Source organism: Astatotilapia calliptera, chromosome 18, assembly GCF_900246225.1.
Source record: "Astatotilapia calliptera chromosome 18, fAstCal1.2, whole genome shotgun sequence".
NCBI classification, from domain to species: domain Eukaryota; kingdom Metazoa; phylum Chordata; class Actinopteri; order Cichliformes; family Cichlidae; genus Astatotilapia; species Astatotilapia calliptera.
Genome location: NC_039319.1, coordinates 14,763,715 through 14,879,360, shown reverse-complemented (window position 1 = coordinate 14,879,360; position 115,646 = coordinate 14,763,715). Strand labels below are relative to the sequence as shown.

The 115,646-nt window shown below is 41.6% G+C and overlaps 3 protein-coding genes across 11 annotated transcripts; 2 read left to right on the top strand and 1 right to left on the bottom strand.

The window, feature by feature from the left end:
• Positions 1–6,248: 6,248 nt before the first annotated feature.
• abhd3 (abhydrolase domain containing 3, phospholipase) lies at positions 6,249–20,063 on the bottom strand. The gene is made up of 9 exons (XM_026150541.1): positions 19,876–20,063; positions 16,026–16,189; positions 14,142–14,324; positions 12,788–12,833; positions 10,045–10,157; positions 9,599–9,772; positions 7,716–7,764; positions 7,463–7,628; positions 6,249–7,306 (listed from the first exon to the last, which is right to left on the bottom strand). Exons 1-9 carry the CDS (start codon positions 20,035–20,037, stop codon positions 7,125–7,127), a joined length of 1,239 nt encoding a protein of 412 aa, XP_026006326.1. The 5' UTR covers positions 20,038–20,063; the 3' UTR covers positions 6,249–7,124.
• A 2,900-nt stretch (positions 20,064–22,963) lies between these two features.
• On the top strand, positions 22,964–83,108 carry mib1 (MIB E3 ubiquitin protein ligase 1). Of its 7 annotated transcripts, XM_026150222.1 has the most exons (24): positions 22,964–23,260; positions 23,656–23,870; positions 24,646–24,817; positions 31,985–32,114; positions 36,226–36,330; positions 37,370–37,436; positions 37,784–37,988; positions 39,241–39,424; positions 40,454–40,598; positions 40,731–40,864; positions 41,691–41,798; positions 41,942–42,139; positions 42,772–42,923; positions 59,893–59,967; positions 70,439–70,571; positions 71,876–71,962; positions 72,431–72,589; positions 76,091–76,272; positions 77,277–77,466; positions 77,546–77,624; positions 77,740–77,886; positions 79,889–79,960; positions 80,676–80,776; positions 80,987–83,108. In XM_026150222.1, the coding sequence occupies exons 2-24, from the start codon at positions 23,669–23,671 to the stop codon at positions 81,125–81,127; spliced, it is 3,168 nt and encodes a 1,055-aa protein (XP_026006007.1). In that variant the 5' UTR covers positions 22,964–23,260; positions 23,656–23,668; the 3' UTR covers positions 81,128–83,108. The 7 variants fall into 7 exon arrangements, with proteins under 7 accessions (XP_026006007.1, XP_026006009.1, XP_026006008.1 ...); XM_026150224.1 differs by having other exon boundaries at positions 22,964–23,870; positions 77,740–77,826; positions 79,892–79,960; XM_026150223.1 differs by having other exon boundaries at positions 22,964–23,870; positions 77,740–77,826.
• A 22,559-nt stretch (positions 83,109–105,667) lies between these two features.
• Positions 105,668–110,798, top strand: gata6 (GATA binding protein 6). 3 transcript variants are annotated; one of them, XM_026150228.1, is made up of 7 exons: positions 105,668–105,797; positions 106,422–107,318; positions 107,948–108,120; positions 108,860–108,985; positions 109,112–109,199; positions 109,300–109,397; positions 109,855–110,798. In XM_026150228.1, exons 2-7 carry the CDS (start codon positions 106,481–106,483, stop codon positions 110,014–110,016), a joined length of 1,485 nt encoding a protein of 494 aa, XP_026006013.1. In that variant the 5' UTR covers positions 105,668–105,797; positions 106,422–106,480; the 3' UTR covers positions 110,017–110,798. The 3 variants fall into 3 exon arrangements, with proteins under 3 accessions (XP_026006013.1, XP_026006014.1, XP_026006012.1); XM_026150229.1 differs by lacking the exon at positions 105,668–105,797 and adding an exon at positions 106,047–106,271; XM_026150227.1 differs by lacking the exon at positions 105,668–105,797 and having other exon boundaries at positions 106,047–107,318.
• Positions 110,799–115,646: the final 4,848 nt, after the last annotated feature.

The following is a 115,646-nucleotide window of genomic DNA, read 5'->3' as shown; positions in this document are numbered from 1 at the left end:
TATCTTAATGTTCGAGCCATGCTGTTGTTGTTTAAAATGTCTGAATGTAATAAAATGGCATCTAAACATATCCTGTTATTTTTCCTCTTTGTTTTCAGTGCCCGACTCTGTGATTTAATCTGTTAACAGACACAAAGACAGTAGAGTGAGTTGCATACCAAAAATTGGCGAGCTCCAGCAAAGTTGCAAGACATTATACACATGTTGTCAGATGTTTACATACTCATCATGGGCAGGAATGTTATGGAAATTTGGGGCTTTTGATCATTTTTGTTCCCTTTCCAGGGATTGTGGAGCATGTATCTTTAATTACTTTAAAAAAAAACCAAGAATTGGTTGCATAATTTGATGTTATTTTGTGTTTTCTCTAATCCCTGCAGGGTCCAAATTGTGCATACACTCACTTCAGTCTTTTAAAAAGTGGTCCTGAAAGTTCTACTGTGTCTTTTAACTCAACATCAGATCATGATTAACTACAACTTTATCTTTGCCAGCATAAAAAGGATTTGTTTGACATTGACATGGATGTGTAATCGCCTTGCCAACGTCTGGACAAAGAGCCAGACTGTCACCCTTTGGAGGAAATTGGTTAAGATGTTTAGGAACAACCAAAGAACCACTAAGCCTCAAGCCAGCCATGAACTGGAAATTGCTGAAACACCAGCATCACTGTCCACAATGAAGTGAGATTTACATTGGCATGGACTGAGAGGGCGCCGACTAAGAAAGAAGTTCGTACTTCCAAATCAACACCTTCAAGCTCAACTGAAATTTGCCAAAACAAGGACCGGAGCGAGTAAAGTTTTCAGCGTTCCGGTTGTGGAACATGGTGGTGGCAGTATCATGGTCTGGGACTATTTTTTTGACACTTGTACTGATGCATTGCAGAAAGTGATGGAAAGATTTTTCACTTCACCTCAAATCAACAGCTTGATGGTTGAAACTTGGACACAATCAGATGTTCCAACAGAACAATGATCCCAAATACATCAAAACTGATTTTGGAATAGATAACGCAGGATAACATGAAGCTTTTGGAATATTTCGACCTCAGCCCCGTTGAAAATTTGTGGACTATGCTTAAAAGCTGGGTCTGTGCAATGAAACCAACCAGTTGAAATGAACTCTGCCAATTCTGCCAAGAAGAGTCGTCAGCTATCCAGCAAGAACATTTGATTAAGTGACATTTAATCAAATATATTGCTGGGAGTGTATGTATACTTTTGATCCTATATGTATGTATACATACTGGAAAAAGAACAGTTCAAAGAAATACCCATGATGAGTGTATGGAAACTTCTGATCACTGTATAACTCCTTCATTACTTCTTATCATTTGGGCTGCATGTTTGAATTCTATAAGCTCTGATTTCCATTGGTTTTGATGCTTTCATGTTGTATTTTGAAGACAAGTGGACTGATACAAAGTTTAAGTAGGGTTCTTCAAGCATGTGGCTCCCTGTCTTTAGCCTGTGATTAACAGTATCCTCACTCTCATCCACACAATGCCAGATCTTTTTATTCTGCAAGAGTAAACCCCGGGGTCTTGTTTATTTCCGAAGCAACATCTCTCCTGATGTGTTTTTTTTCCATCTCAGCACCTCTGTATCTTTGTTGTGAATAATGTACAATGACCTTTCTCACTATCAAGAAGAGAAATAGCTTCATAATGAATGCTGGGCTCTTTCTGGCATCATCACTGTCAGGGCACAGGGGCATTGTTGGTCCAGGGACATTACTATTTCAGCTCCTGTGAGGTAATATTAGAGCAGGCTTTCCATCAACCTACAACCTCTGTGTGATATAACACAAGGCTATTTTCAGCCAGCGGCTGTCAGGACTGGATAAGAAAGTAAAGGCATGAAAGGGCGCCTGGGATGCTGATTCTGGCACCTCATGATTGTTCTTCATGGAAAAGTTTTTAATGATTTTTATGCGTTTGAAATCTGATGCTTGCAAAGATGTCAGAGGGGTAACTCACTATTTTAAGGCTATTAATTTACAGTGCTATTAGCTTCCTGTGGTACACAGTTTTCTTGTTTGGTTTCATTGTTTAATTTGGGCTTTGAGGTGATATTTTTCCAAATTCTGCAAGGTCAGAAGATTAAATGCATTTAAATCATTTCTCTCTCCTACTGTAGCCCATTTTATCAGCTTAAATTAAGTTTCACATATTCCCAGAATGTATCTTCAAAGTTTCAGCTCAGCAATACCTCACCGATCGCTCACAGGTGCATGTAGCTTTAAATGCAAATTTGCTGCTCCTGGCCACACCCATGGATACCAATCAATAGATAATAACCAATACCCAAATTAGAAAGCATTTATTCTGGGTTTAATTAATATAAATAATGGAATGGTTAATGATAGGTATGAATATTTTTTATGATATAGCCCTGAGGACAGAGTTTAATGGTTGTAATGGTTATAGATGGTTATAATAATAACTCCTAACTGTTCTTCCAAGTTTCATTTTCAATAAAATATATTAAAGCCATCATTACTGTTGTGTTTTCATGACTTAGGTAAAAAAGGGCATGCTGTTGGGGGATAGATGCTGTTTTTCCAAAACAGTATCGTAAAACCTAAAGAATATACTCTTCCTGCTCTTTGAAATATTATTAAGGATTAGTCATCCAGTTAATAATGTCAGAATATTACAATACTTTGTTAAATCATGACCTATGAAGACTGTGTAATGGTTAAACTGAAGAAAAGTAAAACAAAAAGATACAAATGAGATGTTTTTGGTGAAATTGAAACGATGAGCTGCTTTTGCAAGGCGTTGCAGGTGAATAAAGACCAAAAAATAAGTAGAGTATCGCTAGGTGGTTGCCAGGCAACAAGATGGCTTTTGTGGATATAAATGAGAAGTTATTGTCACAGAATAAAAACGATATGATGCTATTATAAGGCGTTACAGGTGCACAAATGCTAAAACCATGTCATTTTAGCCCATTGCTATGTGGTTGCCAGGCAACTTGATGATGCCATAATATCTACTGTAGATAAAAAACCACCAGGGGACTATTATGCACCTGTGTGCCAAGTTTGGGGCTCAACTCATGACTGTGTAGAAGAAGAAACAAGCACACACAAACATGCTTATTGCTTATGCTTCAGAGATATGTATGTATATGAAATTTGCCACTTTTTAAATTTTTTTGGTGGCAATCCCAGTAGATATGTCAAGAAAAAGCAACAATTGGATCAGATATGGAGGGTAAAGTCCAAAGTGGGACATTTATATTAGATAGATAGACAAAATTACTCACCCTTCTTGGCAGTCTACTCTAATTAATCACAGGTTTTCATATAACCGAAGCTCATCTGTCTGTGGGCTTATTGAGGGCTTGGTCTGTGGGGAAGTGGAGTGCTGGCGGATTACAGTTGGCTTTTGGTGGATCACATCCACTACTGCAGTCATGCATATCCTATCAACAGCTAAGCTCATGAGTGTGGAGCGAGTCAATTCTAAGGCCCAAATCCCAATCCGATGGCGTGAAAGGAGAGACAGTGTGACCCTTTGGTGACACAGCGGTCACGCAGTAAGCCAGCTCAAATGGTGGACTGTCAAATGTCCTGGCGTCAGAGGACGATGATGAAGGCAGTCTCACGCGACTCTTGGGAAGGCTATCCAACTTTGTGTTCTAAATGTAATTATTACAGAAAAAACAAGTTTAAAAGAATAGAAAGAAAAAAGAAACAAATCTGGAGACAGGAGCCAAAATGACTTAGAATTTGTTTATTTATTTATTAAATACAGCATATTACACTCATGTTGATAATCCGTATATACTAGTACTTATATCGAGACATTGTTTTAAAGTTAAACTCTTTATTGCCGCACATGTTAAACCGAATGTTTAATTTTCTTCTTTTTATACAGTGTAAAAAAATGAAATGAATCCTATGAACAGACAAACATGTCCTTTGTGCTACATATTACAAAGTGGTGTTAACGTTCAGGACATGATGACACTGATAAGACACATGCTGCACAATGGACACTTGGTAGGACAAACAAACACAAAAATAATAATTCCACAGGAACAGGAAAAATCCTTCACGCAGTGCATTACTGAAAGTCTGGCTTCCAGTCAGATCTGATTGTTTCACTGATACTAACTCATACATGGTAGCCAGCCCCTTGATCATTGTTGGCAAAAGAAAACAAAAAATGACTGGAAACCAGGCTTTGCATTTAGTAAAGCAACATCTAACACTTTCAGTCACCGTGTGCATTATTTCATTCACATCCACTGAGTCTAGCACCCTCAGACCTACGTTAAGGACTCGTTTTCAACATTTGAAGAAAGAAAACCTTGTGAAATTTCCATACTCTCATTTGCTCTGTTCAACCTTTGGGATGCACTTTCATTTTTCTCATGAAATGAAGTGCTTTGCATTAAGGAATTTTTCAACTTACATAGTGCAATTTTACATTCCTCGTCATTGATGAATTTGTCTCCATGTCGTAAAACTATTTGGTGCATGAATGGAAGAATGAGTCAAAATAAAAGTGCATGCAGGAGACATACAGACAGGAACAATTCAAAATATGCTTGTTCGGTTTCGCAGTGTGGGATAGATAAGGAGGCTGACACCACTCCACTCTCGGTCTGCTACATATGAAGCTGCAGCCAGAGGCCGGTTACTTGATTAGCATAAAGAATGAAAGAAGGGGGAAACTAACTCAGCTTGGTTATCCCTGTAAAGCTCTAAAACAGGTTGATTTAGGTAGACTTTTCCTGTTTTTTAAAAATTTTTTTATTAAAATGGCAGCCTCAACTAGCGGACTGACAAATATACATTGCTTTTATACATTGAGGCCAAGGGCTATTATAAATGAGCCCTTCGTCATCAGATGGTTAGCAGGTTTCTGTGGATGTCCGTGTGTCTGCCTATTCTTTTTGCAGACAGTTTACATGATAATGAACTAACAGAGCATAACCTAGGCTTTAAGCATTGATTATACTCTGTTGCAGAGATGGACATTGATTTACAGTTCGAGACTCAATAGCTGCGTAGTTTTTTCTGTTACACTTCTCTGAAGTCTGTTTTATGCCCACTGCCTGGGATAGATGGGTAGCTGGTCCACTGTTATTTAAATTCTTCACAGACGACTCCGTGCAGTCACAAAAAACAGGCAGGTACGCAGATGCCCACACAGATGTTCGCACGCACTGATGACAAAGACATCCAGTGGACTTGAACCAAATAGATCAGCAATTAAGATCGTAGAAGGACTTTGTGCTAGTGGAGCTTTTCGTTACGTCGGAGGGCATATCCTATCATGAGATACCTCAGAGAACCAGGGTTACACGGGTAACCAAACACATTAAAGTCACTCATGAGACTAGGAAATATACTGTGTTCCAACTGAAGAGTTGGAAATCCCAACTTTGATGTAGGACTTTCCAATTTGAACTCTACACAAGCTTTTTATTTTTTAATTTTGGGGGGGGGGGGGGGGGGGGGGAGCTAAATTACTTAATAACTCAAAAATTATGAGTTATGCATCTGAGAAGTCAAAATTATAAACTACAAAAAATTTGGAAATAACCCAAAATACGATATTTTCCACGTACTACTACTACAGCTGGAACGGTCAACTCGAGAGTGGCGTCACTCCTACCTCTGACAACTCAGAGGTAAAAGAAACAAAGCTTTAGTCCAGGCACTACATTATCTGTCTGTGTGTGGTAAAGGTGAGTACTTATTATTATTGGACAGATTTTAGGCAAACCTATATTTTAATACTTATTTTAGACCATCTGATGTAGCAAAATGTCAACTATGCAACAAATAAATAAATAAATAAGATAAAAACCAATTAAATTTGCACTTTTTTGCTTTAAAATGTGTAATTACTATGCAGCGAGCTCAAACTACTGCATTCGAGGACTTACGTTTCTTTATGAGTGCTTTCTGATTATTTATTAACAGCGACAAAAATTATGCCAAAATATAAGAGCTTTGCAATTTCATGTTTAATTTGTGGGTACTCCTCTCCCGTGACAATTCTTCTCCTGGCAACGAGAGGGAAGTATCCCTTAGTAACATTACACTAAAATGCAGAGAAAAAGTATTTTCCCTCTTCCTGATTTGTTTATTTTTTTGCACATTTATTAAATTACATTACTTACATGGTTCAGATCATCACACAGATTTTTATGTATTTACTCTGGTTATCTTTGTTAAATATTAAAATTTATTTTGCTGATCTGAAGTATGAAAATATGAAAAAAAACCCTAAGAACTCAGGAAGAGGGAAAATACTTTTTCACGGCACTGCATTTTATTTAGAGCTTCAGAGGCGCTGCTTTCCTCTGCTTCCAATCTTTATGCTTCCAATCTTTAAGCTATTCATCTCATGATATTAGCATCATATTTAAAAGAAAGTCAATTCAAGCTTCACAACTCAAAAGACAAAAATATGAAACTATTACTTTAGAAGAAAATAAATAACTTTGTGTGGACGTAAACTTAGAAAAACTCAAACTCCAGGAGAATAACTGAGAAAGTACAAAGGAGGGAAAGAAGTTAAGGAAAATGAAGTTAAGGAAATAAAAAAAAATCCCTGAGGGCTAAAATCCTACAGATGTCTTCATGATAAAAGCAATAGAGGATGCTTCATAAACAAAAATGATTGGAATCTCATGTACAGTACTGATGATTGCACACGGTAATCACATAATTCTTTAGCTAGCTAATGCACAAATGGGCACAGATTCAGTATTTCAGCTGTGACATGAACAGCTTTGCTTGCAGGACTACAGACTTTTAACTGTATGGAATCAATAAATTAATGCTGAGTGCAACACAAATGCTGCATTCAATAAAATGTGCCCTTTAAAATGAGAAAGAATGAGGATTTTTTTTTTTGCTTGTGGCAGCAAAAATAGAACAGACCTATGGAGGGCAAGGATAGAAGAAGTCATCAGAAGAAAGAAAAACTGCAGAACTGGTCTGGTAGAGAGGAAAAGGTAGATGTAATGCAGAAAGGGCTGAATAAGGTATAAAAAACAAGAATGGGATTTAAAATGGAAGAAATAAAGGACAGAATGTATCAAGAAGACATAATAAAAATGTAAAACTAGAACATCAGTTACATCTTCTTATCAGGAGAGGTCTTTGAGTTGGTTGCTTTGCTCAATGACCGCCTTTGCAAACTGCTTGAAGACTCGGTCCATATAAGTGCTCTGACGTGGCCACAGGCCCTCCAGGAAACCAATATGGCCGCCGTGATGGGTAATGAGCATGGCCAGGTTAGGGTTCTGTTTCACTGCCTCCACTGGAATGGCTGCAAACAAAACACAGAATTCACTTTTTGTTTTGTTTTGGTTTTTTTTGCTTAATCTCTGTGCAATGTCTTTACATGACATGCCAGAATGTTATCATTAGTTCACGTAGTTGAAGTATTTTCACCCATGAACTGGACTTTGGACTGGAGACTCACCGTGAGATGGAGAAAAGACATCGTCAGCAGCGTTGAGACATAGCATTGGCACCTGCACAGATTTGAGCCTGTGGACAGGACTGGCATCGCGGTAGTAGTCGTCATTGGTAGGATAACCAAACATTATGGAGGTGAACCTCTCGTCAAACTCTCGGATGGTCCTTGCCTGTGGGAATGCGGTAAAACGATTTATTCGGTCTACTTTATTTAATGAAATTGGCATGGCTTAACGCCGCTGAAAATAATCCCCTACCTTCATGACATGATCAATGTCGTAACATTTTTCGAGCACTGGTCTGTGCCTGCGGGGCAGATTTAAAACAAAAACAAAAAACAGGTCACTAACTGCTGTTAGGTTACATGACTTGCATTTGAAAATATTCCCCAGAAATGCTGACAAGGTTGTAACAATATAATAATCTACCCCGGAAAAGAAAAGATAAATTCAAAAAAGCTTTTTTCAATAAAACATCAACATCGATATGAGAACATTCCTCCTGCTAATGAAATTCAGCTCCTCACACATAGCCTTCATTTCCTCTCAGCATGATCCCGGTTTCAGATGTGCAAACGTTGTCATCAGTATTTGTCTTAAATAGCAATATTCTAAAGAACACAATTGGCTTGATGATAAGCTAATATCAGTTATATTTATTTAAAATAAGCATGAACTGATATTCTCATTCGCATCAAGAGAAGTAAAAAACGTGGGGGTTGTAGAGGCTGCGAAAAATGGGCCGTTTTAGCCCGTTGCTAGGCAGCTTCAATTCAACTTTTGTGGATCTAAATGAGTTGATGCTTTTGTTAAATGTTAATTGCATAAATGCTAGAAAAAATTGCAGTTGCTAGGCAACATGAAGATGCCATTTGTGGATGTCATTTGTGTATTATATAAGAATATTTTTATCCATCTATTAATTCTGGACTGTGGCTTTTTGAACTTTTGGCATTGAATTCATTAGCTGTTCATAATGGTGACTATTGATCCTAATTTATTCTCTAGCATTTTTGGAGCCTTTAGTTCTTGTTATAATTTATTTTTCCAGTTTCATTTGTTTCCTCAGTGTTTCCCGTCTTCTGCGTTTGTGTCAATTCTTCTTCGTTTAGTTCAGTCCCGTGTCTGCGTTTCCCTGTTTATTGTTTCTCACTTCCTGCCTTATCTTAGGCGTTATTTCTCACTTGTGTTTTGTGTTTAGTTTTACTTCACCTCATGCCTCAATGTCTTTCATTACAATCACATGTGCCTCATGACCCTGCTGTGTCCACTTCTACTAATTACCCTCATGTGTAGAAATAGCACTGTCTTCTCCTCAGTGTTTATCAATCCACCCTTGTGTTGTCCCTGGCTATTAAATCAGTTATTAGTCCTTTAGTCTGTTATTAGTCTGGATTTCTGGATTTACTATCATCATCATCATCATCATCAATGCAATAAAGGTGCTCTTTAGGTTTACACTCAGCTATTTATCCATCCTGCATTTGACATATGGTTACACAGCAAATGACAGTGAGACAGCGAGGGGAAGTCTCGATTACCCAGAGTGACACCATGTAAAGGTGGTTCAGCCTTGACCTTTACCTTTGACCCTGTTGCTGGAAGGCAACAGCGCAAACCACTACATCATCATAATTATTATTTACTTAAGTATGATTAAGCATTTATTGATTTCCGATTAGGCTTTTACCTTATTAAAATATTTGTTTTGTCATATTGTAATTTATCGAGCTGTCACTAGTCTACGTATTTGAGCTATTTAGTTTTAATTAAATTTTCTAACCGGATTAATAAAAAATATCTTCTTTTACTTCTTCTTCTAACACAATAACTTAGGAAAAACTCAGTGATATCCAATAAGAAAAATGATGAGGCAGCACTAGGTAAATATATATATATGTATATGTCATTGCTCATATTAACACACAAGTAGGAATATATTGTGGATATGTAGTCAGGCTTTGTTTAAATGTTTTGTTCATCACCTAACAAATAATAAAGCATACCCCTCCCCCCCACAACTTTTAAATGAGCAAACCAAACATAAATATTTGAAACCCAGTTGTTCAAGCCTCTGTTTAGAATCTAGCACTGGCAGTGACTTAGTGGCTGTGTTAATCCCTGCTCTGGCCCTGGCTGACCTGTGCACAGAGGCTTGTAGGCAGCTGGTGAGGTAGGAGTTGAAGAGGAAACGGTCCAGGGGTTTTTCCAGTGAAGCGGTGCACTCAAACACATCCCAGCCCGCTGAGAAGACCACGACCCCTTTCAGACAGGTTTCCCGGCCCTTGCGCCCCAAGTAGTTTGCCAGCATCATCCTGAATATGGAGAGAGGGAGAGATGAAGGGACAGAGGGAAACTGAATGACCAATCCCCCAATTCAGAGGATTACCGTTGTGCAATAAAAAACACATTATTTGGCAGACAACTGGAAAATAATAAAACAAAGCACTGACATGTCCCCAACACACAGTAAATGTTCAATATCTCACAGTTTACTAAAGCTGCATCGTGAAAAGTAGCTTTAATGTTTATTCTGACTTTTATTAGCAGTATGTGCAAGCTAGCTTGTAAAGAGTGGCTCCATTACCCGCCCATGGACACTCCTGCAGCCATGAGTGGAGCAGCTTCATAGGCCCTCTGGATGTGTTCAAGAACAGTCTCCAGATCCTCTGTGTTGGCTGCACAGTAGGTCCTTGGGGTCTGGGTATGACAGCAACATAACACAGTCACTCCTGCCTTTCTGATTCTTTGTCTCTGTCAAAACCACGATGAAGACCCAACAAAAGTGAAAACTGGAAACTTAGTATAGTAAAAACTTAGATGACATTACAGTTTATTAGTTTGGTAGAGCAGCTGTTTCTTCTAAAGGATTTTATGGAGACAGGCTGACAGTCCACAGACATACTGAAATTCAAACTGTGCATCAGAATAGAGGAGAAAGGTGATTTAAATGAATGTGATGTGGTTGTTGGTGCCAGAAAGGCTGGTTTGAGTATTTCAAAAATTTCTGATCTGCTGGGATTTTTCCACACTGCCATCTCCAGGGTTTACAAAGAAGGGCCTTCAAAAGAGAAAATATCCAATGAGCTGCAATTCTCTGGGTGAAAATGTTTGTCCAGAGGCCAGACTGCTTTGAACTGGCATTTAGGCAACAGCTACTCAAATAACAAGGCATGCAGAACAGCATCTCTAAACACACATGTTAAACCTTAAAGCAGATGGGCTACAGCAGCAACAGAAGACCACAATGACTATCACTCCTCTCAGATAAGAACTAGAAAGAGAGGCTCCCATTGGGACCACCAAAATTGGGCAACAGAAGATTGGAAAAGTGTTGCCTGGTCTGATGAGTTGAAAGCAATGGATACGTCCTGCCTAGTATCGATCATTCAAGCTTTTGCCAGTGATCTCATGATAATATGGATATTTTCTTGGCACACTTTGGGCCCCTTAGTAACAACTGAGTGTTGTTTAAATGCCCTAATCTACCAGAGTATTGTTGCTGACCATGTACATCCCATTATGACCACAGTGTACCATTCTTCTGATGGCTGGTTCCAGCAGGATAACGCACCGTGTTATCACTAAGGCTTAAATCATCTCAAACTGGTTTTTTTTAATATGTCACAGAGTTCTCCGTATTCAAATGCCCTTAACAGTCAGTATCAATCCAATAAAGCACCTGTGATGGAACCAAAGATGTGCAGTAAATAAATCTGCAGCAACTGGGTGATGCTATCACAACAATATGGACCAAAATCTCTAAGGAATATTTTCAGCACCTTATTGAATCTAAGGTAGCTCTGAAGGCAAAGGGCATTCCAATTCAGTAATAGCATGGTGTACATAATGAAGTATCCAGTGAGTGAACTCTATTGAAACCTTCAGTCATTTGCTCAGTAGACCACGAGAATCTCCTCTCTATAAAGCCATGAAAAGTGGATTCACATTTACCTGTTCACGCTGTGTATCTACATAAAAAATGTTTTAGCAGGCCAGCACAGGATAACCCATTTTTCTGAGACTCATTATTATTGTTTATTTGGCAATTTCTGAGTATGATAAGAATGCTGTTCTGTGTATGTGGGGGTGACATTTTATTCGACTTGAAACAGTGTTATCACTCAGTGCAGGCTACTTAACATTTAAAACAAGCCTGCTCTAACTTGAAGGAGCCTATTTAACAAGTCCAGTTTCTCAGCTCTCCAAGGCTGCTCATTAGGATTCAAGAAGAAGCTCAGGCAAACTATATTCCTGCTTTTCTGTTCTCTTATGCTTCCTTTAATAGTTCTGGACAAGAGCAGAACTTTAATAGGCCACCAGATCTTACTATGCTTATTTTTATATTGAATATATAACAAAACAACAAATTAATAATGTCTCAGGGGAACAGACTTAGCAGAGTGAACATATTCACTGCAAAGCAACTCCACAGGAGAGTGTAATGTAATAGGCGTTTTCTCAAGGTCTGGAAATAGGGCTATAGCACTTAGGGATAATCTTTGTATCAGTGTGCATCTTTCACACAGTGGGCCATTTGGAAAAACTGGCCTGGTTGAACAATGGAGGATATTCACACTTACTGGACAGAGAAGCATACAAGTGCTAAAGCATTTGCACTGAATATCGCACCATTTTCTCCACTGACAGAGGGAGAAAACTGCCCCAACGACCTGGTACGGTGCCAGGATTACAGGGTCCAGCTCAAATGTAATAACAGCTGAACCAACTGAGTTCTGGATGTAAACCCCAATCAAACACAGTGACACTGGATCCTTTGCTCTTGTTTCAAATCTGAAGGTTTGATTTTGTGCACTCTCTCCAGGTGATAAAACACCACTTTGACTAAAATCTCTATGCAATGGTGATAGTAAATGTAGCAGGTAGTAGACGGTATCTCTATTCTAAAGCAGAGACATGCAGAGAGTGCAGAGAGTGGAGCCATTAAATGCAATGTGCATGGAATACAATATCCAAGTTTGAGCTAATTTGTATTAGCTCAATATACCCGAGTGCAAGAGGAGAGATTAAGCCAGGTGTCGGGACAGCACGTGTTTGGCGAGCTCATATTTCTGTGGCTCGGCATTAAAATACAGTATCTGTCTGTAACTTAATCCCTGCTGTGCAGCAACATTGTCTGTTCGGCGTCCACTGAGGCTCCCTGTGGGCTCTGCGACACGTGTGCAACAGAAGAAAAAGAGCAACTCTACAGGGAGGTCAGCTGTCCTAAACAGTCGTGTCTGACGCTGTGAACATGGACGGCGCTCACGGACGAAAAAGAAGAAAAAAAAAAGAATGAAATCTTTGACACGTGTTGGAACAGATCTTACCAGTAATGTTTCACCAGAAACTCCTCTGTTGTTGAAAACCACGCATCTGAAATCCACAAAACATATATAATTTTAATAATCACCGTCAAATTTAATGGGCAGCAGGTAAATGTTACATTTTGAATATATTAGATTGAGTTTGTCGAGAATGTAGTGCTGTTTCTTGACATTTTATACATAATATTTGGATTTATTACTATAAAAACTAACTGCATGTTGCAAAGTAATTGTCTATGTTGTACATGTGTATGTAATATAAGGAGATCTGAACTGATTAGTGCATTAAACAACCACTGACTAGCTCTTTTACTCAGCTTTCCAGAAGAAAATCCAAAGTTTGCTGATAAAACATCCTCAAATGTGCCTTCGATTGGTGTAAACTAACCAACTTCAGATTTCAAACTGGCTAAATCGCTAGTAAATGGCTTATTTTTTACATTTCCTTCCAATTTCAGGATTTTACAGTTAATCAAAAGCCTATAAAAGCTCACGTCCAAATGAAAGCAACAGCCCAGATTTCTTTATACAAACATTTCTTACATAAAAGAAATGAACTGTGTATACGATGAAGTGCGCAGGGAGGCACAGCTGTGTGAAGGAACTGTGTTTGTACTGCAAAGCAAAGGCATCAGCATCTCGCCAGTCATCTATTATCTGCTGGAGTCAGACCTGCTGTTTTTATAATCGGCATAACTCAGCAGCAGCAGCAGCAGCAGCAGGGCAGAGCTGTACAGGGTGCTGGGCGAGAGGAGGGGGGAGAAGGAGGTGGTGGTGGTGGTGGAGTGCTTAAACACACGCTGCAGCATACACTCGGAGGCTGGTCCGGGCTAAGCTGCAAAGCTTGTACCCGGATAAGCTGTAATTAATTAAGCTACACAGACAGGGGAGAGGGGTGGAAGATGCTGAGTTTGCCGGCTCTCTTCCCATGCCTTTCCAAATCTGTGTGAAAGAATGAGTGCAGAGAGAACATAGACAGGGCCTATTGGAGATGAAGGAAAGTGGAGGGGGAAAAAAGTGCCTCCCTCTGCAACTCTTCAAGCTCGGGCTACATTTGGCTATTTACAAAAGCAGCTCTCGACACGGAGCTTAGCTGCCCACTTTATTTGTGATTTCACCTCAAATAACCCCGAGCCCCTGTCACTCATGGACCCATTATATAAAGGTATAAAAAATCTTGCAAAAGCACTATAGAACTGGTTGCAGATTTTACTTTGCAATCATGAAAGCCAGTGAAAGTTCTTTCACTTTATTTGGACATGAAATCTGCAGTCTGTGTGGATAGCAAATTAGAACATAAAGCAGAGAAATTGTCAGTTCTTTGAGTCAGCCAGGCTATTCAGCCAAGACCACCCACCTATAGCCCAGATCCCGGCTCTGTTGGACCATGTGTAAGATGTAGGACTCTCGGCTGGTGCCGGTCAGACCGGGGAGGAGGAGGACTGTGGGCCTGGTGGCAGGGTCGGGATGAGAAAGGCTGTCATCGTTGTCGAACCAATCCAAAGAGATCTGTCCTCCATCTGCTGCTTTAATGAGCTCACTGCAGAGACGAGAAGGACACGCAAGTCAGCAACACCGGTCTTCCTGACAATGATCACTCTGTGCGCCTGTATATATCGTCTTCTTCGTTTCATCCATTGTATATATACAGTATATATACAGTCAGACACAAGCATGGGACAACACTGGTGTGAAATTTGAATTAAAAAGCATATCTGCTAATGAAATAGCTATAAAAACAGTGGAAATAGTCCACTTCTTCTTTCACATCACAATTAATACTTTTAAGTAACGGGATTACTTCATTGCATCTGTTACACACGCTGCTAAAGTGGGGACTGGATATGTGAGCACAACACTCACTGACAGCTGCCTCATTTCCCTTGCGAGCACCTTGTCAGCAGACTCTGCAACACAGAGCAAATTCAAATAAAGAGGAGGCCATTGCACCAATGGGTTCTTATAGCTAATCAATTTCGTGGATGCACAACCCGTGCGTGGCAGATGATGTAATTCAGTCTCGGTGCATTTTTAAACCTGCTCCGCACACACAAACGCACACACGCGACAGCCGCTGAGCCCAACTTGGCCGTCCGGCGGTTAAGAGAGACAGCGTGAAATTACAGAACGGCCATGAAATATGCACCTGAGGTGAGACTTTAAAGTCAAGAAAGGCCAATTCGGAGAAACCAGCAGAGTCCGTGGTGCTAATCCCCAGCTATGACAACAAGCTGAGTGGAATTTCACCCAGACAGCCTACGATACATCGGACATCTTTCACGCTGTCCGTCCTTGGGTCAACCTTGTATAACTTCATTATAGGAGGAGTGTCCTGCTGTCCCCGGAGGCCATGTGATAATAACTTGAGTGAATGCAACTATCAGTCTTTCTAGGTTTGATGCGGTAGCACAGGCCTCCACTAGCATCTGTACACCCAGGGGCATTATGGGAGCATTTTTCTCCTTGACAAAGATCTCTGTGAAAAGCAGAGGCAGTGTCAAAGTCCTTGTGGCAGATTAATAGTGTACAGTTCTTAATTCTTTACCGTTTCCCTTGAATTAAAAGTCATATTTAAACAAAATCAGCTGTGGTTTTATGTAAGGAATTAAGAAAACAAGGAAAAAGAATATTAAAGATTGTATTTTTGTCTTTTACTCTAATGTCTAGTACATGGTACAGACACCTAAACATAAGGACATCAGATCAGTTGTACAGTTTACAGTTATAAACACACAGACTTGGGCAAAACGCATGTACGTGAAAAATGAGGGTCTTTTTTTCCCCAAGTGAAAACAAATAAATAAGTTATACATGTGTTATAATTAAAACCAAATCTGTCTTCACTCATTCTAATCTCATATCTTGAGATATGTGGGGGGTAGGGAATGCAGTGCCAATTAATCTTCAGCAGAATGAACATTTTCAAGGAGCAGGCCTGGCGGACCAAGCCAGCACGGTGACACAAAGGATCTCTTTCTCCTCTGGGCTTTGGAGATTGGCAAAGAACAAGAGCCGGATTTGTTTCCAGTTGTGGCACTGGAAAGAACGACCAACAGCAATTTCTCAGTGAGCAAGTTTGATAAAGCCAAGCACAGTCAGCAGCAAAATACTCAAAATGTTTTCCCTGACATTTAGTAATGCTGAAATCTCTTGCGGAACAAAATTGATTCAAAGGAGAAATAAAATATAAGCTTAGAGGATGAAAGTGACATTTGGCACATCAGTCACAGCGGGGACTTACTTTCTGTAGATGACCCCCGGTTTGGCTGTGACGAAAGGTCTCAGCAGAGTCTGGATGCGGCTCTCCCAACACCAAAAGGTGGGGTAGTAGGTCTCTGACACTACTGGACATTGCTCCCTCAGAAAATGGTAGAACTTCTTACCTCCAGAGATCAGCTGTGGCTTCTGCAAAACAGACGTGAATGTAGGATGGCACAGGTTAAAATCATATAAGAGACTTCGTCTCCCTACAGGACTAATTTAAAGTGCTGTTATTTAGTCTTAATAATAGACCCATTACTGTAATAATAAATTTACTGTCACATGCGGTAAAGCTAAATCTAAATATATTCATTATCATCAAATCACATCTAATACAGACCAATACAGATCTAACTGTGACAGAGTTTGCTTTATGAGTGCATAAACCTACAGTTGTGCATGATTAATGTGCACAACCACGTTCAAGCAAAACAAGCTGCTTACTTTGCATTAAGTCACGGGTGTCAAACTCATCGGCCACACATGGCCCAATATAATCTCAAGTGAGCTGGCCTAGTTAAACAACTGCATAATAACCAACCTTTTAATGTAAAGAAATAAACACGCGCACACACACACACACACACACACACACACACACACACACACACACACACACACACACACACACACACACAATTTGCATTCCCTGACTTAGGGTATAAAAGTGGTTGCTGGAGGTTGCGGGTAGGGCTGCTCGATTATGGCAAAAATGGTAATCACGATTATTTTCACTGAAATTGAGATCTCGATTATTTGACGATATTTATTTAACCCTTTAAGACCTACTATAGAACCAAGTCCGCCAGAGCTTATATTATTTTTTTACATGCTGTAGTGCCATTTGTGGGAGCATTTCAAGTTGCTAAATAACTGTTATAGCCCATATTTTAATAATATGTATGCATTAAGTCCATAGTAACTACATTAATTGCAAAAAAGTGCAATAAATTACAAAAAAAATTGAAAATCGTTTTTGTTTTTTTTTACATATATTTCTACTTGGAGAAATTTAAGAGGTTTATCCCTCAAAACTTTAAATACAAAAAAGTTGCAAAAAATAGTTTACAACAACAGGAAACTTGTTGTGAGTGTCTTCATAGTTTTATTTTGGAGATACACCAATTTTTATATACTGCAGGAAAAACAAAAAAACAATCCTATGATGCAAATTTGCAAAGAAAACAGCACGTGCATCAAAAATAAACTATTTCCAGCAGTGCAATTCGAGCTCTAAGCATCCCAGAAACTATTCAGAAAAGTCAAACATGACCAGTGTAGGCTTTTAAGGCCTACAAGTAAAAAACTACATTTCCGCGAAAATGACGTCACTTCCGGTTTCGGCCAGGAAATGGCGGACATGCAACAGTTCGGGCTGACGACTTTTTCAATGTGGGAAGTGTTACGAACAGCTGATCGGATCGGCAAAGCGTGTTTCTGGAATATTACGTTTTTGTTCCTGCAAGCGCTTTTTATGCAATTTTTGCAAAGCTTTATGTGGAAGGAAACCGTGACCTAGGACAAGCTGATGGCATAAGATGTAAGTACAACTCCTCTGGTTTCATATGCAAAACAAATTATTGCGCTAGCTTACAGGGTTCAGGTTCTACAGGGATTTAAAAATAGTTACACAAAACGGAGCGTGCTGCTCTGACCGGATTTAAAGGGTTAACAATGACTTTAAAAAATAATATAAAATAGTGTGCAACGCCACTGAAGTTTTTTTTTACCTCTCTTTTCAACCAACAGCAGTCACTCTCCTCTCCAAATAACTTCTGCTTAGCTTTCCGAGCTTCCCTCGGGTCCTCTTAATCAGCGGTCTCCAACCTTTTTTGCGCCACGGACCGGTTTATGCCCGACAATATTTTCACGGACCGGCCTTTAAGGTGTCGCGGATAAATGAGGGAGGGGCTAATAATCGGCTCAGTCATTTTTAATGATCGTTGAAAGCCCAGATCGTAATCGTGATTAAAATTCGATTAATTGAGCAGCCCTAGTTGCGGGTACTCTCCATGGCAACGCAGGTCTAAAGACCAGTCACTCACCCCCTGGCAACCACCTCTCACTAGGAAAAATGGCTATAGGTATTTCTTTAGTAGCTGGTGTAGTTTGAATGGAAGTGGCAGATTTATCCACAAACACTGGCCAGCTAGTCCCCGAGCTGTAGTGAAACGGTGAAAAGTGTAGTGCAAACTAGAAACAGATCCTGTTTGCCTTCAGTGCAAAAGCAGAGAGCCACAACTTCTATTTGAAGGCGAACATTCCCCAATTCCAGCTTGTGCTGCAAAACAAATATTTTCAACCATTTCAATCTGCTAAAGGTTTTCCTCTACTGAGAGCCAGCAACCTCCGGGATCCACTGACAAATAGTACCTGGTGGTTGTATCACATCGCTTATGGTGGGGAAGTCAGTTTAAAGCAATTTAAGCTACAGGTTTTATTACATTTCCATTACATGTTGTTGGGAATTGCATTACCAAGTTTAGAAAGCATTTATACGGACTGTGTGTGTGTCTCATCACTCACAATAACATTGTGAGTGATGAGACCTCTTCCTTTAAACTACTACCATCTCCACAGCACAATTACCCCCCCCCCCTTTCACAAAAAATAGGTCTAAACTGTCTTTTCTGTCTCAAGCCATCAAACCTCTGAAAGCAGAAGAAAGTGTGTGTATATTGTTTGCATTATTTTGATGTGATTGGTTTTTATGTGTTGTTTACAAATGTTAATCTAGGTAATTAAATCTAAACAAAACAAAATTAGATGTGAAAAAAAACTGACTAAAATAAAATAAAATAAAATTATAAAGGCAATATCTTTAGTTTTAGTGTTTGTTAGTTTGGCAAAAAAAAAAACCCCAAACAAAATCAAAACGGACATTTTATTGAAACTTTGCCACTCACAAGACTGTGAGTCACAAAAACTTAATAAAAGTTACAGAACTACAATATTTCTGGTGTATTCAAAGGTCAAGTGACTTCTGCTACAAGCAGAAATAAATAAATGCAAATTAAGAATAAAATAAACAATAAAAAATAATGATTTTTGGAACAAGAAAAAAAACCTACAGTATTTTAATCTTTATTTATGCTAAACAACTTTAGCTCTACCAACACTTAAACAGCCATACGTTTTTCATCCCTGTGTAGTACAGTGAAGAAGAAAGTGAAAAAACAAAAAGAAAAACTTCCACCCTTCCAGTAGACCGGATTGGAACCTTTGGCGGGCCGGTTCTGGCCCCCGTGCCTCATGTTTGACACCACCGCTTTAAGAGATTCTGACTGGCAATTTCACAGATCCACGTTTATTTTAACCACATTTATGCATTCAAACCCTAAAGTCACACACGAAAAGCTTCTTTTTATTCATTTAGTGAACGCTGTTCGTCTCCATCCTTTACAAATGAACGGCGGCAGCTCAGCGGGCGTTACATAACACCTTCTACCGGCATTTCTAGCTTACAGTAAAAGCTAGCCTAGCTTCCCTAATGCCGACGTCTAACTGCAGTCCTTTTCTCGTTACATACGAGCTAAACTTTAATATGGATAACACCCATTTTGGGTCTATATACGGATTAGTGTTTGCTCCGTCGCCTGACATCCGACGTACACGTGCTGCTTTGCGGCGTTATCCCTCCAGTTAAACTGATGCCAGCTAACAGACACCTCCATCAGCACCTACGCCGAGTACCATCACCAGTCCCTGGCAGTTAAGATGCTTCTCCGCGAAAGACCACACACCGCACACGGGGATTTATGTGATATACAAGCCGTATACCGTGAAGACTCCCCTCAAAAGACACAGACCCTTAAGTTAATGTCAATTACCTTCGCTACTGAGATCAAATAGTAGCAGGTGTACGCCGCGCTGAAGCCCAGCACCAGAGACAGACCCACTCCCGAACCGAACAGCCCAACTTTCACTTGGTTCTCCAGGTAATGCGACAGGTCCCGAGTCAAAATGTTGAAATTTAAGTCCAGCGAGATCATTGCAAGGTCCCTGGTGTTTCAGGTACTGCGAGGACAGCGGCCAGCTCTGGTGATACGCGGCTGTGTGTGCCTGCGAGCCCACAGTGAAGGAGACAGTCAAGGGGACCCGATGAGGACAGAGATATATAGGTATCAGCGACAGGTGGCGCTCTTTGACCGGCTATGCAGAACAGGGAACTCAGAATCATCCCTGCGCCCCCTGCAGTCCACAGACCCGCAGTGCAGCACGGGGATTGGAAAGCTGACGGTTCAGCCAAAAACTAAAGCGAAACTAAAGCTGGCGAATTAAATCAATAAAAAGGTGTTTGGAAAAACAGCAGCAACATCACTGTGCACATTGACCTCCAGAAAATACACTTACTGCTGTGGAAGTACAGGGTGAAATTAATTTACTTACCAAGCAAAACAGGCAAATGCCCCAGCGGGTACACACCTCCATGGGGACCAGTGGAGGTGTTTACCTTGTGGAAATTTGTATAGTTTAATTTAATTGGAGGGGACTTATGGCAACTGTTTTCCAATCTATTCCCACAGACAGGCAACCTGGGCTAAAAAAAAAACAAAACTTCAATACATTATTATTATTATTATTTTCAGTTTTTCACAAGTCCAAAAACAGGGAATCACTGGGCTTAAAGAGCATTTTTGATCCAAGGGCCACACAAAGGGTTACAATCATTCAGTATATTGAATATGTATATTCAGCTGGATTGGAAACCAGTGTAATCTAATCTGATTGTTTTTGGATTACCTTTAAATAAAAAATGAAATGATGTAAATTTTTTAGAAAGATGTTTTTACTGTGAATAAATGCATTTTGTACATTCAGCTTGTGCAACTGACCTGATCAAACAGCCTTTCAAAAACAGTGCTTACACAAAGTACTGGTATATTGTGTGAGATGCTGTGTTTTCTGTGCATGTTTATGCTCATTATTGCAGTACTTTTTACTTGCAGTACCCTATGGAAGGCTTTGCTCTCGGGACCCAAGAGAGCAATCATTTAAAGAATTGTTCTTTCACTTGGAGTGTAAATAAAAAGGAACAAAATCTCCAGTACAAACAAATGTTAGATCACCATGAAAATAGCTAGCGCGCTAATAACACGAGAGACGTTTTTGGGATAAAGTAGAACATATTCATATGAGAATTAGTCCTTTCAATTTTTAAACAGACAATTAAAAAATAATCTAATCTCACATTTTAAAATGTAATCTGGGGTGATTAAAGTTTAATAGTTTGACAATCTGGTACATAATTTTGTATACAAGGAAAACACAAGCTGATGAGTACCTGTAAGGCTGAAACTGCTTACAATGAATATGGAAGTTACCTTAAATATGTTCTAGTGTAGGTAAATGTAGTTTAACATTTTTTATTGGTGAGCTTAGTTTTCATTCAGTAATTCTTCACTATCCTATCAATATATTTGGTATTTGACTGTACAGAAAGAAAAACTCTAAAAATCATAATAAATAAATGGACAATCAATATGTGTCTTGATAACTACAGTATATATTATTACTCAGTTGAAACAATTAAAAAAGGTGCCCTCTGACTTACCCATTCATGACTTATGCATTTTCTGTGTGTTGGATCCCATTTTGTTCTAAATTCGTGTCAATTCATATGGCTGCAAAAAGCCCACCAAAAATCAAAAAACTGAAAGAACTGTGGTCTTGTATGTGGAAGTCAGGAGAGGCGCTAAAGTATGTGAGGGTGGTGCAGGACATGTATGGAGACAGTGAGTGTCCTGTGCAGTAGAAATAACAGATGTGGTCAAGTAGGAGTCTCAGTACATTATGTTTGCAAATGACACTGTGATCTGTAGTGAGAGTAGGGAGCAGGTGGAAGAGAACTGGGAGAGGTATAGGTACCGGAGAGAAGATGACTGAAAGTCAGTAGAAGCAAGACTGAATACATGTGTGTGAACAGGAGGGAGACAGGTGGAAATCTGAACGTGCATGAAGGTAAATGACAACCATCCAAAACAATAGACAGCACAAGAGAGTCGAAGAAGAGAGTGCAGACAGGGTGGAGTGGGTGGAGACGAGTGTCCGGGGTGATTTGTGACAGAAGGGTAGTAGCAAGAGTGAAAGAAGTTTTACAATATGGTAGTGAGACCTATGATGTTTGGTTTGGAGACTGGGAGGCTAACAAAAAGGCAGGAGGCAGAGCTGGAGGTTAGAGCGTTCAAGATGTTAATGGATGGACAGGATTGGTAATTTGAGTACTTCAGAGGGACATCTCAGGATGAACAATGTGGAGACAAAGTTAGAGAAACAAAGAGGCTGAGATAGTGTGGACATGTGCAGGGGAGAAACAGCGAAGGAGGACATCCAGAGAGTTTGTGTAACAGATGAGGATTAAAGAGATGTGAAATGAAGGCAGAAATCCAATAAAGGAAGAAGCTGAAAGATACTACTACTACTACTACTAATAATAATAACGATGATCATGATCGTCATTATGATTATAAGTATTGTTGTTGTTCTTTACTAGTGAAATCACTTAAATTAGAATGTGGGAGAGTTTAAATTGTCATTCTGATTGGAAAATTAGTGAAGCAATTAAATGGCACTATATAAATGTTCATCACCAAAAGATTTAAAACCCTGATATTATAATATGTATCAAAATGATTGCCATGTATTAAAATTATTTTAGTAAAAATAATAATGTACAAAATGAAACCAACACGAAAACAAAATAAATAAAAACGAGGAATAATCACAATAAAAATAAAATAGAAAATTAAGAAAAAATTAATAGTTAAAGAAAAACACGTTAAGAGCATAAAAAAACGTAAAAAAAACCAAACAAACAAAAACCGTGTAATAATCGGTAATACATGTATTATGAGTTGGCGATGGTCCATATGCTCGAGCGTATTACAGGTGCGCATGCGCAATGGCTGGACTCGCTTGTTTTCCAAGCCTCGCGTCTTCGTGCTTTATCGTCCAGCTCCGGAGCTAGTTGTTGCTTGTCTGAGCGGTGATTGACTATAATGGCGACGCGATTATTCTGAGAGTAGTCTATGGCACCGTCTCTAGGTGATAAAGGATACATGTCGGAGGGTTTTTTCTGCATCGCAGACTATAATAATAAGGACAAGCAACATCGAAAAGGAGCACATTCACTCCAGCCACAGGGAGCCAGGAGAGCTTTATCCTGCTAGCTGCGATAGCTAGCAACTCCGCTCACTAGCCTGCTAAGTTGAAGAGGTGGGATTCAAGTGTGTGGACTGGAGGAGAGGGACTGGCAGTTTGCTGAGTACTGAGATCTATCTGCTCTAGGTGTTGGCTACTTTGGGGTATTAACTTCCTCACTGCCAGAGGCAACACTTGGACGCCACTGGCTCGAGGTTGATGCTAGCTTGTTGTAATAGTTTTTGGGAGAGGATCCAGAATCCTTCTTGGGCAGCTAACTACAGCTACACACAGCTAACAGGCTAGCTTTGTGGATTGTTCCAGTCGCCTTCCTGTTAGGACTTGCTCTCGCTTGCGTTTGGAAACTCTCTACCAGTGCACACATAGTTGGCTAGCAAAGAGTGCTAGCTTGGTAACTTTTAAGGATTGTTGTACCTTTGCGACATCTTTTCTTAAATGACCACCGGCAGGAATAACCGAGCCATGATGGAAGGAGTTGGAGCAAGAGTGGTTCGCGGACCTGACTGGAAGTGGGGGAAGCAGGATGGAGGAGAGGGTCATGTCGGCACCGTTAGGAGTTTTGAAAGTCCAGAGGAGGTGGTGGTTGTCTGGGATAACGGGACGGCTGCCAACTACCGTTGTTCTGGAGCTTATGACGTGAGGATATTAGACAGTGCTCCAACAGGTAACTTCACTTCCGCTGCCTGCTTCTGCTCGCACTTTCAGGCTGAGTTTTAGTCTCATGGAAGTGGCTTACAGTGTAACAGAGGGGTGCTCCGTTTGCAAGCTACGGGACTTTTTAAAATGTATTCATTTTTTTTGGCTTAACTTGGGAGCTTTTTACAGTGTTTCTCAGAAGCAACTTACTTACAAATATTTTAAGAATATATAATAAGGTCACCATTTGAGACGAACTGCCCCATTTATATTTATATCCTGTCTGTACACAGGCAGTGAAAGCTTTGTATAGAAGGTATGAAAATAAGTCACTGTCGTAAACATATCATGACTCTGAACTTCACACTGCTTGGATAAACTTTTGTACTAATTATGTAAATGATTAGAAGCATGATGTGATTTTAAGGACCAATAGCAATACATGTCAATCCAATTACTTCGTTCAGTACACGTCCCATTGACAGACATCCCATATCCGCCCCCTGGTTAGTCACTGGATAAGGAGCAGTTTCCTGCAGTAATTTACACTGTTGATCAACCTGTAAGGACATGCTGAAGGGGAAAAGATTTTAAGGAGCTGTAAAGGAAAAACAAATCCAACTGCCAGTATATTAATAAATCTGTTATCTTGCTCTTTTAATAGTATGAAGAATATGTCTCTTTTTGAACTGATAGCATGCACATTGTTGGTAGCAAGGTGCTGCTAAGTTGTTGCAGTAACATTACCGATGTGTACTGTGCACATTATTATGTTTAAATTACGACTAATTCTGCTCCCTCAGGCATCAAGCATGATGGAACCATGTGTGACACCTGCCGTCAACAGCCCATCATTGGTATTCGCTGGAAATGTGCAGAGTGCACCAATTACGACCTCTGCACAACCTGTTACCATGGAGACAAGCATCACCTGAGACACCGGTTCTACAGGATCACCACCCCAGGCAGCGAGAGGTTAGTTAATATTTATATAAAATTCTAGATTGCCATGTGAACAGAGGCGAAAAATCACATGAGGCAAAAGTGTGTGACATTTTATTCCCTGCTCTCTCATCTGTATGCAGCGATCGGCCCTTTACTACAGCTGTTTTCTAGTGTAATCTAACAATATTTGCTCTTATTGTTCCTCATCGTAGACCCAACAATTATAAAGTAGACATAGAGTAGACAGGTAATCCCTGTATTTAATTGTGATTGGCTGGTCTCCCCCTTTACACACTCTGTGTAGCTGTGTGTGTATGATATTTGTGGGTCTTTTGTGCACCCTGCATTTTAGGCAGACTGTGTCTATCTCTATGCTCCCAGCCCTCAGTTGCCTGGCAACAACTCAGCCTCACCTTAAGATCAGTCAGACCTTTTCAAAAATCATATTAGTGCAGTGTTTCCCATTTAGAGAACATATAATCTTTTTTTGTCTCCTGGAGGATGCATGCAGCTTCTTTTTCTTGTGTACTAGTAGTTGTCAGTTCAAGTGATTAGTCGACTAGTTTTTACAAATTTATGGTATTGTTTTCACGATTTAAAATATACCTTTAGGCAAAACTATAGAGTTTTTGTCCATTTGATTTCAAAATGTATTTAAGGTTTAATTAAGCACTAGTAATAGAATCAAGTGATTTCCCTTTAGTGCAAGGTCAGATCCCCTTGGGTCTCTATGAAAAAAAACTGCTTGAGATGGTGTCAGCGCATTATAGAGTAATGAAAAATATTTTATAAGTTGGCAAACAAAACAACACACCTGCCAACAACAGTTTGTGATGGTGTTAAGTGGGAAATGTTAGGCGTTTTACTTTTTTGAAGTTTAGACAAAGTATTGCTGCAGAGTTTGTCTTTATTCCATTGAAATGTGATAGTACTGAATTATTATAAAGTATGTTTTGAATTAAGATTTCAGAACTTTTTCAGATTGATTTTTATAGACACATTGTGCACATGAGGAATAGCAGTTTGTTAGGTATTTGACACCTTACATTAAATTAATAAAATAGAAATATACACTTATTATAAATGCTTCAGGATGTGAAAAAATAACATTAGGCATGTAAAATCCAGTGTTTTCACATTATTTAGTTTTCAGAGAGTGACTCTACAACACTTTATATTAGGGCTGTTAGATATAACGATATATATCGGATGACGATATAAAAACATCTATCGTTTCATTTTACGCTATCGTTTGTTTCGTGGTGTCACAAAATAAACTGTTTACGGCAATTTTTTTTCATCATTTTGATGGTCACTGTAGTGGCTATATTAATTTCTTAAAGTACTCTCTTTCTCTTATATTTAATATAACCACACTACAGACGGACAAGCGCCTGTTTTTATGCGTTGTCGTTAGCAACAACAACGTTAAAACCACCGCATGTCCGCTTTTTTATTTTCCATATAAACCTTTCACAATAAAGCTCAAGATCCTGTTGAGACTTTTCAAAATAAACTGAATCACGTGAAAGAGTATGCAGAGTGTTTACGGATGAAAAGCAAAAAAGAGCCGTCAGGCTTTTTCCTGCAGCACACTGTGTAATAAATACAAAGAAAACTGCGGTCGTTACAACTTATGTCTAAAAATATATAGTTTCATACATCGTTAAAACACTCGACTGGCATGACGCCCAGCTGGAAACACTTCACGCAAGTCGAGCTGCCCGAGATTCACAGAATTTACAGAAAATGTTACATTTTTGTGATTTATATCGTTATCTGGACGATAGATGTCTTATATCGGGATATGAGATTTTGGTCATATCACACAGCCCTACTTTATATTGTTATCAGTATTTACCTGAAGTTGATGTTGACAGTCAGATTGAATTGTGTCACTGTGTGCCCCATTGTTTTTGTTTTTGGGCTTTATTGTCTGTTGAAAGCTAATTTTATTGTCTGAAAATACCTTTTAAAAAATTCTAGAGAGATGGGTAAGATCATGTAACTCACAATTTTGGTTTTACTGTAAAGGAAGTGGTAGGATTACAGTAAAGACTCTTCAAGAAGTACTGACACTGTCAGCAACCTTAGCTAATGTTACAAAAACATCTTTTATTTGTCATGAATCCTTCACAAGGAACTGCGTGCATTAAACAGCTGACAGCAGGAGCATATGACATCTGATGCGATCAGTCTTTTCTGTCTTATTCACCAAAATCAAATTAATGTGCCAAATCGCCTGTTTACAGGTGACATGGTTTATGTGGGAAAACGAATTTTGTTTTTATATCCTTTATCTGAATTCCTGCTTTGATAAATTTTTCAGAAGTTGAAAGTAGGGCTGGGCCATATTATACCGTTCACGGTAATACCGGTATAATGTTAGGCAACGATAGGAAAATGAAATATCGCGATAGAATATGAGTAAAACGCGCATGCGCAGTGCCTTTGTTTTCATACGCACATGGCCGATTGTTGAGTGAAACAGATGAACCAGAATTGGTTTGTAAAAATGGTGCAACTTCAGTGATGTGGAACTGGTTTGGTGTTTGTCCGTCAGATACACAACAAAGCACATTTTTTTGCAGAACATGCAAGCGGCCGTCGTTATTGTCGTATTTGTCGGACTAAGATGCTCTTAAATCTGGGAGTAATCTGGGTCCTAAACTCAGTACACTTCAGGTCAAACAAACACTGCAGCATCACTTAGAGTTAAAAACTGTCTAAATTCTTTCATCTTTAATAAAACGATCAGCATTGCTGCTTTACCAGGTGTAACAATTCAGTTTAACTTCCAGGCATCCATGAAAACAAAATTTATTACATTTAACGGAGTTAGAAGTTAGCAGGAAGCTAGCGGAAGTTAGCTCGCTAGTTTCGCTAGTTACCTAAGCATGATATAGCATGTTCTGACTGAGAGATTTCTGAAAAAATTCAAAGCAAGAAGAATGAGTTTAATAAAGTTTGATTTATCTAACTGCTTTGTTTAGCTCAATGTGCCTTATGGTCCAAAAAATACGTACTGCACACTACAGTTTAATGTTGCAAAGCACCTCTTTTTAACTTCAGTGGATATTATATATGGTTATGCTCAGGATATGTCAGCCCATTTCTACTGGAAATGCCTTTTGGTTAAACTTTCAGCAAGGAATTTGCATTTGCACTGTTACATTTTTATAAAGCTTTAATGTACATAAAAACCAGCTTCTTGTTTAAGTGAAAATTAATGGAAGGTTGTCTTTTTGCGCTAGTAATGTTGTGGAGTTGTATTTTGTCTCGCATCAATTATATCGTCAGTTATATCGTTATCGCAAATTTTCAAATGTATATCGTGATAAATATTTTTGGCCATATCGCCCTGCTCTAGTTGAAAGTAGAAACTTTGTTACTAAATAATTCACACACAGGTAAGATCAGGTCAGATTGAAGAAAAGAATTTTACTCTGCCTTGCCCTCTATCAGAGAATCTTAAAGTTTTATAGACTAAGTGCCAACATATGTTTGAGAGCAAAAAAGTGTACCTGAACAGTCTGAGTAATATCCTGCAGGATTTTCCATTGATTTATAGTTTTGTATTTTTTTTTTTAGTGTTAGAGAGGTTTTCTCTGCTATGACAACAAGAACAGAAGAGTTGAAATGGAAGAGAAATTCTCTTCTGGTCTCACCCCGAGCTGCCGGATCACAGTTGCTCATGGGCTGAGCTTAAAGTTATCAGGGGGCTCCTCTCTGTGCTGTAGATGAAGAGTAAGGATGCTTATTTTGTTGGAAGAGTATTTACTACGCTGCTGACGTCGACTGAGAAAATTGTCAGGCGGTGGAAGGAATACTTCGAGGACCTCCTTAATCCCACTGACACGTCTTCCGAGGAGGAAGCAGAGTCTGGGGATGAGGGGAATGACCCGCCAATTTCCGGGGGCGAGGTCACTGAGGCAGTTAAACAACTCCTTGGTGGCAGAGCCCCTGGTGTTGATGAGGTCCGCCCCGAGTTCCTGAAGGCTCTGGACGTTGTAGGGCTGTCCTGGTTGACACGCCTCTGCAATGTTGCGTGGAGATCAGGGGCAGTACCTGTGGACTGGCAGACCGGGGTGGTGGTCCCCATCTTCAAGAAAGGGGACCGGAGGGTGTGTTCCAACTACAGGGGGATCACACTCCTCGGCCTCCCTGGGAAAGTCTATGCCAGGGTGCTGGAAAGGAGAGTTCGTCCGTTAGTCGAACCTCGGATACAGGAGGAACAATGCGGTTTTCGTCCTGGTCGCGGAACACTGGACCAGCTCTTTATCCTCTCCAGGATACTTGAGGGTGCATGGGAGTTTGCCCAACCAGTCTACATGTGTTTTGTGGACTTGGAGAAGGCATTCGACCGTGTCCCTCGGGGTGTCCTGTGGGAGGTGTTGCGGGAATATGGGGTGTCTGGCCCATTGCTACGGGCCATTCGATCCCTATACAACCGTTGCAAGAGCTTGGTTCGCATTGCCGGCAATAAGTCGGACTCGTTCCCGGTGGGTGATGGGCTCCGCCAGGGCTGCCCTTTGTCTCCGGTTCTGTTCATAATTTTTATGGACAGGATTTCTAGGCGCAGCCAAGTGGCGGAGGGCTTTCGCTTTGGTGGCCTCAGAATCTCATCTCTGATTTTTGCAGATGATGTGGTTCTGTTGGCTTCATCGGGTGAGGGCCTCCAGCTCGCACTGGAGCGGTTCGCAGCCGAGTGTGAAGCAGCGGGAATGAGGATCAGCACCTCCAAATCTGAGGCCATGGTTCTCAGCCGGAAAAGGGTGGAGTGCCCACTCCGGGTCAGGGATGAGTTCCTGCCCCAAGTGGAGGAGTTCAAGTATCTCGGGGTCTTGTTCGCGAGTGATGGGAGAAGGGAGCCGGAGATCGACAGACGGATTGGGGCTGCAGCTGCAGTAATGCGGACGCTGCACCGGTCCGTCGTGGTGAAGAGGGAGCTGAGTGTAAAAGCGAAGCTCTCAATTTACCGGTCGATCTACGTCCCTACCCTCACCTATGGCCACGAGCTGTGGGTAGTGACCGAAAGAACGAGATCGCGGATACAAGCGGCAGAAATGAGCTTCCTCCGAAGGGTGGCTGGCCTCTCCCTTAGAGACAGGGTGAGAAGTTCGGCCATCCGGGAGGGGCTCAGAGTAGAGCAGCTGCTGCTCCACATCGAAAGGAGCCAGCTGAGGTGGTTCGGGCATCTGACAAGGATGCCTCCTGGGCGCCTCCTGGGTGAGGTGTTCCAGGCATGTCCCACCGGGAGGAGGCCCCGGGGCAGACCCAGGACACGCTGGAGAGATTATATCTCTCGGCTGGCCTGGGAACGCCTTGGTATTCCCCCGGATAAGCTGGAGGAGGTGGCTGGGGAGAGGGAGGTCTGGGCCTCTTTGCTTAGGCTGCTGCCCCCGCGACCCGGCCCCGGACAAAGCGGATGAAAATGGATGGATGGAGTATTTACTTCCTAAATTGCACAACCAGCACTTGACTGTGATTCCACTTATACCGTCAGTACTCTGATGCATCCATTTCAGGCCTATATTAGCTAAACACCGTAGTTTAGTAAATGAACACATGGTCCAACAGCTGGCAGACTTTTCAACTGCATTTCCCCTGAGACAGACATTGCATAATGTACAATGGGTGCTTGAGGACTCCCTGACTCACACTGCTCCTACTGCATGGAGGAGTGTTTTGTTACACCACATTAGATTCTCTCAGTAACTGCTGAGGAGGGAGTGGTTAGAGGCCACAAGCTGTTTGCATTGGTTAGACCTACACTGTCCAGCTGCTGTGCCTACCAAGACTCATATGGTCTTTGATTGTTAGAGCTCTGTCTGAGGTTTTATTTGCCAATATCTATTAATTTGTTTTCCTTATAGCTATGCTGGTGTTTTGAGCATGCCTCAGAGCATTGTAATGGTGTGTTTGAGTACTTCTTACTTTTCATTTGCTGTGCCAAAAATTTAGTGTCTGATTTTGAGTGCATAAAAACTTTTTGTGTTCTAGAGAGCTAATCGCTATTCACTGTGACATTGTGTGTTTGTGATTTTAAAAAATACCTGAGAAGATGGTAGTAGGAAGGGCAGCTGTCACAGTGCTGCTGTGGTTAGCCCTGCTGCCTCACAGCTAAAAGGTTCTGGGTTGTTTGGCGCATCACTGTGTGGAGGTTGTATGCTCTCCCTGTGCCTGTGTGGGTTTCCTCTGGGGACTACAGCTTCCTCCCACACTGCAAAAAACATGCATGTTAGTTTGACTGGTAATTCTAAATTGTGTTAAATACATGAAGTTCAGTAAAGCTCTGTTTGAATGCATTTGTGTTTTTGGCTGTAGTGTAAAGTTCCTTGAGTGGTCAGTAAGACTAGAAAATAAAATCAATTCCAGTCCCTTTCTAACTGCTTTAGCTGGGAATTTGCGATGTAACATATGGCGTACCCTACGGTATACCCTACACACCTCCCTAGAAGTTAACTACACATCAGGTCGATGTGGCCTACAGCTATTGATTCTATCGATTCGTCCTCTACATTTCCAGCTACTTTTTTGCCAAAGTTTAAAAATTTATCAGTGAGAGAATAACAATTATTGTCTCAAAATAAAGAATAATAATCATAGCATCAATATAAGGACTCATAAACGTCAGCAGATTCCTGGAGGGAGATTGCCAAAACTATCGGAATGAATGTGAAGGATTTTACAAAAAAGTGGGGAAATAAGAGCTGGGACCCAGAAGGGAAAAAAGTCCCAGCATTTTATTTATTTCTATTGGATCGCTGGCACTGCGTGTAAAACACCAGGATATGATCACACGGTAAATACTGGCGACAACGTCAAACACTTCCATAGGTTACATTACAGGCTCTACAAAATTGCCAGCAAAAGTCTGTATCCAGCCTAACTGTGACAGAAGTCTTTTGTTTATTATCTTTTACTTCAATCAAACACGAGGTGCTGAGTGACAAAAGAGGATGGTAACAGCGTCCCATGTACTGAAAGTGAAGTTGGACAGAAGGCACACAGTTAAGGACGAGCTGTGGCTGGAGGAATAGTGGCATATAATTTAGTAATTATTGTACAACAGGCACGCCTCTGCAGTATTTACACATAATTAAAATGCATGTGAGTTGATCCACCTAAACACAGTTTGCTTGTCCAAATAAACAATAATGGTCTACATTTATAAAACGTATTTTGTCTTGACAGAGTACTTTTGGAGTCACGTCGCAAGTCAAAGAAAATCACAGCCAGAGGAATCTTTGCTGGTGGTCGGGTTGTGAGAGGAGTCGACTGGCAGTGGGAAGACCAGGATGGAGGGAATGGGAGGAGAGGAAAGGTAAGGGAAGCTGCCAGAAAAATTGGAGTTTCTAACTGTGCCTTTTTTCCCCTTCCCTCCCCAAGCCAAAAGCAAGCAATGTACCAATTTTCTAGAATGGCAAAGCGATGTGCTTTCAGTGCCTACTAACTATTCCTAGCTTTACGGAGAAGGACAGATGAGCAATTTTATAAATAAAATTATAAATAAAATTGCTCATCTGAGAGCTCATCTGGGTCCCAGTCACTTGGTAACAATGGTAATAAAAAGACAGGAAATTTGTCTCCACTAAATCCTGTTTCACAAGTGAGCTTTGTTTGTTCAGATAAATATGCATGATTATTAATGGGTAGCGTTGAGAAATGCAGGCAAAACTGTCTCTGCCTTATTTTAAAGTTGTACAACTAAAAGGATTATAAATCCTTGGAGGTAATACAGGCCTAGCAAACCTGCCAGAGAAATCTCAAAGATCTTTTTCACAAAAAATCCTAGGCAGGAAAAAAAACAATCTTACATCCCAGGATATGGTTTGGTTGAAAAACAAAGCACAGTAGCCTGAAACAAAACAGGAAGTTCACTGCTTGACTCAACATGTTAGGAGCGTAACACAAAGAGATCAGTCCATTACTGCTCCTTCTATACTTTTAAGTTTCTGTGGACAGCCAAAGGAAATTTAAAAAGCAAAATTAGAAAACAAGGTGACAATTGATTGTAAAGATTGAGCTGCATTTTCCATAAGAACTGACTTGAATCAAGATGAAACCAAGGCTCACTGCACCAGCATAAGGTGTGACAGCAGGTCTGAGGATTTTATCCTGGTGTGTAACAGCAGTCAGGGTACCGTTAGCTTACATATGGAGATCTGTGGAATCTGCCCGTCGCTGACCCACTGCCAAACCGGTCATACTGGATGATGTTGCAGGCCAGTGTAACATTTGCCTGGGTGTCTCCAGACTCTTTAATGTCGGTCACATGTGCTCGGTGTAAACCTGATCTCATCTGTAGCGAGAACTGGGTGCCTGTGGTGGACCTGTCAGTTCTGATGTTCTCTGGTGAATGCCAGTTGAGTTGCACAGCATGGGCCTGTGAGCACTAAGGTGTCCCAAGGATGCTGGAACACCTTCATATGTCCCGACGTTATGTGTTTGCGTCACTTGGTCAGAAACGTGCATGTGAATAACCTGCTGGAGATCATTTTGTAGCACTCTGGCAGTGCTTCTTCTGTTCCTCCTCACACAACCAAGCCAATACAGATTCTGTTGCTGGGTTCATGCCCTTCCAGAGCCCAGTCCAGTTCCCCCCATGTAATGGGGGTATTGTTACAGCACTTTTGGATGAGGTATCCTGGAAGAGCTGGACTACCTGTGCTGCAGGTGTTCTCTGATGCTACCTGATGTAACAAGGAAACAAAAAGCAAAGCTAAAGAAAAATAAGTGAGCAGGGTTAAGGAAAGAGTATTATATGTCTGCCATGTTTAAAACTCCATTCTCTACAATGTGATGACTGGGTGTTTCCTTAATGTTTTTTTGAGCAGTGCACATCTACATGTATCCCTTCAGCATTTTTCCAAATGTTTTTTATCAGAAGTCATGTTGGTGTTATCTCACATCGCAGGTTTTCTGCATGTTGTGCGGGCCTGTTGTGGTAACCACAGGGGGAGGAAGAGGCGTGGATGTGCACAATACGGCCATAATCAAGAGCAGACATAATTGTACAGTTGTCTTCACGAGTAGAAAATGAGAAACAGGATTTGTTTCTATACAAAAATCCAACTTTACCCTTCAATTTAGTTGTCAGGTCCTCCACACAGGACTGGTAATAACCTTGTGTGCGTCACTGAAACGCCTGTTTTCCTCCCCTTAGGTTCACGCTGCTGATTCCTGTTCATCTTTTCTGTGATTATAAACACTTTTTCTTTGCTGCAGGTTATTCTAGCCTTAAATATGTCATTAGAAAGTAATGCGATGTCTGATGAGGTTGAATTTGTTTAGCCCAGTCTATTTAGATTTATGCTCTTGCTGTGCTGTAAAGTGCGTGTATTTTGACTCTGGTCCAGTCCCCAGAGTATTCAATTTAAGAGTCCCTCTAGGCAATTTAAGACTTCATTTTGCTGTGTTATTTAATGGCATATCTCATTACAGTTTTATGATGCTGTAAGCAGTATGCTCTCCAGAAAACCACTATTACATGTCCTCCAGCTTAGATATTCTGTTAGGTTAGCATGAATATTACCTCCTAAGGCCCATTAATCAATTAACACTGGAAGGGGGCTGAACATAATTTAATAGTTTGTTTTCTGTATTTACTTAAGGCACAGCCTTTAATTAAAGAAATAATTTATTCCTCCACAGCATCTCCTCGGCGATATGAAAGCTCTGAGCTGCTTCTGATGAGGAGAGAATTGTCTTGTAAAAATCCTTATTTCTTTCAAAGCAGAATGGATTTTGAAGTCCAATATTCATAGCTTATTGCTTTTTTATTTTTATTTTTTATGCCTGTAACGCATCATTTTAGTTAGCTTACAGCTAAAAGTCATGTTCTCATAACAAATGTATATGTATAGCATTATTGATGGTTTAATCCAGTGAATACTAAATCAAAAAAAGGATCTTTAAAGACGCTGTTGGGGTCTTTAGTGATAGTTTTATCATTACACTGGACCTACAAGCTAGTCAAGAATAGCCTGACTGATTTCCACTCACTCCCCTCTAATTATAAAACTTGGATCCACACACTGAGAAGTTTAGCGCAGCCAGCTACTTGGAGTTTATTAATATTTTAATAGTGCATCACCACAAGAACAAGAACAGCCTTCTCTCTGGGAACGAATGGCACTTGGCGTTATTATATTTATCATGTACAAATATATGTTTTTTTTTTTTTTTTTTATATCTCTGTGTAAACGAGGGTCTGGTAGTGGTGGGAGTGTCTTTGTAAGGCAGTTTCTTGTATGTTTCCAAAGTGTGTAAAAACAAGCAAGTGGGAACTTGGGACATGGTGTCAGATGACACTTTGTTACAACTGTGTAATGGTGCTTTAATATCAGTGTACTGATGCTCAGGGATTTATAGAGATTTAAAAATAAATAACTCCAATAAGAAAAGCAACAACACATGATACTTGATTTTTTTTTTTTTAGTTAAAACCTCACTCGTGTTTTTTATAAACGTGCTTTGTCTGCACTTTGGCTAAACGACGCCTATTTTTTCTTTCTTTTTAAACAAACACTATTTGTTTATTTGTTTTCATTAAAATACCCTTGGAGGTTGCACAGGTCTAAATAACTGTGGAAACAATAAAAGGTTTAGCATTGACTGTGAAAATGCAAATTCAGGAAGAACAAAATCATAATCTAATTGTGACCCAACACATCAACACCTAATTGGGTTTGTGCTTGATTAGTCCCACCCCTAATATTTCTTAGTGTTTAGGGAATAAGCTTTCCTTTAAAAACTCAGTAACTGGACAACTTGCAGAGAATGTGAAACAACATAGTACTGTGCAAGAGTCTTGGGGAGATTCACATTACCCTTCAGTTGATACACTTTACTGAAGCCTCATCAGAAATGATCTCATTGGAAGGGTGGCTGTCAAGAAGCCATTCTTAAGTAGGGGAAACAGGAAGAAGAGGCTGAGGTATGCCAAATTAAACAAGAACTAGATTGCAAATCAGAGGGAACAGATCTCATGGAGTTATGAATCCAAATTTTAAGTCTTTGGTTCAAGTTGTCTACAGCCGTCTGTAAAACACGGTGGAGGCTCTGTCAAGGTTTGGGACTCTCTCTATCAACCCACTGTGCACTACCATCTGCAAAGCAACATATTGGCAATGGCTTCATTTTTCAGCAGCAAAAACATACTTGCTTAGAAAAACACTCAGAGGAACACTTTCAGTAATGGATGGGCCTCCTCAGAGCCTGGACCTCCATATTATTAGAGCAGTGTGGGCTCATCTTGACAAAGAACTGAGCAAAAGGGAGCCAAAACCCAGAGAAGAGCTTTGGTGTTTTACAAACCTTTGCTGTATATTCCTTGTATGTTTGCTGTTTTATTTTCATGTAATTCAGATTAAAACACCCTGCTTTTAATGTGTCCTCTGCTGTTTCTCATCTTCTCCCTCCTCTCTCTACAGGTAACAGAGATCCAGGACTGGAGTGCGGCCAGCCCTCACAGCGCTGCCTACGTACTGTGGGACAACGGGGCCAAGAACCTGTACAGAGTTGGCTTTGAGGGAATGGTGAGCAAACTTCTAGTATGAACCTCATGCTCACTAACTCCCTCACACAGACGGATTCACACAAAAGATCAGCTGTCAGTTGGCTTTTGTATCTAACCGTGGAGCTGAGGCTCTTTCTTTTACTGCCAGGCCTTTGTGAGAGACACGCAGCCAGCGTGAGTACGGCACTATTGTCCAGGCAGCTGGAAGGGGGAGGTATCTGCATGATAAAGGCAATCTGTTCCTTCTGCTTTATAAGGGGACACGGTGAACATGGCGGTCAACTTTAGAAAGGGGGGACATTCTCCTGGGGATGTCATGGGCTCAGCTACACACGCGTTCCAGATGAAAAGCGTGTCCTTCATTGGTGCAGACTGCCTCTTCCTTTTTATGAAAGCGGCCAATCGGGTTTCTCAGTTGCATAACAGATTTGTCCTTTGTTATTCTAATAGATTGAAAGGAAGGTAGGTGGCATCTGCCTTTGGATTAAGTAAATCATGGATTAGACCCCCGTATTGACGGTTTTATTTCGGCTTTATTTTATGAAGATCGGATAAATCCTTCAAAGGAATAAAAAAGAATTGCAGCTTACTGTATTTTCCAAACGCAGCGTGAGAGGCCAAAGCGTTTCCTCTGTTGCGATGCCTGCTTCATGTGCACAGTACTATAAGATCAAACACATCCCGCTGGATATGCAGTCTAAGAGACAGTTATTAATTTACTGAGACGTGTTGCAGTCATGACTTTGGCGATCCATCAGTTCAGAGGAGCGTTTGCACTGTCTTATGATGATCTCTGCCCTCTAACTCTGCTACAGTGGATGCACATCTGAGTCATCACAAATGATATGATGCTTTCTCCGTGTAGCAGTATAGTGTTTCAGTTTCCTGCCATATACCATGTTGCTTAGGGCACTGATATTGTGGGTATTGTAGGCAACTGATGTGCCTCTGCAACTGAAGTGCATAAATTCTCAGTGTCATTATCCATCACTATTCCCCTCTAATGGAATTACCTTGGTTAATTATGTAACCCGTTCCATCTTTTTTTCCCCTTTTAGTCGGACCTCAAATGTGTCCAGGATGCCAAAGGAGGGACATTTTACAGAGACCACTGTCCGGTTTTAGGTAAGCAAGCCGGTGATATATGTCTGCGTCGTTATTGCACCAATTTGTTCACCTAGCGTGCTGGTGCAGTGAATTCAAGGACATTCGAGGAGTTTTTCTTGTAGTAAAGTCTGTGTGGCCACTAGATGTCAGCACTACATAGTCACATGGCTCCAAAACCAGGTATAGACTCAGGTCATGCAGTTACAGTGTTCAGGTACTCGTGGAATAAATTGTCTTTCTGGGTTTAAAACTGCAACAAATTTTGATGTGTAGTATATACAATCACTCTGCAGTGCTGCCTCTCTTCAGGGCAACTCGTGCAAATCACATTTTTAATAAATCTAACGTTACCTTAATCGTCTCAGGTGAACAGAATGGCAACAGAAATCCTGGTGGCCTTCAGATTGGGGACCTGGTAAACATTGATCTGGATCTCGAGATTGTACAGTCCCTCCAGCATGGACACGGAGGGTGGACTGACGGCATGTTTGAGACGCTCACGACCACCGGCACAGTGTGCGGCATCGATGAGGATCACGACATTGTGGTTCAGTACCCCAGCGGGAACAGGTGCAGCGCTTGACATGGAGGCTCGGAATAATTGATTTACTTATTTTTTAGTATTTGACTACTAAAAAACATATTTCTTAGTTTTAGATAACCCCTTCCACTTAAGGTCATTCAGAAGCAGCAAAACACTTCTCAGCACATCTTCACCGTAGGATGTAATTATGCTTTTTAACACTCGAGAGAAGAGACTCTCAATAAATTAGCAGTCAATTTCTAGTGAAATGCATAATTAAAGTGGATTTTCTGTGAATGTAAAAGCACTTTGTCGCTTCTAGTGTTTATTAAATGTTCTCAACATGCTCTTTGATAGTGATCATAGATATACCTCGATCAAGTTCTTTTGGGAGTCGTTTAATATTGGGCATGTGGACCAGTAATGTAAAAGCGGTCTAAATTTAGCCCACTTTATTTTTATTACGTTGATGAGCTTAAATTATTCAAATGCTGTGAAGATAATTACTGGGGAGAAGACCTTTCAGACTTCTGCTCTGTTGGAGGTATAGATGCGCTTTCTCTGCTTTTTTTTTTTTTTGCAGTTTAATTACACAGTGAGGCTTATATCACTCTGTAACACGTTTGCCTAACACACGAACAAGAGGAGCAGACCCTCAGAGGGGTTGCATCAGGAAGGGCATCCGGTGTAAAATGTGGGCTAAATTCAATATGCAGATACATCCACTGTGACTATCCCTTGTGGGTAAGGGAGTAGCTGAAAGAAGCTTGTTACAGAGTGATACTTCCTTGCTTCACATACCATCTTTGAATGAGTCCTGACTGATTTTAAAAAAGCAAATTCAATAACAGCAATTTTTTTTTTTACTATAGTTTTTTTTGCATTCATTAATATTGCCTAGAATTATGTTGTTGAAATAAATCCAAATTAAATAATGTTGTAAATTAAAGGATGTTTAAAATGAAAAGTTCCTAGCTAGACAATTCATGCACCATTTTTGTTTCACCAAAGCAAAAAAAAGAAAAAAGTTTGCCCCCTTTTTTTTTTTTTTTTTTTTTGCAAGCTTTGTGTCAGAAATCAAACATCAGTGAAGCCTGAACACTTTATGCTCTCACATTCACGTCTGGGGAGAAATGCTTGCATTAATTCAGAAGAAATGCTCCCATTTTGCCCATTTATTGGTGCCTTATTATTTATTGCTCCAGCGTAGCTTGCTCAAATTCTATACCTCACATCAGCTATCACAGTTTAGGGGAGCTAGTCGGTGTTGCTTGAATGCATCGCTCTCTCTGTCCTCAGATGGACGTTCAACCCAGCAGTGCTGACAAAGGCTAACGTAGTGCGCAGTGGCGAAGTCGCAGCTGGTGCAGAGGGAGGCACTTCCCAGTTCCATGTGGGAGACCTGGTCCAGATCTGCTACGACATTGACCGCATCAAGTTACTACAAAGAGGCCATGGAGAATGGGCTGAGGCGATGCTGCCTGTAAGAGTTTAATAGATTTTCACACTGATTTGTGCAGAGTTGACCGCACTCACAGTCACGTTGAGGCTGTTACATTAATAGAAACAGGAAATAAATGTGGACATGTTTAAATAAATTTTTTATGGTTAAGGATTTGCTGGGGAAAAAAATTAAATTTATTTAATAAATGTGTATAGATAAATACAATTTTTCTACAAAGAGGGACATGTAATGAAATTATTCATTGTAGCTACATTTGTCTTAGTTACTACAAGACTTTACACGCAGCATTGTGTAAAATCTATGGATGCTTTGCAGCCAGTTCTTTTAAAAAATCTTCTCTCAGTCTTAACATGACTTTATTCTTCCCGTATTATGAAGTTTATTCATCGCTGCCCAGCATGCCGTGGGTTATGTAACGCCAGTCTACTCCAATATGCCACTTGTTCTTGCCAAACTGGCCCCCCTCAGCAGCTAATGAGCCTTAAAACTCTGAGATGGGTTGTAGCTTTGATCACTAACCATGGCTGTTTGCCGCCTGCTGCCGCTTCTGCTGCAGCAGTCCCCGTTATTGATGACATCCTCCAGGACAGCCCCAGACCCGGCTCAACACACTCAAAGTGCCTCTTTCCCTTATAGCCGGGATCGAGATGATATAATTCAAAATTGGAATGCGTTATACTCTGTCCTCTCCAAATTGCCTGTATAGATGAAAAATGGTCTAGCAAGTAGAAGGGTCTTTCTTTTATATCCATCTTCTTTCTTGTGCAAGTGAGTACACTCTGAATAATAAGAACATTGCTCAAACATCTCTCATACCTTGTTTTTTTTCTGTCAGTGTTTTATTTTATAATAAACTGCTCTGTGTAGGATGCTGGCTTTTTGAGCTGCTGTACTTTCCACATTATCCTTTCCCTCGCAGCTCTACTTTCCTCACTGCAGTCCCTCTTCATCTGTCCTCTGCCACTTACAGACTGTGTTACACAGGACGTAGCCCAAAGACAATAAGCCTTCATATACTAATGAGTTTGTCACAACATTTCTAAACAGACCCTGGGCAAGGTAGGCCGTGTGCAGCAGATCTACTCTGACAGTGACCTTAAGGTCGAGGTTTGTGGGACATCTTGGACGTACAACCCTGCTGCCGTCACCAAGATCGCCCCTTCCGGCTCCGCTGTCAGCAACGCCTCTGGAGGTATGTGCGAACATGCACCGCTAACTCAGAGAGAGCATCATTTTTAGTTTTTTGTCCTCATTGCTTCATTGCTCTCTGTTATCTGGCACCTACATGCTATCAATCTCTGATGTTTTCCGCTCGCTTGTCCAGAACGCCTGTCTCAGTTATTGAAGAAACTATTTGAGACACAAGAGTCTGGGGACATCAATGAGGAGCTGGTCAAGGCAGCAGCCAATGGAGACTTGGCCAAAGTGGAGGACATTCTTAAGAGACCTGATGTGGATGTGAGTGCTCCAGCATTTTGATGTTTTGATATAAGGAACTGTTGAAGTTCTAGATGACTTTTTGATGAATGATTCTACCATTAAACCTATGCAGAAGATATAGGTACATTTATAATTGGAGCTGGAATACCCCTGGCTGTGCTCGGCTCTTCTCTCAGTATATTGAGGAGGCTATATTGAGGAGAGTCTCCCAGGAAACCTCTCAAAGATCCTCCCACCCCTGCACCTCTCTCAATCTGAAAGGCATTAAGGCTGGGCCCAAAGGAGGCACCAATGAGCACTGGTGTGCACTGCAGCACAGAGCCTGATTCACTCTCAGAATCAAGTGGAGATCTACAAACCCCACACGGTTGTAGATTTTGTTCTTACTCAGGCAGCAGGACAGAAATCTGTGCCTTCTATAGGTCTAGAAAAAAGATTACGTCAGTCTGCCATGCCGTCTTCACTTTAGAGAAAGGGAGACTGAATGAGTGTGTGTGTGTGTGTGTGTCATTGGTGAGTGCTGGCCAGATGCCCCGTTGCCTTTCAGTGGAATTATTTGCTTAAAGCTGAGCACACTGAGGCTGGCCAAGTGATTTGGCTGCCAGGACAAGAGACGTCTCGAGACTCCCAAAGGAGTTCACATTAATATTTATGCTCTGAGTTTTTGCAGTGCTGCAGTTGGTGATGAAACTTGCTCACACAACTGTGGATGCACATGTACAACATCCAAATATTTAAAACACACCCTCACCAGTCTCATCACCATGTGTTTGGCAGCTCTAAACATTAAACAGCACGCTGACACGCGGCCGTATTCTGAGTGACTCTTGATGTGTTTTTCCAGGTGAACGGGCAGTGTGCTGGACACACCGCTATGCAGGCAGCCAGTCAGAACGGTCACGTGGATGTCCTAAAGCTGCTTCTTAAACACAATGTGGACCTGGAGGCTGAGGTTTGTCTAATTAGAAAAAAATAACCTGTCTCTGATGTGTGCTTCTTCTTATCACGAACGCATCTCAGCTTTCTTTTATATTGCATTTCGCACCAGATTTCACACAATACTGAGTCATTATTTGGATGTGTCACTGTTCCCAGGATAAAGATGGAGACCGAGCAGTGCACCACGCAGCTTTTGGTGATGAAGGCTCTGTCATTGAAGTGCTGCACAGGGGCGGTGCAGACCTGAATGCCAGGAACAAACGAAGGCAGACTCCATTACACATAGCTGTCAACAAGGGCCATCTACAGGTGGTTAAAACCCTTTTGGACTTCGGCTGCCACCCTAGCCTTCAGGTATGTATCGCTTGACTTATTTACCTTTAAGAAAATACTTCATGGCATAGCTTAGTTGCTTACTTCCCCCGATTTTGTCATTGTACATGTATAACTGAACTGTGGGTGCTGCTGTGAAAGATATATAAAAAGATATATAAATGACAAAACAAGAGGATAAAAAGCAAACACTGTGTCAAAGCATACAATAAAAAAACACACAATAAGGGAGCAAAGGTATAAATATTAAGTTACAAAGTGGCTTGAGTGTTGTGCGAAAGACTTCAGTAAAGGCGCAGGACGTCCTACAGAAATTTCCACATTGTATACAACAAAACAGCAACAGTGTGGCGTTCACAGATGGCACGCAGAGCTTTCTACCTGTCAAAAAGGGAGTTTTTCCTTCCCGCTGTTGCCAAGTGCTTGATAGGAGTTGTCTGATTGCTGGTGCTTTTTCTGTATTATTTTAGGGTATTTACTTACCATAAAAAGTGCCTTGAAGCGACTATTGTTGTGATGTGGTGCAATATAAATAAATTTGAATAGAATAAGCTGCTTTTGAAGTACATTGTAACACTTGAGGGGTCATTGTAGACCTGACTTGTAATTATGTTATTTAAACAGCAGTCCTTAACATAAGGTTTCCCCTTCAGGATTCAGAGGGTGACACACCTCTTCACGATGCCATTAGTAAGAAGAGAGATGATATGCTGTCAGTGCTGCTGGAGGCGGGTGCTGACGTCACCATCACCAACAACAACGGGTTCAATGCTTTGCATCACGCCGCCCTGAGAGGAAACCCCAGGTGTGTGACATGTTCGGTTTGGCGACTGTGACGAATGAAGGCTTGTTTCAGTGGAATCTGCCGATGCAGATCTCAGTTAATAACGGTTTCATATGCTCAGTGGAACCAAAATTAGAGACATGTGCATAACTTATGTCCACACACTAAATTAACCACATTTAATTGATTCATTTGTTGATTCTCAAATTCCAGAGATTAACAGGAAAGTCCCACAGAGAATTGCCTCAGTGAGAACTTTATGAATATGAATAAAGTGATTAAACGCCATATTGAACCCACACTGTGCGATACACCAAATATCTTGAAGTGTCTGTGTGGTGTACAAATCACATTTTAGTTGGTCTCCCTGCCCCAGAAATAGTGATGAGATGGTCTCAGTATATGAGTTGTTTTTTTGTTTATTTATCCTGGTGATTTAACCGTCTTGTTTCTGGCCTGGCCATTTAATAAACAAAAATGTCTGTGAATTTGTTATATGTAGGAAAAACCCTGGATATATTATTCACACTTTCCTGCATGAGATTAAATTTGATGTGTCATCAAACAGGAAGAGAGGATTAATTTCAATCTAATGAACCCACACAATGCACAGAATTATTTAAAACTACAACAAGTAGGGTTTATATTTTGCTTGTTAGCAGCTAGAAGACAGAGAGCCAGGCAGAATCATTCATTATCCTCCTCTTGATGAAGGATTTGGGCTCACCACCCTACAGGAATATAGTTGTACTTAGTATAGGTCCAATAACTGTTACACTTCTTTAACTGAGTCCTTCTGTTGTCTAGATGAGGACAGTCATGGGTTAATTTAATGTGGTACTGCAGTATCTCAAAGGCAATTACCAATTTCATGCTGAAATTTGCTTCCACTGAATCCGCTGCTTTTTTTTGTTTAAGTTGAAAACACTTTAAAAGAAATTAAAAGAAAAGTTATCCTCCTGTAAGCTCTACTTTGGTATCTCAGTTATATTGACTATTTAATTTAAAGAACTGTAGGCGTATCTATCTTTCAAAAGGATGCTGTGGTCTCCTGTGTTGACTGTTATATTGGTACAGCTAAAAACCTGGAGCGTTTGTGTTTGTTTGCACACTGTTTTGCTATTCCACGATTGTGTGTGTCGTGTGTGGAGTGGCTTGCAGTGCAGCGGCAGCACTTCGTTTTGTCCTTGTCGGTGCTGTTCCCGGCCAGCAGGTTGCTTTTCCAGTCTTTATCTGTTTTATTCTGCTCTCTAAGCCATGAGCATATTAAAGATGGCTCTGAGCAATGACTGTCTGTATCAGGTTTATCATCCACCTCTTAAGGTGATGGAAATTTATGTTTCATCGCCACGGTAAAGGGAGTGGAGCAGTTTCTAGAAAAGTTAACATCTGCTTTCCGCTGTGAGTGCTTCAGGTGTGTGTTTCCGCATGAGCGTGGTTATCCCAGGCTAAATGTCATTCCCCTTCGTTGGCATTTATTCCTTTGGCACTAGGACAAATGGAATTAAGGTCACAGGGCTGTGGAACACCTGTCAAAGGTCACAGGCCTGGTCCAGCCCCTCCACATCTGGTACCCTGTAGGTCAGATTATCTAAAGCCAGTGCCTGTTTCTAACATTGATTAATTTCAGATTGAAAAAACCTCCTAAAAATCACTTTATTAATACAGAAAACTGCATTTATCAAGGCTAAAATCTGTCCTTGTTCAAATATATTGGCATATATATATATATATATATATATATATATATATATATATATATATATATATATATATATATATATATATATATATATATATATATATCTCAAAAGCAAATTGCAGATCCAGTTTTATAAAATATATTATATTAATATTATAATATATAAATTATAAGTTAAATGAAATATGAAGCCAGTGTTCATACACGGCATGCTCTGGAAAAACAAAAACAGGTGCAGAAATATGTTAAATGAAGTCTGCAGTGTTTCGTTTATTTTCTGTTATTGAAATGATACATAACCAGCCTGCCTGCTTCTCTTCAGCAGGTAATTCCAGAGTTGATGATCCCTGAAATTCTGTAATTAAACATGATTACATAGATTCAGGGCTGTCTTTGTTGAATCTATTTCAGAATTGATTGAATAAATTGCAGAAAGAAGTGAAAATGACAGTCAGGAAAATGAAAAACTGGCCATATGTTTGCAGTCCGAGTCTGTCTGTGTTATCCGAGAGGGTGAGGGCGGAAAAAATATTGCAAGGCCACCGTTATCTTTTATTGCACAACCTTTAAACTTTAATGAACAACAGTAAACATGCTCAAGGAATAAACGGCACCGTTAAAAAAAAAAAAGATATTTGCATTTTAAATATTTAAATAGAATAGTCTGTCGGGTTTGAGAGTATATGTTAGAGAGCTGACCTGCTGAAAGATTCATTTGAGTACGGTGGTTTCTATATCAAAGGCCCTGTTGTGCTTTCTTTGCTTGTCTCAGTCCACACTCTGTCCCCATGCCGTCAGAAAGACAAAGATATATGTCACCTTCTGCAGTCTGCCCATTTACTTTTATTTCACACTCGGGCTCCTGCAATATCGTGGAGACGGTCTACAAGTCCTAAAGCCCTCGGAAATGTCTCCCTAGGCTGAAGTGGGAGCACCTTGTCTGGCGTGTTTTTAGTGGAGAGGCAGTTGTTTTGACTGAGTGCTTAAAGAAATTCCTGACATACTTCTGCAAAAGGGGGAAAAAAATGTAAAAGCCTTGATGGCTGTAGATGAGAGTTGCTTGAAACTGGAAGCCAATCAGAGAGCAGTGAGATGGAGGATATCAAACAAAACCCGTCAGGTTAATAAGTCCGATGACCTGCTTGTGTTTGAGCACAGACTCTTTTGGCATTCGTGGCTCAAACAAGTGTAAAATATAATTTTCTTGTTGCCGTGTAATTCCACGACAGTGCGAAAAACAATTTAAAAATGAGCTTCCTCTCTTCTGTTACGCTAAGTGATGTATGTTCTAAACATCAAATGCTGGCTTTTGGGTTCAAGTAGAGACTGCGTCAGAGTCCCTGGTGTGTTTGTAATGTGTTATGTGCGTGGGTGGGTCTTCCAGCAGTGGAAACAAGATTGAGGAAGACACATAGGAAGAACCCTGTGGGTGACAGATGAATCTTTCAACTTGGAGTCCCAAACACTGAGACAAATCAACTCTACCAACAGGCGAGCAGCAGGAACTGGGGAGTTGTACTATATTTTACCTTGTTCATTACTCACACATAGACACGGCTGCAGCATGTTAAGGCATTTCCTCATAAATTAAAGCTAGTTGTTAAGTTTTACAATTGCTAGTAAATTGAAAGTGCTGGTATAACCAGCAGTAACATGTCCGGGAAGGATTTTCTTGTGTGTTCTCCCTGTGTGTTTACCACAGCTCTAGCCTGCAAGGGGAGCCTGGCTCATCTCTGTGTCTTTCCCCCGGGCTGCTCGAAGCTAGTAGCTGCTACAATACTGTAAACAATACGATTAATAGCCCATGACTCATAAACGGGCTCTAAACAAGCCCTGCAGCGGCCGTCCGTACCCTTTTACGTGTCACCTCCTTGTAATATTTGCCCTCCTCCCTCTCCCCTTATAGTTCTCAGCTTTCTTTTAATACGGCAACATACAGGCAAAACCCCGTATGGTAATTGGCTCACCTGAGGAGATGGAGGGTTGTGCAGGAGATCACACTGTGCTCTGAAATGCAGACATTTATTCCCTTTGTAATGTCGGCACTAATAGGCACCACCATAATGGTAGTATTGTAATAGGGATCCCACTTAGAAAGGAGTGGAGACATGGGTCAAATGTTTGCATTAAAACGTTTGCATGTTCAGATTTTCTTTATCGCTGACATCGATGAAACAGGAGGTTTGTTCACTCTTGCTTCTTTCAGCCTAATCGAGTTGGACTGCTTTGATTGAGAAAACTAGTGCGTGTTATGGTGCACAAATGCATTTCATGGTCATTAGTCCAATGAAAAAGAATTTATAACCAAGTTTGTTAAATCAAATTGAGATTTAATCAATGTCTGTATGCTATACCCACATCCTCTTAATTGCTTTAAATAATTAGACAAATTACATCTTTTAGATCAGTTGTGGAAAAAAATGATTTAGCACTGATTTTTATATTTATGTTTTATATTTTCTCTCTCTCTCTTTTTTTTTTCTTTCTTTTTTTTAAAAAGGGCATCCAAGGCATTTCTTACATGCACTGCAGTCCTGGACTTTTCTAGGACTTTCCCGCCGATAGAGACGTGTGTTTGAATGCAAAGATCTGAGGCACAAGGGGATTAATCAGTTGGGTCCAGTTAGGTCCATTAACATGCTAGGTCCAGAGAATAGCGCAAATACCTATTCACTCAGGTGAATTCACAGCTAGCGAGGGGTTGTCCCGTGTCCTCAAGCTCAACGCGAGGCACCATCCTCACCTAAACAAAACACACTAAATTTCCAGAAGAAAGAACGAACGCTCACTGGAACGATCTCTTGCTGTGTGGTACATGTGAAAAACGATAACTTCTGACAATGTCCTGACCAGATGCCCTTGACATTTTCTGGAGTTCATGTGTGCGGGCAGGAGACGTCCTGTGACAGGGAGTTAGGTTTGCGCTTCCTGCTTGTTCTGCACCCACAGCGAGTGAATGTGGGAGCCTGTAGCTGTTTGCTCCTGTGATTTGTGCGTGAAGCTTCTGTCCCCGAAGCATCTGGCTCTCATCTACCCCAGCTAGTCTAACATCACTAACATCAGGCTTAATGAAAAGGAGTCCAAAGAGTCTCAGTGTGCTTGTGTGTAATGTACATTGTCTAAACGGCTATATTTTGCTCCTTCTTGGGTTTCTTGCAGTCTTGCTGTTGTATTTCTTATTCACAATCTCTTTTGCAGTTCCATTGTACCCCCCTACCTCCCTTTTACCTGCTCCCACCCACAGTGTAATTGACTGTTAGCATCTAGTGACAGTGAGTTTAGAAAGTGTCTTAGCAAGACAGCCGTACATTCTCACACAGACATGTGAGTGGTGTATTTCTGAAATACTGCACACCGCACTTCTGTCCCCCTGCTATTTTTGAAACAGCCGTTGATAGTCTGGTGAGATTATAAATCCCTGTAGAGGCAGAGAGAGGGGAAACACAGATTCAGGAAAGGGGACCATACAAGAGTTTTGAAGCTGCGATTGGATTCTTTATTAGTCAAATGAGACAAGTTTAGCACAGTCACTGAACACTCCAGATGTTGCTGGTGGAGAGAAAGCCATAAGCCATCATCATCAAAAAGTATCCTGCTGTTATTCCAGTGATTGTTTTGAATGCGTCACAGCAAAAGGAGCTCCGGTAGTCATCAAAGCATAGCTACAGCTGGTTGAAGGGGACCAAATCCATTCAAGAGGTGATTTGGTTCCATTTTACCAGCTTTAGCAAAGCATTGTGGAGTCACTGTGTCAGAGACAAAACGCTTGAACTGTTGAAAATACAGCAATCTTTTTTTATCCAAAAAAGGAAGGAAGGAAACACATGAAGACATTTTTAAAAAAATGGACACGTGGCTCATCACGGCATGCAAACCTACTTGCCGGGTTTCTTTTTCCTATTTTTTCCCTTTGCCTCTTCACATTCATCCACTTCTGTGTGACACACAGGTACATTTAGCACCCTCCACCCCATTTACCAGCACACCAATAACACACAGGTACAGTTGATTAAGCTTACCCAACTTTCTCCTTTGCTGCCTCCCAGGCAGTCTATTTATCCTCCTCACTATCTTTTTAAGTTTTATGTTTGCCCCCCTCTCAGAGAGTGAGAAAAATTGTTCCCTGAGAAAAGGATAATAATAATCTGTGGCACTGCACTTGAGTCAAATGTCCTGGAGTCATGAAGCAATTACAGGCTCTGACAGATGGGCCCTGCTGCAAGCACGCTTCTGCTCCGGTCACCGAGACGCCCAACAGACAAATGCAGAGGCATAACTACGTACACACTCTCTCACTCATACTCCTGCAGCAGCACTGAGGGGTGTCAAGTCACAGCATTCATTTAAACCAGTCATTTAAGTCACGGGGACTGATTTGCAGTATAAAGAGTACTGTGAACATTGAACAGTGACTGAGGGCAGATTATTTTATGTCTCTTTCGGGGCTCCGTGGTAGTACAGTATTGTACAGTTTTGTACCTAAAGTCATTACAATGTTCATATAAAAATGATCAAGAGCACCCACATCGAGAAGAATGTTTCTAAACTTATTGTAGTTGTTGCTAATTATGAAATCATTAAGCAATTTCTGCTATCGTAGAGACATAAAACAATCTCCATATTTTAGCCATGCATAGGGGTGTTATAGTTTTTTCTTTAAAATCTTAATAGCTGCAGTGTTTTTTCTCATTTGTGCTGTAAAACACTTGACTCGAGCACCCGTGCTGCATTAAAATACAGTCAAGTGACATTTGTTTGGCACTTTTTTAAACTATATCATTCCTTCACAGTGCTAACAAATGTCGAAACAGCTGTTATAATTATTGACTTTTCCTGCCGTGGCACAAATTAGGTTCTCAGAGTGGCCGGCGACAGCTGAGGGATATACCGGACTGCTTGTAGACAGGATGGAGGTCAGCATAGGGCCGGCTTGATATGGCACACCAGAGGCAGGTCTATTTGTAACATACACATGCACGTTCACGCTTGCTCACATACACACACGTAGACACACACTGTCCCTCAGAGTCAGGTGGCCGGGCCGCTCACCTCGTCTAAGGGCCATAACAGGGCAAAAGCACGGGGGGGACGACAGGCACTTAGCATTTGATAATGTCAGCATCTGCTGTGTTTGTCACTCAGACAGCAGGTCATTGCTATTGAAGGCCTGGGTGAAACATGCAGGCGCGAGCCACACAACCCCACCTGCCTTTGATGTTTTGACAGAAAAGACAGAGAGAATATGATCCACATGGGTATAAATGCAGGGGAAAAGGCTTAAAAGCCTGCTTCACTCTGTTTTTCTTAAATTAATAAAGAAGTTGGTTTGTATTTTATTTTCGATTGGGATTGAAATGACCTTTTCTGTTTGCTAGTTTCTCTGTTCCTCGAGGACTTCTTATAAGCTAATTTGATTCCAGATAGTAAAAACTGCAATCGACAATTAAACATTGTTCAAATTCTCATGTATTTAAAACGTTGCAGTATTCCTCATACTCGGAGAGACAAAAATTAATCAGAGCAAAACCCAAATAAGGAACGAATTTATAGAATACAAACAGCTGTATGGCTTAAATGCGTATAACAGTAGATAATGTGTTTATTGCACTCCTATCTTCTCTGCTTTGATTTTACTTTTATTCAAAAGCAAGAGAGTAAGTCAGGCCTTTACTTAGCATATTAATGAGTTCATGTGACAACAGCCTATATACTATGGTTGCGTACATACTCCACTGCAGGAGTTTTTATAGAGGGATTTTAAAGGCGTTTATCCTGTCTTTTCAAAGGTCGGCTTCATCCACGTTTACTGCAGAAAAGAGAAATCGCTAGTATGAATTTATGTTCTTTAAAGTTAAGCCACTGAACTTGGTTTGATATTTCTTCACTTCCTTTAACACACTTGTTTTTATAATTAATATATCTTTCATGTGCTCCTTTTTTATTAATCTGGAGCCAAATTTGGGAGAATTGTGTATATTAAAGTGGGTTAAAGGGTGGTAAATCTGTGCTAAAATTGGTACAAGCCTTATATATGATCCAGACACGGGCTGCAGCGGGGGTCAGAATAGGTGAGAGTGTTAGATATGAATAGCTCTCCATGCAAACGACTCCCCGCCTCCCTCTTTCCCCTCCTCGCTTCATTTCTGTCACTGCGCTTCTGCCTATGTTCTGTTGCCTTTATTTGTTTGAAACAGTTGACAATTGGAATCAGCTGACAGGCCAGAGTTGACCCTGATCCTGCATTGTCACTTTTTGATGGTCTAATCTGGCTGCCATGCAGCCCAGCAAAGCATTTGGCAAGCATAGCAAACGTGAACAAAGAGCACAGAAATCAGAGAAAGGGAGGGGAGAACGGGGCAGCGGGGTTGATGTGGGGTGGGGATGTCGATAAGGGCACTAGCATAAAGGAAGGGTGGCCATAGTTAAACACACAAGGTTGTCAACTCGGAAGCTATATGTTACAGCAATAGGTTAGAGCCGGGTTGTGACAGCAGCAATAGCGGCCACAGTTCATTCTGCCTTCTCAGCAACAATTTACCGCTCTTCCATTTTTTTTTTCCGTTTAGTTGTTTTATAATTATTATTATTTATTTTTAAACAGCCAGCAACTGTGGCAGGCTGCTGGTTCAATTCACCTTGCTTTCTTTCCCCACTTGAACTGTGCTGCAGCACTGGAAAAGATTATGGTATTAATGGTCCAACAGCTCTAGCATACCGCTCGCTGAAGTTGGTGCTAAGTTGCAGCTGGCTGAATTTCAAGGGCTGTAATGCAGCAAAATCACTCAATAATGAAAGGAAGCTCTGTTCATATGACACTCTCACAAGGCAGCTGCTCATAGCTGGTGTAGGTTGCTGTCAGAGCCTAAAACATGGTTGCAATCATTTTATGCCAAGTAATTGTCAAATGAATTGTTAACGTATCTTGGATGAGAGATTTTTATTGGCCAAGTCAGCCAGTTTGAGAAAGCAGAAACTTCCCTACAGCGAGTATTGCTGCAGTGAGACTGCCCAGAGACAGTATAGCTAATGTATGAGCCTCACCACTTAGATTAATTCACTCTTTTCCTGCCTCACTTTTACCTTTGTTTGCTGTTTTTCTTTTCACCATCTGACACAAAGCATAAACGTATCCTGTAACAGTGCTGCACATCAGTTTTCCAGAACGAGGGCTCGAACCTCACCAAGAATACATACTTCTTTACATTCCATAGCTATCATATGTTCATATGGGTACATAAAGAAGTATGTGCACCAAGGAGGTAATCTTAGATATGAAATTTTCTCACCTCTTTCCAAGGTCAGGAAGTTAGGAGCAGAACATTTTTCCTCACCGTTCTTTCTCTCCCAAGTATGGTAGTCTGCACTGTAAGGTGACTTTGAGTGTAAATTCAGTTCAACACTCAAGGCTTTCCTTTTGGTTGCCATGTAAGGCTGAACAGCCAGTCCCCCCGCCCCTGAACATAACAGAAGTTTTAGAGTCCATACCATAGTCGACTGTCCCAGTGACCCCTGCTGTCCTCCAGGCAACTGGGAGAAACCAGGAGGCTCAGAGGGAGGAATACAGCTTTTTTTTTCCTTTCTTTTTTTTAAGGCAGTCAAAAGGTGGCATTTTTCTCTGTCCAGGAAAAATGTCGAGGAGGTAGATTTTAAGTGGTTGGAGGTTTAAAAAAAAAAAAAAGCAGCAGCAGAGTAGATAAGAGTTTTCTCCTTGGGGGGGGAAAGGGAAAAAAAAAGTGTTGTAAGGTGCGCTCGCTCTCGTATGACGATCATTTGCGGTGTCCTGGGAGCAGGGGTGCACCTATAAGCTGAGCGGTCCCGCTGACATACTAAACATATCACTTCTCTCCACCCACTAGACCCTCGCTTCCTCTCCTCCACACCATCATTTCGTTCTCTTATTACACCTCCCGCCCCGCTTTTGGTGTCCTTTCCCCCTTTAACCACCTCTCACGGACCGATATGTACCGTCCCCCCTCTCTCTCCTGTCCCTTGTCTCTCTGGTGTCAGCAACGTCCCCAGTGGCTAACTGGAGCGCTTGCTGATGTTTGAAAATGAGGGTGATCCAAGTTGAACAGGAAGCTATTGTGAGCAGGATTTGGGCTTTAGGCACAGAGGCAGGCCATAGGTCACATGAAGGCGCTAATGCCCACTCAGCACTTGTGGATTGGTCCTGGTCCCCCCCCCCAGCACACGCACGCACGCACACACACACACACACACACACACACACACACACACCGTCATCGCCACCTCTCTTTCTCCCTCCCTCTCTCTTTCTCTCTCTCTCTCTCTCTCTCTCTCCCCTCTCTCTGTTAATCATTCCCTTTACCACACATAGACTGTTCTTGCGTCTCCCTTTCCCTCTGATCAAACCTCACTTGTCTGTGTTTACAGTGGAACCAGCTGTTTTATTGCCGGGTGGACCAGATCAATAACCATTTGCATGGTGGTGAGAATTGTACAGCAAGTCTCTAATGAATCTTTGCCCCGGACCAGCACATTCCACAAGTCGACACTGCCTCCAACCACACTAAGCTAGCCGGCAGGCTGAATGCTGAGGCAGTGGATGCAACAAAAAATGGATTAGGGGAGAGCAGCTTAGGTGTGAATTTGGAGACTAAGGTGGCCAAGGAGGACTGAATAAATGGGAAACGTGGTGCAATGTTTTTGCAGTTGAAGCGTTTAGAATAGTAATGAGGGTAGGTGTAAGTGGAGGTGACTGTTGTTCTCAGCACGGAGATGGGGTTGGGCAGGTGGATGAGCCTGGTCCTAAAGGTGTGACGTCCTGCTTAGGAAATGTCACAGCTGCCCGAGAGAGAGTGAGAGGGAGTGAAATTCCTTCCTACACAGGGCACGGTGGAGGTTGGGGAGACATGAACCAGCAAATTAGCCCAGTGGTTGTTGTGTCTGTTCTGGTTTTGGCGATAGCACTGCAGTATTGTGTGCCCTGCATGCCCTACCTAACCTACACCAATCTGCTTCAAAAAGAGAGAGAGAGAGGGGGAGAGAGAAGAAACTGGGTTACTACCCTAAGTGCTCTGGGTTCAGCCAGTGACACACATCTACTCAGCCAGCCATTGCTGCCCAATATCCCCTCCCACCATTCCCCCTCCTTCCTCCCACATCTGTGTTAATACACTTCTCACAGCTGTGTGCTGTCAATCCGCTTTTCCTCCTGTTCAGAACTCATGACCTGCCCGCTGTTCATTATTCTGATGCTTCGTCATTCCTCTGGTCACAATTCCACTCTTCCGCCTCAGCCGGTCAACCTTGGTCTCAAAGAGTGCGACGCATCCTCAAACTTACCTCCTATCAATTAAGAAAGGCAGTGACCACCCACGCCCTCTGTTTAGTTAACAATTGGTATTAAAAAAGAAAAAACATCAAAAAACAAAAACAGGAACCAAAAAGACAACAAAAGACACTTCAAAAGTCCCAGCAATTTAGTATCCTTTAGTCATGAAGACAAAAAAAAAAGGATCTTGGAAGGTGTCGGATGCAGAGGGCGAAGTGTGGATAAGGAAACGTCTCCACACCAATGCAGGTCTGAGTTAACGAGTCCGTCATTAGGTAGCGGCAGGGCTGCAACCATGAAGCCTAATGAGCCAAAGAGCTGTGCTGCTGCAGCATGTCCGGCCAGTGCCAGGAACACAAGAGAGGGAGAGAGAGCAAGACAAGGAAGGGAGGGAGGGAGAGAGAAAGAAAAAGATGAGAGAGATAGAGTGGAGAGTGTGGTGGGGGGAGGAAAAAAGGGCTAAAATCCATGTGGACCACAGCAACTCCCCAGCCCTGTTTCACCTCTTCCTGCATCCTCTTCCTCTCCGTACTTTTTCTTTTTACAAAGCCTTGATTTTTTTCCTCCCTTTTTCTAATGACAAGAAGAACAAGAGAAGGAGAAGGGGAGGGAAAAAAGCCCAAAGGTGTTCTCTGGTTAAGTTCTGTCCCAGTGCTGCTGCTGCTGCTGCTGCAGAACAGCACAGTCCTCTCCCCCTTTCGACTACGCGTCTCACAGGCAAACCATGCGGTTAATAACTGATTGCATCCGAAGAAGAGAGCGCAAAGAGAGACAGGACGGGGGGAGACATCAAGGCCCGTCAGGGGTAAACTCCGTCCAAAAGCGATGGAAGAGCATATATTACCTGTCAGATCAGTTTCTTATCTGAGCCGCTCCTCCTCTCTTCCCCTTTCCTCTCTTCCTTCTTCCCGTAGTGAAGAGAGCCATAATGACCTAGAGAGCGCTCCAGCTGCTGCAGCCATCGTGTGTGCCGGGTGCACGCCTGACTCGCTGAATCAGCTTCTATGATTGGGGGGAGGAGGAGGGGTGTTGGCGGGGCGGGTTGAGTGCCAGAGTCAGGGAGGGGGGGAGCAGCGGGCATACACACATGCACACACATTCCCACACAAACACAAGTCATACCTTTAGAGGAGGAAGACGTAGAGCTGACATGAAGAGATGCTATTTGAGAGGAAGAAAAAAAAGGGGAGAAGAGGGAGAAAAGGAGGGGTGGAGTGAAAAAAAAAACTGCAGCACTCTTCTCTCCATCATGTGCATTCTGAGGGGGAAGAGCTGGGAGGATGCCCTGATCGGTGGATGAGGCAGAAAGTGTACCAACCGTACTCCCACCCTTCCTTTTTCTTATTCCATCGACACAAGCGCAGCCCCAGAGCTTTATTCTGCTCCTAAAATGCGCTTTTATTATTCAGTGGAACTTTACACACAGCAGGTTAGATGAGGGGAGTTTGCTGAATGTTTGAAAGCGGAAATGGGATGGAGGTATTTACAAAAATAAATAAAAAATTGAAAGAAGAAGAAGAGCAGCAGGCTGTGTCTCTGCGGTAGAAGACAGCTGTACTTTTAATAGTTGCTTGTGATCCATGCAAGTTCGATTAGCATTGTCGGAGACGAGAGGTGGAGGATGTTGCAATATCACAGCGTATACATTCCAGTGCATTGCAAGGGTCACCTTTGTGTGGCGAGTGGATCAAATTGAGATGCTGCTGCAGTTAGGAGGAAGAACACACTGGCAGCAAGTTGGGGGCAAGGGGCCAACTGACCAGTGGCTCCACGTCGTGGAGGGCTACGCTAAACGGTTAGCACTTTGTGGGAAGAGAAGCATTCGAAACATGTCTTGGCCCCGTTTTGCCGGGCTGCTCCTGTGTCTTGTCTCACCACCTCCCTGACCATATTTAGTCAAGCAGTGCAAAAAATAGTTCCCGCTCCACTCCACTCTTCTCTCCTCTCCACTCTCTCCATATCCCCCCCTCAGCAACTGTTGGCTGCAGGCTCCGGGAAGCCTCCCCTCCAGCTCCCAGCCTATCGATTCCACGGGCCTGAAGGGAGAGAGAGGCGCGTTAGTCCAGCTAGCCCCTGCTACCATTTGCTGCGCTATTTTTAGTAGCTCCAAATAAAGTGGTCTCCCGTGCTTCCACTTTTGTATTCTTGAAACCTTCCCCTTCCCCTGCTTTACATCCTTACCACCACCGCCTCCTCTGATACCACCCCCTCACTTCCCTGTGTCCTTTTGACCCACCCACACTCTTTATCATTTTTTTTCTTTCTTTTTTTTAAATAGATGTAGAGCAAGCTGACTATGGTTCAGCGTCTGTCTTCTCACCGCTATACTTAGAATAACTGCAAAATTCGGAGGAGTAAGGCTGACTGTGTAGCGCAGAGATTAGACAACAGGAAATATCGTTGTTTATCTATTTATATATTTATATGTAACATTCCTGGCAGTGCAGGAAGACAAGTGGAACCCTTACCTCTGAGGCTCTGAAAAGTTTGTGCTGCTTTCTTTCTTTCCTTTTTTTTTTTTTTGAGCTCTCATTAATTTTCAAGTGTCTTTTTCAAGCTTTCCCGAGGCGCGACCACAGAAGAATCTATTTAATTAGTTGGTCTCATCATGGTGCACATCTATACTGTACGAAAGCACCGTCCTCAGTGCCCTCGCTCTTTTTACTCTCTGTTCTTCTCTGTTTTAAACTTCCAGATTCTAGCCTCCCACTGGTACCTCCACGAGTCCTATTACTCTCCTCACCTGCATTTTAACAGCAAAAAACCGAATGTTAAGAAAGCTAATGTTTTTGTATTTCATTGTCTTCTCATGAGGTGGAAAAATTTCACGCAGTTTGCTAGTCCTTTATTTGATAAGCTTTTTAAGAACCTCAGTCCCTTAGTTACATCTCAGACCCTTTTCATTGTGGAGATAATTCTGCATAGATTTAAGTGTGTAGTGTAAGTAATGTATTGGCACTGCAAATGATAGCTTTTCAATTAAAAGAAATGACCATTTTGCTGGCTAAAATGGATTTCAAGCTCAGAACTTGACCATACAAGGCCAATCAAGGCTGGGAATTGCAGCTAGATAAATGACTGTCCCACAGTCTCTCTGTTTGCAAACCACTTCAAATTGAATAAATGGTAATTTCAGCCTTTTTATGTACTCTGTTTAAATTTACACACAGTTAATGCACTTACCGTTCATGCACGTCTGGGCTTGTGTTTTGATTCTCTCCCCTAAGTTGGTTAAGGTTTTTGTGGCTTCTAACAAACTCCGCTGAGGATGCCCTTGTGTGTTATGTGTATCCCCCTCCTTTAGGTCTCCTCTCTGCCTGTTCCAGCTACCCAACCCACCAGTTTAATCTCAATTACATCCCGACATCCCTCCTGCCCCGAAACTCTGCGGCATGGCTTATATCTTCCCTCCATGATGAATAGCACAGGGCTGAATGTTTAGCTGAGCAGTTAATCGATCAATAAGAAAAGGGTCTACTAATGGATGTGCTTTGTTTCACTGGATGAAGGGGTGGGTGCGCTTGTTCTCTTCATGATTACCGGTTAGGACATATCTCCACTTAAAAAAAAAAACTTCAGCACTTGTGTTAAACAAATGCAACATTTGATTACATCTGATAAGACATTTGCACAAAGAATAAGTAAAATATTTTAATGTTTTTCTGTGTTTCTTCTATAAATTAATCTTTTTAAATAGTACAAAAATAAAGGTGTGAACTTTATATTTTTTATATTTTATATTTTTTTTCTTCCTTTAAAAAAAAAAGTGATATTAAAGTACAACAACAATGTTAGGTCAAGTATATCGTTATAGCGCAGTACTGGCTAGGCCTCATGAAAGCCTCAGTTCACTTCAGTTCACTACAGCAGTCATCGGAAAATCCTTTAAACTATGAAGTAAAGAACCTAAAATAAGAGAGAACCTCAGTAATCAATTGGTCCTCTATGAGCAAGTACTTGGCGTTTGTGGGAACGAAGAACTTGCTTTTAATAGGAAGAGATATTTGACAGAACCGGGCTAAGCCGCCTGCAGAGACTGCTTGAGGGTGAAGAGAAAGAGAAGAGAAAATAGGCGAGCATGGAAAAGTATGAAAAGGCCCCCAGCTGCCTGAGCCTGTAGCAGCATAACTAAGGGATAGTTGAGGGCCATGGTGGGATGATGATTTAGCACAACTGGCAAAGTAAGACCTGCAGTTAACTCGTTAATTCCTAGTCTGTCACATTTAATACATGAGTATTTGCCAGTTTTTGAGACTTCTGCATCATCAGTGTGATATGCCCTACCCTCCCAAAAGAAAACTCTAAATAAATAGTAAAATATATTTTCAAGCAATAAATTGCAAAAACAAAAAAAAGTCTGCGCGTTGCAAATATGATACAAATTAAAACTCATATATGCAAATTCTTTTTTTTTTTTTACTTGTCAGTTCAATAAACACTCCATTTTTCAATTTTCTGGCAATTTTATTATAGTTCAGATTTCAAAGGGTTGAGAATTTTTGACTGGACTTTTATGTACTTCACGACCCTGAATTGGATAAGCAGAAGAAAATTGTGGATGGATGGATCCTTCTTTCCAGTTGGTGTTAGGAAGAGCTTTTGCACCTAGTGGGATTCCAGCTTCACAGGGTATATCACAAAGTGTTTGTAATGTACTGTTAGGAAGAGGGTTTCGCATGGTTGCTGGTTGTTTAGCATTCCTTTACAACGAGGGGGTTTGTAAAAGTGCCCCCCCCCCCCACATAGCAACAGCATTGATTGCACTGACTACAGACATGCTTGCAAAACTGCTGTGTGTACAATTGTAGGTTTTGTATGTAAAACTTTATATTCAGCAGTGTATTCCAAAATTTACTGCAAGCATCTGTGACCATTACTTACAAGAAAAATAGCCTTTTGCAGTAGGACGAGTCTTTTTCACATGGTTGTGGAATAAATGTCTCTTAATAAGCGTTATGTATTTTAGGTTTGTTCTTATGATGGTCAGTCCCTACGAGAGCTCATTTATCAGTTTACCTAAGTGAGAGGCAGGTTTCCTCTTGGATTGGGAAGTTTTGCACTGGGAATTCTGGTTTGTTTTGATGGTGTAACATCTGTTTTTTCACTGAGCTTCAAGCTGGCCTGGAAGTTTTTGTTCAGTCTTTCAGTATATCTTAATTTCACCTTTCTGTGTACCTTCCCACCAGAGAACATCATATAGGGATTAAAGGTGCTTTTAATAAGTTCAATTTGTGTTTTTTAAGTACATCTTCATGCTCATTTTCCATGAGCCTGGGCCTTCCCTGTGGTTATGTCTATATTAAGCTGTCCAAATACAGGATGATTTGCATCCACATTAGTGTTTTCACGGAGGCATAAACCTCCGTGAAAGTGACAGCGACAGCCGTGTCCAGAGGAATTACGTTTTTGGGTTGTCCAGTCGTCTCTTTCTCAGGTATGCAAAAAATCTTTGCCAATTTTATACAAAGTTGGCTTTGGCTTCACTTGTCCTGTAAATCCTCCCTCTCCCTCACCTCTACCCTAATTCCCTAATTGTCCTGCGTTTATTGTTCTCATTTGGTACTATTGCCCCCCAAAAAAGGTCACGCTACACCCACCATAGGACACGCATCATAACAGAAAACATTGATGGTATCTTTTGAAATTTGGAAAAAATTTGGCTGGGAAATAACCTGAGAGAACATTTTGGAGGAGATTCAAGACTTTCTTCATCAGTCCACTCTGGCACTCATCCCCTGATCGTTACTGGACTTATTTTAAGTCATTACTATGTGAAAGTTCTGTTTAGCGTATCCACACTGTTACACTGCACTGGCCCTTTCCAGATTTACACCCTCTGGGGATGTCTTTGTGAAAGCTCAGTTTTCAGGTGGATAAAAATACTGATTTAGTTTAGAGAAAGCGGTTAAACAGAGTAAAGATGTTTACGATTTTAACCATCTTAATTTCGACGTACTTCACCATCAGCACCTCTCTTCTGCCTCCTCCCACAGCTCCCCGCTTTTGTATCCTGTCCCCCCACACCCGCCTGCCTCCTTTTCCCTTTACACAGTGCATCATTTGAAGAGGTGAGGCTGTTGAGCGCTTGGAGGAATAAAAGTGATTTATGAATAGGGCCAACCTACCTGGGTGCTGGAGGGGGAAGCCAGTGGCAGTCAGCTTCTCTGATCCAGTTGCCCATTGTTCCCTTCAGCCTCACTGCAGGGGAAGTTCCTCTGCCTCTCTGATATTTTACCGTGGCTTACTGGTGCCACATTTTTTTTTTTTACCAATAAGTGACTCACAAACTCCACAGATACCGTCGCACAAATGCCTGTGATCCACAGCCATTTTCTCATCCTCAATTTATAGCTTATGATCTTCTTCTTTTTTTCTTTTTTTTTAATAGAAGGAAGGATGCAAACAACCCATGCACTCTGCATGGGTTTTATTGTTGTGCTTGCCCTAACCTAACAACAGTTTGACTTTCTGATTTTAAAGATTGTTTTTATCCTGACTCAAGAGAGCTTCTATAGACACAAAGATGATTTAGCGTTTGAGAACAGTGTGAAAACTTTGTCACAAACTTTGCAGACTGTCATGAACGTCATATAATTTGGTCAAAATTAGTGATCTTCCTCAGACACAGTGACGCATTTGTTAGTCTTTTCAGTTTTATCTGCCGTTTGCCATGTTCAATCCAATGTACACAGTAATATTAGATCATTCCTGCTTGTGGGATGTTGGTGGAAATGAACCTATTTCCAGGTGGGCAGCTACAGTTCATTAAAAGATAAATCAAGACTGCGATATTTCAACATAAACCTAGAAATCCACACCATGCACACTGTGCACCTTGATTTAAGCTGGTGCTCCTGTATTTTGTAATTATTTAGGCCTTTGTTTTATTTTATTCCCCTGGTTGTTCATTTAGGCTCTGCATTGTGTCGCTGTATCCTATTCAATAGTTAAGTCACTGGAGTGAGAAACCATCAAAGATGTAGTGCAGTGACTGGTTCATGCAGCGAGCCTGGGTACCACTTTGCTGCAGCATGCACTGTGAGTTACTTGAAAAGTCCCTCAATTGTCCACCTCTCTATGAGCTGGGACCACTCCAACAGATCAGCCAGAGGACACGCTGATACAAGCCCCAATCCCCCTATGACCAATCAGAACGCCCACACTTCCTCCTAGGGTTGGGCCAACAGTGGCTCTGAGCCAATAGATAAGCTCAGCCATGCTGTAATGCTCTGTCTGTCCTGTGGCATGCTGAAACATTGAGTCCTGGCTGCTATGTTGCTATAGCACATGCAGGGAGAGGGAGGGTTGGGGGTAGCGGAGGGAGGGAGGCATGGATGGATGGATAGAGGGGGAAGAGAAGAAATGAGGGATGGAGGGAGGGAAGGAGTGAGGGAGAGGTACAGCCCATACGGAAGGGACTCAAGGACATAAAGAGCTTTTGGGAAAGTGACTATAGCATGCAAAGAGAAATGCTTGCATTGTGAAGCCATTGTACTAACTGATGGCATTTTTTCCCCTTTTTTGCCCACTTGCCAAACCTAGAAAGAGCAGGATTTATTTGTGGCACTTTAAGTGCCTCAGCAATGCAGGTAATAAATATGACAGAGCAAGGTGATATACTTTCACAGCGCAGCTGTCAGACATCTTTAATATTGTCTCCACCACTTAAAAAACTAGTGTAGTTTATCTATTTATTTGATGTATTGGAATAAGTTTTAGAATTTATTTGTGCATTAGGTGACACTTTAATACCAGTGTTTCACATTGGTTTGTGTTTTTAGGAAACATTGAGCTTTGCTGCTTGTTTCGTAGTTTAGTGAACACGTGTAAAACATTGCTGTAACAGTTCAATATTGCTAAATACAGTTTCACGCCACACAAAACTGAAGAAAATTTGCTGGTATGTAACATTTTATGCAGCTAGTTACTTGCTGTCAGGTATTTCTTCAGTCAGTTCTACTTTATACATATATATCGCTGTGTTTTGTTTTGTTTGTTTTTTTACACAAAAACTTACTTTTAAGTCAAATTTCATAAAACTTGGTAGGGAGGTGAAGCATCAGCAAAGTAAACTGATATAAAATTTTTGATGCAGCTCCTAATTGCCCTTTTTTTACTGTTTAATAGGGCATTGGGTTAATTTATGTTAATATTTTCCTGCCCTCAGATAACTGAGTGAGGTTTTCAGAGAGCCAGAGTTATACAGATAACCAAATATTTTGAATTTCTTACATTTTGTCATTTATCAAAATTCTACTAGTATCATACAGTGAATATCATTATCATCATCCTAGATTGTGGTTGGGAATGTCACAAGAGTATTTTTTAGGATTCAAATTCATATCCCTGAGCAGTACTGAGTATCAGTCTCTGAGAGAGATGTAATTATTATGTGTGGTTAAATGTGCTTTGTCTTTGTTTAGCTTTCTATGTCCAGTTAAGGTATACATTTTCTTTTTTTTTTTCTTTTTTCTTTTTTTCGGTGGGTATTCGTAATCTTAATGTACTCTGAGGGACACATTCAGGTCAGTGTTCAGATCAAAACGAAGCTTAGCTGTTGAATAATGCAGGCCATGTTACCTTGGTAACCCGTATGGACACTGAAGTCAATGGCTCCATGTAAATGCAGCACGACAGGTCAGACAGGATAAGAAGTTCTGTTAGTTTATGTCTCCTGGTGTGTTTGTGCATGTGGCTGTGTGGATACTCGCGTGATGCTTGCATGCTCAAGAAAATTGGCTTTCATTTTGTGGAGGGGAAAAAAAAAAACATTATTGGGATTAGGCAGAGTAGCCTATGTGGAAAATTGCTGTGGAAAACCTTCATTGCAGTATCTGTGCAATGAATCATGAGTCTGGATCTATGGGGAATCTGTTGACGTTTCCGTGCTGTATGTGTGTAATGTACAGTACATTGATATAAGCTCTATTTCCCCTCCATTAACAAGTTGGCTGTTAGACATTTTCTGTGCTGCTGTGGAACATATGGCCTGTTGTCTCAGTGCTTAGGGAAGGCAGTAGCTGATACAATGTCCTTTGATCCCCATTATTTTCCACTGCAAACAATAGATTGTAATTACCAAACTCCTCCTTCAGCCACAGCGTCGTCTTCTGCTTATGTGCCTATAAGTAAAAATGCCGAAGAAGTCAGACTCATCTGCTGCAGCACTGCAGTTTGTTTGTGTCACTTTGGATCTGCTCTGCCAATTACTGTGGTAGAAAAATTGATGGTGCGTTGTCATCATTTTGCCATCATGCTTGAGGGGGGATGCTGTCAGGTTTTCACTAATACAGCTTAAACCATAGAGAAATGAGTGTTTCAGTGGAAATGTGGGGCTTATGTATTTGTGACATGGTTGTAGGCATAAAAAGGTGGGAGGTGGGGTCGGGAGTCAGGAGTGATTTAAGTTGCTAGATTTTCCCTGAGCCTGTAGATCATAGGGGCCTCTCAGACTGTCCTCCCATACAGTGACAGTGGCCGGCTGATGAGTGGCTGTCGATCGAAGGACTTGCAGAGTGGCCGAATTCTCCACCGCTCTGCAGAACTCGTAGCCAGTCACTCGCTTCTATTTACTGCTTTGAGCGTATATCTGGAAAGGCTTGTAGTTAATTTTACCAAGCAGGAGTATGTCTAGTTTTGGTTCTAAAATAAGTGTGAAATAAGCTTTATGATTAAAGCATGACCAGTATCTCAGTCACAGCAAAATAATTGTTAATCGGGAATGAAACACTGGCCTCACAGATTGTGCAGTGTAGATGTTGCTGAGTGAAAGAGCTTTAGCCTAAACATTTGAGAAGCATTCAAACGGCAGTGATGTGGTGGCATGACACAGAAAGGGAAGGGCCCTTGACAACCACTGACCAGATCCCAGATGGGGCTCCAATCAATCTGCAAGCCTGTGTGATTGAGGCCTAACACAAGAAAGAGAAAGTTGTTGCTTTCAAGGTTTATTATACTTCTATGTCAATATAACCAACTATGTTAGCGATGCACCAATATATTGTCCAAATATCAGCATTGACTGTTATACTTGTTTAAAACATATGTACCATCCTGGATTTCCATATTCACTAAATCCTTTAAAAAAATACAATCACTTTACTAAAAGTAGAGAAGCCAGTAAACCAAATGAAATAAAAATATTAGAGTATATTAGAGTATTTACTGTGGAAAATATTGAGGATGATGCACCATCCTATCCTACATGTAGTAAAACAGGCCCAAAAACATGATACTAACACCATGCTTTTCATAGATGGTATAAGATTCTTCTGGTGCAGTGCAATGGTATTATCATTCCCAAATCTGTTTTAGGATTGAAAATGTAATGGTTTATACATTCGCTTAAGAACTGAAAGATCCCTGGTTCAATCTCAGGAGAAGACACAAATCCCTCTGGGGTTGCTCAAAGAAGGGCAAAATTCTGCCAAATTAAACATGTGGCGCTTCCTGGTGTGGCGACCCCTTGTGAATAAGGGAGCAGCTGAAAGTAGCTTCTGTTTTAAACAGAATTATAGATCCAATGACATGTCAAAGGGTTTGGTTATTGAATCCTCATCGTCGAGTCCTTTCTTCACCATATTGCACCCTACTTGTGACTTTTTCTACAGACCCAGGTTTGAGGGGTCAGGCTGACATCATTTCCATTTTATAGACTTTTAACAAGCCACTTCTAATATTTTCACCAGTCATTTATTCCTTTGCAGAATGGGGCTATTTGTAAAATTACATAAGGTACAGAAAAGTTAGAGAAACATATTTAATTCTTTTTTTTTTTCTTTTTTTTACCATTATGCATACTGTGCGATTTGTTTTAGCTATTCTGATGTTTCTCCAAGTGCTAACATTTATGGATGCATTCTCTCTCCAGCACACTTTTTACTTGAGGGTTTTTGCTTTATCACAGGCAGGATTAAAGTAAACATATAATTACATTATTTCTGCAAAATTCCCTCCACGCCCAAAAATTAGTGGGTTGGGGGTTCTTCCATGTGATTTGCCAGTCACTCTTTTATATTTCAATATTGAGTTCTTTTTCCCAGCTTCCCTTTATAGATGCGGTTGAATTTTTAGTATTCATTAACAATCCATAATAAAATCATGGTCTAATTCTCATTGCACTTCCCTTATATGCTTTATTCATTTAAATGATATAATTTGCTTCCATTGAGGGCTATCACAGGAAGTCATGCTTACCAAGATCATATTTTTCCTTCATATTTTGGACAAATTATGGCTCCAAGTTGTTTTCCAGAATATTCCAATTTATTTCTTTGTTTTACTAACGCATGGTTTTAGTAACATTTACATTTGTGTCATTTTTTTCACATTAAGTGGAATTAATTAATCTTTTTTTAAACCTTTCAGTGGGTTAATATACATTTTTTTCTCCCTGCTGTCAAAATACTTGCACTAGTCCCGGTCTATCCAACCCTATAAGGGGGAAAAGTGGTGTTCAATAATTATATAGATGTTTTATAAGTAATGATGTTATTGAGCCATTCTCTGGTAAGTGTAAGTATGATTTAGATGTCTCTTTAGTCTAATATAATCTGCATGTCCTTGCTCCTTCTTTTATGTCATTCTTCCCTTGTTAAGTAAAAGGATGTGTATTATGACTATTATGGCTTGTGCAGCAATGAAAATGAGGCTTTTTCAAGGTGCTGAGGAGAATGAAGTGCAAAGGAAGAGGAGCATGGGAAAATAATTGGGTCATCTCGAACCAATGGGATATTAACGCGCCATTGGGCTTCTCTGACTGTCTTGCTGTCCCTTTTTTTTTTTTTTTTCCTTTTTCATGACTTGCCATGAATCAGGGCACTCCGTATCACCAGGTGATTTACGGCTAATTAAAGCTAAGCCTTTATAGACCACACCCACTGCCCAAATGGACAGAAAACTGAATTGGAGATGTTTCAAAATGCATCTCTTGTCTCCTGGACAACCTTCAAGGCAGCGGCAATACTATAGCGATAATCAAAACATCAGAGAAATGCACCCCTTTCCTTCCTGGTTTATGCAAATAGTCCGTAATAAAAGCATGCTCACTCAGGGGCCTCAGGTAGAGGCAGGCAGGGGAAGGTCACATTGTGGGGAAAATTATTCTCTTCACGGCATGGTAATGAAAGCTTTTTTTATCGAGCGGAGCCAGTTAGGTTCTTGTCCCCAGCTCTCTGCTGCACTGCTGGTCTGGACGCTACTTGTGTTTATTTACTCTGTCCACAGCAGGATGGCACATACCTGTGGGATGGTCATGACAAAGTGAACTTGTAACTAATTGCATCTAGGAGTGTGGCAGTGCCCGCGATGAACTCTGAGGGTTATATTTGCATTAAGAATATCAGCTACTTGAATTACTGTAATTGAAGTTGCGCACATATGTGCACACACACAAGGCATTAGAAGCATGCAGCATACCAGTCAAGCAGTCTCCTTCGGTAAGCATGTTTTAACATCACTGAAGCGGTTTTATGACTCTTCCCCCTACCAGCTGCTGGTGAGTTGGGGGGATCGAGCCTCACACATGATGAAGAGCACCTCCCTGCTCGGAGTGGGAAGGGGAGAAGTGGGTTTTCCATTTCAGCGGTAGTGTGCTGCAGCTGTGAATGATTTGTCAGGTAGTGGGTCCACTATTTCAAAGGACCTGAATATATTGATCCAGTCCTCAATGAGCTGACACCTCATGTATCGTCTGAACTTGCCTCTTCTGGAAAGGCTGTTCCAAGAAGGACCTGGGAGGGGGAAAGAATCCTACTGTAAGGTAGAAAGGAATGCTACCAGTTCGGCTCTGTTAGGCGGTTTAAAAAAGGCTGGGCAAATAACATTTTTTTTTTTTTTTGTTTGACAAAATACATTGAGCCAAAGGTTTGCTTATCAGCTTTTTCCAAACGCTTTACAGCTGTATTACATGGTCTTGATTGGCAGGTGCAGTTTGCTCCGTTGTCATACAATCCATTAAATTTCCTTTACCTGATATGGATAAAAACAGATCTATTTGTGTCCCTGAAACTGTTGGAAGCTTTGCAGAAGAAGAGTTTTTGCTGGGATTTTATTTTAAGGCCAAGAATTACCTTTGATACAGAAGCTTTGGTGAAGGTACTGGGTTTTTGCAGCCATATTCTTTGGATCTGTACGTTTCAACCATATAAACACTGTAAGATTTGCGAGACTGATCATTTTCATTAATGGCTGCATAAAGCAATTTTATTTTCTTGAAGCAGGTGGCACCTTTTGGTGACTCATTTCCGATGCAGAATTGGGATCTTTTTCTTGGGCTCGAAGCCTTATTTAACGAGTGACGGTATGCCAAACACGTCTCCCACATCAGAGTAACCATATGTTTGTGCGCAGCCATTAATCTTAGACTGGATGTTGACTGTTCCTGTTCTGCCCTGTCCTACCCACGTTATTGTCCCCTGACTCTCACTTCCTGTTGTAATAACGGCTACTGACCACCACACAGATGGCTGTCAGCCAGGCGAGGGCAGCAGAAGGGCCCTGTCGACCCTCACACTCACACCAGCAATTGCGAGCACACACACTGTCTTACATGCAATGACAAATGCCAACACACACAAAGCTGAGGGCATCAGAGTCACAGTCAATGACAAATAGCAGCCAAAGACAACAAGACCCAGTGTGGCGTTCCTGAGGGGCTCTTTGAGATCTCTCACAGGGTGACCCAGTTTCATGACGTACCCCCTTATCCCCTATATGCTAGCATACCCTTTTCCATATTCACCCTAGCATTATTTTATAAGGTTAAGTCATCAGTTATCTCAATTATGTGAATGTTAGCTCCCAGGTCAAGTCATTCTTCTGCTCAGTAAAACCTCTGCAGCCTGGGCTGGTCAGAATCGCTCTTTTCTCCTCTTTTCTTCCTCTCAACGTCCGACCTCATCAGCTAACACGCAGTTTCTCCTATACTCCCCTCAGTTGCAGCTAACACCACTCACCCCAGAGATAAAAACACAACTTAAATTTATTTCTCAGTTCTTAATTCAGTCTTTTTTTCTGCTTTTACAGCAAATAGCTTAACTGCATTGCAGCAGTGCTAGTATGGGGCATTAATATTAATGTCTGCCCATTTCACCCAGCGTGGCAGGGGAGCCTGTCAATCTAGACTTATATTGGAGGGGCTCCTTACGCCAGCGAACACCCGCCTCAGTGCTCAAGCGCCTGATTCGGACGCTAGAAGGCGCCACTGTGCCCTTGTATTAAAGCCGGTGTGCGTTCATTGGCCGGTTTTTCCATAGATGGTGGATATTTCCAGCCAATCCAGATGTGCGAATGTTCTGCCAGTAGGAGTGAGAAAATTGGTAAGAACGGGGGCTTCATGTGGGACAGTTTTGCCCTTGATTCTGGTGGGAACTTGTGGTTTAAAAAAAATGCAGCGTGTCCCTATGTAGCCAATTCTTCGCCAAGGCTAAACGAGTGTTGTTTTGAACCACTGGGAACAAGTTTTGCGTTGCAGCTTCAGGCGATAACCTTATGTGGCAAAATCTTTTCTTGAATGATTTGCTTGTTTAAGCCTCAACTCCTACCCAGCGGGTGGGCCACGGATGAAATTCCTCAGAAGTCCCCTATGAGATGTAAAATCTACAGTATGTAAGCAAATACGTCTTTGTAACAAAGGGGACACGTTATGAATGTGAGATTAGGCAGAATGGGTGCGGTTGCTATCACATTTAAGCAGTGCTCCTCTGCATTAAGTGGTTGAAGATGGCTGCAAGCAATGCAGGTGTGTGTGTGTGTGTGTGTGTGTGTGTGTGTGTGTGGGTCTGTGCAATGAGAGGGAGAGAGAGAGAGAGTGAGCAAAAGAGCAAGGGAGACTGGGATCAGTGTGCTGCGCTGTTCATCACTGCAGCAGTACGCCAGCCCTGAATCTCTGTCCGTACAGAGGTGCTGACTGCCTGCCCCGTGCCTCTCTGCTTTCCTCAAGAGGGTGTGCTGATGATGCTCTCTTTCATTATTCCAGTGGGAGGGAGGCGAGCTATAGGTTTAGCAAAAAAACACCCGCAGAGAGCCAGCCATCCTGTTCCCATTTAGACCAAAAGCTTGCTAGATTATTGTTTTATTTCGAACAGTTGAGCATTTTCACTGACCAGTGTCGACCGTGGCCTTTCCTGCCCTGTGCCCAAACCCACTGCCTCATTTTACTGTTTGAGATCCTGCTTATCTTAAGCACCCCAGTGCACGCTGGTCAGTTGTATCAAAGAGCCAGCGCCGAACTGGCCGCTTCTTTTTTGTCGCATTTTAAAGATATGCCCTGCATGCGTATTCAGGGTTAAACAAGGTCAGAAGTGTTCCCCCCAGCACTGCTGCTGCTGCCTTAATGGTGCCTGAAGGTACACTGTGTACCTATCTACAGAGAAGATACAAGAAGAGTTCAGGGATGTGCTTTTCTAAATGTTGTTTTATATTTCTTTGTATGTGAACAAAGTGAGTTGATGCACTGTTTGCACATTAAAAGCGGGAATTTGTCTCATTTGAGCGTTTAATATTTCTCTCTTCTGTATGCCCATGGGCTAGAGTAGGAACAAAGTTAGGGTCAAGAACAGAGAGATAATGAATGAGGTGAAATACATATTTAAGTAAAACTGCCATACTGTGAAACCTGCTTTGTTTAATTGGAAGAAGGCCACTAAGACATTTAATTACAACACTGTTAATTACAACTTTTTAAGTAAAATCTACATATTTTGACTTCAGCGTAGATTTCCATTCTCTGACTTTAATGTTCTCCAGCCTTTGTAGTTAATAAACAATGGAAATATGTATGTGCCGTTCTGTCTTTCTTTAATGACACTGTCGGCCTTTCTTTCTTTTTTTCTTTTCATCCCTACTCTGACACTGTGACTCCTCTCATACATTTGCCTTTGCAGCCACATGTCTATGTGGCACACATCCTCTAAATGACCTTCAGTGACACTGAACCGGTTCTTGTCGACACACGGGACCACTTCTGTTTAACAGCTCTGTTTAAACAATAGATGTTTCTCCCTTCCCACCTCGTCGGTTTCTTCCCCAGGAGGAGACCTGAGTGAATGCAGCTAAATCTTGATTACCAAGTTGCCTTCCAATGATATGCGCTTTTGCGCATCATCAAGGGAAATGTGACCGCCCTTTTTAAATCAAGAGTCTGTAGGGGGGACGGACACTCTCAGATAAGACGCAGCACTTGCACTGCTCAAAGCTTGATGTAAATAACACTGTGCTTGGTAAAGCAACTCCTCCCTAAGTTGATTTAGTATTCTTGTCGCCATGTGTGAAAATGGGATATGCCCTGCTGCAAAAAGAAAAGCTGTGTATTGGAGTGTGCTGTGTATAAGTGGCACAGTCACTGTGACGTGTACGGCACAGTGACTGAGAGTCATAGATAGGTTTTTGATTACATCAGAAAATTTATACCAAAATAACTTGATTGTCCTGACTTTTTGAAGGATTTTTTGTCTTCTCATGCACCAAAGCCCAGAATCTAGCAAAGCACTGACTTCTCTCCCTCCCTTGTCTTCCTCCTCCTCCTCCTCCTCTGTGCAGTGCCATGCGTGTGCTGTTATCCAAACTGCCGAGGCCTTGGATCGTAGACGAGAAGAAGGACGACGGTTATACTGCACTGCACCTGGCCGCCCTCAACAACCACGTGGAGGTGGCTGAGCTTTTGGTGCACCAGGTAGCAACATTTGAATGCATGCTTAATCACTTAACCTGGCAGCTATTTCTGTAATACATACTTTATAACAGCATGTCTACAGAGGCACCATTATCACTTAAAAAGCGCAGCAGAAGCATGCTCCCTGTGTATCTACCTAGATACCCAGATGTTGGGGAGTGTTTGACGCCAATGCTGTAGTTCCATGAAAATTTCAGAAAGTAGATTTGAATCTTGAATCTATCCTGCCTCCGTAGACCGCTGAAATGCAGTCTACGGCATGGGGATTTCTGTTTTGTCAGACCCTTGTGAGACGTGTGAATGAAAAACACATTTAAATAGTCATCTGTGTAAAGCATAATACAAAAAATTTACATTTCACAATTATCCCAAAGCACTGAAGCAACCTGCACTCTTAGCTTTACCTGCCTACAGACCATTAAAGCAGCTTTCACTGCACTCCCCTGCAGCCTGCAAGCTGTAGACCAGTTGAAGCTCCTATACATGCCTCTTTTTTTTCTTTTTTTATTGAATCCATACACTTCACTGGTCCTCCAGGAGTATTCTTTAGTGCTGCTGGGCCATCATATCCTCCTCCTCCTGCAATCATAAGTTCATGCTCTTTTCTTTTTTTTCTTTTCCTCACCGAGATTGCAGGTTTAGCTCCTTGGAGACTAACTCGCACACGGGTTTACAGCAAAAGTCACCTGATCAAGCAGGAACTGGGTTAATGAGGATATGGTGCAAGGCAGTAACATTGCTGCAACATTCCAGTGCATGAGTGTTCGCAGTGCAAGCTACCTTTCAGCAGGGACAGCTTTTTCCTCCCCAAGTTCCTGCATTGGGCTTGTTCGCAGTGATGGCTCAGCTTTCTATTCAAAAACTGCACCACAGTACAAGGTGCACTGCAGTTTCCCAGCCAGCAAGCCAGCCAGTCAGCCAGTCTTATTACTTTGGGATTTCACACGCTGCCTGATCACAATACTTATCTTCCCTCCACATCTCCTCAGCTGAGGTGTTTGCAATTGGAAATGACAATCACATGCAGCGTTATTGTAGGATGCCTTTTTTTCTCTCTCTGCCCCCACCAGCTTCCCGGGTGATACTTTGTTGGTCGGCAGGGCTAAAGGAAACAACGTTCTGTCACGGCAAATAAAAATGTTGCAGTCTTTCAAGTGCAAAGGAATTAAATATAAAATATTTTCTTTTTTCCTGTTTTTATTTCTCTTATTTCATTACTTGTCTATCATCTCTGTGTGCACAACATGTTTGTTGCCCTTGTGTATATTAAGCTTTTTTGCTTCCCTCTTGTTCCCAACACCCAGGGCAACGCCAGCTTAGACATTCAGAATGTCAACCAGCAGACTGCATTACACTTGGCAGTGGAGCGCCAGCACACCCAGATAGTTCGGGTTAGTGGTTCCTCTTTTTCTCATTTGTTCTCCCTCTCTTTCTTGCCTTACTTAGTGAGCATTGTGTCTTTAGTCATCTCTCAGTCGGTCTTTTTACACTGTGCACAAAGGGGAGTAGAAAAACATTGGTGCAGCTCCACATTTAATTTATACGGTTGGATGTCCTGCAGTTGAACAAAGTCCTGCTTCAGAGGGGAGGGAAAAAGGCTCTCTAAGGCTGGTTAGAGTGTGTTAGCGTAGCATCGGATTGAGATTGCCACGTTGCCACCTTGTGGACTCACAAAAAAATGCACTCTATAATTGGGTAGCACAATGCTGAAGCAGTTCATTGTGAGCAGCCGGCAACCTTATAAATCAGGATGTGGCATTTGCATTGTAGCATTAAATTAAAGTTGTTTCACGGCGGCTGCGAGTTTCCCTCCGCTGTCGGCTTGTGCAACTCTTTGTTTATGTGTTTCTCTTTAACAGTTGCTGGTGCGGGCAGAGGCCAAGCTCGACGTGCAGGACAAGGATGGGGACACGCCGCTTCACGAGGCACTGCGTCACCACACGCTGTCCCAATTGCGGCAGCTCCAAGATATGCAAGATGTCAGCAAAGTGGAGCCCTGGGAACCTTCCAAGAACACGGTACATGTGCATCTATTATTAACCTCGCTGTTCATCCTATATCACATTTTACGTGTGTCAGGGATTCTTAAGGAGGTGGCCATACATAAAAATAAAACAAATGTTTGTTTCTGTGTATCTGTGTTTACTGATATACAACTTTAGGTTTTTAGAATTTTTTACTGTAGCTCAGTAATAATGAACAATGCTGGCATACTGCAGTAAAGGCTGACTTAGTAATTTTAGGAATGCCATCTTATTATATGATTCTGTTCTGATGTTCTGATTCATTTAGACATTCCCAAATATATTAAGCCAGGAAGGCAGTGCACAGTAATATGGCTCGTTAACGAGTTTGGTCACCAGCCACTGTTTTTCTGCTACTAGTGACTCTGTAACATATGCAGCTTACACTATGCTGCTAAAAGCATTCGCTCGTCTGGCTTCACACGCATATGAACTTAAGTGGCATCCCATTCTTAGTCCACATATGATGTCCGCCCACCCTTTGCAGCTGTAACAGTTTAGGAGTTTAGGGTTGTGTTTATGGGAATGCATTTTTCCATTATTCCAGAAGCACATTTGTAAGGTCAGACACTGATGTTGGACGGGAAGGCCTGACTCACAGTCTCCGCTCTAATTCACCCCAAAGGTATTCTGTCGGCTTGTGGTCAGGACTCTGTGCGGGATAGTCAAGTGCGTCCACACCAAACTCGTTGATTCATATCTTTATGGACCTTGCTTTGTGTATCGGTGTGTGGTCATGTTGGAACAGAAAGTGGCATCCCTAAACTGTTCCCACAAAGTTGGGAACACGCAATTGTCCAAAATATCTTGGTATACTGAAGCATTAAGAGTTCCTTTCCCTGGAACTAAGGGGCCAAGCCCAACTCCTGAAAAACAGCTCCACACAATAATCCTCCAGAAATACACGACCTACCAATTTATGGCTGAGTTTCTGTCATTCCCAGTCACTTTTACTTTGTTATAGATCCACTACCACTGACTGGAATATTTAGCAGTGAGAACATTTTACAAGTAGATTTGTTGAACAAGTGGCATGCTATCACGGTCCCATGGTGGGACTGTTGAGAGTGACCCATTCTGTCACAAATGTTTGTTGAAGCAGTCTGCATGCCTAGGTGCTTGATTTTATGCACCTGTGACTAGTGCTGGGCGATATATATATATATATATATATATATATATATATATATATATATATATATATATATATATATATATATATATATATATATATATATATATATATCAATCATGTGGACGATAGAAAAGTGTCTATTGTGCCATTTGTCTGCTATCGTTTCTAACCTAATTTTATAAATTATTACATAAAATATACCATTAACCCCTTAAAACTGGTCGGAGCGGGCGCACTCTGTTTTGCCTAACTATTTTTTAAATCCCTGTAGAGCTGGAACCACGTAAGCTAGCGCAATAATTTTTTTGCATATGAAACCGGAGGAGTTGTACTTACATCTTATGCCATCAGCTTGTCCTAGGTCACGGTTTCCTTCCACATATAGCTTTGCAAAAACTGCATAAAAAGCACTTGCAGCAACAAAAACATAATATTCCAGAAACACGCTTTGCCGATCCAATCAGCTGTTCGTAACACTTCCTACGTTGGAATATAGGTCAGCGCGAACTATCGCATGTCCGCCATTTCCTGCCCGAAACCAGAAGTGACGTCATTTTCGCAGAAAATGTAATTTTTTACCTTCAGGGCCTTATAAGCCTATGCTGGTGTTTTTAAAAGTTATGTTTGACTTTATGCTTTTCTGTATCGTTTCTGGGATGCTTAGAACTAAAATTACACTGTTGGAAATAGTTTATTTTGATGCAGATGCTGTTTCTTTGCAGCAAGTTGGGAAAAGAAAATCTATAGCCAGCCGAAGATACAGCAGTCTTTCACACAAGGCCCTTATGAGAAAACGTCCCAGCACCATAAACAAATCACAGGAGCCATCTCGCATTACATTTGTAAAGGCATGGCCCCTGTTTACGTAGTTGAGAAGGACAGCTTTCGTGACCTTGTCAAAGTCCTTCATCCGAGGTACGTAAGCACTTCAGTAAAGTCGAGTTGCCTCGCTTATATGACGCATGCCGGGCCAAAGTAGAGAAGGATGTTTGCAGTGTCGTGCATTATGCCTTGATGACTGACCTACGGACGAGCAGAGATACGCAGCCCTACATGAGCGTAACCATTTCATTAACAAAGACTGCACCCTCTGCGCTCGCTGTTTACAGACTGCGTACTTTCCAGATGACCACAGGTCAGGTGGTATATCGTGATATATATCGTTATCGTGATATAAAATAATTCATATCATGATAAATATTTTTTCCATATCGCCCAGCACTACCTGTGACTACAGAAGTGATTGGAACACCTAAATTCAATGATTTGGATGGAGTGAATACGTCTGGCATTATAGTGTAGTTCTCCATATTTTCCTCTTTCCTCTCAGGTGACTGAGTGTAGATTCTTGTTATAGCTTTTAGCATTTGCATTCTTGGAAAACTTGGAAGTTGTCCCAGTGCTCTTCAGGACCTGTATACACACCTTTAATAAGATCAGCACCTGGGCCACTCTCCAATATGTGAAAAATGAAAGCGCTCCAGTCTCCATCACCAGCATCACTGGATAACTGCACCAGCCCATCATCCGCTCAGCAGCCAACAGTCAGCTGGCTTGCTGCTCCCTTTTACCCATCCTGAACGAGTCTGTCCCTCTGTAGAGGCCAAAAGGGCCATGTCAGGCCTCAACTGTCTCCATGTTAACACCACATCACTAAGCCCTATGGGGAGAAATTTAATGCATGGCTTGTGTGACAGATTTTCCATACCTGTCACCTTCTGTCTCCCTTCCACTCCATTTTCTTCTCTTTCTCCACCTCCTCTCTTCTGTCCCGCTTCCTGCCCTCTCTGGTTCCCCCCGCGGAGGAGCGGAACCGACAGACAGCAGGCCTAATTGAGATGTGTGCAGTTGGGTCACTCTCCCATGGCTCTCCCCTCCCATCAAAACGAGAATTGAATTAGCCGGCCCGATGGCTCCATCAGCATGAGATGTAAAAGCTACTGGTTGGAGACAATCAGACATGGAAGTTCTAAATTGCAGGAGAGACTTTGAATTGGGGTAGACTGAGTGTGGCGATGAGCTATGGGAGGGAGACAGATGTTACAGTTAATGGGATTTTGGGTTCGGGGTTAGAAGAATATATTTTCTGACAGTCATCTTAAGATGTCTTTCTGATCGTGTTATTCAAAGTGACCCCGTATGTATTTTAACATGAGTTTAAATCTGAAGACATTGATAAAATAAAAAAACTGTACTCCTAACTACATTACTGGTTCAAGTTCCACTGTGTGTGAGGTAGAGGCACATCACAGACCTCCCCTTTCCCCAGGTTCAACTTTAAAATAATCTGTCATGTCAAAAAAAACCCTGGTGCATCTCTAAGTTTATGTGTTTTCCTGCTTCCTTCTTGTTCTCTGCAGTTAATCATGGGCTTGGGCACCCAGGGGGCAGAGAAGAAGAGCGCAGCATCCATCGCCTGCTTCCTGGCAGCTAATGGAGCAGACTTGACCATTCGTAACAAAAAGGGCCAGTCCCCTCTAGACCTGTGTCCGGACCCCAGCCTCTGCAAGGCTTTGGCCAAATGCCACAAAGAAAAGAGCAGGTAAATGTTCTCATCTGACATTTTGCCGAATTGGATGTGAAGATCGATGCCACTCATGACTAAACAGTGAATATGAAGCTGGAGCCAGGAGGTGCCGGGCCGAGCTCAGCATAAAAAAACAAGCGTGGACAATCTGCATAAAAGCTTAGGTGAAACGGTTTCACAGAACATTATGTGCCAGGCTGTTCCTTGGCTAGCTGCTTCATGGAGTCTCAGGAATTCAACACACAACCAACCTTAAAGCTGGAAAGTTAGCATGCTTATGATGCCTTTTCGTCCATCAACAAGATTACACAAAAATTACCAAACTGAATATCATGAGACTGAGCAGACGTGTGGAGCATAGGGGACAGGAAAAAAACTTGAAATTCTGGTGCTTTCATTGAGTTTTTTTAAAACCTCAGATGCAATCATTTTTTATAAACTGTGGAGAGAGGGGAAAAAAATCAAATGCATATTTAGCAAAAAGAATAAAGTATTTCCAATAGCACAATCAGAGTTCTAAGTATCCCAGGAACTTGTAATTAGAGAGGCACAGAGTCAGACATCTCCTTTCAATAGCACCCGAGGAGCTGTGATAGGCCTTGGAGGAGGGGAAAACACTACAATTCCCGGGAAGATGACATCAGTTGCTGAACATAAAAACATGTCAAAATACATGCTGACAACGTGATGACGTATATTCCAACGTAGGAAGTGCTGTGAACAGCTGATCATATCCGTAGCGCGTCTGTGTCTGGGCTATAATGTTTTTGTTGTTGTATGCGCTTTTTACATGATATCTGTAAACCCATTAGTGAAAGGAAGCAGCGGTCTGGGACACATTGAATGGCATTAATTCTAGGTATGCACTAAAGGGTTAAAGATATAAAGGAAGAGATAACATTTTGGTACAGTCATGTTCTATTTTGTTCTTTTGATTTCATTTCCTCATCTTTCGTTTTCTCCGGCCTCTCGCTTGTAATCGTTTCTCTCTCTCGCTCACACACTCTCTTCTGTTCCAGCGGCCAGGTGGGCACCCGCAGCCCGTCTCTGAACAGCAACATCGAGTCACTGGAGGAGTGTATGGTGTGTTCGGACATGAAGAGAGACACTCTTTTTGGGCCCTGCGGACACATCGCCACCTGCTCCCTCTGCTCGCCTCGTGTCAAGAAGTGTCTCATCTGCAAAGAACAAGTGCAGTCGAGAACTAAGGTATCAAGAAGCACAGCTGCTACTTGACACAGACAGGAGTGAGGATTATTTAATTTTTCTTGTGTTTGTCCGTCCACAGATCGAGGAGTGTGTAGTCTGCTCCGATAAAAAGGCAGCGGTGTTATTCCAGCCCTGTGGCCACATGTGCGCTTGTGAGAGTAAGTTAACTTCACCTTTCAGCATCATTTTGCCTCTTTTGGCTTCTGTGTGAGTATTAAAGAAAATATAGATTTTTTTTTCTTGCACTGATGATCTTCTTCATCTTTCCTCCAGACTGTGCCAGCCTCATGAAGAAGTGCGTACAGTGCCGGGCTGTGGTGGAACGCCGCACCCCCTTCGTACTTTGCTGTGGAGGGAAAGGTATGGAGGATGATGCCGCTGATGATGATGATGATGATGATGATGATGATGATGACCTTAGTGAGTGAATTTTCCACACGTTTCCTTTTAATCCACCCCCTTTCTTCAAAGATTTTTCTTTTTCTTTTCTCATTTCTTTACTTTTTCCAAATAATCTGCTTTACTTTTATCTTTTGCTTTGTTGCTGCTTAGCTTTTGCAGTTTGTTTATGTTTGCGTCATTATATCTCAAATCATCGTGGCCGTTCTGCTCGAGCATCCCTGAATCGCCTAAAAAGTTTATGGTCCAAAGTCTGGACATATATAATGATTGCTGGGAAATTTTTGCTACATATATCAAATACGTTTTAAGATATATTACAAATGAAAATCTCACCACCATTTCTTACCATAAAAATTATATATACAATAAAATGTGTAATTTGCATCAAGAAATGTTCAGAATTTTTCAGCATAAAATATGGCAAAAAAAGATTAAAGCTGTCCTACAAACTTCCATGTTTGTGCACACTTTAAGAAAAATATTGATAGTACAGAAATAATACAATACAATGTACCTGCATGTCGTGTTAATGCAAAAACACACATGCAAAAAATTAAGAAAAGTGTTGTTGTCATTCAGTTTTCTTGCACGAGTCAGCAAATATGATGTACTGTACCACAAAAACAAACAAACGATCCAAAATCATCATCATATATATCCAGAATTCAATCAAGGCACATTAAGGCAAATCAGAGGTGGCTGAGCAGAAAAAGTTATAAATATGTTATGATTTGAGGTGGAATGATCATCACTGTCATGTTTTCTTTGTATTTTTTCATCCATAGAGACTCATTTAAAAAATATATATATATAAATAAAATTGTTACGCTTGCTTTCCAAACTGAATTCTACATCTAAATCTGTCATAATGTAATCATTAGAACCAATTGGCTCGCACCATTTGTAGTAGCCTCCACTTAGAGTTTAGCTCGAGTGGACGGCAGCCTCACTGCCATGTCTGAAATCAGCACACAGATCTTCAGAGCAGAGAAGATTTCATTTCAAATCCCAATCTTTTAATGTAGAACCCTAGAAGCCATCTCCAGATTGACTTTTACTGAATAACGTAATAATGTCAGAGCACACAGATAACCTTATTAATGTTCCTTTGGCCTCCAAAAGTTTGACTAATCACATTCACATAGAATGGATGAACTCATTTGTAAGCGTATCGCAGAAATGACCTGCAGCTCCTCCTATGATGCATGCATATAATACCCACATGAATCCACATTATAAGATCTCCCCCATTTCTGAAAAGAAATATGGAGCAGTTATGAAACTGTGCGGTGTTTTCAAAAACATTTTTCCAGCTGCAAAAGAGCCAGTTTCGATTTATTTTACCTAAAATATTGTGATGACAAGATGCACAAGTTATTTTATTTTTGGTTGCATTCACGATTCATCTTTCTGTTCTGCGGTGCATATCACTAGTGATTTCTTCTGTTTTTGTTTTAATTTGAGTTTAACAGTGGCACTGTAGCAAGTACGCAACTTTCATGTTTATACACATACATCTTATTTTTTTTAATTTCTCCATTTGTCAGCAAGTCGTACTTACCAGACGTGCAAAAGTGAATGCAGACCCAAGCAGTGACACATACACTCATGCAAGGGGCAGCATTGAATGCTTTTATTTTCCCCCTTTCCCCAGTAACCCTGCTTGTTGCTTCCTGTTTTAAAAGCAAATCTAGTGTGCAAAATATACCTGGCACTTGAAGCATTTTGACGCCATTCTTCTTTAATTTGGTGCATGGGTTTCATGTTGTACCTCTAACCCAGGCAATAGTCACCTGTAAGCAAAAAAGGGGAAAAAACACGTGCGACTTTAAGCAACCAGTAGAAGAAACTCTGTTTCCCGTTCTTTCCCTGATCACTGTTTCCAACTTGCTAGTTTTGCTTCTCAGATTCTTTCTCTGAACCTCTCATAGAGGCTATAGTGAGTAGTCTTGGTCATCAGGCCAGCCGCTGAGCTGGTGAGGGCAGCTCCTGCTATAACAATGTGACTGGTTATTCCCAGCAGGGAGCTCTAACAGTATGGCAGGGGGATCCCAGGATCTTCTCCAGCCCAACAATCTGGCACTAAGTTGGTGTAAGTATACCTCCATGATCCCCTCCCTTAAGAGAGCCTTGTTTATAGAGAACCTCCTGCAAACCTACACCCCCCACCCGAAGGTGCTGCCCTGGCCCCTCTCCCCCTCCCCTTAACCCCCTTTCCTCCGTTTCTCTTTCAGTGTGATGATATATATACGTACGATGCACATCCCAGGAGTCACACTGGTGCTCGCCGTGTTCTGGGAGATGTTTGGACAGCGAGAATAAGTCTCAGGAGGGCATCAGTCCAGAAAATTTGTGTCGAGCACTTAAATAATCCATTCAGGAAGTTTCACACACGTTTCATTATATACGAGCGAGCAAGCGAGCGCTGCATGATCATTTGTCCCGTGCCAGTTTATATTCCAGATAATTGCAAAGTGTGCTTTTCAGAAATCAAATGTAAAAGCAAGTTAGCGCGGACTGCCAGAGCCCGAGCTCGTTTGCCAACAGTAAACTTCAGCGCGCATGTGTTTGTGATCCTTCTCCATTTTCCAGAACCCATGTTTTAAAACGTACTCGAGCACCCGGCTCGTTTCAGAGCGGTAATGTTGTTGTGGCTGCACTCACTTTTATTGGCAATATAGTTTATAGTTTAAGAGGTCAAATCTGAGGTATTGCCACTGGTGCTAATCTTTTGGCTGATAAGTGCAGTTTGTTTTATTCTCACCATCTGTTTGCGTTTTTTTTTGTTTTTTTTAATGTCCAAACAGCCAGCGGAAACATCCCAGCCCTGCAGAAAGACAAGGCGAACACCAACGTCAACGCTGACGTGCAGAAGCTACAACAACAGCTCCAAGACATCAAGGAACAGGTAAGGTCACTAACCAGGTGTGGCTCGTGAACTAAAGCGGAAGAATAAAATGCAGTTGACCTGCAAAACAATAACCATTGCTGTAAAATTCTTAGGGATCAAATGCACGCCGGCACCATAAAGTTATTGTCCAGGGCTCGGCTCGGTAGTAATACTGACATGTTAAATGTGGAAAGGGTTTTACTACGACTGTTGCTTACTTGTGTGCAGACCATGTGTCCGGTGTGCCTGGACCGGCTGAAGAACATGATCTTCATGTGCGGCCACGGAACCTGCCAGCTGTGCGGGGATCGAATGAGCGAGTGTCCCATCTGCCGCAAGGCCATCGAACGCCGCATACTCCTCTACTAGACCCGCCGACGAACTCTCTTTGCTTCTCTTAAAGCCCACGCTGAACACGCTCGCCACGCGGCAACCACACCTGCTGCTGCTGCTGCCTCCATCCTCACAGCCACCCGCGTCAGCCAGGCACATCTAATTCTGTCCCACAAACGCTTTCTCAGTGGGTCGATTGCGTTCAGGTGGAATTCCTGTTACAAAACAAGGAAAATCGATGAATTGACTGAAGTTAATTGTGCTGTCCTGTCGCCGTCAGTGCAGCCAGAAAGAAAGACGCCTGTTTCAGAGACTTCATCCTTTTCCCTCCCATTCCCCATCTCCCTTTTTTGTGTTGTTTCCATTTATTCTCTCAACATTTCAAACAGTTGTCCCGTCTCGAGTCTGAAGTTCAGAATCAGAGTTTTGGATGTGATCACTTTGGGGGGTATCAGCTGAGTGAGAAGCGTGGAGGCGACGAAGGCGGCCTGTTACCGTTTGATATAAAGTTCTCATTCATCTGTTTGCAGTCCAGTGCCCACTGCAGGCAGATTTTATTGTATTTGTAAACCTTTTTTCAAGTGTATTTGTATTGGAAGCTCCTTCGTTTATCACGACAGTATGGCAGTATGGTTGCAGCTTTGGCTATTGCAACGCTCTGCTCACCGACTGTCCCTGCTCTTAAAAACCAAATGTTGGCAGTTTTTGCACTACAAAAAGCAGGGTTTAAATACTCCGGCCCCCACCCCGCGCTGACTCCAGGGGGAACCCTTGGAGCTCAGTGATAAAACGCAGATATAGTAGTGTAACTGCCAGGTAGCGTGCTACACCCCGTACTTTGTTTACTGAGCTGAGTAACGACAGCAGTGTTGCAGCACCCTATCGGCTGCAGATTTAAGAACTGCTGTGTAGGGATTCAAGACAAACACAACTCTTTTGACTTCTGTCCACTGACACCCCCCCACCTCTCTTGTTGTAATTGTTTGTTCCACACACAAACTCACATGAGGCAAACATTTCTGTAACAGGAGAATCTTGTCGCAAGTTAGTGTTAAAGTGTTTTGAGACTTGTTCGTATTGTCTAACAAACAAAATATATATGTATATATAAATATATACAGTTTACTGAATTGCTAATTTATCGGTGATGACATCGTGCCATTTGCTTCCAAAAAACAAAACAAAACTTGTGAACGAACGTTGGGGGGGTAAGGTGCTCTTTGTGTTACTATTTTTTTAATTTAAGCGTATTTCCTTTTCTCAAAGTCTACCTAGTACAATCTATTACAACACTAAGATGAAAATATAGAGTAAATTATTTTGTATCGCTGCCCAAACAATAGGACTTGTAGGTGTCACTGCCTTCCTACGATGTAGCCTCAAAGTCTCTCAAACATTCTGCTCCAATCTTTGTGTTTTCCCCCATTTTTTTGACAGTAGCTTTCTAGAAATCATCAGTAGAAGCTTTTTATTTTTTTGTGGCAGTTTTAAGGCAAACCTGTTCGTTTGCAAAACAAAACAAAAAAAAACTTTTTTGACATAAAGTGTCTGTTTTTTGTGTTGTTATTTGAGAGGAAAGATAAACTTGCCTTACCTCTTTTAAAAAGCAGTTGCCCGTGCGGCGACTCAGCAAAGCGACTAACTAACTGCTTGGGAATTTGCAACCACGTGCAAGCTAAATTTTTTTGCCTTTTAAGCAACTTTAGTACAGTTTTGTTTCTTTCCTGGTCACGACTCTATAAGCTAGAAGCACTAATACGCTTTATGGTAGTATTTTTTGTTATGGTTGTGTTTGAACAAAAAGCCCATTTGTTCTTTATTTTCAGTACCTGTAACTGTCCTTGTTAGACCTGTAGACGGTAGTATTTTCTTTGGCATGAATGTTTGACATATGCAGTACGACCTGTGTCAATAAAAGAAAACGTTCAGTCTGTATTGCGAATAAGTGCTTTAAAAAAAAAAAAAAACAACAAAAACAACCATATAGCTGAAATAAAGGCCTCCGTGAACCAAGAGACATTAAAGTCTCTGTTTGTTTTTAGATTCTCCTGAACTTTTAATGAGCTTTTCTTATGTTTGTTTTTGTTTTAAAGTTGAGCTCACATGTTAGGGTCCTATAGGCGAGAAAATTAGCATTTTGTTGCTTTTCTCCTGCTGTGCAGTGTCTGCCCTCGCAGAGGAGACGGGTGGCCCAGAAGGGAGGCGAGAGGTAATTGAAAATGCTAACACCTCATAATGACTCAGCACCAGCGTGTGATAGGTCAGCTATGCTAATCAGAAAGAGACAGAAAAGCGCAAGAGTGGGGTGCGGCGCGGTGGGTTTAGGGAGTTTAGAGTGATGCATCTTCTCCGCTGAGCAGTGCGACAGCAGGGCATCTCCTGAGCAGTGAGAAATTATGACCAAAGGCCATTTATGTTCTAGCTCATTGACTAGTCCATTCATAACCTGGACGTCTTTGAGCTTGTCTCACATGCAGCAGCAGTATACAGCTGCTCAGAGCGAGACATCCATCATGCTGTCACCCTCTCACTCAGTGAACACTGTACAGGAGGCTCTGACAACTTTTTCATACCATCTTGGACTTTTTGCACGAGGCCCTTACAGATGCTGTAAAGTCTCCTGGCAAGTCTGTGATGCTTGGTTATTTATATGCAAGCACTAGTCTTTAAAACAGTAGAAGACCATATGGTTGACCAGCTACATTGTTATACAGAGTCGCTAGCCTAAATCTAATTTAAACTACGTGTCAGTGGGATAAAAGCGACATACTTTCTTTTATGGATGGATAAAAGTGGTGTGGTTGACACAAATCTGTGGAGGCTTGTTTCCACCACTGGGAGTGGATATCTACGAGTCAAAATTTTTACCTACTAACTCAAACTTCTGATAAAATAACTTCAGTGGCGGGAATGTGCTTCCATAAAGTCGTTTCTGGTTAAAAAGGCTAAAGCTGGAAATTTCCTAGCAGTAGCAGGTCATAGGCTTGACTACCAGTACACATTTACACACACACAGAGGGCAACAAGTTACTTATTTTTCTGAGACTAGTAAGAAACTGAACTGTTTGACTGATCTCAGCCTCATCTGGGGTCAGCTGTGAAGCCGTACCTTATTGCCCAACGATGTTGCAGACATCATTGCTTCTCTGGAAATGTCTTTCACAAGAGTGACTTTGGTTTGGGATATTCAACCATGACATGTGAGTGTAATGTTCGCCTCATAAAGCCATAAATCATTTGAATACCATTACAAAACTGGCTGGTGGAGCTAGACTACTCTGTGTATATCACTCTTGACTGACTGCAGACCCCGCTGCCATGCTGACTGACAGTCGGGGTGCCGGAGACGCTGCTATCTCTCGCCTTGCCGCTGCCTGATCCTGGGGAGCATCCCTGACCACCTCACCCACCAGTTTCAGCTGCTTGAAGACTCCAGTGTTTGCTGACGAGGCTGCGGGGGCCTGTTACTCCCACACCGGGGGGTCAGCTAATCCACTCGCTGCCCCGTGGAGTGTGAGTGATGGTGGCCCAGCACGGGCAGGCTTGAGTGAGCAGCAGATAGATATGAAACAAACCCCCGGAGAGCGGACCGGGGCGACCACGATCAGGAAAATGTCTGCTACCCCGCTTCGAGCCTCTGCTGTGATCACTGAGAAGGGTCAGTGACATCCATCTGTCGGAGGACTGAGCGTGCCGCAGGGGGGAGGAAGGTGTATGGCTCCCCACCCCCTCAGGCTTCGCCCTTGGCACTGGCTCTGAAGTTATGACCCGACAGACAGAAATAAATGCACTCCACACACATCTAACGTGGAGTGAAGTTCCTCACAGGGCTTGCACATGCAGAGCTCAGAGCACATCACAAGGTGGCAGTACACCCAGCGACTAAACACTACTGGTCTCTGCTGTCATGAAGGGCCTTGTATTTGTGGACAGCAACACAGTCTGTTTTGGTTTTAGACACCATTTTTCCTCATCCTGCCGCTCCAAAACGACCGCACCAGTTTAAATTTACGACTGCATGCAGAACATGACGAGCTGTGATCCCACGGGTCCTCTGCTAACTGAGCAAAAACGTACCCCTGGACCCAGAGGTAACACGCAATGAAAACAAGTTTACTTATTGCACACGAAATGCATTTTTTCTGAGTTATCTGTATCGACTGGTGAGTTTTGTTTAGTTTTTTTTTAAAAAGAAGGTAAACTTGGTGTGGGTTTAGACCTCGAGCCATTTCTTAGTGTAAACAGCATTGGAGAACTTCAGACTTCAAAAGCTTAACGTTTTCTGAGCTTCAGAAATCAATTGCTCCATGACTCCAGTCGGGCCACACAGAAAGACGGTGAAAATGCTTTCATACATCTTGCTGTGGCCCGGTTGGGCTTTTCCTGCCATGTTGGAAGCATTGATCTCTGACTGTCTGAAGGTCCTCTCTCTCTCTTTCTCTCTCATGTCATGCAGTTCAGAAGTCTGGCTGAATTTATTGTCTCAGTTTATGGTCGGGCTGAGCAAAGTGCAATCTGGTTGTCTGGACAAACTCTTCGAGGACCAGAGAAGAAGGGAGGGACGTGACAAAGGGGGCCTGGATTTGTACATTGCTGCATTTTGGGATCACTTTTTTTTTTTTTTTTTGTAAACGAATTTAACACAGTAAATTGTTGACAGACATGAGCAGTTTTATTTTTAACCACTGGCACAATAAAGATAAAATGTCTTCATGTTTGTCAGTTTATAGTTGTTTTTTAAAGAAATTAATTAAAGTCATTCGAATGGCGCAATATGATACAATCCTTCACGTGTTTTCATGTGTTTATATGGTGACGGTGGTGGTGGGGGGTGTACCTGCAAGCTCCACCTTAGACAGTAAAGCCATAAACTCAGTTATCCTCTACCTCAGATCCTTCTTCAAAACATATAGGCCCCCGACTTGCTGATTGCTTTATTGATATCGATCTGGGCAAAGTGTCGAACCACTTGTTCATCTCGGTCAGAAGTGGTTAATCGGTATTTATCCAATGGGAGGAGATGGGGGAGGTCGACACAAACAACGTCTGAATGAAACCGAGTCCTGTAGGTATAAGGGCATAAGGGAGCAGGAGGCTCAGTGCCAGTTTATCAGGTACTCTGTATTAACGCAGAAGACCTGAAACACGTGTCCACAGTGAGCCGTCACAAATACATCCATAAAAATAACCAGGCGAGCTTTAAAACGCCAATCATTAATCCATGCAGTGGACTGCACAGACATGTAGTTTACTGAAAATGTCAAATGTCTATGACAGAACATGGAAAATAGTAAATGTAGTGAAAAAAATGCAACAATCTATAGAAATCTCATCATAAAACGACTGCTGTCAGGACATAATCACTTAAGAAATGAAGCTTTACGACCCTTTTAAGCAACACAAGTCAATACAAGTGAGCTCAATATAATCCAGTATACTAAAAATGAAATGACATACAGCCGTAATAGCAGTCGCTGTAAATGATAACAGTAGATTACAGGGAACAAGTCAATAGTAGCTTTTCATTTAAATGTTATTGGGCTCTCCAATTTGCTTCCCTCTGTCTTTCACACCTTTCCTTTCTTAACCTTGGACTGTAAGTAATCATGAGCAACTGTATTCAAATGGTTTGCCGCCGAGGGATTATTCATGCCCATTCCTAATCTTAATTTGATGTAACATTAGAGAATTTGCCTATACTAGCACAAGTGTGGAAAAGTATGCTGCTATATCACATCCTTATGTGAATTAATTACAGTTTATTAGGCGTGGAGGTGCTGCACATTCACAGCTGCAAGCTGAGCACTCAGAACGACATAAATACTCATTAATGGCAGTTGACATTGCATCAGCTGCAAATGCTTTGTCCAGGCGTTGCATATCATCGCAGTAACATTTGATGCCTTGCTAGCTGAAAAATATTAATGCGAGGCTTTAAACTCTGTAAAAATTTAGCAAACGTCCTGCGGCTTTTGACCTATTGGTCGTAGCCCACTCTTGTGCCGTCCTTATCATCGCAGCACGATTGGAAACTGGAGCCGTCGAACCACATTTACAGTGCAAATGTTATCGTTCCAGTGACACTTTAAACAGTCTTTATCAATATATAGTCATTCAAGGTTTATGAGCTTTGATAAAATGCCACTAGCGAGCAGGGTCATTACGCTGTGTAGCTACAAGGTGTCATTTCAGATTACAATTATTTTTTTTTTTTTCTGCAGAACATCTGGAACGAGCTGATGCTCAAGAGTTTAAGATAAATACTCGGTGGGTCTAGAGAGCAAAAGATATTGATTTCCCCCCCTCAGGAAGAGCAGCGTGAGGGCAAACTACGGTGTGAGTTTGGCAGAACCTTATCGGCCTATTATCTTTAAAACAGTGGGTTATCATAATTGCTTACTTAATAATTCTATAAAGCCGTGGCGCTGCAACCTTTGCCTGGGCAGTAAACTGTCAAGTGCTCAGATTGAAAAGATTCATGATGAGGTTAGAAAAGCTGCAAAGATTAACAGGCCTAGAATTTCAAATCAAGTAAAAATGGGTCAAAGTACATCCAGAATTTGTGATTACATTGATTTACTAAGGCACACGCACGGCTAAACCTTTCAAAGAGGCATTATGTTCACATTTTAAGCTACTTCAATTAATCATTAAACACTACAAGTATCAAATCAGGGCAGCTAGTAACCAGCTCCAACACTGTGGGTGTCTTTAGATGTGATTAGTTTCATGGCATTACAAGCGCGCTGAACAATGGGGTAGCCGTACTTCATCAACAAGCGCAGATCTCAACACACTGTGAACCCTCAGCTAAGCAAACAAGGCGGCGTTAGTGTCGCTGTCCTCCGCACGCTGCCAGGTGAGGCTTGGGGATGGTGAGGTGGGGGGGAGATCAGCATTCAAAGCCACAGTTTCTAATCATTGTAAAACCAGATAGAGACAACAAAGAAACTCCCCAGAAGCCAGACTTTACTGAATTCCCCCAACTAATGCCTCTTTTTTTCTTTCTTACGTTCTCTTTTCATTACTGGAAAACAGGGGCTTCTATTGAGACAGCAAATGCTACAATGTACATCTGACAGGTGCTCGCTTCTGCCGAGCAGGCAGTAACCTTGGAGGGAGTAGACAGGAATGTAGCAGCCCTATCTGAGCTCAGAGGGAAATGCTGACTGCAAAGACCTTTTTTTTTTTTTTTGTTGTTCTGAGAGAAAAATCAATATTCCAGAGTCCATCACATGGCCAGGCAATTTGGTGCTTTTTTTCTCTCTCTCTCTCCAGGTGGCTTCCAACTATGTGAAACAAGCTCAGAGTGACCCCTGGAAAAATAGTTAATGGCTAACTTCTTTATCTTTGTTTTACAGCCAAGGGTTGTACCTCCAAATCAATACGTGATACACAAATATCTCAGGGCTCCGCGTTCTGGACGGGGAGCGATGACGAGGGCCTGAGAGTTAGCCAGCTTTACACCACCTGCCAGAGGAGAATGATCTGATGTGGAAGGCCAGAAGCTTCTGGTAGAGTCAGCGTGAAAAGCATGTGGTCAGACTGTGTTAGTCAGATTCAAACTATGCATTGCTGCTTTTAAATCGGTGTTAATACTGGTCTTTTAATGAAGGGAGATATCTGCAGCTTGAAGTTTTTCCCCATCAAACTGAATGTCGCGTCAGATAAAAAAAAGCTCAGTTAAGAAACAGACGGTTGATTTTACACATTAGTTAAACTGGATTGGATGAAAAAATTAAGGGGAGAACAAAAGCTGTATCGCTTAATGGGCTTAAGAGGTGCTGGTAATCATCTCAGTCTTCTCCCATAATCCACTGCGGGAAAATCTTTCAAGAACGGATTTATTTTTTATGATTTGATAAATTGTTAAAGCCACGTTAAGGACATGAACTTCACAGATATAAACATTGTTCTGTGATATTTCAAGCCGCACTGGAATAAATATGATGAGTTGAGCTGTAAATGCGGCCCTCTGCCTCCAGTTTCTGTTAATATTTGTGTCGGTGTGCAGCCTGGGAATGCAACACATGGGCCTCGATAGCAGACCCCTGCTTTTCTTGTAGTGTTGCTGGTACTGACAGCTGGAACTAACGCAATTTTTTTTACAGCAAAGGCCAACAAGCTTGAAATTTTCTCGCCTCTCTCAGTCTACGCTGGCCAAGATAGTTGATATCTGTCACCGTCTGGTCCTTCGTCCCTGCAGACCTTGCGGTAAATCAACAGAGTGGCTCCCAGATAGATAAAATGCCACATCAGAGTTTAAGAGGCCTAAAGCAGGATGCAGTTCCCAACCAGCGTCATGGTGAGGGAAAGGAGCATCCACTTAGGGAGGGCAGACAACCACCCCCGTCCTCCCCCTCCTCCTCTGATAGTAGCCGTAATCTCTGAGGTTGACCTGTCAGTCAAATCTTGGAGACAGATGACGTGAGGCCCCTGATAGGCTGTCTCCAAAGGAGGAGACACCAGCCGGCCGCGCTGGCCGACGGGACGGAGAGCAGGACTCAAGACGACGGACGGACGTATGGCGGGTCCGATGGGGGGGGGGGCACATGAGGAAAAGGTGGGTCAAAGAGGTGGTGTGGTGGAGGAATGACGAAAGCAGGGAGCGGTGGGGGTCAGGGAGAAGGTCTCCTGATGAGCAGGGAGACGGCGCTTTGCTGGGGATCGTTGCATGGCTGACAAAGTTTACTTAACACCAAACCCCTGGGAGCACGGGTCACAGAGGGGGGGGGGGGGACCACATTCGCCTCCAGCTCAAAGGGTTAAGTTTTTGTCACAGGAAAAGGAGGACAGTGGAAAGGCCTCTGTGTTTGCTGATATAGTTTATAAGTAGTTATCAAATCCCTAAAGAGACCAACAGACTTACTTTTAAAATGATCACCTACCCTGCTATTTTTAAAAGTATAACACACATTTTTACTATTATTACTATAACAATTACATTTCACAGTTTTATTGCTTTGCCGAAATAATGAGGCTTTGTTGACACTTTAAGTTTCGCTTAACGACTCTTACCGTCATCTGTTTCATCCGAGTCGAAGAAGCTGTAACATCTGTCAGCCAAACACGTGATGCCAGTAACTACGAGCTTGTAGTAAAATGCTCGTATTTGTCTGAGCCAACACACTGCTCGTTATCAATATTGGATTTCCTGACATCACGCCGCATAACTGCAATGTGTTTCTGCAGCCGACTTTTGAATTCAGACGTCGGAGTTTCCCACAGTAAAGCGTGTTAATGAGGAAGTGCTTTTATTTCAGCTGTTACAGACCTTACAGTGGGCTAAATCCTAACTCTGATGGCTGCGATGTTTCCTGTGCTTTGGAAAATACACAAACAACCCTATTGTTATTTTATTATAACACTGCAGTTTCCCATCAGTGTCACCATCTTTGCCCCGCTTTAGGTACACATAAGGTAGGTTAATGCATATGCCCCATTTTCCCACAAGGGTTTTGCACTTTCACAGAGATGTACTGTCACTGGGCAACTGACAAAGGCTATCAGTATTACTTCAATGTCAACAAATCCAAAGTAATCCTGAATGAGTAGTGATAGTCATTTGTTTAATGTAAAGATGTTATCAATTTTTACAAGCTTGCAGTGTTGGCTAACTTCTCCCATGTTCTTTAATAATCAGAGTCTTCGCCTCAGCACCCGACTGAGGAGAGAAAGCAAGCAAGTCTTCCCTTGATCGCAGCTACTGCCCATGACTCCCATTAGATTACAGAGGAGATTTATCGAACTGGCTTCCGGTTTTTTAGATAGGATAGTGACAACACTTATCTCCAGATATTCCCTTATCAAAAAACAATTTAGAGAGAGAGACAGACATTAGCTCAGATTTTTTTACATTGCAGAGTGCTCCAGCTTAGCCTCCTCGGTACAAGGGTCTGTTTGCACTGTGCACACAAACCTCCATCTGCCCGGATAGAGAGGCATTAGCATTGCCTTAGTGCTCTCTTGATGTCACTGCCATTACGTTTGCATCAAGCTCTTGGACTTTGATTCTTGGTTAATTCTGCCTGGATGGGGAACCTCCAATCATAACAGAAGAGAATTGGTTGCACTGGTTTGCATTTAATTTCATGCAGCGGTGTTGACTGACCGTGCGGCTTTAGTAGATGGTGAGAGAGGTCACCAAGAGGTTATCCTGATCTGGGCTTGATTTTAACCGTGTATTTATCAAGAACCCAGGGAGGCATGTTTCTGTGTGCTTGTGTTCCTGCCAGTGCATGCTTGCACCTCTGCGCAGGGAGAAAGAGAGACGTTGTAAGGCAGGAGTTACTTTTTGAAGCAGCTACAAGATTTTGACAAAGGTATTTGTCAAAGATGTGTGTGTGTGTGTGTGTGTGTGTGTGTGTGTGTGTGTGTGTGTGTGTGTGTGTGTGTGTGTGTGTGTGTGTGTGTAAAGCCAGAAGGCCATCTGGGGGAGTCAGTAGGCAGAAAGCATACACTGCTGTGCTTATGACCCTGGAAGGGTGTCAAGAAAAGAGACAGAAGAGAGAAAAACACAAACTTGGCAATAAAGTCCCGCAGAGCACGCCTGTTTTTATGAAGCTAATAACAACGTTTGATTTACAATTATTAGCCAAGAATCTGCTACCTTTTTTTTTTTTTTTTTTTGACAAACATCTGTTGGCATGCTAGATGAGCCAGTTCGTGAAAAGCTCATGTGCCCAACAAGCATTCTCACTATTTGTTCTTTCCATGGATTACGCCTGTAAAATAGGCTGCAGGTGTTTGGGCCTTGGAGCACAGTGTCTAGGGGCCACGTTAACTATTAACACAGCCATATAACACTGTTACTGATTACCACCTCTCGCTCCTGAGACTCCCACTGACCTGAGTCACAGGTAGGAATCCCACATAGGTGTGGATTTGCTCTCATGGTGTGGATCACCTACCAGAACCACCACATGTGGTGTTGGAAAGCGGCCTCCCTCCTTTTCATAATTCTGTTTTCTTCTTCTTGTTCATTGTCCTTCTTAGCTTCCTTCCCTCCCACACAGACATGCAGCTGAGTCACCTCCCTCGCTGGATCTTTTTCTGTGACCTTCATGGTGACCTTTATCCTCTCTGCCATAGAACGCCAAGACGTGAAGATGTCTGGTATAAGAAAAAAGTGGAACCATGTTTAGCATGTAGTGCTGGAGGTACTTTAATCTGGGGCAAAAATCTAAGGTGTGGGGGACCACAATGAATGACTCACAGCATATGTACAGCAAGGCACGCTGCTGAAAGACGCTACATTACTTTGTCATTTTTTAAAGCTTAATCATATCTTATTCAGTAGTTGATGCCTTACCTAAGTTGAACCCCCTCCTATACTCCCACTCCCCACCAGGCCTAAGCAGTGATTGTTTTATTTATTAGACAAAAGCTACAAATGTATCTAATTAGCCTAGTGTTCCTGGAAACATTTTTTACATACGAAAAATTCTAAAAACTAAACACAACAATAAAGATTTACAATATAATAAAAAAAAGAGTAGTAAACTAGACTATCTTTCAGCTGATATCTATCCATTTATGTCCACTAATCAAGATATGCTGAATCATTTATTGCATTCACTTATTTCTCTCCTGCTGGCATACATACAATCACAGGCCATTTTATTAGGTACACTTTGCTAGTACTGGGTTGGACCTGCTTTTGCCTTCAGAGCTGCCTTAATTCTTTGTGATATAGACTCAACAAGGTGCTGGAAACTTTCCTCAGTGATTTTGGTCCATATTGACATGCTGCTGCAGATTTGTCAGCTGCACATCTACTGAGAGCTGGTGACTGTGGAGGCCAGTTGAGTAGAGTGAACTCATTGATTTGAGCTTTGTGACCATTGCACATTGTCCTGCTGAAAGCAGCCATCAGAAGATTGGGATCATAAAGGGATGAACATGGTAAACAATGCTTATTTGCTACTAAGGGGTCCAAAGTGTGTAAATATCCACTACAATATTACACCACCACCAGTCTGCACTGAACCTTTGATACAAGAAAAAAAATTATCTATATTTCCAGGTTGTTTACACCAAATTGTAACCCTACTATGTGAATGTGTCAGCAGAAATCATACCAGTCATCAGACCTGGCAAGATTTTTCCAATCTTGTGCTGTAAGGTTTTGGTAATTCTCTTTAACAGTGTGGTCTTCTGCTGTTGTAACCCATCTGTTTTTCAGGCTTCTAAATGCTGTGTCTTCAGTTATGCACTTCTGCATAGGTTGCAAAGAGTGATTATTTGAGCTATGGGTGCCGTCCTCAAAGCAGTCTGACCGTTCCCTGATCTCTGGCATCAACAAGGCATTTTCACTCAGACAACTACTGCTTACTGGATATTTTCTCATTTGTAAACAATTCTCTGTAAACTCTAGAAAGGGTTGTGTGGGAAAATCCCAGGAGATCAGCAGTTTCTGAACTACAATCACTGTTTCAATGTTCAATGTTCAAAGGCACTTAAATCATTTTTTTCTTTATTCTGATGCTCAGTTTGAACTTCATCGGGTGGTCTTGACCATGTCTACGTGGCTAAATGCTTTGAGTTTTGCCGTGTGATTGACTGATTAGATATTTATGTTAGATTGAGCAGTAGCCAGTATGTGTATATATCACACAGTTAACAGTTTTATAGCAGATTTATCCAACTTCACCTCTTTTCAGTCCAACAATCTTTCAGGCAGAAACATAACAAATTGAATATTAAATGGTTTACACTTCTAACTACAACGGTCCCCAGAGTACACCTAAAAGCTTCCTTACTTCCTTTGACTCCCACACTGAGATGGCTATAGCGAAATAGTCTGAACAGCTAAAAAAAAAAACCCAAAACATTATTTACACCGTCTTCTAGTCAAATTCTTCTATGTTTTTGTTTTCTCCTAATTTATGCTTAGTGGTTAGTTAAACATTTATAATTACCCAGTTGATGGCCCCGTTTCCAAATAATAACCTCTTTAATAGAGCCGGCCTGTTTGAGAAGCAGCTGGTGGCTGAAAGCAACTTCCATCGAGCAATGAATCTCCGCTTCTGCTGGCATAAAATGATGAATGCTGTAAAGTATCTTTTGGTGATGTAACGACCTAAATACTTACAGACAAGCATTTTAATACAATCAAAACCTTGCAAAAATCTGAACTGGAGCTATGTTGTCTCAGTCCTCTTACTGATAATAAATCAAAATTGCCTTTTTTATAGCTGCTGTATGCTAGGTTAGCATATATAGGGAACCCATGGATAGCTAACCGGCTAACGGCAGCGTTTAAAAAACACGTTTTTTCGCGCATTAGCTTGTGTTGTGGTTTTGTTGATAAACCAAGCGTTAAGCTTTTAGCCGGTGTGACAGAGTGGAAATCCTTGTCAGGGCAATTCTACAAGCGTCATGTCCAACAAGGGACAACTCTCCCCAGCAGAAATGTATGCGTTATTAGAGTAAGTACCTATCATACATACAATACTATGCAAAAGTCTTGAGTCACCCCTCACTTTGATAAGAAAATAAGGAATATGTGCACAAACAAACATGAAAATACAACGTTTAAAGTTAATATTTGATATGACCACCTTTATTCTTCAGCAAAGCCTTTAAGTGGTCTTCATGAAGATTTCTCCAGGCTTCTTGAAGCACATCCAGAGCTCTTCTTTGGATCTTGGCTGCCTTTTGTTCTGTTCTGCATCAGTCCACCATAGTATTTTCATGCAACCTTTGAATAACACAAAGTTAGTATGCTTCAGTTTGTTTTGCAGAATATTTTACAATATGAAAAAAACCAAAACCCTGTAACTTCACACAAATGAACTGTTCAGAATGAGGACATTAAATGTAAGCTTTAACTTTCCAGTTTATCAGATGTGGCTGAGCAATCCTTACCTTTAAAATGATCTCCTTCCTCTCCTCCGTCTTTCTTTGCTTTTCACTTGCTGAAAAAACACTGCTCCCTTTATGCTCGCTCCTCTTCTGTTGCTAAACAGATGCTGAAACGTCCGGATGTCCCGCTGACATACCAAAAACTGTCTACCTAAAAATGAAAGTGTTATAAATGTGTCTGTCATTAATGATATAAAGTCATTTGGAAACAGAACAGTTCTCATACAAGGTAGAAGTTGCAATGAGTTTTTGACAAAGTGATTTCTTTACATCGTTTATTTATTTAGGTAAAAAGTTTTGCTGAAATTAAAAATGTCTCAGAAATCAATATAATATGATAGAATTGACATAAAAGACTTGATTTTGTTGTTTTTACACACACGCCTTTTGTACTTCCTGCTGACTGAGTGATGCATAGACCATATACATTAATGGGACTGTCTATGTGCTTCCTCCATTAAGGTCAGTTGGGTTTGATGTGTGATGCAACTTCCCTCAAATGCAAGAGCAGTCAGAAGTACTCAAGTACTTGCTTCGTTACCTCCCACCTCCGATGATAATAACCAAAAGACAAAACCTGGGCATCGTGTTCAGGTCATCTTTGCCGTTGTTCCACGCATTTTCTCACATTGCGTCATGTGGTCACACTGAAGATACCGTTGGTATCTGACAAGAGCTCCATCCTCGCCTTGATTCGCCGCTGTTATCACGTCGGGTTAATCGTGCTTCATGGATAATATCAGTCCAGGCCTCGGGCTGGAGCGACGTCTGCCTGGATGCAGCATCTTGAATCTACAAGGCTGCGTTCTAGCAGATCTGTAAACACTTGGCTTAGTGGAGCCTACGAGGCTAAGCTGCTGACCGGCGTCTATCAAAACAAAGCGCACACACACACTGGCCAGGGTTCGTCTTAATGTCAGTAAGAATAATGGCAGGGGTCAAACTGGAGGACAGCTCCTTTTTGAAGTTCAGAATCTGGTTTGTAAACAGAATCAAATTCTCTTTTCTCTATGCTCCCAAAGTAATGTACCAATGATTTAATAGCCACAGGTGTGCTATTCTGGAGTTTTTTATACATATATTTATATGTATATGTATTTAGGCTGCTGCCCCCGCGACCCGGCCTCGGATAAAGCGGATGAAGATGGATGGATGGATATTTATATTATGGTTATACAACTAAAGTGGTTATACAACTTTAGTTTTGATAACATTCTTGTGAAATAACTGGAGATGTGGACGTGACTTTGACACTGAAGGGAAGTCGGGCCAATCGAGAACTGAGCCAATGGTAATTCAGATCAGCCGTGTCTTTCTTAGTCTCTTTTGTTGGAGCACACAGTTCAAGTCACAATAAGCGACTTAACTGTACGTGCCGCAGATCGCCCTGATATGGCCCTTTTTGTGTCCAGTCCAACAGCCGACCCAGTGTTGGTCAGAGCTGAAGCTGAATGTGTTTGTTAGAAAGAGCAGAAGGGCCCCGTGCTAATTCACTTGTGCATTCAAAACCAATCTGTTGCTGTGAAGTAAAAGGGACGTTCTCGCCTTTGCTTTTTCGACCAAGCTGCGAGTTTTTTCCGCCAACGGGGACGCAGACCAGCCTGAGATATTATACTCCCACCATGGGCAAACATGCAAACACAGCGAGCCACTGCTCCGCGTGGTACAGTACACACCGTTAGAGAGGGCACAAAGGAAGGTGCATGATTGGTGTGTTTGACGGCGATCTGATAAAACCATAATTGGAGCATGTAGAATGCATATGTTTTTCAGTCAAACAAAAGCCCTGGGCACGCCATAGAAACTGCCTCTCAATGTTTTCATTGTCTGGCAACTGACTCAAGTGAAGGAGAGGGCGACAGAAACCTTCAAGTCAGTCTGAGAGTGTGTTTAATGTGTGCGGAAGGGGAGCGGCGTGTACGTGCGTTTATCTGCATGTGTGTTTAAGTGTGAGAGGCCGAGACGAAGCAAGGCCGTACGGTCACAGAAGGACAAGCGCCGTGCAAAGTCGGCTATGTCTGGTGGAGCTCTAGACCCTTTTGAGAGAAGCTTATCAGATCATAAAAGAGCTTATTTGTTCTACTTGCTGAAAAGCTGCAGACATTTTTTGCACACATTTTCTCCTGGAAAGGAGTGTATTTACAAAAAGGTCAGGGCCGATGTTCGACACTTCCTACTGGAGGGTTACTATGAGACATCGGTGGTAGTTCTTTGCGACATCCACGTGCCCAAATTACAAAATCGAAACTTTGATTTCGTCTTCCCACATCTGCAGATTTTTGAGTCAATGCTTTTTGTAGAGTTGTCTCTCAACCAATGACCACTGTAGGAAGTGGTTTTGGTGAAATTAAAAGACAGATTTCTGTACAGGATGGAAGGAGAGAACCCTCAAAAAGTTACAGGATAGACTTTAACTGATACTAAATGCGACCTTTTCTGTGGCCTGACCTGTCTAAATTGTATAGATGTATACACACAGTCATTCATTCATTTGATGAATTTGTGATGTAAAGAAGAGTATCTCAGTTTTCTTTCTTTGGCTCCATAGCGTCACAGTTGCTCCTTTTTGCACTTTTTCTGAAGCCATGTCTCATTTTAAACCTCAGGCATGACGTGTTTAACCCTATAAAGAATGGAAAAGGAAATAATTACCAAAAAAACCCCACCTTTTTTTAATGGAGTCTTCAAAAAAAAATCCCAACAAAACCCAGACATTATATGTTAATTGCCTATATGAGTTTAAATTTACATAATATTTGCTGCCACCAGCAGTTTTTGCAAAATCTCTTGTATCAAATATGATAAACTTGCCGTTAAAGGGTTAAAGCACAAGCGACCAAGACAAAGCCTTAAAAAATAGATTGCACAAGTTTGAGTAAGTTGCGGTGCTTGAAGTAAGATATGGGTTTCTTGCAAATGGCAATAAATAAATAAGGAAGGCTTGAGAAAATCTGGTGAGTCATTACTCTTTTATGGCTTTTTCACGCACTGGAGTCCCTTCTTATAGTCTAACACTCTCAAACACCTGGTCAACTTCTTAAAAACGTAAAGATTTTGTTGTTTTTGTTGAGTTTTAACACAAATATATATGACATAAATTCTGCAGGTTTTTCACTGATTTTAAGAATCTGTAACTAAGGCGCCATCAGAAGGAAGAGGTAATATGTCTTTTCATTAACTCTGAAATTTGTGCCATTTGATGTGTGAAGCAGAGATAGCATGTGTTCTAGTCAAGTGTCCCGCTAAGCCATACCAGAGAGAAGCAACATGCACAACACCGAGACCCAAAAACTTACAGATAAACTAATTCAGCCGTTAACAAAACCTGTGAAAGACTGTGCCCTCCTTCCTTCAATATCCCATCTGTCTCCCACTCGTGAGTTCAACAATTGGTGATTGTCTTATTTCCACCACACACTCCTCTGCTATCTTTCTAACAAGCAGCTGAGATTTCGTAGACCTTGAAGCCTGAGTGGGATAGCAAGATCTCCCAGCTGCTACAATGCAGCGCCATGCCCGAGTATCCGATCCCTCCAAACTCCCTCAAGCCATCCTGCCACCTCCACCTCCTTGCTTCCAGGCTGCCTCTGCTTTGCTATCAGCGACGCTGCCTTGGCCAAGGCTGTTTTCTCTCAGGCTGGGGCTCCAAACAGCTGATTCAGGGAAAGTCAGAAAATGTACTGGAGACCTGACCTTCTCTCCTGAGACAAAACACACAGAGGGGGACTGGCTCCACAGGATGGAGACGCTAGCATGGAAACAATAACATAGCCTCAGAATCTACGCAAGAGATGAGGCTCTGTTTTCCAGAGACAGAGGTGCAGAGGCGTCTGTGAGCGAAGCTGCGTCCTCTTTCGTTCTTCTTTCACTGCAAGTTTTACAAACATTTGTAAACGAGCCGAATACTCGTCAGGCTGAATAATGGTATCAGTGAACATTTGTTAATTTTATCAACACTTAACAACATGGTAGCGCAGAAAAACAGCTTGTCTGACCCAAAGTGAACAAAACCTAATGCTAATGCTCAATACCTGGCATTTTGCATCTCGTTTGTTTAACATATACACAGAACCAGAATTTCTTAATAATCCCAACCCTCCAGTCTCTTGTCTTACCTAAGCTAATTGGCAACTAGCTGAATATTTGTACTGGACACGTTACACAATTAAACAGACTTCAATGATTTATTTTGATTTAAACCCTATATTAAAATAAAATAAAAAAGATTTTATATTATAATTATTATTCTAAACCAAAAACATCACATTTAAAATGTTTTTTAAAAGAAGGTTTTTTTGTAGAACTGTTATTATTTTAATAATAATATTACTGACATTAGTTACACTGAAAAGAATAAATCAGTCTGGCTTATTGAAAACAGATCAGTCACATTACATTTACCATAAAACTGCAAAGAAAATGGGACACAATATCATAAAAGCCTTAAAAGATTAATATAAAACTATGTTTTCTGTAAGAGAATGGAGGGTGCTGGAAATCACTGCATGAATACAAATAAAGCACAAAAAATAAATCTAATTTTTGATCGACTGAGGAGAAGTAGACAACTCGAAACAAATCGAAACGGGAGGATTTTTCTTTCTTTCTTTCTTTCTTTCTTTCTTTTTGTTGTTGATAGGCCCACATACTCTGGGCTAAATCATGACCATAAGGTATGTTATCAGCACAGAGCCGAATGTGTAATGGTATGTGGGTGTAGTAGCGGATGAAGGCATGAACCCAGTTAACCACATTTGGCACATTATCTGTGATAAAGCAGGCCTCAGACTCTTGAGTGGCTGAGCTCTTCTATGAAGCAGGAATGGAAAAATATTTACCTTTCTAAACTTCATTAACCGCACCTTTAATAAAAAGAAACATATTGACGTCATCTATTTTATAATGACTTTCTTTTTCTTTTAGTGAAACCGTTTCTCACTTTCAGATTTGAATGTTTTTGTGCTATTTTCAATTCAATAAAGGGTCTAAAGTCGAAAACAAGGTTGTCAAAGTGGTTGTATTTAGTGTTAGATGGCCATATTGTCTCATCTGGCTACTGGCGAGAAACACAGCTGCCAAACTGGGACTTTGAAATAACCTAACCTTATGAAATTTGGCCCTGATGTGCACTGAATCTAAAATCATAGCAGGATATGAATTTAAATGTAGCTTCCAGGAGTGTTGTGTGTCAAGCGGACCAACTTTGCCTTATTTGTTTGAATGCAAGTTTAAACTCTTATGGCTTTATATGCAACCAGGATTATCAGATTACCTGTTTCCTTTGACGTGAGCCCAAAATTGATCACGGCTTCGCTCAGAGCTTCCACAGAAGAGTCCTGCTGTGAGTCAGACTCATTGTTCAAGAGTTATGAGACAGAATGACGGTTTCACGGGAAGATGAAAACGACAAAGAATGAGTAAAGATTTTTTCCATTTCGGCCTTATTGCTTATATTAGGGATTCACTTTTTCCTGGGGGGGGGGGGGTCTGCTTCCAAATTCAGCCTCAAAAATGAGCAAGCTAATATTTTAATTACACAAAACAAAATGCTGGTATTTTTCTTCCACTTAATCCTGCATATGACAGAGTGATTTCGCCTGATATGTCAAAACCCCATTTGAATTTGAGCTGTGGTATTACGATACCAGAGCAAACCCTTTATCTTCATTTCACTGCTGTATATGCATCATGATGGCTCGGGGAGGAAAATAGATAAGAGAAGTACAAGTGATAAAAAACAGCTTGTAATATAATAATATGATACAGTCGATACACGATTGGAGCCAAAGTTAGGAGAATAGGTCAAACGAACCCTGAAACTTATGTCAGGCTGATATGACATCACCACGCTGATTTGATAAATAGAAATTCTTGGAGACGCAAATAATAAGAGATAAATACAACCTCAATCCTTCTCAAATCACAGACAATTCACTCATTTCCACTGGAGCAATTTTATGCTTGTTTTTCTTTTCTTTTTTAACACCGAGCGGCACAGAGCCAAGACCACAAATATGCAGACAACAGGCTCACGTCTCATCCATCAGGGATGTATCCGTCACTCATTCATCACATGACAGGCAGGGAGCGTGATGGTGCAGGATTGTTAACAGCCATCAATCCCCTCCAGAAAATCCACTCCACACAAACACACCCAAACGTGCACACACACATTAGTGCACACACACTCGGGCAGGTGAGCAGGGCGTTCCGTTGTGGGCGAGCCAAGGAAGCAAGGACGGTACATGTCCAAAATGACAAAGGTTGCTTTTACACCTGTCATGACCCGTTTAATCATCTACCACTTCAAACAGGAGAGTCTGGCATTCATGGCCTCCCAGCAGCCTTTGCTCCAGCGGCTCTGGACAAGCTGCCATTCTGTGGAGGACAGGGAGAAAAAGACCGGCGCAGGTATAAAACTTAACTGTGTCTTCAATAAAATAAGAGCAAATACGTCAGTGTTTATAGGCGCTGGGAACTGGAGGTAAATATAGAAAAGCACAGAGTGTGAGCGGGAATACATTTATATCAGGAACAAAATGATCTAGATTTTAAGGATGGAGCTACACGTTAAGACAGCGTGAACTCACAACGCCTCTCATGTATTTCATTGTTATTGTGCTATTGTTGTGGGGAGAGTGGATATTTGTTGTTTTTCCATATGCTGCACTGCTTTTGGATATACTGGATAATATATTACATTTTTCTCATGTAATATAATAAAAAAGGTTCTTTGGAATAATTGTTAACAATTCAATTTTCCCATTTTGGATTTCATGGACGAATAATTCATTAAACCAGACTTGCAATCTGATTTTTATGCAAACAGAATTACTGCTAATATTTCATGTTTAATAATGACAGCTGCAATGCATTTAAAATGTAAAAATAATGGTAATAATCAGTGTCTAAAGCTGAACTTTGAATATCTGTCGATGTTAAATCACTTTTATAAGTTGCTCTTTATGATGACTTTTTTAGTGCACCTTATTCTGGTATTTATTGCACACACAGAATCATGGTCATGGTGTATACATGTGTGTGTGTGATTTGTATGGATGAAATAAAATCAATCAATTAACCATTAAACCACAAAATCCAAAGTGTATTTTATATAGCCATGCGAGGAAACATGTCTATTTAATTGATGTATTCTATTTTAATTTCTAAGGTATTCTTTTTTAAATTGGAAATATTTGGCGTCTTGTGTGCAAATCCAGTTCACTCTACATATGTTTCGCTTTCTAAGATAAATCTTTGTTGTAAAGGGAACACGTAGCATAAACGTTAAAGCGATTTAAGTCGTTAAAAGCCCAGATTCTTAAATACAGTAACGCAGGATTGTCACCAAAGCTGTGGTGCAAATATGTGCAGGATAGCTGCTTTATTGACAGTTTGACAAAATAAAAATACAATTAATCCAAACAACACCCCACAGATTAAATACTGGATATTAATCTTCCGTCGTTATTAAAAGACAGTTATACAGGATTTGATTGAAAACAGACTCTGTGTGTGAAATGCAAAGATAAAAACATAGCAAGAAAAAAGGGGGGGGGAAGCAACCGTGGGGTGATTGAGATGATGAATTGCGTCTCCTTCCTGCGTGTTTTACATGTAGCTGCAGTCGCTTCTCATTAATCATAATCGAGACATCAAAGGTGTTTTCGGACGTGGGGCGTGTTGGCGTCCACAGTGCCTTTTATTGCCCTGCCATGTAAGAGAAATCAGAGCTGCCCTTTCTACACAGTCACAGTCAAACTAACGACCAAGCAGGGCATTTTTAAAGAAGTAAATAATAATAAAAAAAAGTGAGTAATAGTCTCAAAGTTGCCCACGCCACCGTGTGATGCCCCTAACTGTCCCTTTCGTGCGTAATTCGTTCTCTTGCTCCTCGTTATCTCCATAACATCACATAATCAGGAGAAAGCTGCAACGAGCACTCGAGGGCTGGAGATAATCATTATCAAGTCGGTACATAAGGCTCAGACACCTGAAGAGGGTCAACCATTAAAGAGCTTATAATAATAATAATAATATTAATAATAATAATAATATGATTATTATTGCGTCTTTTCATTACTTCCTAACGAAATTGTATTTATTAAATATTTTAAATACAGTTTGACAATATTATTCCAATACATAAATGAAATATTTCGTTCACTATTTATCGTTTCCATATATTATTATTATTATTATTATTATTATTATTATTATTATTATTATTATTATCCACCAGTTGCAGGCTATCTGGTTGAATTATGTGTGATGGAGATGGTCAGCGCACAGGCCGGAGCTGACAGTCAGTGGCTGGCCTGCAGTGTTTGGCTGTGCTGGATAAACGCGGAGACAGGGCGGCGTCCTGCCACTTCTTCTCACGAGCTCCGTGTGTCAGAGCAGCCCACGCTGACATTACTGCGAAAACACCTCATTTATCAACTGGAGGCTTCGCAGCCAGTGAGCCAGAAGCCGCAAAGAAAAAAAAGGAGGGAGGGTGGAGGGGTGAGGGTGGGGTGATGGCGGAATAGGGGGGCAACAAAGAGAAAAAAAAAAGAAAAAAACAGCAACAACAGGATTTTGTATTCTCTCACCTTCCTGACAACTGCAGGCTGAGGTGATGGGATGGCAGACGGCAGCGCATTTTGGTGCGGTTACTGCCTCTGATAAGAATCACCTCTAGGACCTGAGAGCGAGCGAAGACTCGACGCCTAACAGTCACAATATCGCCTCAAGCGTGAATTTCTATCAGCAAAAGTTCTGTGGAAATCAGATAGACAACATGGATTAGCATAACCACTACACAAATAGACACAGATCGCCACGCAACTCGGGCTGCATTGTTTCCCTCTGAAGTTATGCGAGGAGAAGGATCCAGCAGCAGGAATCATCACGCCAGTATTAAAATAAGAGCGGCAGGAACACCTGCTGGAGAGCGGCTGCACGATTGCGCCCACGGGTATTGAATTAGCATTGAAAATAACTCTACAGTAATAATATTCATGACTGTCTGACAATAATAGTGTTTGTGCGAGAAGTAGACAGAGGAGGAACAATGGGAGGCCTGGCAGTGGCACGCGTTGAACATAAGTCCAGCCGAAGACTCTGTTACTGTTAGGCCCTGTGAACTGTTAACTCCATGTGGTAGTCTAATTGGCAGGGACATGGATAATTAATAACATATTAGCAATTTTTGGGACGATATTGGTAAATCAAAAAGTGCAGCTGTGCCTTCCGTTGCTATGACACATTAGTAACCGATACAGATGGTGTTACAGTATGAATCATGAATTGCGGTGAGTTGATTTTTCCCTCAGTTTTGTCTGCTGTGCAGCTGCAGAAGCAGTGAACATGGATGCAGCTCGGTGCCTGTTATCAGTGTGATGGATGCAGGGTGAATATTATAAAAGTATCAGAGTATACTCTCGGACTTCCCTGCGGTAGTTGGAAGTATAATGAATGGGCTGTTGGAGGTAATCTGATCAACTGTCCAGACAAAAAAATCAAACAAACAAACAAAACCCACTGAATGGCTGCGAGTGTGACCTGCAAATGCGTTAATGATTCAATTGACACCTCCCCACTTTTGATCACTTCACTCGTCTCAATGTATATTCGGGCTGAACGAATCATCGCGTTTCAAAGAGGAGCTACACACACACACACACACACACACCTTTAACGCTCAATGAGAGCCGTCTGACTTAAACTAATTAAGAGGGGATTTATTGATCACTGAAATGATGACAGAGAATAAACAAGGGGGGGGGGGGGGGGGGGGGTGTAGGACTTTGAATTAAGATGAAACCAGAAAGAAGAAGTAGGCCTAAAGCACATTTCACACACGGAATATATATTTGATCAATCATTTAATAGGCTGTTGTTTTAATAAAAGGAGTCTTTCTTAAGGATTCTCATCAGTAAAAAGTTGTCCAGACGAAACATTTTATTACACTAATGCTCCAAGTAAAAACAAAATATTCAGGTCTTTAACTCGTGGACAGACTGCAGTGGAAAGTCCCAGCTTTTAAACTCTGGATTAACCATTATAAATATAATCATTTTAAAATCTCCAAAGTATCGAAAGTTAAAAGCGTGCTCCTTGCAGACGTGATTACTGCAATGCGTAAACATGGGAGTAGCACTTTCCTGTTCAGGGTGACGGGTAAGTTAATTTTAACTGCATTTCTTGGCAGTTTAATTAATAACGATCTAGTCATTAAATTAAACCGCTGTCTGTCATATAAATGTCACAATTTTCCATAAAACAGGAGTAGCCTATGAAAGAGCTGGATATTAAAGAGTAGTCCGGTGAAATTAAAATCTCAAAGACACTCGTTTCTGTTTGTTTCAGCTGCTGTAGGCTCATCACCAGATTTGTGGATCACCTGTAAATAGAGCAAGATAGACAAACAACAATTTCATTTAAAGAACAAACAAACAGAAAAGAAAAAAAAGAAACAGCTGGGGGGGGGGGCGTATTCATTTGTAACCGAAAGCATAACTTTCGAATAATGAAACCTGATCGTATCAACACATTAATCCAACTTTCAGACCTGATCAAGTGAAGTGTCTCCCCCCCCCCCCCCCCCCCCCCCCCTCGCTCTCTCTCTGTTTTTCAGCGTGATTGATTGGAGGAGTTCATAGGCTGGCACCCCCATCGCGTCTCCAGCCGCTCACGCTCCACATGATTGGTCCGCCTCCTGCGGCCGCAGCCACCAGAGGCGCCTCCTCTCATAAACCTCCTCTAACTGCGGTAAACTTTCCCATTACTTCCAAGAGAAGCAGAGGCTCACTGTTAGGAAGTTTGCTTTCGACTTATATGGCACACTTGTAGCAGGTAAGTCTTCTTCTTCGTCTTTTAAAACGTTTCTTCTCCCACTTTTGCGGCGCGCACAGCTGCTTTAAACATCTGGCGGTGTCTTGGCGAGCGCAGCGAGACCAAACTCATAATTTCGGGGTATTGTTTTATCGCTCCAGTCAGCCTTTCGGTCCTTATCTGTTTTGACTCTTATCAAACGGTTATCTCTTTTGCTGTGAAGACATATTGCGTTTTTGTTTCCTATCTCTTTATGTGTGCGTCTACTTGCGTATGTGCGTGTGGAGGGGAGGACAGGGATTTGACACGGATGGATCCAGTGCCTCTTAAGAGCGCTTCATGAGAGCATGGCAGTCACTGTAGACTGGGTTTTTATTGGAGTTCGAGATGATACTGACTCAGTAATAATTAACTGGAGCTTTCGTAGTTTATTACCCTATTCTCTATTGTGAAAAATGTAGTTCATCCAAAGATGAATGCTGGTCTGTACACCAGGTGTCCGTTTGCATTTCCCCCCTTTTTCAGAAACCTGCCGACTTTCTGTCAGGATGTTTTGTGGATATATTTTCAATTCACTTATCCTTAACATCGCAAAAAGGGTCATTTCTTGTGGTTTCCTAACGGTTCCGACTCTTTTTGTTACAGGGTAGACCACTCCCTGGCCATTTTTATTTACCCCTACGGTGTATGGAAAGTGCTCCTGGATGGAACTGGGCGAAAACAGCTGGTCCATGGTCAAGCGAGAAGTGTCCAGCAGCCCAGGGTCACCGGCTGAGCAGAACTACCTGCCCGGTGACAGCAGAAGGGACGGCACCACCTCGGATGAGCTGAGGACACCTCCGAACGAGCTTGACGCGCTAGGGCACCGTCGCTCCGACAGCAGATCCCTGCACTCCTACCTTCACTTCGGACACCATAACAACACCCTGACCACTACCGAGGATATCCCGCTGTTTACGGATTTAGACCAGGGGAGCAAACTCGTCCTCTCCACCGGAGCACACAAGACAAGCTTGCTGGTGGACCCGGCCGACATGTACCAAACACTGGCCATTGCGGCCCAGAGCCAGACTGGATATGATTCGAGTTCTGGTGGTTATATGCACTCCAACCCTAACTCCCCAGTGTATGTCCCTAGCTCGCGGGTGGGCACCATGATCCCCAGTCTGTCTTATCTGCCGGCCAACGTGTCTGCTCAGCCCGGGCACGCCGTCTCCAGTCACTCGGTGTGGTCACAGTCCACCCCGGAGAGCCCTTCGTACAGCACCGGGAGCCCGCACGCCTCCAGTCGTTTTCACTACCCTCCAAGCCCACCCATCAATAACGGGACCCCCAGGGACACGGGCTACAGTAACACACTGAATATGAGCAGCAGAGACCAGTACAGCCTTTCTCGTCCCCTCAGCGGGCCCTACCCGAGCCCATACTCCCCGTACGTTGCACCCCAGCTACCCTCGCCTTGGCCCGGGGCACCTTTTGATAACACGATGCTCCACACCTTGCAAAGCAGGAGTGCGCCCTTGATTCGAGGACCAAATGGAGGTAAGAAAAAAAAAATCAAACGAAAACAAAGTAGAGGGAGGCACAAAGATGGAATAGTTTTCCTTCTCACTGTGTGGGACGGAAAGAAAAAAAGGTATTTTAATCACGCGCGCAACCTTGAAGTGTCTGGAGTGAAGGCACCAAGCGCCTGCGTGTCTTTGTAACAGAAACCTGTTCCCCTCGTCGAGGCCTGACCTCAAAATGTTGAATAAAAATATGTTTCATACACTGCCAAAAATGAATTTATGATAGTGTGTGTGTGTGTGTGTGTGTGTGTGTGTGTGTGTGTGTGTGTGTGTGTGTGTGTGTGTGTGTGTGTGTAAGAAACAGGCGCAAATGACTGCCCAGAAATATATAAAATGAATCATTTACATGAAGTAAAATCCACCGAGGCTTTTAAAACAACATTGGCACAACAGTATAAATTTATTAAAAATGTGAATTTTGTTAAACACTTCGCTTTAATCAATTTATAATCCATGAACAGATCATTTTGCCCGCCGTATCTATCCGCTTGCTTTCTTTGACATGAAGTCCCAGAAGCAGAATCGCTTATGAAATAATGACCAGCAACAATGTGTAATTCTCACAAACTCGCTCCCTGTTCTGATTCCAGTATTTCTCTTCAGTTTCAGATATTCTGGACGACATGGGGGAGAGCAGAGAGTGCGTGAACTGCGGCTCCATCTCCACGCCGCTGTGGAGGCGCGATGGCACGGGCCACTTTCTCTGCAACGCCTGCGGCCTCTATAGCAAAATGAATGGTCTGAGTCGGCCATTAATTAAACCACCGAAACGGACGGTAAGGAGACAGGAGGAGGGGGGCGAGGGCCACTTAAATCAACCAATTTCCTGCCTAATTGTTTCAAACAATTGCTGGAGGTCACTGTCGTTGTCACGATTCGGCTTCTGGATGAAGGTTTCAATGATACAGCCCCCAGTTCAAACCTGATTGTAATCAAGGAAAATTTATTTACGCAAGATCACGTGATTTCTATAAAACGGGGAAAATAAATAAATAAAGCATGCATTTCACATTTGAATCAAGGACTTGTGCTTTGCAAAGGAGAATGATAGTTTTAGCTTAGCCAGTGTTTTAAATTCATCAGTCAAGCACAATCATTTAGTTGTTTCATAAGAAAAAAAATGTTATTCACTAAATTCACATTAAATCAATCCACACGTGGAAAGTGTTAATGTAAGGAGACACTTTATCTCAATCTCCACTCCCAGCTACTGTCGGGTAAGCTAATCTAAAAAGGCGTCAGTGGGTCCAGATTTTCCATGGTGCCATTACGCAGTTTTTACAAGGAAGTGAAATGGCACGTAGCAACTCTCTGCGAATTAACAACCTGTAATAAATAAATGAATAATAATATAAATCCGTGCGTAAATGCCAATTAAATTGGGATTCTAACAGGGTGTGGATTATTGTTGGAAAGTCAGGTATGAATAAAATGGTTGAGTGTGTGGTGCTTTATTTTCCTGGATACCCACGTTTAATTATAGTGACTGATGTTATGTTTTGCTTGCCACAACAGTCAACGTCCAGAAGAATCGGCCTTTCCTGCGCCAACTGTCAAACCAGTACCACCACTCTGTGGCGCAGAAACGCGGAGGGAGAGCCGGTGTGTAACGCGTGCGGCCTCTACACAAAATTACACGGAGTAAGTTCACTGCGATTTGAATTTCCCCCCCTCTAATTCAGTTTTAATTTTTAAAAATCGACGCATTATTGATAAAAAAAATATCATTTCTTATTTTCATTTTAAAAAAAAAATCACATCTTACAGGTACCTCGGCCGCTCGCCATGAAGAAAGAGGGAATCCAGACGAGAAAAAGAAAACCGAAAACTTTGAATAAAGCAAAGGGATCCTCTGGTGAGTAGCTGAACAATATTTCTGCTGCACGAAGGAATATGTATGTCATATTTATCTCTTTTAAAATAATGTAACGACAACATTTTTTTTATGTTTCCAGGAAGTAGCAACTCTGTCTCCATGACTCCTACATCCACCTCTTCATCCAATTCCGAAGACTGCTCGAAAACCAGCTCTCCCTCTGGACAAGTGTCAGGGGTAAAACTGATTTTTAATTGCTTTTAAATTTTTCAAATAATAGTTTAAAATAAAAATAATAATTAATAAAACAATGAAATATCTATATCTATATATGTGTGTGTGTGTTAAATAGGAATTTCTACACTTGAAATTACTATAAAAGGCCAGATTTTTCACCCATTTTCATGAGTGAATATTTTGTAAAATACAAACTGTGATAAAGAGATGACATGCAGGCTGACTGATGCTCTGTGGTTATGACTGCTGCTAACTAATATGTCACTGTGATATTACACTAATACGAGTGTCACATTGATCATGCTCCTTTTTCCCCCAACATTGCAATGCAAATGTCATTTCAGTCCTCAATAATAATAATTTAAAAAAAAAAAGGTTTTACACAATCTAAAAGTTTTACTGACATTTTATACAATAAACTCACAATTTTTGCTAACAGAGAGTTTTCTGGTTGCAGATCAGTTCATCTGTGCTGTCCAGCGGGGGGGAGGGAGCAGGCTCGGGCTCGTCCGTCAAGTACTCCGGACAGGACGGCCTGTACGGCAGCGTGGGCTTGACCCAGTCATCGGACGTGGCTTCAGTGAGAGGCGAACCCTGGTGCCCCATGGCCTTAGCCTGAACATTTTAACCTTCTGGGCGGACAGAGACCCCCGGCCCCTCGTGTCTGGATGCTGTGTATAGTGGAAGTATTTGGGTGCAGTGTTGGTTTCCTTCCCTCTCAGCTGATGCAAGAAGAGTTGGACGAGAGGGGGAAAGAAGTTTGAGATGACCTTAAGTCAGACTAGAAGCTTGAATCAAGCATGGAGTATCTGCGATCAGGTTCCAGATTGATGTCAGGGTCTTTTTTTTTTTATTTTTTTGCCTTAAAATACAACAACATCAACAACAAAAGGGAAACGCCAGGCCAAATGATCAATTAGGTGGCCTGCTATGGATGGTTGCTGGACCTGCACTCGGTATCTCTCCCATCCGTGGCACACAGAACCAAATCTGGGTTCCTTAAAGAAAGCCATCTTGTACATAACGGATTTCTCTTTGAAGATGTTGATTGGATATCAGTGCTTCACACAAGCACTCAACTCTTTGTGGACTTTTTTTGATTTTTTGTTTTTTTCCAAAACTGGAATCATGCCATAAGTGCCGAGACAACTTACATGAATCAAAAGAAAGAAAAATATTTATAAATCTTCCATAGTTGAAAAACATGTCTATGATTGTTAATAAAGATATCAATATAGAGTAGAAGTTAAACCATTCTGATGTCTTCTTTTCTATTCTCTGTCTCTCGATAAGCGGTAGTACAGTAGTGTTGAATGTGCACGTTTTCCACTGAAAGCTCTTACTTACTGTATTTGACTGAAACTAGTTTGGTTTAAACAGGGTATAAATGACTATATCACATCGTGTTGTGTTTAATCATTTAAAAAAAAGAGAGAAAAAGATGCAAAAACAATCAACTTCGTGAGACTTAATTTTTGACATGAGAACACTGTCGGCCAACGGGCAGCATTACGGTACTACTTCTACAAAATCTCGCACATGTAAAGCAGTTGGATGGCTTGTTTGAACAAAGAACGCCCAGAATAGCTGTAGGACCCTCTGACCTTTATGTTCTTACACATAAACTGCAAACGAAGGCTGCTGGCCGCGCTACCTGACTCACTATAAACTGTATACCCTTCATAATAATAACATGTGCTGTTGCATCATATTTCAGCCAAAATTAGACCAAAGTGTAGCGTGAGGTCACCTCTGAACAAATCTGTGCTCACTGTGATGACTGTGATGAATCGCTGTAATGATTAAAAGGAGAATTGTTAATGTAACATGTTCTTATGAAGCTCACAGGTCATGCCAAATCATGAATTTGAGAAGCCTTTTTGATTTTTCATTTTTTTTGCATGACCTAAGCAAGTGGTGTGGGAGCTTCAAGAGCTATTTCAGGTTTTAAAAAACAAAAACAAAAAACCCCCCCCCCCACCCTCACCCGAAGAGACTGAATACTGAAGGCATGATAAGTTACATGTAAATGTTAGCACAAAGAGGGTTTTTTTTCTTTGCTTTTGTTCACAACTTTCTTCATCCTAAAAAAAGAGCATGTCATTCACGCAACCGGACTTATTTATTTTTCTGAAATAACATGTTTTCTTTTTGTTTTACAATTTTTTTTTAACATTATGAGAAATTATTTAAATTCAATCCAATAAATTGTTCTGGTGATGCAAATAAATCTGCAGTTTGTTTTTAAAAGAAGAGCGAAACGCGTCAGTGTTTTGGAAATTACGGAAAGAACCACCTTCTGCATATTTTTGTGTGAGTCATTCCCATCTATACTTTAACTCCCCGTTTCTCCTTGGCTGAACAGATACCAGAGGGCTTTATTTTCTCAGATGTTTTCACAACTGGGAGGAAAGAAGAAGACATCACGGCCAGCTAATGCAAGACAAGAATTTCGCCTAAAAGTTGCACAGCAAGACTTACCCAGCTTTTTTTTCTGGGTGATTTCACCAAACCACACCTTTGTCCTTTCTGGTAACGTTTTCACTCGAGACATTTCCTTTTCTTCGGGCCCCTGTGGGCTTAAAGAACAATCCACTTTCCTGTGTCCTCTTGAACCAGCAGCTCAAAGTACCTGTCACAATGTTTACTGTACTTAAGAGAATATGGCCTGTGAGTAATTCCACATGAAAAGATTTTAGAGATGGTTAGGATTTATGCCTGAGCTTAGCGTTATCTGTCTGCTCTTTGACATATTGATTCAGCTAAGTTTATTGAGTGTGGAGGAATGCGCGGCACTGCGTAACAGACAAATCCACAGTTTTCAGGTGAACGGTTATTGCACCTATTTTTCTTACTTGACTTTTGACATCAGATCGGAATGACACTATTTTTCACTATTTCCTTCATATCCATCACAATATTTGCTTTTTTTCTTTAAATTTTACTTGTGTGTTCTAACTGAATGGAAAAGCACGGCTTGTGATGATTTGCTGCTGAGTGTTATATAAAACCCAATTTGTCCACCGAGACCACCGGGCATTAAGTCCTCGAGCTTCCAACGAGATAAATTACAAAAGCACCTTTAGATATGTAAATGCAAACTACTGTTGAGCTCAAAACACAGGCAAATATTTATGGGTATCTGAATTTATGAGGAGGTCCTAGCTTGGCACTGTATCCATGGTGCTACGAGGGAGGAAATATAAACACGGCAGCGCAGAAATCCTCCCTGCGCTCTCATCTGGATTGCTATCCGCACAGCCGAGGGTCACTTTCATGCTAGAGGTGCCACCTGAGAAGGCTGGAAAGCTGCGATGCTTGTCACACAGTTGCAGGTTTGAAATAAGAGTTTGAATTTGTTGCAAATAAGTGATCACATGCTGCAAGGAAGGGTGAGACAGACAAACAGAAAAGACAGAATACAGATCATGATGGCTGTCCAGGGTTGAAAGTCCTCCCTAAGTAAACAAGACAGGCTAACAGCAGCAGACTGCAGGGCCCCGGGCTGTTTGGCCATGGGACAGCAGCACAGTATGGAGCAGTGGCTCCCTCAGGAGATACCCGTTGATCTTTCCATGCTGCCTTTCAAAGGAGAGCAACGCTCAACCCTGCCTCCGGAAGAGATGGGATCTCTGACTCAGCCCTTTTGGGTTTCCTCGACAGACACTGTGGAATACTCTGGTAGAGTAAACACTTAAAAACATTAAAGCTGTGCTGGTTGCAGAGTCTTTCAGATTTGGACTTGCATCAAAAAGTCTCTCAAATGGAAGGAGCGTTTGTGTCCATCACCCTTTTATTGTTCCGTGTTGTTATTGTTATCATGTGATTTAAAAGGGTTCAGAGAAAGCCAAACTGTGCTTTCAAAACCGTGTACACACGGCCTTCTGGGTTGGCAAACACAACCAATCATAAAGGTACCGCCTCCTGCCCTGTCGTAAGCTCTTCGAGTCATATTCACAGGAAGTTTGTTACACACGAGGGGAAGGGACAGTGCAAAATAATAGGAAACAGTGATAAACAGTATCTATAAAAATAAATCTGCAGTGTAGTGATTACATCATATAGCTATGTATAGTCAGTGTTATTTATTACAGAAACGCTGGGCGTGTGTTCAGGGAAGGCAGGGCGTTGAGAACTGAATGACATTTGTGGCAGAGAAGAGTGAAAATCAGAGGGCTGAGCACATGTCCTTGGCCTGACTCTGACTGTGTACGATTGTGTGTGCGTGTGTGTACTGTAAGGAATGCAAGGAAGCTGTCAGGAATTGGACTTAATGGGAGGAGATGTGATAGAAAGCTGAACATGAAATGAACATTGGTCCGATGATTCATCAATAACCTGAAAGCCTTTGACCCTAAAGCGAGTCAGGTGCTACACGTGTCACCCGGGAATGAGCTCGGGTGAATGATGTTGCTTTTAATCCCTTATTTACCTTTCAAAATTAGAGAAATTACTTCAGATAAGAAGTTTATGTTGAAATGGCTGTTCTAACTGCTATTTACAAGGAATATCTTTATGGGAGATGTCGCAAATTAGCAGGAAGAACAGTTTTATTGGATAATTTGATCAAATTTGTTATGATTTCTCTCTTTACTCCAAGTTACACGACAGAGCAGTAAAGATAAACCATTAGCCAATGAAGAAATACAGCTGTTTCATTATTTTATGTGAAAAACATCAACATAAAATTCAACATGTGCCTTTATAACAAACTGTGATCTTATGAAATTTGTAATCTGACATTTACAGTGTTTATCCATCTATCCATCCATTTTCTAGAGCCTGTACTCGCCTTTCTTCTTTGTCTTTCGCTCTCACAACCGAATGTTTGAGGCAGATGGATGCCCCTCCCTGTGCCTGGTTCTGCCAGAGGTTATTTCCTGTTAAAGGGGAGTTCCTTCTTCCCACAGCTGCCACGTTTTTGCTCACAGGAAGTCATCTGATTATTGGGATTTTTTCCTCTATCATAGGGGCTTTACTGCCCTGAAGCAGCTGTGAGTTGGAGTTAAATAAATAAAGAAGGTGGGCTACATCCTGGACAGGTTGCCATTCTATTATATCAGTGAGAGACAGACAACCATTTACAGTCATATTCACATTTGCCAAGTAACCTAACACACGTCCTTGGTGTTGGAGAGGAAGCTGGAGGACCCGAAAGGACAGGTGGAGAACATGAAAATTCCACTCAGAGAGGACCTAGCCGAACCTTTCTTGCTGTGAGGTGATAGTGTGAACGTGTTGCCCAGAATGTTTACCTTCATACTATATTCCTGAATGTAGCCAAAATATTATGACAGCCATTTAGATAACCCTTGCTACGAGCATGCACATGATCTCTGCGTTTATACCTCTCTTTGAGCTAAATGCTAAGATTAGCAAGCACCCGGTCTCAAAGGGGGTGCTGGGGACAAAAAACCAGAACATTCCTTTCCTCTCCATCCCGGCCACTTTTTGATCGTTTGCTGACAGATGTGATAGAGACAGTAGCTATTTTTATTATTTATTTATTTATTTGTGGATATGGGTTGCATTAAAATACCTCTCTATAAGCGTTAGTAAAGTCAAAGCACCGGTGGCCACTTCATGGCTGTTTTGATTTCAGGCACGACGCAGCAGCAGCCACCTGACAGCAGTCCTCAGTTGCCACTTCTTATGGACTCGTGTAAGTTTCTGGTTTGATAAAGCCAAGTTCCTAACTTCTGCTGTAGCTTACTATTTAAAAACCTCAAGGATGCCAGATAAAGAATGTCACCTTGTAAATTCTTAATGGCCCATGTGTTGGCAGAGCGTTTTATGGGCTAAATCAGTTTCTCTGTAAGAACAATTAAAAGACTTGTTTCACTTTTTTATTTCAGACATAACTAATGCACACACACACACACACACACACACACACACACACACACACACACACACACACATATACATACATATATATATATATATATATATACATACACACATATACATACATATATATATATATATATATATATATATATATACACATACACACATATACATATATATATATATATATATATATATATATATATATATATATATATATATATATACACATACACACATATACATATATATATATACATATATATATATATATATATATATATATATATATATATATATATACATATATATATACATATATATATATACATATACATATATATATACATATATATATATATACATATATACATATACATATACAGTGGGGCAAAAAAG

Excerpts from the sequence above, each read along its gene's own strand:
- abhd3 (XM_026150541.1), bottom strand. The coding sequence starts at position 20,037 with ATGATCTCGCTGGACTTAAATTTCAACATTTTGACTCGGGACCTGTCG. Across the intron at positions 16,190-19,875 it reads ATTTGATCTCAGTAGCGAAG|AAGCCACAGCTGATCTCTGG; the intron begins GTAATTGACATT and ends TCTGTTTTGCAG. Across the intron at positions 7,765-9,598 it reads CTACAAGCCTCTGTGCACAG|GCACAGACCAGTGCTCGAAA; the intron begins GTCAGCCAGGGC and ends TCTGCCCCGCAG.
- mib1 (XM_026150220.1), top strand. The coding sequence starts at position 23,642 with ATGACCACCGGCAGGAATAACCGAGCCATGATGGAAGGAGTTGGAGCA. Across the intron at positions 41,799-41,941 it reads ATGTGGACCTGGAGGCTGAG|GATAAAGATGGAGACCGAGC; the intron begins GTTTGTCTAATT and ends CACTGTTCCCAG. Across the intron at positions 80,777-80,986 it reads TCCAAGACATCAAGGAACAG|ACCATGTGTCCGGTGTGCCT; the intron begins GTAAGGTCACTA and ends ACTTGTGTGCAG.
- gata6 (XM_026150228.1), top strand. The coding sequence starts at position 106,481 with ATGGAACTGGGCGAAAACAGCTGGTCCATGGTCAAGCGAGAAGTGTCC. Across the intron at positions 107,319-107,947 it reads GATTCGAGGACCAAATGGAG|TTTCAGATATTCTGGACGAC; the intron begins GTAAGAAAAAAA and ends ATTTCTCTTCAG. Across the intron at positions 108,986-109,111 it reads TCTACACAAAATTACACGGA|GTACCTCGGCCGCTCGCCAT; the intron begins GTAAGTTCACTG and ends CACATCTTACAG.